General features: G+C 40.5%; 4 protein-coding genes across 4 annotated transcripts; 1 reads left to right on the top strand and 3 right to left on the bottom strand.

The window, feature by feature from the left end:
• Window positions 1-44897: 44897 nt before the first annotated feature.
• zgc:112294 (transmembrane protein 17A) lies at window positions 44898-47612 on the bottom strand. The gene is made up of 4 exons (XM_034117867.1): window positions 47403-47612; window positions 46672-46778; window positions 45626-45739; window positions 44898-45215 (listed from the first exon to the last, which is right to left on the bottom strand). The coding sequence occupies exons 1-4, from the start codon at window positions 47527-47529 to the stop codon at window positions 44898-44900; spliced, it is 666 nt and encodes a 221-aa protein (XP_033973758.1). The 5' UTR covers window positions 47530-47612.
• A 937-nt stretch (window positions 47613-48549) lies between these two features.
• Window positions 48550-50954, bottom strand: selenoe (selenoprotein e). Its single transcript, XM_034118495.1, has 4 exons — window positions 50812-50954; window positions 50034-50110; window positions 49691-49769; window positions 48550-48875 (listed from the first exon to the last, which is right to left on the bottom strand). Exons 1-4 carry the CDS (start codon window positions 50917-50919, stop codon window positions 48732-48734), a joined length of 408 nt encoding a protein of 135 aa, XP_033974386.1. The 5' UTR covers window positions 50920-50954; the 3' UTR covers window positions 48550-48731.
• Window positions 50955-61566: 10612 nt separating this feature from the next.
• scarf2 (scavenger receptor class F, member 2) lies at window positions 61567-81135 on the bottom strand. The gene is made up of 11 exons (XM_034118641.1): window positions 80466-81135; window positions 78316-78374; window positions 78124-78225; window positions 76873-77392; window positions 76164-76382; window positions 75835-75963; window positions 75416-75519; window positions 73738-73852; window positions 73311-73408; window positions 66363-66518; window positions 61567-65294 (listed from the first exon to the last, which is right to left on the bottom strand). The coding sequence occupies exons 1-11, from the start codon at window positions 80573-80575 to the stop codon at window positions 64066-64068; spliced, it is 2841 nt and encodes a 946-aa protein (XP_033974532.1). The 5' UTR covers window positions 80576-81135; the 3' UTR covers window positions 61567-64065.
• A 2327-nt stretch (window positions 81136-83462) lies between these two features.
• On the top strand, window positions 83463-121039 carry prodhb (proline dehydrogenase (oxidase) 1b). Its single transcript, XM_034117866.1, is given in 13 exon segments — window positions 83463-83675; window positions 83768-83891; window positions 94246-94377; window positions 94612-94676; window positions 94764-94880; window positions 105240-105332; window positions 111883-111894; window positions 112956-113083; window positions 113856-114035; window positions 115534-115558; window positions 115560-115636; window positions 115732-115820; window positions 120810-121039. Coding segments are annotated over 13 exon segments (1485 nt in total).
• The last annotated feature ends 23140 nt before the right edge of the window (window positions 121040-144179 follow it).

The following is a 144179-nucleotide window of genomic DNA, read 5'->3' as shown; positions in this document are numbered from 1 at the left end:
AACTTTGTATTATTAGTGTAGGACACTTGTGTATGTATAACATCTGAAGATGTGTAGTTTTATTCATGTTTTCACATAATTGTACAGGATATTGCTATATTATTTCACATGTTTTACTTATAATATCTGATTTGTAAAACATCACAGACAGAAAGGTATATCCGTCATTTAACAGTAAGCTATTGAAATTCTGAATCCATAGATGTGTCTCCCATCACCCAAATCCCCTGACTATTCTCTCAACTCAGTATTTACATTCTTATATTCAAAGAAAATCAGTAATATCTTTAAAAACGACAAGTCCTTTTATATCAGCTGTGCACCGTTATGGTGTATAACGTATTTTTTTTCGGATTTCACATCAACAGTAAGTCCGGTTAACTAAAATGTCCGTGCGGAACAATACCCCCAACCCATAGATCCGTGGGTGAATAATGTCAATCACCACATTACACACATCCCTTCACATTTACATTTTAATTTACATTAAAGTATTTCGTGAGGCCTTCTAAAATGTTTTAAAATATAATTAGGGTTGTAGTTGAAGAGTTTGTAAATTGCGTTGCCTGGCAACGCAATCGCACAACGTCACGTCCGTTAATTCCACATCCACACCAGTCTATGATCCACACACATGGATTAACATCGATTTAATACATTAATGTAGCCTTTGTTTCTGCTAAAAGAGGTGTCGACCAGCTAGGGCAACAAGAAAATCGGCGAAATCAAGTGTGACGATTAAAAAATTAATTAAAAACATCTCATTTTGACAATAAAAACCGACCAATAGGCGCGGTAGACCATTTGCTTGGCACTTCCGGGTATTTCTCCACTGGTTGGGCCATGTTAACAATACCGTGTAACTTTCACGTTTGAAGGGACGAAACCGTGACATATTCACGTCTCCCAGCATGGTAGATCGTCACATGTTCACGTCTTGCCGTGATACCGGGTTGAATAAAGTCCACAGCAGCCACTACAGTGATTCCCAAACTGGACAGAATCTTCTCATTCTATGGTATCCCACATGTGGTGAAAACAGATAATGGACCTCCATTCAATGGACAGCCATTCAAAGATTTCAGCCACTATCTCGGATTCAAACAAAGAAAAATAACACCGTGTTGGCCGAGAGCTAATGCAGAAGCTGAACGCTTCATGAAAACATTGAAGAAAACAATAACAGCCACACACACTGAAGGAAAACCATGGAAACAGAACCTCTACAGTTTTCTTAGAAATTACCGTGCATCCCCACACGGTACTACACAGCTGACTCCAGCCGAGTTAATGTTTGGGAGAAAACTCAATACCACTCTCCCCACTCTTCATGTGACTCAACATCACACACCTGACACCAAACTCCAAGATATTGATCAGCGTGCCAAGCAGCGCATGAAAGAGCATGCCGACCGCAAAAACAGAGCTCGACCTTCTATCCTCAAACCAGGTGACATTGTGCTATGCCGTCAGAATATCAAAGGCAAGCTCATGACTCCTTATAGAAGCAAACCTTACACCATCGTGAAGATCAGAGGATCAATGGTGACAGCAGCTCGCCCAGGACATGAGATAACACGAAACTCCTCACACTTCAAACTGCTCCCACCTTCAGTTCCTATTGGATCTGACTCAGGAATGACTGACGAAGAGGATGATCGGGATCTACAACTTCCTGACCCACCAGATGAGGAAACTCATCAGCTCCAAAACGAGAATATCAACCCAGAAGGTCCTGTTCCAACCAGATATTCAATCAGAACAAACAGGAGACCACCACAACGTCTCATTGCTGAAATATGACTTAAAGAAGTCAAGAGACTGCAGATAGTTTAACAATTACAAAAAGGACATTTTTGCTAGTGACAAAGAAGACTCAGTCATTTAAGTTAAAACATTGAGACATTCATTTCTTTATTTGATTACTAAGAATAAGAGACCTTTCTTACTGAAATTCTTATTTACATTTCGTTAATATCAAAAGTCAATGTTCATCTGAAATAAGGGAGGGATGTAATGTTGTGACATACTCTTTGGTCCGGAGTTGTGAATACCCGGAATGTTATAGGTGTGACACCAGTTATGATGTAGTACAGAGCGTGAATAAAGCACGGCTAACGATACTCACTGTCTCCTGAGTTGTCTATAATAAAGCAAGATACACATACAAAAGGACAACACTACACTACCCTGTGGTCTAACCGTGGCCCTGTGATATGTCTTCTGAATTCTCCGGCCAAAGCTCCAAATAAACCCTCAGTGATTGCCATCAAAGCTCCAGCTCTCCATCGTGTCTCTCTTTGAGTCCTGACTCCCATTGCTTCAGAAGTTTCCCCCACAAGTAGCATCAAATGTTTTGTTGACAGTTTTCAAGATTCAAAGATTCAAAGGTTTTAATGTCATATGCCAGAGATGGAGTACGGACTCGAGTCGGACTCGAGTGCCGATTTTCGGGACTCATGACTCGACTCGGACTTGCGCACTGATTGACGCGACTCGGACTTGGACTCGTGAATTCTCGCGCACGATGAGTTGGACTCGGACTCGTGAATTCTCGCGTACGATGACTTGGACTCGGACTCGTGAATTTTTCTCCCCACGATGACTCGGACTCGACTTGTACATTGGCGCTCCGACTTGGACTCGGACTCTAGCAACTTTTCTCTGGAGTCTGATGTCTTCTATCCTGGCGTGTGCACCTGCGAGGCGAGTTCACGTACCGTGCCCCGCTATTCCAGTCTAAAGATGTCTAGAGACACACCCTGCATCGTGCTTTATGCTTTCACACATTCTGCTTCCACATTGGAAAAGAGCAGCGCAAAATGCTCGTTATGTGGAAATAATATTGAAGAGAAGGCTCCGTAACACATTACTCTAAGGATCAAGTTCAGACATATAGGCTGTCTTGAACACTATCATCAGAGTAACGTGATCTAATCAATAAATAAAGATTCAGCCGATAACACGAAAGCACATGGCTACTTAACATGCAGAATGACGTCATTTTGCATGCTAAGTAGCCCTGTGCTTTCTGGGGCTTAATCTTTATCGGTAAACCGATTTAACCGGTAAAAGTTCCTTCAAAATAAGAGTCCGATCTTATTACTATCAAAATAAAAGTGCAAAACGAAAACTTTACCATAGGAAAATATTGGCATACACATATAATCACTTCTCTAAAAGGTAACTCATTTTAAATATAGTTAGACATATTAAAGGTCATTTACAATAATAATAATAATGATATTAATATTAGTAATAAGCTTTATATATTTGTATAGCACCTATTACAAGAATTGTAGCCAAACTCGCTTCACAGCAGTTCAATAGACAGATTAGTATAACATGACAGGATAAAAGCAATGTAGAGGAGCAGCTACATTTCAACACATATATCCACGAAGATTAATACATGAAGACTTGTGACTCGGACTTGACTTGGACTCTTCTTAGGTGACTCGGACTTGGACTCGGACTCGAACACAGGTAATGATGACTCGGACTCGACTCGGACACTCCTTGGGTGACTTGGACTCGGACTCGATTACGACTCTCCCTTGGTGACTCGGACTCGAAGAGTGGTGACTCGAGAGTGACTTGGACTCGTGAATTGGTGACTTGACTACAACACTGTCATATGCACAAAAGCTACAGTGTAGAAATGGCAATAAAAAACGTATGACCCAAGCTCCTCCAAAGATGCAACATATATAATAAAATACAAAAATACAAATAAGTATACTTATGGAGGCCGATCTTTGAAAGGTAATTCCGAGCTTCACTTCAAATCATTTAAAGCGGCATGCAGTTTTTCCTTGTTTTTTTCTCCTTCCAGCTCTCCTGGGCTTCTGACCTCAACAGATCATTATCATTTTCCAATGAGGTGCTAAACACATTTGCACTATGCAAATAAGCTAATCAGCAAGGGGCCGTCTGTTTTCTTTACCAATCACCATCAATTTGGACTGCCCAGGATGCATAAAGATGACTGGTTTGTGATCCATACATACAGAATAGCGAGCTCTCTGAATCTGCAGTACCGTAATTTGTATCAGTGCATATTGCAGCGTCAGATTACATTGTACTCAACAGGGACATTAGCAGTCACATCAGGCCACACTATGATTTCCCACGGAGAGCGACTGATTAGAAGGACTGGTTCTGCAGCTGCAGACACATTTATACATTTCTCATCCATTAATGATGAGCCTGTTTAGCCTCCATAGATGAAACTAGGGATCTGAGCTTATTAATTATGTATTCTTTAAATCTTTCAGTAAGGAAAGAGTTCAAATCTTAAATTAGCGTGGTTCAACCACAGTAATTAACACAAATTATGCAGAAAACTTAAACCAATGGGAAATACAATTGCATTGTATTGCTCTATACTATCTGAAATATTCTTAGCATATTGTTACATCAAGCTTTGTCTTTCAGCCACAAAGACCCAAACTGTTCTTATATCAGCCAAAAGCTGGACAGAGAGAGAGAAAGAAAACACTCACACAGTTATTTTGAGCACAATATGTAATAGTGTTTTAGCACAATGTCAAGAGAAAAAATAATACTGAACAAGATTTGTTGTTTTGGAAAGAGATAATAAGAAATGTTCCTTATAAAATGTACAAACAGTTCAACTTATTCAGGGGAAAATTCAATCAAATTAGCACAATTGACAGAAGGAAAAACATTTGCATTGTTCAGGTGTGACAATATTTTTGAATCACTGGAATTAGATAAAAATCAGGTTATGGGATCAAGCTCCTTCAGGCACCTGATACCGTGTTCCTACCATTAATGTTATCCTAACTAGAATGGCGATCCTTGGATGTTCCCATTTTACATCCCGAGTTGCATCCAATTTTTTTGTTGCTATGGAGGCGTGAATTTTACCAGCCCAGAACACATTTTTGGGATTTTTTTTTATCTACAATTTTCCAGTTAAACAGCATTATAGTATTCACCCAACCGAATCCACTAGAATTTAGGAAGTTATTTATTGGTCTTTGGTACCCCCTTTCACCCATTTTAATGAAAATAAGGAAAGTTGTTTTTCTGTAATCCTGCTGACAAATAGAAAAAAAAGACAGACAAACCAAGCGGAAAACGTAAACCTTTATGTGAGGTGATTATAACCAAAATATTACCCTAAAAAGTTGTAAAAAATTGCCAAATTCAACCATATACCTGAAATACCGGACCAAATAAAAGCCTCAATCGACTTGGTCGAGTGACTAAAATAATGGCATTCCTACACGCAACAAGAAATGACAAGTCTTCTTACTAAAACTGCATGTTAACAAACAAATTCTCTCCACACAGCCAAACATGAACGCAGCTCATCCCCACCAATGTCCACTTTGAAATCATCAATCACTGGAACAACATTCCTGTCCAGTTCAGGCTGCCACTCCCTCCCACTCTGTGCCTTCCAACACGTACACAGCTCTGGAGACGAAGAGTAATCAACAGACTTCCAGGAAACCAAACAATGTTTTTTTCCTGCAAGGAAAATATGTCATTCAAGTTGACCCCTAGGTCAAGGCACTTTGCCTATTGAAGGAAAAAGATATGATTCTACACTGTATTGAAGTAAACATGTATTGTTTGAACGGGTTTTGATAATCACTTAGAAAAAGAATGTTATTCTCACTTTTAAATTCACTGGCTCAGAGATTCTGTGTTTCAACACACCAACATCCTTATCATCCCTAAAAGCCAGATGCGGTCATTAAGTCGTTAAAGACACATCATTAAATAGGTGAGGAAGAGTTTAAATGTCGGAAGGAGGGAAGGTTAGGTGAAAATATCCCCTGGGAAAGGAATGTAGAGTAAGATAAGGTAAAGATAAACATTGACTTTTGACCTTATGGAACTTTATGGTCCGAACTCTGATTGAACCAGACCAGAAGCGAATCCAGCCAATCAGGACACTTGGGGGAGGTGGTCAGCTTAAACAGCTCCTCCCCAGGGGTTCTCTAATTCGCTTGGGAGAAAAGTGGGAAGGAAGAATCGACAAATCTCCGCTCCAAAGACAGATAGAAATACTGATGTTTGTGTGTGTAAAATTGCTTTTGGGTTTGGTGAGTGGTTTGATCCCGATATCTGTATCCGTTTCGCATCACAGACCTGAAGTCCAATTTCTTTTTGGTTTGATGAGTTGGTTTGATCCCGACACATTTATCCGCTTCGCATCACAGACCTAAAAGCCCGGGGTACCCGGAGTACTCTGTATAACTTGTATATGTGTTTGGTTTCCTACTAGAAGTAAACTCAGATAATTTGTTATAACTTTGATTCCGGTGTTTTCAATTCCTTTCTTAATTTAATAGAGATCCAGCCTCATCCAACGAACGGCGCGTAGCAGAGGTATTCTACTCCAACAAGTGGTGACTTTCCCGACGGATTGAGTGCTTATCTCTAGAAAGGAACACCGATAGCCAGGGGACAGAATCCAGTCCAGGGGGAGGACACAGAGATACTGGTGACAACTAAGACCATGGCAATATACAAAAGGTGAGCAGACACCTGTTTTGATTATCAAAAATCTGTGATTGATTATACTAAAAAATTTAGAGTTGTCAGCAGCGTTCTCAGTGTTTTTAGTCACGGTGGGAAATACAATACATATTCTAGTTAAATTAGATTAATAGTGCTTAGAGTCGGGTAGTTCAGTCCTTACCTAAGGCACAAAAGTGCTCATAAGAGGCGGGTATTCAGTCCCGTCCTATGACCCACTAACAACGAACGCTGTAACGCTGTAAAAGATGTATGGGGTAAATTCCCCGCAAGTCAAAATAACATTGATTAATGCGGTTAGCTTGCAGTGCGTCTATTAAAGGCTGCAAAAGGTGTAAAAAAGGGTTGCATTCCCCGCAGATCATGATAAGATTGATTAATGCGGTTACCTTTCGTGGTGCTTTAAATGTATAAAATGTCTGTAATTGTTATATGGTGGGTGATAGAGGAGGAGAGAGACGCGACCTCCAACTAATTATTTGGAACGACCGTATCTCATCACAAAACTGTTGTGGGGATAATCAGGCTCATTAAACGTGACGATAAAGAGATTTTGTTGACTGAGTTTTTAACTCTTGACCTGAAGTCGCAATCACCGTGAGGAGATTGTAGAAGCCTACTTCTGGAAGTCACGCTATCTGTTGAAATAAACATCGCACAATAAAAATTTGCCTAAATGTGATATGATAAGGTATGAGAAGCTCTGTGTGATTTTTTTAAAGTCAAATCTGTGTAATACTTGAGAGACAGAGAGCAACGAGAAGGTGGTATAATGTCTGAGACCCTACCTCCACCCTAAGGAGATAAGGGCTCACAAATGCCACTTATGAGTATCCCATCTAATACTCCTAAAGGAAAACACATTGTTAGACCTGATATTCAGGGATAAGGAATGTTGGAAATAGTAATGGAAGATATTGAAAATCTTAAACTGGATCAACCAACCATGTTAGTGAACCCTGCTAATATGGAGCTAATACATGTAGAAAGAGTAGCAGCAGCTCTGGCAAAGACAATAGGTCCTAGCATGCAAGCACAGAGCGATAATATGATAAGGGCTATTAAACTGACCCTTTTTGGAAATGGGATTTTCCGTTACATAACGGAAGACTCAATTCAGGCCTTAAAGAACGCTTTACAAACAAGTCAGGGAGTGTTAAATGTGGAGCTATGTTGCTCAAAAGGAAGCTTACACTTTTGGGAAGAGATCTCCACTTTCTCTGTCCTGAGGTGCTGCAGATTCAAAGCAGCATACAGGGTCAAAGACAGGCGTGACCTCTGGAGAGGAAGAAAATCTAAATCTGAACAGACCACAGAGCCCATTAAAAGGTTTTATGGCCTCTACACTGAGAGGAAGATCTGGAGATTGTAAGGAACTCTCCCTAAATATCCACCCCCACACCATTGAGGGGAAGAGTGTTCCTTTCACCAATAAACAAATCATCTCTTAACCAAGTCAGATTTCAAAATAGCCATACCTCAAGTTGTTAAGAAAAGAGGGAGATTCAAAAAGTTATCAATAATTGCCCAGTATATTAAATAAATACAAACGGACACGTATCAATATAAGTCAGATAATATAGACGAGGTCAATCGTGGAAGAAGGCTGACATTTAATGCCTGATATATAAGTAATAGTAATAATAAATATATAGCTGATATTAAATAACTGATGTATAAGGCTCGATATTTCTGAAAATAGGAACACCGTTAACGGCGTTCTATTTCAGTAAAAGGGGGAAAAGGATGGGATATACATCAGACAATATGTATGTGAGATTATTACGTTTTTAGGAGAAATTTATCAATTTAAAATACTAGTTATGGTATTTTTTGTTTTGTTTTATTTGTTGCTTTTAAGAGGAATTGATACATTTAAAATAATCTAGCTTTGGTTATTTTTTGTTTTGTTAGTTTGTTCCTTTTTTGTTTTATTTTATTTTTGTTCTATTTTTTAATTTAATTTTTTATTTTTTATTTTTTATTTTAATTTTTTATTTTTTATTTTTGTTTATTATTTTCTGCATAGTCTCTTGTCCACACTCCAGTCTAGTTGGTGCCGCCAATAAACACTAAATAAGTAGAAAAGATGATTTCAAAACCATATTTCCAGCAACTTAAGGGCTTGGTATGAGACTTCTCCACACAGGCTGCTGACGTCAAAAGGGGGACCCGAGAAACACAAGGCCAACACAGCAGATTACGTCTGGTTGGAGGGGACCTCCCATGCCGTCCGCTCAGATGGAAAGGGAGACAACTGGTACCACTGGAGCCAGTGTGCGGTCGGGAAAAACACCTGCGAGGACCCTGGACGACATCAGGACAGAGTTGGCCCTCGTCGCGAGGACCCTAGACGACATCAGAACAGATCTGGCTCTCGTCAAGGCAGTCGACCCAGGAGGCGCCATCAGCAGACCGGAGGAGGAGGATCAGGACATCTCTCCAACAGTCGACCCAGGAGGCGCCATCAGCAGACCGGAGGAGGAGGATCGGGAGGACATCTCTCCAACAGTCGACCCGGAAGCCGCCATCAGCGGGCCGGGGGAGGACAATCAGGCCACATCTCTCTAGCAAGCACCCCAGAAGCCGCCGTCAGCGGGCTGGGGGGACGAAGACATGGCAAACCAAGACGGCACAGGGAACTCCATTTCCCGCTGAAACAGGTTGATATAGCCGGTGTGGAACTTTGTCTGAACAATCCATTTTTTTTTTTTTTTTTTTTTGAGGAACTTTCAACTTTATTTTTATATCCCACAATATAAGGGATTGGTATTTTTTATTCTACAGAACTATGTGTTACCAAAAGAGGGAAAAGTATGATAATGTCTTTTCTGATTTCTGTGGCTACTTTTATTGCCATTTTGGTGACATGTGGTTGTTGTTGTGTGCCTTGTATCTGCTCATTGTGTGTTAAGACTCATCAGTTCCACCATTGAGGGAAGAGTAAAGATGACTCAGCTGACAAGGACTTTGCTTTTTAGACATATTTTATTCTCCCTCCACTGTCATAATAAGTTGTTGTTGTGGACTGTTCCTAAAGGTTTAAAGTGCTCTATATCCCAACTTCTGATGGGTTTATATAAATGTTGGGACAGACACAGTAAGAAGACAATTGACAGTGGTAATGTTTCAAATGCTATATGTTGATCTCGTGAGGTGAGATCAAAAGAGGGATTGAAGGAAAAAGATATGATTCTACACTGTATTGAAGTAAACATGTATTGTTTGAACGGGTTTTGATAATCACTTAGAAAAAGAATGTTATTCTCACTTTTAAATTCACTGGCTCAGAGATTCTGTGTTTCAACACACCAACATCCTTATCATCCCTAAAAGCCAGATGCGGTCATTAAGTCGTTAAAGACACATCATTAAATAGGTGAGGAAGAGTTTAAATGTCGGAAGGAGGGAAGGTTAGGTGAAAATATCCCCTGGGAAAGGAATGTAGAGTAAGATAAGGTAAAGATAAACATTGACTTTTGACCTTATGGAACTTCATGGTCTGAACTCTGATTGAACCAGACCAGAAGCGAATCCAGCCAATCAGGACACTTGGGGGAGGTGGTCAGCTTAAACAGCTCCTCCCCAGGGGTTCTCTAATTTGCTTGGGAGAAAAGTGGGAAGGAAGAATCGACAAATCTCTGCCCCAAAGACAGATAGAAATACTGACGTTTGTGTGTGTAAAATTGCTTTTGGGTTTGGTGAGTGGTTTGATCCCGATATCTGTATCCGTTTCGCATCACAGACCTGAAGTCCAATTTCTTTTTGGTTTGATGAGTTGGTTTGATCCCGACACATTTATCCGCTTCGCATCACAGACCTAAAAGCCCGGGGTACCCGGAGTACTCTGTATAACTTGTATATGTGTTTGGTTTCCTACTAGAAGTAAACTCAGATAATTTGTTATAACTTTGATTCCGGTGTTTTCAATTCCTTTCTTAATTTAATAGAGATCCAGCCTCATCCAACGAACGGCGCGTAGCAGAGGTATTCTACTCCAACACTATGTGAGCCAGAATCTTGGGACCTATTTGATGGCATCGTTGCTGTGCTTGATGAGAGCTGATTTCCTGTTATCATTGGTTACTCATTTATGTTTTATCTATTTTATGGGTGTTTTTTGACAGGAGGTAAAGCTTTGTGTTTTGTTTTTCATCAGATGTGACAGAGCTTCAGTGGAGGGTTGTTTTACCCACTCTTCTGAGCAACGGGATTATAGAGAAATTGTGCAGCAAGTGTTAGAAGTATTCGTTGTTCTCGTGTCCGGGAGAGAAGCTTAGAATCAAGAGACTAATGGAGTCTCCGGAAAGGTTCAAATGAGTTGAGTTTAATTAAATAGCGTGGTGATACAACAAGCAGAGGGTAAGAAGAGAGACAGAGCAGCTGTTGCCTCGCCGGGGTGAAGGGAAGGTGAAGACTAGTCCCAAGACAACGCTCGTCAGCTGGTTATATCCCCTCCGTTGGCTCCTCCTCAAGGGCCGGTTCGCGTTGCTGGGGGAGGTCTTCAATGTCCGTTATCGCGAATAACAGAGGATTTAGACGTTGTACATTCATTGCATAACTCCACACACCTCTTCTCCTCATACTCTCTTTCATGACTTTTTATTTAATGCATTATAACGGCTGTAAATAGACACTTTAGTAATACCAGAAGTGCTTTTCAGCAGTTATCATTTACGGCAGTTCTCATTTACTGTAGTCCCGGAAGTCGTCATATCTACCTACTTCTGTCAACAAAACTTTATTAAAATAACCTGTACCTTCATTTAATATTCAGCAATTATAATATCTCGACTGGTGTAGTGTTAAGATCAGTAGGTTTTGGTGTGCAACACTCTGTATCATTTTCACTTTACATTCACATTTCTAGAAAACGTAATATTAGCCACATGCTAAATGCTAACCGGAGATGAAAGATTTTCAGAATAAAAGCTTGGCATTGAGATTTTACGAGAACTTCCGTTTTTTTCAGGATAGCTTTTAAACTGACGGTATGTTTTAGACTAAATTATGCTATAAAACATTGATTTTAATTTCTAACACAAGCCAAACTACATTTTAAGTCAAATTAACCCTTTACTTGTCTCATTAAGTCAATGACCAAGCCCTTTTGTTGTGTTTCAGCAACATACTCCATTCTCTCTCTTCCTGTTCGGTTAGAGACTCTCAAGAGTACAAAACAAAGATGTGTTTTGAGAGTTTGTTATACTTAAATATGCTTTTAGACATTGTTTTAAAAATAAGCTATTTCTAAACTATTTTAATTTTAACCTAATCCAGCAGGAAGCTAAACTACCAAATACACCTTCCTTGCAGGCAAAAAGTAGAACTAGAGCTAACCTTGGCAAACTGAAAAGTACATGTAGCTGTAGGCTAACAGCAAGCATTCCGGTAGCTAACGTAAACTGTGATGTTAGCAAGCTAGCTAGCTGTAGCATATTATGCTCACCAGGGATTTCAAGGGATGTAGACATTTCAATGCACTTTTTTACCCTTCTCCACTAGATTGTGGTTCCAATGGGAGGACACATTGAAAAGAGGCACTTTTGTTAACTGCCAGTGGCTTTTCTGTTTCGATAGACAGAGATTTGTCAACAATGTCCCTTTACGAAGTCCATTATGGTCTTCCTGGTTTGCTGCTTCCTATAAGGTGCTTGATAGGGCGCTATTGGTTGTTGCCAATGTTCATGGCATTAAACCTGCGATAATATTAGCTATGTAGATTTATATTGGAATATCAAGACAAGAAAAAAAACTTAAAGACAGCTGGTCCTTAGTTAAGAAAAACCTTAGACCAAAAAGGTGGCACGATAAGCTAAGCTCTTGTGATGTTATGATGACATTGTAAATGTGTTTACGACAGTGAAAATAGCTTAAAAAGTCAAAAGGCCTGCATTAGTGTTTTGCGATCACAAAACAAACTGGCCTTTTAAAAGTCTCTGATCAAAAGTTTCTGAAAACCTTAGCAACAGTGCTTGTTCATGAGGCACTGTAACTTCCCATTTGCACAAAAGGCTAAAAGGTGCTCTTGTAGCTACCTAATGAGAGGTAGTTGGAGAAATGCCCAATCATTTACCCTTTACAAAGCTTTTAATTAAAAGCTTAAGGTCACAGCAGGCAAAAGGCCACGATTAGTCATCTTCTTGAGCAGTTGTTAATACCTGAAATATAGGGAGCCTGGATCTAACATTTGGGAGATGTGACACTCTGTCTGGCTCTAGCCATCAACCAGTCAGTTGTCTCTGCAGGGATGGATAATATCCATAGACTTTAATATCCCACAACTGCTGAAACAGAGGCTCAGCTCTGTGCTGCAGAGGTGTCAGGCTGTGGTGCCGCAGAAGGCGGTCAAACAAGGTAGCTGCTTAAGGATTAGAGAGTGACAGATACAATACTCTTTGTGCTTTCTTCACAAATTCAAAAAGTAAAATCGTTACTGCACAAATGTACTCTATATGCAACCCTGTCTCCTAGAAATTACGTTCCCACAAAACTAAACTGCATTCTCAAATACGTTTCGCAAGAAACGTATTTCCTTCCACGTTACGTTTGTTATGAACATATCTTAAATACGTTTATTTTCTACATATCTTCTAGAAACCTATTTTCTCTCACATGACGTTTGTTATGAACGTATCTTAAATACGTTTGCTTTCTACCTATATTTGCCATTTCTTTTCTAGCTTATAATATTGATAATAGTCATTTATTAATATCATTTTAGAGCAAACTTATTTTCGCGCTGGCTGGCGGCTGACTTTTCAGTTGACCAAATCCGTTATTATGCTGGTTAATGCTTAATAATCACAATATTGTTTGTAGTCGTTTCATACAGCATTCTCAATTACGTTTAACAAGAAACGTCTTTTGTCCCACGTTACGTTTGTTCTGAACATATCTTAAATACGTTTGCTTTCTACCTATCTTTGACATTTCTTTTCTAGCTTATAATAATGATAATAGTCATTTATAAATATCATTTTAGAGCACACATTTGAAATCGACGATCCGGCTTGATATCCTATGGTTAAATTAAAATCAGTAGGCGAGGCTGTAATTTCGCCGGCTGCGAGGCAGAAAATAATAGTTTTAACATGCCAAAAAGCTGCTGTGTCGTTTATTGCACCTCAAACATTAAAACAAATCCAGAGTTACGTGTTTCTGTACTTCCTCTAAGAAGAAAGGACAGTATACAACAGAAGAGCTCTGTGGCTTCAGGCTGATCGCTGTTCAAATGACAGCTGGTTTCCCCAAAAGTGGGCAGGGCTGTAAAGTGACGTAGGAAAGATCCTCAGCTCGCTGATTGGATGTTTTAGCCGCAATGCACGTCGGGATATGGTGTTAATGCGATATGAAATCCGAAAAAAAATCAGAATTTAGGATGGCCGAAGACACTACACTACCCATAATCCCCAGCTATCGTTTGGGACTACAGTCCCGTTGACAAACCCCGTGATTAATCTTCAAGCTCTGGGATTGGATGTTGGAGTGGCAGTGCGCCAAGGTTACGCCGAGCGCCAAACAGCTCTTTGAAATGGAACGAAACCACGGCAGACTTTCCAAAACTGGACTCGAACGCCCCCCCCAGAACTACACATGCTGCTGGCCATTGTGTTTTGCAACATGTTCTATGGCACGTCTCTACTGGGAATTGTAGTTTTAAAAGACGTTTTCGTTTTTCCCAAAATTAGAAGTTGATTGTATTAAACTGTGTACAGCCCTGGAGGTTTAGGGGATAGGAAACAAATTGGTGTGTACAAATGTAAAACATGTAATTAATAAATGGGTGAAAATCGCTTGTGTCCATAATGGGAAGCATTAATATATACCCACATGCCAGCTCATTGTTACTTTGTAATTCTACTCCACTACAATTCAGAGGTTAACCTGGTATTTTTACTCCACTACATTTATTTTAGTTACTTTGCAGATTCTGATTAATGATGTGAAATATAAACAACCCTTAAAGCAGACTTTAGTTACACCTGAGTACAATTCAGGGAAAGGTGATTGTCAAGTGCCAACAATCAGGAGAGATATTAGTTGGTGCTTGAGAAGACTAAACATTTATCTGCAGATCTCTATAAAGTATATTCATTACTCGTTATTCTCTACTAATAGTTCATTAAAGACTGTATATAATAGCTATTTTGCACATCCCTTTCAAGATTTTCTAAGGTTTATTGACATATCATATACACAACTATGTTGAAGTTATGCAATTAATGAAAAACTTGGGTCACAGGTTCCTCAACAGTGCATTACAAGACATCTATCAATATGTGTGTATTCCTCCACCATTAAACTCAAATTCTGCACATGTCTTATACTATCTACATACATAAGAGTATAATTAATATATATATAATATCAGTTAAAATAAGTGCTTCAACACAGTTAACATTGCAGGAAAGCAATATATTAGACGTTAAGTACTTTGTCAGGCTTAATATTTATCTGTAGATAGATACCCCCAAAGCTTTTTTCTTATTTGAAAGAAAACCTAAAGTGTTCTTTAATGTGTTAATAAAGGTTAATTAGTTTGTCTGTTTTGCACATCCTCATATTAATATCTTTGTACATCAGGCACTAAACTGTTTTATTGTAGAGATCACTTACAGTATCTTCTTGATTTTTTATATTCTATATTTCTATCATTGACCTTCTACTTTCCCCCTATGAAAGTATGTACTCTTAATATTTTATTCATCAAATAACATTATTCAACAAAAATAACATTATTCAACAAAAATAATTAAATAACGTGCTTTAACCACTAGGCGGTGCACACAAGGTACACACAGTATACTAATAATAACTTTGTATTATTAGTGTAGGACACTTATGTATGTAAAACATCTGAAGATGTGTAGTTGTATTCATGTTTTTACATAATTGTACAGGATATTGCTATATTATTTCTCATGTTTACTTCTACACATTAATATCTGATTTGTAAAACATCAAAGACAGAAAGGTATATCCGTCATTTAATGGTAAGCTATTGAAATTGTGATTCCATAGATGTGTCTCCCATCACCCAAATCCCCTGACTATTCTCTCAACTCAGTATTTACATTCTTATATTCAAAGAAAATCAGTAATATCTTTAAAAACTACAAGTCCTTTTCTATCAGCTGTGCACCGTTATGGTGTAAATATAACCTATCTACCAATTGGATCAAATATAAAAGTCAGCCGTATTAGTATTGATACTGCAAGGAGACGTATTTTGTGAAAAGAAATGTAAGATGTTGTTTAATTGTTGATATATTTATGATCCACGTCACGTATTCAGTTTCGGCGGCAGTTCTTCCTGTTTGTCCAGAAGTCTTCTCATCAGGGCTCTATAAATAAAGAACTATGGCAGATGTGTAATATTTAATGCAGCCGAACCGTGTATTACAATGCCGTTATGTGATGACTTTCAAAGAGAAAAGCAAGAACACTCGGAATAAAGTATTATTATTATTTTTTTTAATGTTTTCGGATTTCACATCGCATAAACACCATATCCCAACGTGCATTGCGGCTAAAATATCCAATCAGCGAGCTGAGGATCTTTCCTACGTCTGTTTCCAGTATTGTTCCTGTAATGAGAGTTCACATTTATGCTACATTGAAGGGTGGAATTGACTACACATCTTCAGAAACATAATTTGCTTCAGATATATACTGTAACTCATAGCAATATTGTAACCATTAAGAAAAGCCAACTGCATTAAAAACCCAGTTAACAAACACAAGGTAAAGTATTTTTCCTTCAGTAATGAAGATGTAATTCCAATGTAGACACACCTGGGGTCGCTGTTCAGTCTGTTACGCTGAGCCATGCATTGTCTGGAACGTAAAAGGGACGAAGAAGACAAAGTGAAGTGACGTACTTCCGGTTCAATGTGAAAACATTCCCAGTTAAACCATAGATCAGGGTTCGAGTTATGTGGGAGCCAATGGGAGCTGAGCTCCCATAAGGAGGGGTCTGAGCTCCCACGGACGCAGTGAAATCATACATCTGTGGGGGTCGCTAATACATTACCAACAACCATTATTTTAATCACAAATAATGCATGTGTCAATGTAATGAGTATTATTGAAAAGAAAAACATGTTTTCCAAAAGAACAACGCATCTCTTGAATAACAATATGCCTGCACTGCACCTCTTGCACAATCTATGCCTGTGAGCATGCTGCGTGAGCCGAGATCATGTGTGTGTGCGTAGTTTAACCTTTTCATACAGGGCCGTGGTAAGTAGGGGTGCTGAGGGTGCTTGCAGCACCCCCTGATGGAGGACAGGGAATCTGCACGTCCACAAGATTAAATGGAAATATAATACAAATATAATACAAAAAAAAAAAATGTTCGGCCTTGATGTTCACATTCATAATTAAGTAAAGATAACACCCTTTTCACCCCGGTTACATTTGCCCTGAGAGGCTCAGTGAGGTAAAGGACTCTGAGTGTTTAGATAGTTCACTTTAGTCTAAGTTATCACAGTGTGTCTCAAACGGTTTTATCACAATTTATGTAAACAAATATTTCCAAGGCACACCTTTATAATTATTAGGATAAATAAAAACAGGTTTGAAATCATTCCAATGTATACTATAGGACAGTAAACCAACAATATCCTTTAAAACTGGAGAGATTAAAAAATATGGATGAATAAATAAATGTTAACTGATAAAATAAGATATAAATGAACCAGCAAAAATCTTGCCTAGGGCAGCAAATTGGTCAGAACCGGCCCTGGTGTCATCCCCACAGCACCCCCCATTTGAAACATGTTCCCACGGCTATGTTTTCATATTTAAGTTTGTAGCGAGTAGAGGGCTGCTGGCAGGCCCAGACTGGCCATCTGGAGGTTTCCCGATGGCCTTAATGTAGGCTATTGTGAATGCAACGCTGCGCAAATGTGGGTTTGCCTCACACAGGGTGACTGTCTGTCTACATGATGTGGCATCTGTTTCATATGGGTGTTTCCATAGATCTAGTCTCTTTATTTTCCCCTCAAAATGCACCAGATTGATGCATTTAACTCCAAAATTAAAAAAATATCTTACCAGGGGGGGCATGCCCCCGGACCCCCCTAGATGATTTGAGGTCCACCCCCAAAATATGTTCACATGGATAGGTTCCCAAATACATTTGCAATTTTTTTTAAATAGTAACCCCTGTCCATATGTTTATTATTGGTGTGTGTGTGTGTGTGTGTGCGTGTGTGCGTGTGTGCGTGTGTGCGTGTGTGTGTGTGTGTGTGTGTGTGTGTGTGTGTGTGTGTGTGTGTGTGTGCGCATTAGTTTCAAAGACCCCCATAGAGCTCAGTTTATAACTCGAACCCTGCCATAGATATATATAAAAACATATGTTTATATATATCTATGAGTTAAACAACATAAACAAATCGCTTAATAAAAAGATAAAACACTGGCATGTAATTTACGTTTGGATTAAATAGAATGGTTTTGAATAATAGATGAGAGTAAAATCTACGTCACAGCCCCACCCACTTTTGGGGAAACCAACGCTGTCATTTGAACGGCGATCAAGCCTGAAGCCACAGAGCTCTTCTGCTGTCCTTAGAGGAAGTTTGAGGTGTTTGAGGTGCAATAAACGACACAGCAGCTTTTTGGCATGTTAAAACTCTGCCTCGCAGCTGGCGAAATTACAGCCTCGCCTACTGATTTTAATTTAACCATAGCCCGATCGTCGATTTCAAATGTGTGCTCTAAAATGATATTAATAAATGACTATTATCATTATTATAAGCTAGAAAATAAATGTCAAAGATAGGTAGAAAGCAAACGTATTTAAGATATGTTCAGAACAAACGTAACGTGGGACAAAAGACGTTTCTTGTTAAACGTAATTGAGAATGCTGTATGAAACGACTACAAACAATATTGTGATTATTAAGCATTAACCAGCATAATAACGGATTTGGTCAACTGAAAAGTCAGCCGCCAGCCAGCGCGAAAATAAGTTTGCTCTAAAATGATATTAATAAATGACTATTATCATTATTATAAGCTAGAAAAGAAATGGCAAATATAGGTAGAAAGCAAACGTATTTAAGATACGTTCATAACAAACGTCATATGAGAGAAAATAGGTTTCTAGAAGATATGTAGAAAATAAACGTATTTAAGATATGTTCATAACAAACGTAACGTGGAAGGAAATACGTTTCTTGCGAAACGTATTTGAGAATGCAGTTTAGTTTTGTGGGAACGTAATTTCTAGGAGACAGGGTTGCTATATGCAACCCTAATATTGTGACAGGAAACTCCTCTGATTTTGTAATAGAAAACTCCAAACCACGAGACCAAATCACTCCTTGTTACAGCCAGCACCTGGGAATATTTTCTCTTTGTGCTGGAGCACAGACTGCAGCAAAGGTTAATCAAGATTTTTTTTCATTTAATCGTTTATTTGAACAGGGACAATGCACATTAATGAACACTTAAGACAAATAATGCTTCAATTTGAGCTTTGAGCTCATTTACATCCGCAGTCCCTTACATACAACATATAAGAACATGACATTAATAAACATAGCAAAAATAAATACATGATATGCAAAAAGAGCAAGAGCAGCACACACAAGTATTTACCACCTGGCAGTACAATATAGCAGCTACGAGATGTAAAGTGCAAGAGAAGATACAAGAGCTACATAAAGTGCAAGAGGAGATACCCCTGTGTTAAAGTGCATTTAGCGGTGATTACACGTCTGTTTGTTTCTCAATCATTCTTTGAGTTGACCTTTAAAACTATTGAGAGTGGGACAATCCCGTATCTCAGTTGGGAGGCTATTCCACAATGAGCTGCCTTTAATGGAGAGGACATTTTGTCCAAAAGTGGTCCGTCTACGGTGGACTTCACAGTCTCCTCTGGTTTCTGACCTAGTGCAGCGTCCAGTGTGTTTTTTGTGGATGAATTCCCCTAAGGGAGGGGGGGGCCAGTCCATGTAAACATTTATAAAAAAAGCACATACTTTTAAAAGACTTAAAATTGTCAAAACTCAAGACATTTTGTTTTTCAAGGATGGTACAGTGGTGGTATGAATATGGCTTTCTGTCAAACACCTTGATAGCTCTCTTGTACAGCTGTTCTATGGGTTTCAGGTGTGTGGCACAAGCAAACGACCAGTTTGTAAAACAGTATTCAATGTGAGATAGAATCATACAGTGGAGGTATGACTTTGCAGCATTGACAGTTAAGAAAGGTCTGATTTGTTTAAAATGTTGCAAGTTGAATTTAATGGTATTGGATACTTTCATGATATGTTTCTTAAAATTCAAGTTCGAGTCCAGTATGACTCCAAGATACTTGAAGTGGGAGACTAGTTCTATTTCTGCTCCGTTTAAAAATACGTTGGATCCTTCGATTTTGACTGGTCGTTTACTGAACATCATGCATACTGTTTTTTTTTATGTTTAACTGTAAGCACATGTTGTTCAGCCAGTGTTGAACCTTGTCCAAAGCATTTGAGAGACAAGATGAGATAATTTCAGTCTTTTTCCCGTGTATAAAGATGACCGCATCATCGGCATACATTTGCACATTCAACTCAGGACATACATTAGGCAAGTCATTTATGTACAGAGAAAACAGTAATGGTCCAAGAATGGAACCTTGTGGAACCCCAACAGTGTTGACAAGGTAGGGGGATTTGACACCGTTGACCAAAACACACTGTTTTCTGTTTGATAAGTAAGACTTAAACCAATGTATTGAAACAGCCGAAAGATTGAAATTAGTCAGCTTTGTAAGGAGCACTTGGTGGTCAACAGTGTCAAATGCCTTCCTGAGATCAAGGAAGATGCTGTTAAAAATCCCTTTTTTCAATAAGGCTGCTAGCGTTTGGTTGACAACTTGTGACCTCTGGAGGTAAAATGATTGTGATTGAAAGTAAGTCGAAAGTGTAAGGCCAAATCAAATGCACACTTATCATGGGCAACTGTATTTAAAGGCAGACATGTAATGTTTACACACTAGTACACTTCACCTCACCTTACCTCATAAACAACAACAATTCTCACAATCCTAATGCTAACCCTCAGTTCATAAAAGTATTAGTAACCTAAAATCTCAAAAACAATACATAAGGCCTATTGGCAGTGCACTCATAGCTTACAATTTGTGTAGTCTTGAGCATAAAATGGATTGAGATGATTTGAAGGCAAAACAAATACTGGCAAAATAATTGTCTGGCTTTAGACAATGTAATATATATTAATTGTAAAGAACAGTTAATCAGTCTGTGTGACAAACAACTAAAACATGATGAAATGTGTCATTTGTGGACTATGTGACAACTTCTGGGTCTGAAGAGTGATGCCATTTCCCAAAGTGCCTCAAAACTTGGGTTACTGTCAAATAGACTTGTTTGCTTATAGTAGGATGGTTCCTCAGGGAGTGAAATTACCCGGTAGTATTAATTGCCAGCCAAGAGCTTTTCAAATTCTGTAGATGATAGGAAAGAAGCTTCCATTGTATCTCCTTTAGACATAGGACACACTGGACCATCCTTTATGAAAGGAAGGAGATCAATTCCAAAACCATTATTTATACAATAAGTACAAACATTTAATCAAATTTACATTCAAATGTAATTATCTCCATCTCCCAATTCTCTCCAATCTCTCCTCCATCAGCCTGACGGAGCAGTGCAGCATTGGGGGAGGCTTGTTTTTGCCTCACCCTTTCCTTCTATTAACTGAAAAATCATAATTGCAGTCTCTAGACACCTGGCAATCATGCCACAATGGCTTATAGACATGAATTGTGTCACTGTTTTTTAATGTAATCTCAGTGCTATAAATTGCCATCACTGCCTGCCAGATTGCAGTGTGTCATTTCTTTGTCTGTCTCTGCAATTGTCTTCGGTGGCATTATCATTCACGTCATGGTCATGGACCCCAGCCAAGAGCTTGATTGGATCAGGAGTCACCAAAGTTCCAGTTTTAATTGAATTGAAGCCGCTCTCTCCCCAGGAGTCTGCCAGTGGCCCGTGGGTAGAAAATACTAAGCAGCCCATTAAGAATATGCATGAGATGGTTAGGGTGCATTAACTGGAGGCTTTAAAGAGGTTAATAGCCAGTGAATATCAATACATTATATTTTGGGCTTTTACATTTTCGTGGCAAGAATACAAGTGGCTTGATTTAAGACTCAATAAGACAATACAAACCAACCACAATTGTATTGAAACTATACAGCCTGAATAAATATTTAATGAAAATGTAAAAAATAAATGTTGTGCCCTTTTCTGACAAACTTTAATCTTTGTATCTTGACTATCTCCTGATGTGCTGGGTTCTCATGAAGAAATAAAGAATTACCATGCTGGGTAATAGTTATTATGTTGTTTTTTGACATCATTCTTCTGCAACTGTTTGTCAGTTTGGAGGCATCTTAATCATCAAACTAACTATCCAAACAGGTTTTCCCATAAGCGCCTGTGGAGAATTCTCAGAAGCTCTTGGCTTCTGCTTTGGCTTTTGCTGACAAAAGCACACCGGATTATGCAGAAAAATAGATTTAATATCTGAGTACTTTATGGGGAGTAATGAGTCATATCTCCAATTATTATTCCAAAATCTATATTTTTGTGTGTATTTGCACACTCACCAACAATTAGCATAACTGCTCATATCCTCCTGGAATCACACAGACCAAAAAGCTTCAATACTTTCGTTAGAACACACTTTAAAAGGATATCAGAGCTCCGCCTGAATCAAACGGTTGGCAGGCATGCGGCTGCTTCTTCACAGCTTGGAAGTGGAACTCTGTTTAATATTAGGGCCCAAATGAGCCTTCATATTATTATTCATAATGATTTAGTCATCGAAATGTCTTTCAAGAACAAAGAAAGATTTAATCAAAAGCCACGAATGGAAGGAGATTTTGAATTCTAACGTCATACAGAACATAAAATATGAGATTGAGAATTTAGGTTTACAATGAGATGAAAATAATCAATACATGTTTTTGACCTTTTCAACAAGTTTTCCATACATAGATTAAAAGCGGATTCCACACATATTGACATTTACAAATGAGATTATGTGATGCCATACCATTCTATCCTGTTGTTGACCCTAACCCTAACCCTAAGCCAATTCTTCAAAACGTTACATCTTTGACTGTATGAATGAAGAAATAAACGGCAACTGGATGGGTTGAACAGAACATCATTTTTAACGAAAAATGGAAACCAATCTTACTCCATGTTTGGCTGCTTCTATGAACTAATCTAGCCAGGATTCTTGCCAGAAAACATATCCCTTCATTCATCCAGCTCTAGAAATGGTGTACTATGATATCATAAAACTACACCATAAAAGCTATCCATCTGCCTGTCAAACCACTTGTCCTTGGTACAGCCACATCCAAGAGTAGTAGTCAAGGACACTGAACACAGACAATCTGGTAGATGCTTTAGCTACATTGGAAATTGAATAGAGCAGGGGTTCCCAACCTTTTTTCCCAAGAGCCCCCCCAAATGACTCCAGTTGGAAGTTGCGCCCCCCCCCACACACACACACAAGGGGGGGGGGGGCGCAACAGCGGTAATTAAAGAATTATACATTTCTGTCTTTTTATGCCTTTAATAGCTACTAACTAGAATTTTTATTCAAAATAATTAATCAATTATTTTTTATATTTTATTGTAATGTAGAGACAAGGCTTTTAGTGACAATCATGTATTGCGTTACAATTATATGTGACCCTGCCGTAAAAGGACAATTAAGAAACTGTGTTTAACCAAAGAACTGTGGCAGAAGAGAATCTCAATAAAACCCAATATCCATGTAAAATAGGCAGATTCACTTTTGACTATACAAGTATGCCATTTGCCATGGTGACTGGCAGCACAACTGATGAATGAAAAGCAAAATGTTGCCAAACAAATCTGTGACCAAGCCTTTCATCCAAAGAAACCTGGGCTTTGTCTCTTTTGGCTTCCTTAGTCATGAAATGATCCCAGAGTAGCCAGTTTGGTAAACACAAACATGATGTGGTGGGTTCACTCACATCACATGGAATGATTTCTGGACTTAATTCCTAACTGTTAAAGTATCCTTGTCACTTATAGACTGGCAGTTGAATTCATTTGTTGACATGTCAATAATTCAAGGTTTGGTAGACAACAACCACCCTGACCCAAGGTAAATGAACAGAAGACAAAAACATCGTTCTTGAGCAGGAGTTGTCAAGGAGTGAACTCTGAGGCATGAACTCAAATGCACGACTCAAAATCAGACTCAGGAGAGGTTCAAAATAAAGACTTTACTGGAATTGACACAGTAACAAAAACAATAACAATCTTTCGAGGAAAAAACAATGACAATGATCTAAAGCTTTAGAGGTACGTATCACGTCTGTGGAGTAAGCTTGCTCAAAGTTCTGAATGAGGAAACGAACCGACAATGGACAGGAGGGAACTAGCACAATATATACACAGGGTAAGGGGAACAGGTGGAAACAATCAGGGCGGGGAAAACAATCACGGACGCAGGAGACAGATAGGGGCGGGGAGCGTGGAGGCCTGAAATGAGAGGGAGAATTACTATTCAAAATAAAACATAAAGCACAGGACAGAAGGACATGACAAAACTAACATAAAGAATAAACTTTCACAATAAGTTTCTTAGACATGACAGTACCCCCCCTTCTAGGGACGGCTCCTGACGGCCCAGGCTCCTACGAGTTGAGGCGGTCAAAATCCTCAATGAGGCTCTTATCAATAATGAAACGGGAAGGAATCCATGACCGCTCCTCAGGACCGTAACCCTTCCAGTCAACAAGGAGCTGTCGCCCTCTACCCCGTTTCCTTGCAGCCAAGAGTGTTTTGACTGTATAGACCGGACCTCCATCAATCATCCTGGGAGGCGGGGGGGTTTGGCGGTGGGAACCATGGCGCTCTCCTTCAGTGGTTTCAATTTCCCCACATGGAAGGTGGGATGTACCTTCATGGACCTGGGAAGCCGTAGTCTCACTGAAACCGGGTTGATGACCTTGGTGATGGGAAAAGGACCCACAAACCGGGGAGCCAACTTGCGGGAGAGTAAGTGGAGGGGAAGGCCCCTCGTAGAAAGCCAGACTTTTTGGCCTGGCTGGTATACAGGAGCTGGTCGGCGTCTTCGGTCTGCTGCTCATTTTACCAGCTGTGAATTTCTGCAGAGGATTTTTCTAGCCGCAGCCCACACGCGATGACAACGCCTGACCAGAGCGTGGGCAGAAGGAACCGTGACCTCTTTCTCCGTGGCTGAGAACAGTGGCGGCTGGTACCCATAAACACAATGAAACAGGGACAATCCCGTGGCAGAGGTGGGAAGGATGTTGTGCGCATACTCCACCCAGGTGAGGTGCTCGCTCCAGGAGGATGGATTCTGGGACACCAGGCAGCGCAAGCAAGTCTCCAGTTCCTGATTCAGGCGCTCTGTCTGGCCGTTTGACTCCGGGTGGTATCCAGACGAGAGACTGACCGTGGCACCGATGAGTCTGCAGAACTCCTGCCAGAAACGAGACACAAACTGGGGCCCCCGATCGGAGACAATATCCTTTGGGAAACCATGCAGACGAAAAACATTATGCATCATGACCTCAGCCATTTCCTTAGCTGAGGGCAATTTGGGCAGAGCAATGAAATGTGTCATCTTGGAAAAACGGTCCACTACCGTGAGAACTGTGGTGTTACCTCTAGAGAGGGGCAGGCCTGTGACGAAGTCCATGGAAATCTCTGACCAGGGTCTGTTGGGAATAGGAAGTGGTTGTAACAACCCCATCCGCGCCCTGGAAGAGGTCTTATTGCGAGCGCAGACAGGGCACGCCTCCACATACTCCTTCACCTCCTTCTCCATGGATGTCCACCAGAAACGTTGTTTAACAATGAACATGGTTCTCTTGACTCCGGGGTGACAGGTGAGTAGCGACGTGTGAGCCCAGTGGATCACCTGTGGTTGCTCGGCTTCCTGAACGAATAGCCGGTTAGGCTATAACCCCTGGGTGCAGGAGCTCCACCGTTGGCTCGTATCACCTCCTTCTCTACTTGCCAAGTCAGCGCTCCTACCACACGGTTTAATGGAATGATGGGTTCCCGCTCCTTGACTGAAGGCACAGGGTCAAACAGACGGGACAGAGCGTCAGGCTTGACATTCTGAGACCCCGGCCTGTAAGAGAGAACAAAGTCAAACCGGTTAAAAAACAAAGTCCACCTGGCCTGGCGGGAGTTCAGTCTTTTGGCTTTCTTTATATACTCCAGGTTTTTGTGATCAGTCCAGACCAAAAAAGGATGCTCAGCTCCCTCCAACCAATGCCTCCACTCTTCCAACGCTAGCTTCACAGCCAGCAACTCACGGTTTCCCACATCGTAATTCCTTTCCGCCGGGGAGAGCTTCCTGGACAGGAAAGCGCAGGGGTGAAGCTTATTGTCCTTCTGTTGGCGCTGGGAGAGTACCGCTCCCACCCCCTCGTTGGAGGCATCCACTTCCACCACAAACTGGCGAGTGGGATCCGGCAGAGTAAGTATGGGAGCAGAGGTGAACATCTTCTTAAGTCGAGAAAAAGCCTCCTCAGCCTGAGGAGACCACACAAAAGGCACCTGGGGGGACGTGAGGACATGAAGAGGGGCTGCAATAGCACTGAAGCTCCGTACAAAACGCCTGTAAAAATTAGCAAAGCCTAAAAACTGTTGCACTTTCTTACGAGAGTCAGGGGTAGGCCAACAGGCTACTGCGCTAACCTTCGCTGGGTCCATCCTAACCTGACCTGGGGAAATGATGAAGCCCAAAAAAGTGACTGTCTTGACATGAAATTCGCACTTTTCGGCTTTAACAAACAACATATTTTGGAGCAGTTTCTGTAGAACCTGGCGGACATGTTGTTTGTGGGTGTCAAGGTCAGGGGAGTAGATCAGAATGTCATCAAGATAGACAAAAACGAACCGGTTCAGAAACTCCCTCAACACATCGTTGATCATAGCCTGGAAAACTGCAGGAGCGTTTGACAGTCCAAACGGCATGACGAGGTATTCATAGTGGCCTGAAGGAGTGTTAAACCCCGTCTTCCATTCATCGCCCTCCCTGATCCTGACCAAATGATAAGCGTTACGCAGGTCTAACTTGGTGAAAACCTTGGCATCCTGAAGCTGCTCGAAAGCGGACGAGATGAGAGGAAGGGGGTACCGGTTTTTAACCGTAATGTCATTGAGAGGTGAGTAGTCAATACAAGGCCTAAGAGACCCATCCTTTTTGCCAACAAAAAAAAACCCTGCACCTGTTGGGGATGAGGAAGGACGAATAAGCCCTGTTTTGAGAGAGGCATCAATGTAATCCTTCATGTCCTCTTTCTCAGGTCCTGAAATTGCATAAAGTCGACCCTTAGGAATGGGAGACCCAGCAATCAAGTCAATAGCACAGTCATAGGGGCAGTGAGGAGGAAGAGCCAGAGCCTTGGACTTACTAAAAACTTCACTCAAATCGTGGTAGCAGGAAGGGACTGAAAGTACATCAGGAAGATATATTTTAGGGATAGTATCCTGTCTAACACTCCCAGTGTTACGTCTCCTGTCAATCTCTGCTACCGGTTTTAAACAGTGATCAACGCAAGTCTGTCCCCACCCCTCCACCCTCCCAGAGTGCCAATCTATGTGAGGGTTATGAAGTTTCAACCAGGGAAACCCCAATATGAGAGGATGTTGGGCTGAGTTGAATAAGTGAAATGACATTGTCTCGTGATGGTTATCATTACATCTTATTTCTAAAGACTCTGTTTGGTGAGTCACTTTGAACAACAGCCGCCCATCAAGAGCACTTGCTTCAAGAGGCTGGGGTAGAGGTTTAGTTTTTATGTTCATTTTATTTACTAAACCCCAATCCATTAGACTTTCGTCTGCCCCTGAGTCAATAAGAGCACCATAAGTAAAAACATTGTCTCTGATTTTTACCTGGATGCGGGTCAGGGTGCGAGGAGGAAAATCAGAGGAAGAGATTCGGCTCACCAACGTCCTCCTCTTTATTGATGAGCCTCCTCTTTTACCGGACAAGCAGCTTGTGGATGTCCGCGCTGACCGCAGTAGAAGCACAGACCCTCCTTTAATCGACGCTGACGTTCTGCCATAGACAGCTTAGCACGGCCCAACTGCATTGGCTCCTCCACGGAGCCAGGGGGCGCTGATGTCCGGAACGCAGGTGGTGAGGGGTGACGGGGCCTCCAAGAAGAAGTGGAATCCGGCGGCGAGCGCCTCCTCTGGAGAGACGGACCAACCGCATCCTTGAATTTATTCCTTCTCCTCTCCGCCAAACGATTGTCTATTCTTATTGCCATGGATATGACGGAGTCCAAGTCAGCGGGCAGATCGAGAGGCGCCAGCTGGTCTTGTAGAGGATCCGAGAGACCGCTGACGAATGCGTCAAACAATGCAGCGGAGTTCCAGCCGCTGTCGGCTGCAATAGTCCGGAACTCGATAGCGTAGTCAGCCACACTACGCTGATTTTGCCGCAGCTTAATCAGAGCCCGAGCTGCTTCTCTGCCCGGAGTGGTTTGATCTAAGGTTTTTCTCATAGTGTCTATGAAATCGTCCAGAGACCCGCAGATGGGAGAGCCTTGGGACCACTCTGCCGTAGCCCACGCTGCTGCTCGACCGGAGAGATGGGAGATCATGAAAGCCACTTTGGAGTCATCCGTGGGAAAAGCAGCCGGTTGGTGTCGATAGTGTAACTCACACTGTACGATGAACGGCCGGCAGCCTTCCGAACTCCCGGAATACTTCTCGGGTGGAGCCAGACGCATGGAAGGAATATGCGACTCAGTAGCCGGGTTGGGGTCGGATCTGGTCGCCGCTGGAACCGGAGGAGAAGCAGCCTGCAGGTGAGTGAGCACACGCTGAACCTCAGCTGCCAGCAGATTCACCTGAGTTGTCACCGATGATTGTAATTCCGCCTGACTGTTGGTTAGGTGCTGCACTCCGTGCTGTATGGCGGCCATCTGGTCCTCTTGTTGCCCAAGACGTTGGCCCTGAGAGCGGATGGCGTTCTTTAGTTGGTCTGAGTCGGCTGAGTTCATTTTAAAGGTCGGTTCGTACTGTCAAGGAGTGAACTCTGAGGCATGAACTCAAATGCACGACTCAAACTCAGACTCAGGAGAGGTTCAAAATAAAGACTTTACTGGAATTGACACAGTAACAAAAACAGGGAAAACAATAACACTCTTTCGAGGAAAAAACAATGACAATGATCTGAAGCTTTAGAGGTACGTATCACGTCTGTGGAGTAAGCTTGCTCAAAGTCCTGAATGAGGAAACGAACCGACAATGGACAGGAGGGAACTAGCACAATATATACACAGGTTAGGGGAACAGGTGGAAACAATCAGGGCGGGGAAAACAATCATGGACGCAGGAGACAGATACGGGCGGGGAGCGTGGAGGCCTGAAATGAGAGGGAGAATTACTATTCAAAATAAAACATAAAGCACAGGACAGAAGGACATGACAAAACTAACATAAAGAATAAACTTTCACAATAAGTTTCTTAGACATGACAGGAGTGAAGTAGTTTAGCTCTTTACAGTATCTTATGCTCAGGGTTTGTCTTCCTGTGAGAAGGTTGGGTTCAACCCTCTCTCTCAAGGACACTTCAGCCTGACACTTAATGGATCAACACTAACCTTGGCTGTTGCAAGGACAAGTACATGAACCATCTTTCTTTCATCACCCTAGAAATATATCATATGCCCGGCATCATGCAGGCGCTCGCAAATAAACTGAGGCCTGCTTATGACAGGCTAGATGACATGACATGTATTGTATTTCTTTAGTAGCTTCTTATGTCGTTTTCAATATTCCCAAACACTTTATGGCAAGACAATGGGAACTCATGGTTGATTGCTTTCACTACAAATGTGGGTTTTGTCTTACCTCTAAAACCTCATGACATCTCCCCTCCTTCTATATTCCTTGTGTGCTGTCTGTCTTTTCATATTGTGAATAACCTACATTATTGTTATGTCTCTCTATCACATAGATACAATATCTGTTTTATGTCTCCCTCCATTTTTCTGTACATGTTTTCCTTATTCAAATTGAGAGAGATTTCTGATCAGACTGTAAAGCCCCCTCTGGCCAATTGGTTAATTTACAGTTATACAATATTAATAAGATCAACTATGACACCAATAAACATTGAACAACCTTTTTGACCATTGGGAATATGATGTGTTTACCAAAGTAAATCTACATGCCCCTGAAAATAAATGACCCAAACCCTCAGCAACATCTGTCTGACTGTCTGCAGGACATCAGAGCCTGGATGGCCTTGAACTTTTTAAAATTCAATGAAAAGAAGACCAAGGTGATAATATTTGGACCCAGTGGTGGCCCCAATGCCCCGCCTGTGCTGGATTCTCTTGTCCCATATGTGAAACCCATTGTCACAAACCTGGGTGTACGGATTGATCGTGATTTTAAACTAGACAAACAGATCAATTCTGTGGTAAAATCCAGCTTCTTTCAGCTAAGACTTTTAGCAAAGGTCAAGCCTTTCCTTTCTTTTAATGACTTTGAGAAAGTAATACATTGTTTTATATCCACTAAACTGGATTACTGCAGTGCTCTGTACATTGGAGTAAGCAAGGCTTCCCTGTCACGCCTACAGCTGGTCCAGAATGCTGCTGCACGCCTCCTTACAAGGACAGGCAGGCATGAACATATTACGCCTGTACTCGCCTCTTTACATTGGCTACCAGTCAGTTTTAGAATACGATTTAAAATGTTACTGTTCGCATACAAAGCCCTAAATGGTTTAGCCCCACCGTACCTGGCAGATCTTTTAAAACCATACACACCCACACGGTCACTGAGGTCTGCTGACAGATTACTTCTGGTAGTCCCAAAATCAAGGCTAAAGCAGCGAGGAGACTGAGCCTTTGCTGTTGCAGCTCCAAAATTATGGAACGAATTGCCCCTCCAGGTTAGACTTGCTCCAACTCTGCCTGTTTTTAAATCTCGTTTAAAAACCCACTTCTTTTCCCTGGCATTTACAGGCCAGGTATGCCAGGTTTTTATCTTACTAGTGTTTTGTATTGTTTGTACGTCATAGGAGAGTTTCTCAGTCTGTGGCTTCTGATCTGGTTTCATTGTCTCGTGTTTTACATTTGTTTCATGTCCTGTCTGTTTTTTATGTATTTATGCTATGTTTTTATACAGTTGTTGATGTACAGCACTTTGTTCAACTCTGTTGTTTTTAAATGTGCTATAGAAATAAAATGGATTGGATTGGAAAGTAAAAGGAACCTTTGACCTCAAATAATGTTGAAATAATGATATATTGAAATTAGATATTGTGTCATGCATGTTATTATTATAATTGTAATATTATAAGATATCTTCTTTTGCATATGTCCCCTTATTATTACAGATGCATGCGAATCATTGAAATTGTGTCCTTTGAGGTCAATATTGATGGAGAATCTCCAATTTGCCAGACAGAAATGTAAAAGTATGCGTCAGAGATGGAGTACTATACTGCTGATTTTACAGCATACTGAACACTGCAGCAGCAAACCAGGACTGAGCTTTTAAAACAATTAGAATTCCAGCATCTCGAGTAAAACCAACCTCTAGTGTAAAGAGCAAACTTAAGGAAAATGCAAATGGCTCTATTCAAAAGGCTCTCAAATTATAGCAACATTTTAAAGAAAACACCCATAAACTGAATATAACTGCTTTAATATGTTTTGCTCTGAATGCAGTTTATTCTCCAGTGTCATCAAGCTTTGCAGATTCAATACTGTCGCTCCTTGATAAAATATTCATCTGTACACTATGGTGAGGCCATTTAAACCAATGGGAGGAGTAAATTGCCTTGCCATTCCCCCTCAACAGTTAATCAGACCCAAATTGAAAATATCCAGCCACCAATTTCAGGCTGACTCTCAATATTCCCTGCCTGCCAGTGTGATGTCACATTTTGTATGGAGCCTGGCTGTAAAGGTGGAGTTAATATAAGTGGCTTAGAAATTCAATAATTGGGCAATATGTATTCTGTTGCCTTAAAAGGAACTTCCTCACATTCGGATCTGAGTGGGGAAGCAGTTGGGGTCATAGGGATGGCATCAAATATTGGAGCCATACATGTGTTCCCATCAAATATCATGTTGCCATTTCTTTGCAAGTGCTAGGTCTTTTTCTATCAGCCGTATCTGGGGAAATGAGTAAGAAAGATTGAACAATGTCCCAGAGGATTTAGCGGTAGGCTCGCAGCTTGACACTTCCTGCAAGCCTGCATAACCCAAGCTCACATGTTCTTGGAAGTATTTTCCATCAGTTGCTAATGGAAACACGTTACGGGGGGAATAGCAGGGGGCTTGAGAGGAGGGTCAGTTGTGTGTAGTTTAATGAGTTTCTTTGCTCAAGTATCAGTCTCAGTTTAAGGGACCGGTTCACCCAAATTACAAGAACCTTTTTTCTCACCTTGAGTTTGTTTACACAATAACTCACAGCTTCATAAACTGTGTTTTAATTCTTACCATCTTGCATAACTCCTAATGTATGTATTTGTGTCTATGTTTATAGTGTATTTAGTAGTAGATTAGTCTATTAGTGTATTTTAACTTATTCTGTATATTCTTATACTGTATTTTTATTTTGTGTACTCTATAGATATATAGATATATACATACATCTTTCTATGCATTCACGCTTTGTTTATTTTATTTTTAATTTATATGCAATGCCTATTTGACATGCTGCTGTAAATCTGTCAATAGAGTACATCCAATATAATCCAATCAATGATTGACTCAGTATTCCCAAATAAAAACGTTTTTGATAACAATGGTGGTCTATGGCAGAGATGAATAAGGTATTTATGAATGAATCTGAACGACAATAGATTGTGAGGGTTAAAGCTCATTGTTACCACCTGGGATTAACGGAGCTGGAGCATTTCCAGGTGTTTTGGCAGGGCTGGCAAACTCTCCACCACGAGGGATTACTGGAATAAGGATTGAGGATGTGGCTGTGATGTCTTTGATATTTGTACCTGCTGGTGCTCAGCGCAGTATTGTGTACTCATATTTTTGAATAACTTTAAGCTGCACCCAATCATAATTAAGGTGATTACAGTCTTACTGAAGCCTTGCTGGCTTAGTGCTGCCGCATGCATTGTGGAAATGACGCAAAGAAGAAAACTTGATCAGAAGTTGCAGGAGCACATTTTCTCAAAGGATACTAAAAAGACATGAGAGAAACAATATGTTTAGGGAGATAGAGAACATAATGTCTCAAGAATATCGAAGGCTATTATTCATACACTCCAGCCAAGACAGACAATTTGATGAAGTGAAAAGCATGAAGGGCTTCTTCAGATGTGACCACTGTGACTGCAGAGAGAATTTCTTCTCTGTTTTTCACAAGCAGCTGGTTAATCTTCCTCTAACAATAGAGTTTATATTTAAACCGGGCACAGATAAAGCTGAATTGGTGTAATGATTTGAGTTTCATGTGTTAAGTTTTGGGTTTATTTTGCTGTTCTGTGTTCCCTGTCTCATGTTTTCCTCCTTAGCCGCGTTCACACCAAGTACTTTCCTGTACTTAGTTCCGGCACTAAGAGCCCTGGCGCTTTTAACCCCAGGGTACTTAGTACAGATCGCGTTCACACCGGAGTACTTTTCCCTGAGGGAAGATTACAAGTACAGTAGGTGGCGGTAAGCACCTTAAAGTTGTTTGCAACCCGCTACAAAACAAGAGAAGAAGAAAAACTGATACAGGATCTGTTTAATCGCCATGTCGGTTTTCTTTATTGCACTCTCAAGACATAACATTAAATAGAAATATTTTAAATGTAACTAAAGTGTCAGTTGTACATGTCAGTAAACATTGTCAATATAAAATAAAGTGTCAGTTGTACTATATAATAACAGTAATAACAATATAAAATAAACTCCCAGCTGTAGGGAGTCTCAGCAGCAAACCCACCTTTATTATATATCTTCCTGAGACCCACTGCATCCGTCTGCCATAAACACTATGCAAACATACATGTTAGTTTTGGCCCATAGTGGACTCCATGTTGTGTTGTGTGAAATGGGGGGGAATTAAAAGTTTAGGTCAAATAATATTTAAAATGATATAAATTGTCATATTTGTGTATGTGCCCCTGCCATTCCCCCACAAGGTTGCAACATTGATGATAAATAAATGACAAATAAAGCTTTGCCAGTTTATAACCGATGAAACATGATGGTATCAGAATAATCACTTACATGTGATGTATAGGATGCTACACAGGTCACAAAAGATAAAGTGTCAGGAGAAATAAGCTTAATCGCCATGTCGGTTTTCTTTATTGCACTCTCAAGACATAACATTAAATAGAACAATTTTAAATGTAAATAAAGTGTCAGTTGTACATGTCAGTAAACATTATATATAAAATAAAGTCATAACAGTAATAACAATATAAAATAAACTGTCCCAGGTGTAGGGATATTCTCAGCAGCATGCACACCTTAGTGCAACGTTGTGTGTCGTGTGTCAGTATTTACAAAAACTATACCAAATAAACTGTTATTAAATGCAGTTTGTCGCTCATCCTGCCGCTGCGCCGACGCTTCCTCATGGCGCAGCGCCCACACTTCATCCTGGTGCTGCTGGCGCTCCATCTGCTGCTTGAACACTTCTGCCTGGCGCTCCATCGAGGTGAGCATCTTGTCCTCCGTTTCCTGGGCCTTGGTGAACAGCACCATCTGATCTCCACGCAGCGACTCATTCACCACGGCACGCCGGTCCTCCAACGCCTGGGCGGTGTCAAAGAAATTCGCATCCCGTGTCCGCTTTCCTAAGAGGGGAAAATAAGCAATATACAATATACAAGTTTAGTCGCCATGTAGTTTTACAACATACTAGGAATGTGTTTTTTGTATTTTCACAAATAGAATTAAGGTTTCACAAATCTGAAACTGTGTTATAAAGAATGTTTAGACCCTCTGGGATAATCCAGTCCAAATAAATCGGCTATGCAGCGATTTAAGAGGTTCAAACACGGAGGATTGTTCCTTTTTGAAGAGTGCTTCATGTATGCTTGAACTTTGTTTAATGTTGTTGAGGCAAGTTAAACATAAAATATGATGAATATTATGAAATAAACATGATTGTGAACATCAGTTCGATGCGCAACGTTCTTTCAAGACAAAGTTACAGTGTGTGTGTACTGTGTGCTCGGGGCCGGTGTTAGCCTATTATGGCTAGCATGGCTAGCTTGATCTACTGAGCAAATAAAAGTACATCTGAGACCATTATTGTGCAGATTAAAACCCCAGTGCATGTAGTTGATTTTACCTTCGTCGTGGTCGTCATCGTTGGCCACTGAATCCGCCGTTTGTAGTCCTGCCCGAGTTTCTTTATTTTTAGCCGGTGTGCCGTGGGGCTGTGCACATTCCCAGGTCGAGTGAAAGCTACTGAACTGGCTTCAGTGCATTCCCTGGGTCGCGTCCTCTGCGTAGATCTCCAGAAGCGCCGACACCTCCTCATCATTTCTTGATGCTTGCCATAACTGCTTTCAAAAACAAACACAACGCACGGAGCGTTGTGTTTTTGTAGCGAGGAAAAACAATGGCGGCTCTACACAACATTTTCAGAGTTGTACGGGCGTGGTTTGCAATTCGCCCAGCCAATCAGCACTGGGGCACTTTTGGAGAACTTTTCACCCACAGAAAAGTACGCTCTCTGAGTTGGCTCTAAAAATGGGGGTAAAAGTACCCGAGATTAAGTACGATTTTTGGTGTGAACGCGACTCACGGAACTAAAACGCGAAAAGTACGGTGAAAGTACTCCGGTGTGAACGCGGCTCTTGTGTCTTGTCTGGTCCTACTTCCTGTGTGTGCCTTCCTGTCGTTAGTTTCCCTGGTGTGTCTGATTGTCTCATTGTGTTCACCTGTTGCCCTTGTGTTTCTCCCTCCTTTACCCAGCTGTTTCTTGTCCCGTGATTACCCCTCTGTATTTAGTCTTGTCTTTCCCTGTGTTCCCCTGTCGGTTCATTGTTTGTCTTTCCCTTCACGTCACGCTCCATGTTTGTCCCTGAAGTTTTGATCCTGGATTCTTTACTTGTGCTCTCCTGAGTTGGTAATGTTAAGTTTGTTTCTTGTTTTCTTTTGTCATCGGCTTTTGTTAAATAAAGCTCGCTTTTTGTTATCCCTTAAAACCCGCTTATCCTTTAATACTGCATTTGAGTCCTACCTTTTCCACGCATCCTATCAATTGCTCAGCATCATGGTGAACCTACAGTACTGGAGAGTGGAGGGTGTGAAAGAAATACTAAACACATGTCAGACTAGTGCCACTCTGAGAGAGATAAGCTTGACATCAGGAAGTTATTTCTCATATGATATATATATATATATATATATATATATATATATATATATATATATATATATATATATATATATATATGGTCCAAAGCGTGTCTATTTTTTTTTCAGTCTTTTTCTTTTACAACATTTTCTCACTACAATCAAGAACGTTGCAACATTCAATACCTATTTGTTTGTACGAGGTAGCGTGCGCTCACACAGTAGAATGCATTGTTTGACTGTGATCAGCATATACTGTACACTTTGAGTGTTGCTTGGTAAAAGAAAGCTGAATATTCCAGATGTACAATTATAAAAATTAAAACTGAATAAATGCTTTTACTGCAATTTAATTTGAGATTGCTGCAGCAATGCTATTTTTTTTATTTTAGGATGATTTAAACCGCTCTTCTTTTTAGTTATTTAATTTGTACTGAATTGATGTGGAGTTACCCTGGATTCTGAACCCAAGCAGAACGACAAATGTTAGTTGTAAAAAGAGACAAAAACATATAAAACAATGCTCCTAGTAACATATAAAGCAGATCGATACGTGACAATAAGATTCATTGGGACACCTTGGTATAATGACTGCCAACTAATGAGATTAATGTTGGAGGAATTATTGGTCTACCCGATTCCTTCAGCTTTGAGAGCTCGTGTTTTACACAAGGTCTGTCTGCATGTGTTTGTTTTCTCTTTAGCTTTACTGAAGAGGACAAACACGTTGAAAGTGACTTTTCCATTCTTGTTTAAACATCTGACATTATACGCTTTCCTGCTCTCGGCTGCTAATCAGAGTCTATGAAGTGTAAAGTAATCCTGAAAACACGGTGTGATAAAAGCGGTCCTTTCTTGATCGGGGAGAAACCTAACTTTAGTAAGACCTCTAACCATTTATCCAACCTTCGGTAAATGCTTTGCATGCTTGTTTTATAATGGTGATTCTTAGTGCTTGAGTCTGCACATAAGTGGTCTGAGCTGGCAACAATGGAACTGTTAACCACAGAGAGAACTAAGATTGAGGCATCGCAGGTACAGACAGAAAACAAACAAACTGGCCACTCCAAACCGCCCCTTATATACAGTACAAACTTGGAAGAGCTAATGAGGGACGAGGGGCAGCTGGGCACGCAGGTGAGCAAAATCAGAAAGCAACCGCAAATACAAGGGAAAAAAATGGTAGGGAGAACTTTGAACATTCAAGTTAAAGTGGACCTATCATGCTATATTTAAATAATATATTGTAGGGCCATACCTATATAAGGTATATTTATATGTTTTCTTTTTCAAAATACCAAACGGATCATGCATTTTAGCCATGCCTCATTTCGCTCTATTTTGCTCTCCTCCACCCCTGTCTTTGCATGCGCTGCAGCTGACCACGTCCCCCTGCAAAGGAGGGGGCCGAGTTACGAGCGTCATGTTACCATGCTGTTACCATGCTGTTACCATGCCACAGCAACCTCTCATTCCCCTGATAGGTGGAGAGTTGGCCATATAGGCGGAGCTCCTCCGTCCTGACGTCAGAGAAATGTTCAAATCTGGATCAGTCTGTATCAGATCCATTGCAGCCCCGTTTTTAGAGATTTGGGTATGGAAGAAAAGAGAGGGTTGTGTTTTCTGACACTTGGTGAGTTCCCTGGAACACCGGGGACATATATTCATGTATAAAAGACGTACAAAAGTGCATTTTGCATGATAGGTCACCTTTAATGATTTCTTACAACCAAGTTTATATGACAAAACCTTAGGTGATATGTACATTTTATTTTTAGATATGTTTTTACACTACAACATAAAACTCATGATAGCAAATGACACAGATCACCCCAATAATCACCACCCATAATCCCCTCTTTACTTTTTCTATATCCCAGATACAGATTTGTTTTAAAAGTTGAGTTTGGCTTCTGCTGTATAAGTCATTAATTCAATTCACAGTTGAACAATGAGTGCATGTATACATGTGTCTTCATGGACATGTGAACAGATTTAACACATACACCTATGTGTAAATATGATTTTGTATATTTTATTTGCATGTTTTTTTTCCATAGAAACTCAATGCATGTACTGTCCGAGGAAATAGGACATTAAAAAAGGAAATGCAAATGTTGAATGTGATGAATAGGTTTAAATATGTGGCTGTCATGTTTGCCTCATAGTACCTAACATTACAATTTAAAATACATAGTCAACTGTTAATTGTCTCCTGTTTGGTTTCTTCTTGTTTTATCTTCAATCCAGTTCACCTTTATTCTCCCTTGAGGGGAACTGTGGTTTACAGTACATTCACAGTACATTCAACAGGACATTATTCAATTACAGTAAAAAAATAAATAGCAAACAAGAAATTAAAAAAGAAAGACAAACCTAAAAATATCAGTGATACTGCAGTCAAATTAGGGTTAAAGGTCACCTATTATGCAAAATGTACTTTTTGATGTCTTTTATACATAAATATGTGTCCCCTGAAAATGAAACCCTCTCTCTTTTCCTCCATGCCCAAATCTCTAAAAACGGGGGTACAACGGAGCTGATCCAGATTTGCAGAGACCTTGACATCATTAGTCAAATGTGCAGTCAGAGCTAACGCTGTACTGGAGAGAGTATGTGTAAAAAAGCAGGTTATAAAAAGGTACTCACCTTGTGGTAAACCCGCGAGAGAGAAAGCGTTTGAGCTCCATTCTGTTTCAGAAATAATGCTTGATGTTTAATCACGGCAGCCTTTAGCTGAGTTTCTTCCGGTAAACACCCTTCTCTTCACAGAGCTCACCGCTTGCATGCGGACGCTCCAAAGGGGCGTGGCCAGCAGCAGCTCCAAAGGGGCGTGGCCAGCAGCAGCTCGGTTACATTTAAAGGGCCATACACAGAATCAGCAGTTTAGTAACAGGGCTGAAATAGAGGGGTATGAGGCTTGGCTACAAAGGGTGATCTGTTTTGTATTTTGAGCAAAACACTTCAGAGACATGTTTTGTATTGATATGGCCCTATAATGGCGCGTTTCCACTACAGCCCGCAGCCCGGTTTAAGAGGGCTGTGACGTCAGCGGCCCGTTTGTGGTTGCGTCTCCACTTGGCCTAGTACCGGCCGGCGGGTCCTAATTCACAGTTTTTCTGGCCTCATAAAATTGTGGGGCCAGGGCCAAAGACAACCGGGCTGAGTTTGTGACGTCAACGCTCTCGGCTGCTGATTGGTCGGAGAGAATCGTCACAATCTGCGCGCGAGATAATCCATTTTACAAACAGCATTTTTGTTAACAGAGGAGCTACAACAATGGCAAAGAAAAGCACACCATGGTCGGTCGAGGAAGTGACGACGTCCATTATATTGCAGATGATAAGGTCCAGCGGGTGCTCAACGGGACAACTCGCAATATCAAAGTCTTTCAGGAGGTCTCTACACAGACACTGGACTCTCCAACGGCGTTACTGGAGTCTGCATGGTACGTTTTTGCTAACGTTCTGTTATTTGCTTGAAAGCTTTGTGTCCCTGCTTTGTGTCCCTATCTGTTCTAAAGCTCACTTCTAACAAATAAGTCTATTTTATCCTTACATTTATGTTCGACAACCCATGCTTTTATGGAGCCCCGAAGGCTAGCTAGGCAGATAGCATTAGCGAGAGCTATTGTTTGCTAACACCATATATGCCATTGTTTACGTTCAGTTTGTCTTTTCTGTAGTTGTTGTTGCTATTTATAGTATTGTGCTGCAGTAGTTTGTGGAATTTACAAGTCATGTTTCTGTTCTAGATGATTACATTGGGACTAGCGAGGAGGAACAGTTCCGAACAACGTCCTCTGCATCAACAGCACAAACCGAGGAGGAGGATCTGGCCCTGCAGGAACGGCAACTGGCCCAGCAGAATCAATGCCATGTCTTATCTTATTGCTTGTTGATAAATAATTGCACCCACCAGCGATCACACAGAAAGATGGCATCATCTAGGCGTCCCTCTGCAGTCAGAAATATCATAAACACCATCGTCCACAAAGCACTGTACAGGGGTTTATGGATTTAAGAGAATACTTATCACAGTGAAACCTTTATCATCTGTTGCAATTAAAGCAAATAAGAGAATAAATACTTGGTTAAATAATACATTTTAACTCTTTAGCAGGACAACTCTGCATACTGTTTGAAATTGAGTTTGCTAGCTTGAGGTCCTCCTCTAAAACATAACATTACATAATGGTATTAAGAATACATGATAAAAGTAAAAATTACTCAATTGTAATACCCTCGTTGTGCTAGACTCAAACACATTGCTTATATATTTCAAAGAGAAGAGAACAAAAGAAAACACCTATACAAAGAGAGCGGTGCACAGCGCTTAATATTTACTTGCACTATATTTCTGTTGATCTGGGTTATTGTGTTGCACTGTTGGAGGAGCCTGTGACCTAAGATGTTCATTGTCATAACTACACTCGCTATGTTCGTATGACAAAATAAAAAACCTTGAACCTTGAGGCTGTGTCTTTCAGACAAACCATCATAATCATATTATTTTATGCTGTGGATACTTTAGCCTCCATCCATGTTAACAATTTTTTACACTTGCATTTATGAATATAGTTCTGTTGTGTTTTACACTTTTGTATTTATGTTTATAGTTTGCTTTGATATTTGCTTAATTTATTAGATTATTATTATTATGGGGGCAGTACTGGTGCTTGAAATTCAAATATTTACTAAATAGTCAATTCTGATAAAAAAATGTTGGTTTAAATAATTTGACAAACACATGTGAAAAAGAAAAGATGTATTTATGTTCAATACAATACAATGAATATTTAGGTATTACATTATACATTCTAGGTATTCAGGTAGCGCGTCAGACCCTCTCGTATGTCCCTGCCCTCCTCTGCACCGTGTGCCACTGCTACCCCTGGTAGACGTAGGTTTTCCTCAGGCATCCTGAAGTTCTCCACCCACTGAGTGTGTGAAAGATGGAACAATCACATTCCACCACTCGGTAGCTCGGTCGGTAACTTCTGAAATACACAAACAAAAGCATACATATTTTAATACGTAAAAGTGGTACAATTAATTAAATACTTGAAATACTTTGGTCGTATAGGGAGCGTGAGCCTAAACACATTGCTAGTTAGCGAACGTTAGCTTACCAAGTAGCATTGTAGTTAGTAGTGATTCGAGTCGTCCTGTAGTCTCTGCGGCGTAGGAGGACTGCCCGAACTCTCGCGTCAGCTTCTTCTATACCTCGTCTTGCTATACGTCGCCTCTTTCGAAACAACTCTTGTCTATTTCTTGTGATAATAAACCACACAGCAAAAAACAAGCAAACGATCGCTTTCACATCTTCACATCCTCCATTGTTGTGTCGCATTGAAGATGACGTCACGGCAGTTTTAAGCAGCGTCGCTCCGCCTACACTGCGTTACTATAGATACTACCCCAGTTCCTAAACTGTAATGGAAACGCGCCATAAAGTGAGCTGGTCCTAACGAGGCCAATCGCGGCCCAGCCATACCGAGCGGGGCCGAGCGAGGCCGTGTAGTGGAAACGCGCCATAATATAGTGTTCAAATATAGCCTCATAGGTGAGCTTTAAGTGCAATTTAGTGAATGTATTTCATTGACACAACAGGATGTCTCTAAACCTAGTGCTTTTTACCAGGGGACCGGCCACCCTATAAGTTATAACAACCAATTCCTTCAAAAATGGGTGGTCAGAGTTGAGAACTGGACATAGTCACCATGATGTCAGTCAATAGTTTTTGGACTGTGTTTTCAAGCTTTGAGTTTTGTCATAGTTCGAGAACACAAGCTCATTATAGACTTTTAAACAGTCATGCAGCCAGTGGAATTACCCCCTGCTGGATATTAGAGAGAATGCAAGATTAGGACACTTCCTCATTAGCGTCACTTCTTAGTCTATTTCTATTAGGTCGCTGTCTGTGCCATAGATATGGGCTAAAGAATGGTTCTGCTTGAACAATGAAACTTTTTAGTTTTTCTTTCATCAGTAAGTATCCCGTACCAAGAAAACCAACAAAATGTTGGAATGGCCATCAGTCTGGAAGAGAGTAAAGCACATCTTTATTTTTGTATTTCTATATTTTATTTTACACAAACAATAATATTGGTGTAATTGTTTATATATATTGAGCAACATGTCAAAAGCAAAAATACCTCTGCGTTAAGCCTGTTTATGATAAAAACCTGGTTATATAGCACCATTCTCTCTAATTGCCAGCATGTAGAAAAGTCAATGACAGTAGTGTACTAGCTACACATATGTGTTTGCATTGCATTAAAAGTGAGGAAAACATTTTTGTACTTTTGAGATGCCTGAAGCACCAATCCAAGCTGCCTCATCAGCAGCACTGGTGGCAATATATTTACATTTGAAAAGTTCACACAAGTGAAATCCAAGACATGTTGATAATTTTTAGGGTCATTTTATCATGTAATCAAAAGCCTTGAAACAGGGGTACAAGTGTGTGAAGGTTTTCTTAGGACAATCAATAGATAAATATATACACACAATTGTACTTTTTGCAGAAATGTAGGACCTCAGTTATCATTTCAGCACCCAGTTACACATAAAGTGGTAAGCATACATTACCTTCTCCACTGTGAGAGCTTTTTTTTTCCATTTTCTGTTCTCCATGGACAGTGCAGCAGCCACTGCAGCTTGTTGTTTCCTGAATATAAAGTAGAGCAGAATAAGCATGCACAGAGTGACTCTCACATGACCAGCTTGTTGACTACTTAGTACAACACACTAAATCATTTCTCACCAGCAAATTAATAATAGAGCACCAGATACTGGCTGTAAGCTTCTTGTGAAAATAAGTGTGACATCTGTAGTGGCTACATGTTCAAACAAAGGAAAAGAGGTGTAGAGAACAAAACATGAATTCCATGTTGACACTGCTCGGAGTTATAGATTTTCAAATAATACTTCATCATATTCTAGTGTGGACAGGCATAACCTTTATTCTCCTGCCAGAGGGTTCCTGATCAGGACACGTGTAGCATGATAATCTGTTCTCATTGGACTTTGCAGCACTGTCAGATGCTCCCCATCCCTTTTTTTGGTCGCTGACTGCCACTGTGTGGACGTAAATATTTAACACAATTCTGCTGCAGTCAGGTTAAAACATTCATTTTATAAGCCTTATGACTATGTGATTTTAGCACCCCAGTTATGAAACTGTAATGTTAAGAAAATGTGGGGATGACAAAATGGAAGAGCTCATTTTGTAAAGAACATGTTGCATACATACTGTACCTTGGGAAAAACTAATCTTGTCTAATACTGTAGGTAGAAACTTATTTGTATTTACCTTGGTAAAAAAACAGTGTTTACCAACACTCCAGTCTCCATCATCATTAAAGAAGAGAGAAAAATGAAACCACTGTTCGATAGGAGCAGCTCCTGCCATTTTGTTGTTTGATGATATATATTGGTATATTTTTGGTAACACTTTATATTAAGGTACACAAATTACCCATCAACTAGTTGTTAATTATCATGCATATTAGCAGTATATTGGCTCTTTAGTAGTCATTATAAAACACTTATTAATGCCTTATTCTACATGACAAGTAATAAGCCATTAGTTGAGAGTTTTTCCGCATGCCAAAAAAGGAGCACCGGATAATTTGAAAAAATCCCTCGCTCTACCCCTTGCTATCGCGTGAAGGGTCTGCTTGTCAAGTACCCCTCAAAAGGTCCGGTTTATTTCATTTTAAGGAATAAAATCAAGCAACATCTCCAGGTGCTCCTTTGAGAACCAGGGCAAACAAGTTATGTGCACCCCTGTCAATAACCCTCTAATTAGTGCTTATTTATTGCAAGTAAGGAAGTTGTTGTACATGAGTTTTGGTCTTAATATGCGCTGCTCAATATGGGCCTAATAAGGCAGTAGTACCACAAGAATAGTAATTCTCCCATAGTAACACTTAACAAATATTATCTATTCTTATGCAACAAGACATGAAACTATAAGTGTTAATTAAGTCTAAATAACTTAAAATTAGGTATTGTAGAATATGGTCATGTAGAATAAGGCCTTAATAAGTGTTTTATAATGACTAATAAAGAGCCAATATACTGCTAATATGCATATTAATTAACAACTAGTTGATGGTTAATTTGTGTACCTTAATATAGTGTGTTACCATATTTGGTATATCACTCCATGACACTGACATGGTTTTGACATTTCAAGTGGGGAAAACATTTTTTTTGTATCCTTTTAAAACTTCAACAGAAAATGTGAGGACTGTTTTTAACTCAAATTGCACAAGCTTTATCTAGAGCTGCATTTTAAACCGGAATCAGATGTCAGACGGAAAGACATAGCACTTATACACATCTGAGCTAACAGCAGACCAGAATGCCATGCTTTCACAAATCGTAGAGATTGAAACAATGTATTTACAAAATATGTGGATAGCTGTAAGGGGTGTGCATTGTTTGATATTGGTTTAATTCCAACTTCATTCTGGATTCAACACATAGGGGGGCAAATACCTGGATATTTTCTGGTCCACTCTTTGGTTTGTCAGATTATGGCTTCCGAAGTATACTATCGGCTGAAACAAAACTGTTTACACAAAAGACAGACCAAAAAATTGTTCATGCTAAACTTGTCATAAAACACTTTGTGCCAAAAATGTTTCAATTCTCAGTGGCTTACAAAGATGAGAGGAGAAAAAATAAGAAGACACGTTTGTTACGTGAATATTGTTGGTAGGCCTACACCATGTGCTTTTTATTTCATACAAACTTACAAATTATAATGTAGATAAAATCACACTGTAATGGGTGTTTTTTCAACAAATCACACAACGGTACTGTTCACAATGGCCAATAACAGACTCAATCTTTGACAGTTGGAGAGAGGTAGAAGTGCATTCAGTAATTGTATAGCAGTTAGTAAGTAGTATACAGTTACAACACTGTAAATTAGAATGACCTACATCCCAAATTCAAAACATCTTAAAACGTTTTTTAAGATTAATTGAAATGCTAGTTTTACTTTAGTGGTACATATCACGTGTGGGTGAGATGGGCAGCACACTGCGGTGGTAGGACGGCCCGATGGGGCTCATCCTCTCATGGTTGAAGCTCTCCACCTTTCCAATCTGTCGCAGATAGAAGAGCAGAGTGAGCTTTCGGGTCATGGTACGGAGCGCCAGGAAGGAGGCCAGGATCTGGGCGAGGAGGAAGAGGAGGTAGAGGGAGTGGACAGCTCTCTCCAGAGGCAGGATGATAATTCCTTCATCGGTGAGGAAGAACAGCAGCACTGGCAGCTGGAACATAAAAGACAGAATCCAGAAGGCTGCCAGCTCTGGCACCTGATGACAGGGAGGGAGGAGGAGAGATAGGATCTGTGTTGGTGGATGGAGGCGATGCAGAGATGGAGCAGTCAGGCATCAAATGCTTCAGTTGCAACCACATGAGACCACACACACACACACACACACACACACACACACACACACACACACACACACACACACACACACACACACACACACACACACACACACACACACACACACACACACACACACACACACACACACACACACACACACACACACACACACTCACAAACCTAATAGACAGTGGTAGCTGAGAGCTGATTGTTTACACACGCGGGGAGAATACTTAAGAAGCCACTTCCTCCGAATGTGGTATTCAGGAGACAGGTCTATGATAAAAGAGTGCGTTGTAATACAGAGAGGAAGTTGCTTTGAATTACCTTTTCTTTAAGGTTGCCAATGTAGCCCAGATAAAGTCGGACCACTTCAACGACTGTGAGGAGGATCACCCCAGTTATGAGAAGAGCCTGGTAGTACCCGGGAAGATAATAGAACTGGAAATAAAGCAGTGCTGCAATGTCAGGAAGATGTGAAAACACCTTTTTTACTTGCAGTTCAAGGACTTCAAACAAAGCACTATTCGGCTGGCAAACAATCCCATAAAACACTTATACCGAATGTGTAGTTGCTTTCACCTTCAAAGTTTTCCAATTTTAGACGGCGGATATAATAAATGGTTTCAATTTAAAACAACTTCTGCTACATTTAAAAGCATCCCCAGTACAGTATATGTTATTGTTTTTGTTTGCTTGAGTTATGCTTTTGCATGGATACGTGTCTTTAGGTGCAGGAATTGTCTCAGTAATCAGAAAAAAGCTTGAGTTTACTATGTTTCTCTATATGGCACTAGTGATGCAACATGACATCAAATCTGTACAATGAGCGAGTTTATGGAGAGCCCTTTCATTATTTAATCAGTAGCAATAATAGCTATTGAAGTTATCCACAATTGCTTTTCTTCTAGTTAGAATACAAAGTAAACATATAAATAATTGACTAGAAGCTATTTTAATTAGATATATCTTAAATGATTTTCCTTCCAATACTTCATTACTACTTGTGAAAACTTTTATTGTAGATATCTGTTAATTGTAATTAGTAAATGTTTACCATTGACTTCCATTCAAACTCAACAACAGATATCTATAATTAAAATCAAAAAGCCAACATATAATAATGTCACTTTGACTAATTGCAGCCATATTTAATAATGAGCTCTCTAGAAATCCTTCTTACAATTTTTTTTCAATTACTGGTTTCAGTTTTAGTCAGAGGACGGAGGAAATCTACAAGGAAACAATGTATCTAAGGATAAATTGTGAAAAATCTAATTGTTACAGATTGAGTTGATTGAATGACTCCCCTTTAAATGTGTTATCAAAAAGTAGTGTTATAATTAGTATTGCTTCCCAACCACCCAACTTACCTTTACTTCCAACATGAACACAGCAGAAAACCACCAACAGGGGAAATAAAACAGATTGAAGTACAGCAGCATCTGCAGGGGGAGGTGAGAGACCAGCTCGTTGACCACTGCGTGAAGAATAACAACAGGATATAAATAAGCAATATATTTCATTACATCCACAATTTGTTTTATATTAATTGCACCGTTGCATATTATCTTCCACAGTTTAGATTCCAGGGGTCAGCCAATGTAGGTGTACAGAAGGACAAAACTATGTTTAAAGTGAAAAGCGTGACCAGGGGTTTAATGCCAGTATAGGCAGCCTGTGTCAGCTGTAGATCAGGTCAGTAAAGGGTTTGTGACTTTTTTAAATGACATAAGAAACCAAAAAGTCCAATACAGCACATTCAAAACTAGAGGACCATCATTTAAAAAGTGAACACAAAATCTTATGTATCTAATCTTGGACTAGATTTAAAACAAGCGGTCAAAACATCAGTATTGGTGAAAAACAGGTTTTTACTCTTTTTAGTGCTAAGCCAACTAAAGCTATTTCTTTGTGAGTAGTGTTCACAATGTTGTGTCTATCCCTCACAGAAACATGATATTAGATTTTATTTCAAAAACACATATTTCCATATTTTCCACATATTGCATCACTATAATGTGATGTAATGTATTCTAAAAGGATATAGTATATTGCACAGCAGTACACTATTTGGTAACAGTTGATAGAAGCAGTAACCCACCCGAAGCGTCCTCCTGCTCCCTGGAGAAGTCGCTGTCTGCTGTCCTGTTGTTAGTGAACACAGAGCCTCCCATGTAGGCCAGACCCATCTGCGGGGTCTCGGGAACAGGTGAGTAAAACACAGGCATTGTGGGTAGAGCTGGGAACCATGACAGAGCCAAGAAATCAGGAGGCAAAACGGTCCAAAACTGTGTTTGTGTTGCAGTGCCAATCCCTGTTGTATTAAATCACACACAGTACACAAATGGATGAAGGCACAAATACAAATGGACACACAAAATGCATGCTGGCAGACTCCACTGCTAATCAGATTATAGCGGGGGAGGCGGGTTGAGGATTAGGCTGAGACAGCAGCATGGCACTTTGTTAGTAAGTGGCCGTTTATGATGCACAGTAAAGTTGTTTATCAAATTAGAGTATTCAACATTTGTTGAAGCTTTACGAAGTCAAATATGGACTGAATTGAATTACAGAACAGTGTACATTCATAGAAAAAAGGAAATCTTCCTTAATTGTGCATCCGTTCTAGCTACTATACGAATTGATCATACCTAACACTTTTATTCATTCATAGATCCATTTTCAGATATGCAACCCTTTAAATATGAGTGTGCTTGCAAAATTCTACTGTTTTCTTACTGAAAAAACAGATACAAAATGTATACATTTCTGTATAATATATGATAGGATTTTCTTGTTTGGAATAATGGTAAAACATTAATTAAGATGCATTTGTATTATGTGTGCAGCATTAGAGAATGCGTTACCCCCATAGTGGAAACATGGAAAAATGTATACATTTAGAAGAAAAAAACTAAAATGTGAAGCCAGGGCTCCTGATTAAAAGCCAGATATTGAGAAGCTTTATTTTAATGCTGGCTGCGGGATAATTTTTCTTATTTTAAATTAGTTTAAATGGGGACACTTTTGTCCTTAAGGATCTGGGTGTCTGTATTTTAGTTAAACAATGTATAATATACTTTTTATAGGAGTTGAAGTTATGCAATAACACAGCCAAAATAATTTAAAAAACATTAAACTGGAAAGAGAAAAACATTTCCCTAGTGACGCACAAGGGTATAGCTTTCCAGGTGACTAGTAGCCTAACAGGGACCTCGGGCACAATCAATGACTCAAGCCAGTCCATCTTTTTAATTTATTTGTATTTAAGGCATATAAACTGAGTAACACAGCGATGACTAACACGCTGCACACCGCACCGGGCCAGCAGGTCCTCGGAATGGTGCCTGGTTTATCGTTTTAGCCTTGGGGCCCCACTCGTCATTAATGTGACCCGGGTGCAGTGGCAGCATTTTGCCACAAGGTGTCATCACAGCTCGTCCTTGGGGGGGCGCAGGGGGAACTGCTGGAACTCCTCTGGCACCTCTTCCCCTTTCTGGGTCCTCTTGTAGAAACCTAGTGAGTCCAACAGGCTGCTGATCTCCTCTGCCTTCATTTCCTTCACAGGAACAGTCTGACGTGTCGGGAAGAAAACACATTTGGACACATGGTGAAAGGTTTAAAAGTAGTAATAGAGTGTTAATGAGATGCATGCAGAGAAGGATGTGTTAGCAGACATAATATGTTCATATTCAAATAATTGATTCCTTCATACTGTTGATATAGAGGTCTCTCCTGCACATTTATTTTCATTTACATTTTTCAACAATTTAGTGTCTGAAATAAATCTTCATATAAAGTCAAATTACAGTCTCAGAGGGCGCCCACAATATGAAACTAAAATGGAACAATGAACATTAGAATATGAATGTGACACAAGAAAAACTCCTACATAATTGGAGGAAAATAATGTGTGAGAGCTAAAGCAAGCATATCCACAGTTTACTTTTAAATCACAGCAGTGGGTTATTTTTGTGCATGATAAGGATAAGGCTATATATAACTGCTATTGTCTAATGCTGGCCTGAATGCAGATTTAGTGGCTTTTCTTAACTGAAAAAAGAAAAGAACACTAGGAAACATTACAAAGTTGTAATTTCAGGGCATAAAAATGCTAAAATTCAAGTCAGCAACTCACCACCTATACTGTTTCAGTCAACTGTTCATTTGACAAACACTTTTTGTTACTCTTCCACTTTCTTGCCATCTGTTTTTTTGTGTAACTCTGTCTTGCATTTTCAAACACATTGGGTCTGTGTGACTTGGTATCTGACAGACGATCTGAGTCTTTAAACTTCCCTGCATGAATCTGTCCTGACATCCTGGAGCTCCCGGGATAAGCCGCATCAAACGACGGATGTGTAAAAGATCCCTGAACTCACATCTCACCTTTACAACCTCGTCTTTTTGGTTATAGAATATCAGATGGGGATTCTTCTCCTCCGATGAATCGTATTCCAAGTTGTGGCTACACAGGAAAGAAGGGATCAAGGGAAACAACAGGTCGGCAGTGTTGGGAAGAATAAAAAGCATCCATCTGTTTTGCTATTTTTGGGCTTACTCAACATGATTTTAACTTGGAAGAGTTTTGGAAAGCTGGCACTGGACTTTGCAACTTGCTAAAAACATGGTTTTGTTCATAAAGGAGGTCATGAGAACATCTGTGGTGTTTTTCTTTTAAAAGGTCACGTCTGAACACACAGCCTTGAGGAACTGAAAAGAATAAGGATACTATAAAGCCCAGCGCTCCAGAAGAAAATGATGGAGCTCGGGCATTTTCTTTATGCCTCATCCGACCACACTGGGAGCCTGCAGGGACGAACACAGACAGATGTTAAAGCAGCATGACATAAAGCATTGTGCACGCTTCGTTCTTTGATCAAAGGTGCCAGAGATATATATGTATCTCAGCAGAATGCATACCGACATGATAGCACATGGCTTTTCCCTTTTTAAATGTGCTGCTCAATTTTAAGATGTCGTTGATTGCTCCAATTATAAGTCTTATTTCCGATAATGGAAAAAAAACATCCAAAATACTCAATTAAGTGTTTATTCTACTTCACATTGTGTATTTGTGTCTGTAGATTAGAAACCTTATTTGCATACTTTAACATACCTCCAGAAAACTGAACATGTAACTAGTCAACTAGGGAAGTTAGGGTTAGGGTTAGGGTTAGGGTTACACTGAATGATGAAGTTTCTTGCCAAATCCATTGAATTCAACAATACATATCTTGGAGATTTTCTCAAACTTGGAACCAAATATCTCCTCCTTAGATGTTTTTACATATCCCAACCATCCAGTTTTTTAAATGATCACACATAACTTAATTTATAGAACATATTGCTTATTTATTGTGACCTCTGTCTTCTTTCTATGTCTTTATTTACTGTCAGACCTTCTCATCCTTGCACCAATATCACAACATTCTGAACATAGACATGGCAAGATATCAGCATGAAGGTTTTTTGGATATAGCCCAGGAAGGATTTCTATATGTACTCACCAGCAGTTTACCTCTGGCTATATCAAGCTGTTCTTCGACCTCTGTGTTGTTGTTAGTGTCTGATGCCCTGACAGCCAGGACAAGCGTGATCACTAAGAAGGCCCACATTCTTTAATGACAAATAAGTGTCCTTAGGTGCTTTTGCCTAAGTTATTACCAACAATAACTAACCCTGTAATCCACTTGGACAGTTATCAGGGTGGACAAGACCATAGCACATTCCTGTAGGGGAGCAGTGCCCTCATGTGTTAGATATTTCTTAATGTTTAATGTTGGTTTTCTATCAGAAACATTAAATGATCCAAATGGTGGGCCACTGGTAAGCCATAATGCTATTTTGCTGCAGTTTAATTTGTTAAGATGTTTTGGAAATGTCCAAAGACCTACGGAGGCCCCCCGGCTTTAAAGTTGATAGTTTTTTCCACATCAGATGTTACTGGGAGTCCACAGACACCTCAGAACATCTGCGCTCTTATCATTTTTTCCCATTCAGTTCACTTGCAGGTGGTTGATGGCCAATAAGCGCCAGCCACACTCTCATAGCTGCTGGGAAGCCGAGATGGATTTGTACAGGTGTCCTTAAGGAAATAAATCACTTGTTCTCATTTGTCACTTTAATTGAAAATATGTTATTTAAGAAACTTTTCTTAACTTCCGAACAAAATTGAAAAGTATATTGATCCCGAGGTATTTGTTTTTTTTGACTGGTGGTGATGCCAAAATCCCAAATGATACCAAAGGTGAAATTACCATGTTACATGTATAATTTAGGAACATGTAATATTCACAAATGTAAAACAATAAATATCATCTTATTGAAACAAAGTATGAGAAACTACCAATATAAGTCATATTAAAACATTTTATAATTATATTTTGTTTTGTAGCCTAGACGTTTCAATCTTACACGAAAATTATGCTTTTTCCATACAAAATGTAAATAAGAAGATACTCTCTCTACTATTATGGCCATTAACCTACATAAAAATGGGGAACAGGGGAAAGAATCTTGGCAGGCTCAGTTACAATTAATTTGCATATAGCTGTAAATCCAACTAATATGTTTGTTTAATTCATACAGAGCAATGAAAACAACATTAGTTTTTTTTGCCAGGCCCTTAACGCTGTCCAAAAAAGCAGCAAAACAGCATATCTCAACTATTCTTTTAACTTAACATTTTTTGAATAATATTCTCTGCCTGCCCTGCATTGTTCAGGTTATTTTCCAAAATGTTTATTTTATGACAAGTTTTTCTGTTGCATAATGCAGAACCTGAAGTAAAACATCAGCCACTATGAAACTGGCCACCCACCAGTGCAATGAGTTGTAGTTGCATGAGAAGAAATGTTCAATCCCATTAAGTATTGGTGTATGAAATCAAAACTCAGAAAAACACTGCCCATTTGCACTGTTTCAACACCCTAGAATAGGAAACTTCTATCTCCCTCAAAACTACTCTATGAAGGCTTCTCAATTCTCTAATTTCCCCTCCTCGACTCCCCTCCTCGACTCCTATCCTCGTGTCTTAGTCCCGCCCACAGGAGATGCGAGCGGAGGAGTCGAGGAGGGGAACCGAGGAGAGAGGAGTGGAAGCAGCAGGCGTTTAGAGAAATGACATGTCCTTCAACATGGCGCGCTGAAATCCATTTCCGGGTCACTACCGGAGGACCGAGGAGTCGAGGAGTCGAGGAGGGGAAATTAGTGAAATGAGAGGACTTCTATGTTGTAAATAAAAAGCAAATCATGTGTATCAGGTCAGCACAAGAGGGCAGCAGCACCCTCATGTAGACTTTACGGCAGTTTGGCGGGTAAAATGTACTTCCAAATCCTAGCCACAGACAATTATGTTTCCAACAAAAATAAACCATTCTTGCCTGGAATGCTGAAGCAAAACCATCTCTCTGTTTCTATCTTTTCCAGACACAGAGCTCTGCAGTTTACAGCCTCCTCTGCATGTACTGTTTGAGATTATGTGTCAAATGGCTGTAAAACAGTCCCTATTTTAACAAGGTCTCCTCCCCTCGGCAGCCATCGTAAATCTATGGGCCTGTACACTTCTCTTTCTGGAGTTTATATCTTTGTGTTTGAACGTTCCACTCTTGTTTCCCTCAATGTCTGAAGTCACTAAAAGAGTCGATGCAGAGAAAGAAAGTTGATGAGAGAGGGTAGGTAACACAATGAGCAGTGGGGGTGGGGTGACTCCTCAGTCTATAAGTGTGGATGCATACCATATGTTCACATTCAGCATGTTTCAGCTTACATCATGAGGCGCATGCCAGCTAGGGGATGTTGTTATTATTAATGTGCTGACAAAGGGGAAAACGCAGCCATTTACAACCAGAGATTTAAAGAAAGAGACTCATGGACGATGAAGACGTTTACAAAATCCGTAATGAGCAACTTTTTCCAGTAGGAGTTTTGCAAATTGCAACACTTGCAGCTGGCAAAAGATCAAACGCTTAAACACCTCACTGTAATCCTGCCTCCCTCGGAGAGCTTGTTATATAGGCGCACACACTTCCTGTTTCTCCAAAGCACCGGATGCTGCCTTCCAGCCAGTGGGACAATTTGTGTGTCTGCTTAGGGTCTTTAGAGAGAAACATTTGGCTCTGAAGTCTTATTTCTCTGTGCTTTAGAGGGGACATGTATTCCTAAGGATGACCAAGGGAGATGAATACAAAATCTAACTTTGTGCATAAACACAAACACAGTGTGTGTGTGTGTGTGTGTGTGTGTGTGTGGTGTGTGTGTGTGTGTGTGTGTGTGTGTGTGTGTGTGTGTGTGTGTGTGTGTGTGTGTGTGTGTGTGTGTGTGTGTGTGTGTGTGTGTGTGTGTGTGTGTGTGTGTGAGTGTGTGTGTGTGTGTGTGGGTGTGTGTGGGTGTGTGTGGGTGTGTGTGTGCTTATCTGTCTGGAGCCCTCGGGGCATCTTGGGGGGAAGCCTGCTGCCTGTCTGCCTGCTGCGCTCCAGTCTGCTTATAAAGACGAGAGGCAGTGTTGAAAGGAGTGAGGGCCATGTGGAGGGCTTCATTCAATACAATGCCAGTGTGCTGCACTGTGTATTGTACAGTAAGTGGACATAACCTCATGAGGTTCAGGCTCGAGGCACAAAACTGTATTTCCTCCACTGTGAAACTAAGTTTATCCAGCTCAATACATAAAACAACATGGCATCTGGTTAAGAAAACTCCAAACTTCCTGTGTGTTCCATGTTTTCCTCTCCTATAATGCAACATATAAATAGAAAGATGTTTTGTTTATCATTTGATTGTCATGTTGTTGCTGTCTAGATTGTGATTGTGATCTTAACAAAGTGATAACGAATAGTTTAAATTACAATAATATTGGCAGTTGACAAAGTAATACAAAAAGGGGTAATTGGGTGAAATGTCTATATCCTAACACTAACGTAAGCTAGTTAACAGCTCATGGAGGAAACAACAACGCCCTAAGTATGAATTAGCTGTTAACCTAAAATAAGTGTCTCCAATTTTGCCCCACACAGGGAGGCTGCATAAGCACCTTAAGAAATGACCCTCTTTTTACATTGTGATATTACTGTTCCTACAGTACAGAAATAGTTCAGCCTGGTCTCACTCCCAGGGTGACAAATACCAATGCTTGGGCAGTGGTCATTAGCATCTTGATACCGACACACAAGACCCCCTTTAGCATCGGTATGCACTGTCTTTCAAGTAACTTGATGTTATGTTTGAAACGTAGCAGTTTTAAGGGTGTAATCAAACTTTTCAACCAACCCTAAACAAGAAATAAACTAATAGTGATTTCAAAGCACAGTCCAACAGTTGGCCCCAACTTAGCATACCAAAAATCACCCAAAATAAGTGATAAAGTGCTTTCTGCTGATTAAAAAATGTTAGTGGCTCAGTTTTTCCTTCTACTTTTAATGAAGAAAGCATTTTGATGTGCTTTGCATACACAGGTGGTTCTGCAGGAAATTATTTTACATTGTTGTTCTAAGCACCATCTGGCTTGTTAGAAAGGTGGTACCACCAACAATGGTAATGACCACTTCCTTAAAAAAAAGACCAGTAAAAAAAAACCTGCATACACTCAAACATTATTGACAGAAAATGCAAAAAGACCTCAAATAAGTGGTAACAGTGCCTGAATTCTGTCAAATTAAGGATATTGGGTGTTATGTAATTTCGCTCTTCGGTGTGTAGTATTTAAAAATGATGAAAGGAAAAAAGAGGAATGATGTGAAGACTGCTTGTGCACTTGTGTGGCCTGTTGAATGCTGGCGTCCCCTCAGTCTAACAATCTGGTTGCAGGCACTTTTCTAACACGTAGTCACACTGCTGAAAGGTCCTGTAAATAATTGATTCCTCACACTCGCTGTGACGGTGTTCGGACCCTGATCTCTGACCTCTGAGAGGGGGGCTAATCAAAAGAGAATTTCCCGGCTGAGGTCAAATAAGTATCACATTGCTGAAGCTACAACAAACGCAATACTTGTCTTCTGTACTGTAGGTCACACAGCAGAGCCACAACAATATTTGGCAACAAAGGCTCACCTTTAAGAATACAGCGATGACAGCTTGGTGCTTTTGACACAATATTCGTGTCAAATTAAAAATAATTTCACCAACATGTGTTTGCATATTTCAATTTGGGAAGAGGATAAGGCAGAGAAGAAGAAGAACAATGGAGTGCAGATTTCCAATGGTTTATTTATTGAAGTAAATAAAAGTGTCAGAGCTGAGAAAAAAATCTGCACATGAATTGCAAAAACAGAATTTGAATTGTGGGAACTGAATGTGGAAGTGTATAGAGAAGGATTGGAGTATAAGTGGGAATGGGGCGAGGGTGGCGGAGGGATTTGCACTGATGGATGTCCATTTGCTGGCCACATTATAGGAGCCGGGGGGCAAGCAGACACAGCAACCGCTGCTCCCCTCCCTCTAATCTGTGTGTGGGTAATCAGAAACACATGGCTCCCCATAATGGCTCCAGTGTTGTCCTGTGAAGTAGAACGGGGCTGTGAGGGTCGGGTACACACCAGCACACAGCCAGGGTGACGGTAAATATACAGCTCACACTTCACATGCCAGTGCACTGCAACCTCATACAGTAAAATACATCCTGGCACCAAAATACATGTAAAGGGAACTCGTTTTTTCAGGCTGTTATCATAGAAGATTGTGTAAAGGTTGTCCTGAGCAGTCCTCTGAGTCACTAAGACATGATAAAGCAAATCCTATGCGGTTTTAAGAACATTGAAAAGTTGCTGCAGGCTGCAGGCGAGTTACTCTGCAACGGCATGTGTTTTTATGAGTGGTTTTGGCAAAAATATTTGAGTGAAAGTTTGGGTCTCAAACAACAAAGCTGTTGTAAGCTACAGTTGGTCGGTCGCAGACAGGACTGATTTTCGGGACAGTTGGGGTTCAGTGCATTAAAACATAAGCCATCTGATTATTTTCCTTGGGTTTGGGCAGACACATTCGGTCTTGTGATCATTTTCCGTACCAATAGCTGGAAGAAGGCAGCAGCTTTCTCCCTCTCAGTGTCGCTCCCTCGCTCCAGGTTGGAGTGAGTGAGAAGCAGAGAGGAAAAACGAAAAAGAAAAAAAAAATTTGGATCAGCCTGTGGAATTATGTGAAAGCTGAAACCTCAAGCCACATTATGAAGTCTGAAGTCCCACTTTACTGCACAGATAGCGGATGGATGGGTGTGTGAGGGAATAAAAGATGGAGGAGGGAGTGAATGAGAGAGGAGTAAAAAAGGCTACAGGGGAAAACAGGAGAAAGAGCCAGGGGTTTAATAGAAAGAAAGAAAAAGAAAGAAAGAGAGAGCATCTGACTAATCTGCTTTCTATTAACGATCCAAATCTTCTCCACTAATATGCTCATTCCATAGAATTATGCTGACAAAGTGCAGAAAAAATCCAGGGCAATTTGAAGCCACAGACAACTTTTTACACACCCCTCCATGTGAAAGAAAAAGTGGGAAAAAGAGGAAGAAAAATCTCCATCTGGATAGAGAGAGAGCAAATGTGGCTTGATTACATTCCTGGCCATGCATTTTCATTTGTATTTTACACATTTACCGAACTTTTCAAGATGAAAACTGTGTTTATGTGAAGCTCTATGTCCTAACACTGCTGGGATAATGATACATGGGTCCAGCTCAAAGTAGTTTGACATGCATGTCACGCATAAAGAAAAGTGGGTGGAATTAAAGTAAATAGCAGTTTTCAGCCTCATACATTGACTTCGAGCACTGAGACTCTGTCTTTCATCAACTTTATCCGAGCATCTATTTGAGAGGTCGGCTTGTTGTGTGGTTGCTCTTAATTTGTGATTGCTCTTAATTTGTGATTAAGAGCCGCCTTTTTATTTCTCCTCCATGCCACTGCAAGGGAGCTTGGGGTCTATTATAAGGGAAGTCTTAAATCGCGAAGTGAGTGGATGTCACTGGAAATCTATAAACACACATTTTATGCTTGTGCTGTCTCTCCTCCCCATTTTGGTTGACCTCAGTTCTCCGTGGTTTTGGCTTAAGAAAAGCACCAGCTCCATTTCCAGTAAATGTCATTTCATAGTTACTGCATTTCCACAGAGCTGAGAAACAACGTTTAACGTGTGAGGGGGACTGCAATTAGACACTGTTTCTCGCAGACAGCGCGTCGACAGGGATGAGAGACGAAAACAGCAGTTCTAAATCTCCTCTGGTCGTGTCTGATGCAATGAATGAGTTGGGGATATATGACTGCCTTTTAGGATATTGTGCTGCAACAGAAACACATCTGTCAGAGAGTGAACCATTTGGTGGTTTGAACACGAAAACAAAAGCTACTTTTGAATTGTTGTCAAAACCTCAGAATCTCTGTTGCACTGAGGTTTTTCAATAAATAAGGAAAGTTAACAAAACACACAAGCATTTCAGCCTAAGGTTTTGGGAACACATAAGGTATTCGAACAGTAAAATATTTCTTAAACCACATGACTCGAGAGACTTGCCTTTCTTGAGAATATCTAGCCATGCATGCTAATAGAGGCTACTCTGCACTGAACGCCTACCTGTTAAGCCCCATAGCCCCCCACCGGCTAATAAACTATGAATGTGTCATACTCACTTAACGGGAAGAAACTAAGCTAACTGACTATATGAACCATTTTTACCGAAACAAAACACAAGTCTCACAAGAAGCGTCTAAATGAGCCCTGAGCGAAAACATTCTAATGCACTTAGAACTCTAGGTATACATCGATCGATATACTTATCGGATCTGCACAAACAAGCTTTTCTAGCAAGCTGAGATTCCACAGATTCTATAAATATAAGTATCATCACTGAACGATCAGAACTCGCGACAGGGGAAGCAAAACCAGACAACACACAACGTAGGTAGCAAAAAACTGAGATATGCTCACCTTTTGCTGTTATTCTGATCAAAAGTTGTGTTTAATGACATTAAAACGAGAAAAACGCGGCTGAAGGTTAATCCATAGGTTAATCCAATGTGTCTGTCACTTTGAAAAAATTAACAAAAAAATGTTTTGGTTACGCGTCACTCTCACTCCTTATTTGGTAACCTGTGTGTTTATGTGGAACTTCCACTCGATTCCATTGGCTCTAACGGTTAAAAAGATATGTCAATCATCAAAATCGACCAAGGGGGGCCAGAGATAGGTCAAATCCACCCAAATGACCCCAGAAGTGTTTTTTTGTTGCTAAATCTCTCTAAAAAGGTCAAATTTCATTTGTTTAGCATCAATCTTGATACAGGGTACTTATTATATTTTGGATTCCTAAAGCTTTTAGTCTACTATCCCATCATTCAAGGGTGGTTTTCACTACAGTATAAGTAATGTTTTTCTTTTGGACGGACAAAAGAATTTAAATTTTTTTACTATGTTCAATCTGAATTTACTTTAAAATAAAAAAAATCTATATTGATTCTGACTCTTCTACATCCAACTAACAGGTTTATCATTGCTTTGAGAAAAAAGATTATTAATTTACCCCTTTTAGAAGTGAAGTTATGGTCATTTGTTCTGGGAATGTCATTTTCGAGCCTGAGACCTGGAAAACAGGCTCGGGGCTTAACAGGAACCCCTTTCAAGTGTAACTCGACTCCACTTTCTTTCTGCTTTGCATTGCAGAAAATATTTGTCTTTTTCCCCCTCACTCATACATTTCTTTCTTCCTCTCCTTGCAGGGACTGAAATGGCTACCAGATGTGGTTCCAATCTGTTCCCGTTGCCATGGAAACACAGGGCTTTTGGCTGACTCATAGGGCCTGAGTTTTAAAGCCTTGCTGTTTCGATGGACCTGGGAAACTGAGGGCGCCCCAGCTCCAAGTCATGTTTAGACTGGCAGCAGAACATGTCATCGAACCCCCCCTTCCCACACTCCTAACCGTGACTTTTTGACCAAGCTTTAAGTTATCCTGTACAGTCGCTCCTTTGTACTGCAGCGCAAGAGCGAATTTATGTTTCACACGTCAACCTTCAATACCAACTCAATAAAATGAACAAAATATGACTCTTAGCTAACTACACAGGGGATATGAAGAGGCCAAGCTCCATAATCATACACAGGCCTCCCCCTTTTACATCCATTTAAAAGCAGCAGGCACAGAAATCCACCACACACGTATGTCGTATACACATGCTCTATCAACACAGTTTATCCTGAAATGCTGTGCAGTGGTGACACGCAATGCTGATTTCCAAGCTGTGACTTTCCCACAGCATGTCAAGGATGAAGAGCCAGAGACCATGTGTTGGTATGCTCAGCTGAGAATCTCCTCCATCTGTGAGTTGAGGATGGGCAGATGGAGGCAGTTGTGTCAACATTCCTCTCCATATTGGCAATGAATCAAACTTCAAGCCATTGTCACATGAAAAATGAGATGGTTGGGGGGGCTAGAGTTAGGCTGATGGTCCTTATAAGAGTGTAAAGCGTAAAGTGATTTGAGAATCAAGACCAGGTCTATAGCTGGGAGGAAATTGAAAGACTTAAACCACTCAGGCTGTACACATTGGTTGTTTGAGCTAACTGCTAGCACCAGCATGCTAACATGCTGCAATGGCAATGTTTATGTGGGTATAATGTTTACCATGTTCTCTATCCTAGTTTAGTGTGTTAGCATGCTATCAATAGCTAATTAGCACTCAACTTAAAATACAGGTTAGGCTGAATAGAATGTCAATAGCATTAACATTTTAGATAAAATAAACGTACTATAATTAAGTATTCAGGGTCCTAAAATGTCCAAACCCAATTCTATGGCAATCCATTAAATAGTATGCTAGTTGATATATTTAACTTAAAATGGCAAATCTAACGTCATGGTGGTCCAAGGAGAAAAGGCATAATGATTCAGCACCCAAAACCCATGAATAAAAGATTTAAGACATGAATAACTACACAACATTTTAAGACAATCCATTCCGAAGTTGTTAAAACAATTTTAACAAGATACAAATAGCTAAACAACTGACATTGCCAACCTTTGAGCTAAAGTGCTAGCAAAGTGCCATAGCTAAAAAGGCTACATACTAAGTGTCAACATTCAATTGCTAGATCTGCTCTAGAGAAAAAGAAGAAATGCAAACTTTCGTTAGTTAAACATCTTTTTAGAAAAGTCTGTTAAAGGTAGGGTAGGTACGTTTGAGAAACCGGCTCGAGATACACTTTTTGTTATATTCCATGGAATGCTCTTAACATCCCGATAGCAATGAATATCTTAAGTGCTTTGACAAAAAATCCATAAAAAAATGTCATCTGTGGAAGCCGTAATACTGTAAAAAGTACGACCAATCATTTTAGCCGGCCCGGCTAAAATAACTGGATGGCCTACCTGCCTGTCAGCCTTCCATCTGTGCACAAACTTATCTCGTGCCCTCATTGGTCATGTGCGCGTTCGTGTGTGTTGGAGGAGGGGCTCTATAAGGAAGTGGCAGATTTTCTCCGGTTGTGTATTTTCAAATTCTAGCGATCTCGAGCCGGTTTCTCAAACTTACCTACCCTACCTTTAAGGTCCAATTGCAGCCCTTGGTTGTCAACATCAAGACAAGGCAAAATAGTAACAGGCAAGTCTCTGAGGGAAAAAAAAAAGTGGATCATAAATCAGACTCAAAGTTAAAGCGGGTCGAGAAAAATCATTATAACATTTTGTATTAGTAACCCACATATACACAGTAAGTAGAACACCATGTCAAAAGAGTAGACAAAGTTGTTTCGCCTTCTGGTTTCAATTACCCATCACATGACCAATCCATCCATGCTTATATCCATCCATTCATGCTCCTGCTTTGCCTTGCGGCCCAGTGCTGCTATATCCCTCTTCTCCCCGCCAAAAGAGGACACATATGCAGCGCGTGATTAACTCCTTAGCACAGACTTTCCACTGTTTCCCCCTCTCATGAAAGGAGCTCTTGTCCCCGCATCCTGAAGGAGCCATATGAACAGTTCCCTGGTTCCCTCAGGCTCTTTGAAGAGCCGCTGTGACCCAATGACTCTGGCGGACTCCTGCCACGTCCCGGTAGCCCAGAGTCACAGGAAAGGGTCAAATATCAATCAGATTTAGAATGAATCTGTTTGAAGGATACAATAAGAGATGTATGTGGCATATTACCCATATTATTATTAGTTGAATGTACACAGGAACAAGACATTTGGAGAAGATGCCAAGGAGAGGGCATGCCCCCATGAGAATGTATCAGGTCAATTAGTGTGTGATGAATGACATTGCAAAGCGATTAAATGAGGATGGATTTTTAAGTTCTGTTTTTTATAGAGCTACATGTATTGCTTTTTTTATTCCAAAGAAGTAAATGAGAAAACACCAATTTAATACCCTTACACATATGGAAATCAATGTTGCTAAACACAAACCACAAAAGACAAAATATACCTTACAGTTGGTAACGTTTCTGCAGTTTTTCAGGCCCTTCTTTACAAAAATGCACTGTGTACCTATAAAAACAGGCATGGGCCAGTCAGATAAAAATTGCCACTTCATAATAACACAAAGTTATGTTTTTAAGTATATGCAATTATTTCAACAGTGGTATCATAGTAGTATTGTACAATCCTTTCCGTATGAGTTTATCTTATTTATGGGGGCAATCATAACATCTGAAGGGAACAAAAAGGTTACAGATTTCCGGTGCAGCTATTAATGCCGTATAATTACAATCTGCGTCATGCAGTTAAGTGTTAAACAAACAATAACATCAACAGAGAACAATTACAAAGCCAATGTAAACTTTACAAGGTGGAAAGTACTCATACTGTAGGTTTGCTTCAGAGCTTAGAATAAGCAACATAACAAAGGAAAAAGGAAAAGCAAATACAACATGAAAGCCAGTTCATTTACACCAAGGAAAACAGAACTACAAAGGTCATATAAGCACAGCTTACAAAGATAATAAAAGTACACAATGTATACAAGTAGAAAATGTTGAAAAAATAACCAAAGAAATGCGTTGTACCTTGATATAAACACATAAAACCAAGAAAAAAATTCAATTAGCTTTGAATTTAAAATATTCTTCAGCCGCAAACATACGAATGGCATATTAACAAACATGCCATAATCACCATAACCATAACAATCATCCATTGTTTAGCAATCATGATTACATGCTACTTTCAAAATAGCTCTCCACCAATAAGTGACAAAAACTGAATTATTCCAGTTCAAGTATTCCACCCCACCAACTTTTTGGTATAATTATTTTAGGATCTACATTTGAAATAAAAGTTGGCAACAACATTAAGGCAAACATGGCTTCTTTGCTTAAACTGATCTACAGTTGAGGCACATTTTAAAGCTCAAGGCATGGTACCACTTAACCTTACAGACCTACCATTAAAACAAATAAAATCAAAGCATCCTGTTACTTTAGCATAAGTCTACTAGCTTAAGATAATACGATCATAAAGGGGCAAAACATCCTTGACAAGATTTTTTTCCACTTAATTCCCTGATGGCATAAACAAATTCATGTGAAAGGGAGTAGCTCAGTTTGGGATATTGACCTAGTTTCTCGACTAAACTAAAAGAGCAGATAAAGATACATGGCAGTCTCCTCTTGTAGTCGGATCTGTCGAGAATACTACCAACAGTTATTGCTTTAACAAAAATATTTACTGCATCTGATTTACGGGGTGTCCTGTAGTATGTTTTACTAAAATACAGCATAGATACACTGTGGATGTTGCTGTAGTACAGAGAAATGAGTCCGTTTGAAATGATTTCTAAGCATGACAAAGTGAGGAGATCAGATAGCTTGGGATTTTATTTTTGGTTTAGTGGTTTAGCTGACTGAATAAATCGTACAGTAAGAGCACATTCTAGTGATTTGGTGTTAGCCCAAGTATGAAAGAGGTTTAAAGCAGCCCTTTTTGCAGATAAATCAAAGCATTTGTTTGGGTTTCTACAAACATTGTCTGACAGAGTTAAACAAAGGAGAGCTAAGTGTTAAAATCCAACAAAGAAAAAAAGGTCTAAGGGAAGAGCCTTGAGATCAACACTAAAACTCAATGTCAATTAAGTGTGACTTACAAGAACAGAGGACTTTTAGATCCTAAATGTGGCATACTCGGGATGTCAAATTAAGTTGTTCAAAGAATAATGTTTCGTTATATTTTGGTATATCAAACTTTGATATAATAGCAAAATAGCCAAGGAACATAAAAAGGTTATTTCTTTGCTGAAGAAATTCTCCAACAATTCACACTTCAAGTGTTGCTCTTAATCGACAAGTATTGAACTGTATTAATGCATCTTGGTCCACAAACAAATCAAAGAAAGCAAAATAGCTTGCAATCCTAAAAGGATCAAATGTTCTGGTTATTTTAAGTACCATTAGTACCTTTGGATAGCGCACATAAAAAATAGCTTTCTTTCCTACACCTGCATAGAGAATTACAGTTATGCAACCACAAAAGCAATCCATATATAAATATAGTGGTGGAAATACTGCAAAGGAATAGAGATGAATGAACTATGGAGGATGTTGCATAGTCGTTATATGATAAAGGATCCTTGAAATGTAATACAATGGTGTATAGAGATCATAATAATACAACTCACCAATTTGACTCAATTACGCCCTTGATTTAAAAGCATTTCTCACTCCTGGTCCTGGAGTCGCAACACACTTACATAGAAAATGTCCCTTGATTGAAAAACGATGTGGTTCACCTTACAACAAATCCATTTTAGTCTCTTTGAAATCCATCAAACACGTTGGTCATTTGTCTTTAAAAACCCTTATTTCACTACCTGTGGTGGCATGATGGCTGTCTTTTGCTGGGGCGTTTTACTTTCCGATGTATCCAAAGTACCCTCCTTGCCTTTCTTCCTTGGTGGCTTTTTCATGGGAGTTTTCTTTGGCGTGGGATCAAACATCGGGTCCCCTGCCCTTGAGCCGTTCAAGTCCTGCTTCTCCGGGCTCTTGGCTTCAGGGGTCCCAAGGTCGGTGGCGACTGGAGCCACCATTTTCTGGAGGCTGTTTAAAGTTGGTAGTAAGGGCTTGGTGGAGCCCTGCTGGCTTAATCCGCTGGAGGGGGTCCTCTTGGCTTTCTGTGGAGGTGTTGGCTTTTCTCGGTTTCCCTTGGGTGTGGAGAGACCGTTGGTTTTCGTCAAACCTGTCCCCTCGTTCCTGTTGATGCTTTGGGTTTTCTCCTTCAGCTGAGCAGCCAGGAGTGTGGCAGCCTCAGAGTTCATATGAGGGTGGATGACCTTGGGGCTCTTGGGTGGCTCCTTGGTGGTCTCCTTTGGAATGTCAGCACCCTTCTTCTCAGGTGAGGTGCTGTGGAAGCTACTTATCTTCTTGAGGGCATTCTGCACAACACCATTGATGTGCTCCATGTGACTGGGACTGCTGGGCTCATCCCCAGACTTCTTGCCTCGCAGAGGCTTGTGTTTGCTAGGGGAGCCATTGATGTCCGCCTCCTTCCCCTCTTGTTTCTTCTGTTGCTCACGGCTCCTCTCCTTCATTTTCTGCTGCTCCTCGCTTCTGGCTGAGCAAGTGCTGGAGCTCCTCTTTTTCTCCTTTGGCACTGCAAGGGCCTTCATTCCCCCATGCCCCTGTTGCTCTGGCTGGGGAGAACCTGTAGTATTTCCATGTATCCACGATACTTTGGGCTTAGTGGAGGGGTCTGGAGGACGTGGTTTGGGCTTGCCAGGTGAAGGTGGTGGCTTTCCATTTCGCTTTGCCTCTGGATTAGGAGTGCCATCTCCATCCTTGCCGCTGCCATCGTCCTCCTTGGACTGCTTGGAGAGGCGGGCGATGCGGGCATAGAGGGCTGCAGTATTGGACTCAGAGCCACTGGTGGAGCCTTCACTGTCAGAGGACTTGAGCAGGGGCTGCTCACTGCCTTCTGGTTTTGAGACACTGGTGTCTTTCAGGGAGGTGTACTCCCCTGCATCGTCCTCATCTTCTGGGTTCTCTGCTGCTGGGCTAGGGCTGCGCTTATCTCTGCTTTCATGCACAGATTCTGTGGATCATTAGAAGATCAACAGATATTAGTCAACACTATACAGTATTCACACTTAGTACGTTTTAAATATATATTTTTTACAAATACACATAGCTTATTGACAATACACTTGTGATTGCTAATATGGTCTTTTTTGGTATTGTGTGATCACTAGCTTATAAAGGCCGATGTTAGTTAATGTCAACCAACTTTCAATATAGTGGATATTTATCGTGTCTATGATATTTTGTATGCTTTACAGATTGTAATTGACATTACAATACAAATGCTACAAGTTTAGTGTGTTCATTAATTAATTAAGGAAAGCTTTTAAATCTGAGTCTTCAAAAACAATGGCTTACATATGTGACATTCGGAAATAGCAGCATTGTTTACATTGTTAAGGAGACTTTTTTTCTCTTTCCACAAGGAAATAAAACATGTTATTTAAAAAACGTAAAGCTCAACCACTTCAATTGCTACTTTATAAACACATAAGGCTAGAGAGGCCCGGATCCAGATCCTATCAACTCTATTTCAGAACCCTTTTGTGATGTTTACAACAATACTTTTTATGCCCAAGACTTTTTACTCAAAATCAATTGTTTCAAAGCCCTTGAACCAACCATAAGAAGAATGATAACCAAACCAAACTATTTAGACAACACTAAAAACCCATCAATCACTCAACACACACAACAATCCCCGATACAAAACCCGACTTGCACTGTCAGACTTCCAGAATAGAAACTGATTAAATGGGTGTTTTCCCATCAAACTTCAAGGAGTTAGTCATTGTTTGGATTTGTGCCATGTGCTGACTTGACCATTCCATTTCCTGTTTATACTCTCCTCATTCTCGGAGCAAAAACATGGGCCTAGATCGCATATGATAAAGGAACTATCTCCCTAATGAGATCTACAGAAGCCGATGAGTCAAGTTGGGGATCTTGACTTCAGAAAAAACAATGTCTATCAGCATGTGTGTGTTTATGCAAAGGCTCCTACATGCCAAAGACAAATTAGGGATTTATGTGCGTCATAACGAGATAACTAAACTGTTTATTTATTCAAGCGATGACTCACCTTCATGGGGCACACTGTAAACTGGCCCCTCGTCTCCGCTCTCAAAGGAAGAGAAAGACTCTTGAGACGACCAGGAGGAGGGGGAGGGCTGCTCGGCCACTGACGGGGGCTCGATGAAGCTGCAGTTGAAGGTGTTCTCTGGGTCGTGGTGGGCTACTGAGAACAGAAAACAAACGCAGAAGCCAAAAGGTCAGGCAGAGGGTATTGTACCATGTTACAAGAACAACAGTCTGTTCTCACTCACTCACAACTGCTGCAGAGATGTCAAAAGTGTTGGTTTTACTGTGTCTGATTTCTTTTTTTTTGTATTGGTTCTGAAATTAAGTTAACCAAAGCTTCAACATAATGGGCTTTTGCAAGGAAATTACAGTATTTTTGTATGAGGTGTTTATTATTGTGATATCTTGTTATCAAAAGTGAATCAAGTTTCCCCTAGAATCTTAGCAAGTCAAAAGACAAACAAGATACACCATTCTGACCATCAAACAAGATACACATTATCTGAAAAACCCATGCCTACCACCATTTTATTTTCGAAAGACTGCGAGTTCTTGTTGGCCCACACAACTAAATAATGTAATCATTTATAAATGAATGAATACTTTATAAAGGAGTATGTGAGCTAACATGTATTCTTATTTTCACAATCTATGACATTCTAAATCATATCTAATGAATAAAAGGATTTGAAAAGGGAAAAACTATTCTTAAAAAGATTTAGTTTAAGGGATAGTTTAGCAGATTTGGAAATACAAGTCTTGAGTATGATGACCAAATTGGAATCATAAGCATCTCATTAATTAGAAGGCTAATTAATACATGATTTATTTATCTTACAAGAAGACTGGAAACACGGAGAAACACGTCATCTGTACATATTTCACATTTCTGACGATGTGAGGGTTTCCTTTCAAACGCAACATTTGGTATGATTTTCAATATGTTTTTGAAATATAAAAAAGGTATAATATCTGATATACTACTAAGTATTGATCCAGAGTTAAAATGTTGCTACATTGATGTTGATGTCTTATTCTGTACTTTAGCCATTAGGCAGATGTGTTCATTCGTCATCTTCCAGAGAATCCTCTCCCTTAACAATGTAGGTCAGGTCATCTTTCTCTCTCTCTCTGTTTTCCTTCCCTGTCAGACACTGCAGCATTCTGCTGACCCTTCAGTCTCAAGACAGCTGTGGTTTCTGAGGAACACTTGCGGCTGATCTCCCCAGCTGGCGTGAGTTTTGGCCTAAAGTGTCCTGGGCGTTAACTCGACATGACCGACCACATCAGATGCTCCTGTTTACATGACACATGGGTGCATCCAATTGTTTGGACATCAAATAAATCCCCAAGATGGAAGAAATCCCCAAACTGTACCAAATCCTAGCTTCATAGCTTCATAGCTGTTGTTGTTTGACTGTAACTAAAGATAAGTGATTTACTGCCAGATCTTTGCAGACTTGGCAACAAGGAAGACTGCAATTACTTTGTATTTAATCTGTAATCTGAGATTCAGATACATTCTCCATGCGTACGCAGTTTAAGTGTCTGATATGCATACACTTTTAAAAGGCAACTAACAACTAAATCAAATAATAATAGTACAATTGAAACTCATAACTTTAGCAAGGGTTCTGTTTAGAGGTTTCTCTCACCACAACGTGTAAGATAAACATGTCTGGTTTATTTTTCATCAAATTACAGCCTGATGTTTATCCCCTTGCTTCCTGTGTCCATCCGTCTGCCTCGCACCATGGGACTATCTGTTCTGCTTTGAACATTTTCTCAAACAACAACCACATTTAGTCATGGTCATGGTTTCTAGCTGCTGAGTCTAATTTATATTTAAAAACATGTATCTGTATGTTACTACTTCAGATAGAAGATATGTTAAAAGTCTAGCTGACATACTAGGAAATAAGAATTAGATTAATTTGTATTGCTACACTGATCCTATAAAATATTGTACCACATTTATCTAAAACAAGTCATTTAAACCTCTGAACTACATGTTTGAGTTATGGAGTCCAATGCCTTTGTGTTACTTGTAGGGAGGCTAATGTCAACACAGGTGCAACATGTCTACAATAAGCAAGTACATATGTGTGTAAAAGGGGCTTAAAAGACCAAAAATAGCATGTGTTTTGATACAAATGTAGAGTGGACTTCCATCCACATTTATGAGATTATTAAGGGATATCCTGTTTACCAGAATAATGCCACCCTGCTCTTCCTACATGTGCAGTAGTCAGGGCCGTCCCTGGCCAACGTGAGGCCCCACGCAAAGTTATATGATGAGGCCCTCTGTTTTGCGAGCGTCGACGGGGTGGGGGGGTGCTAGTGGGGCCTCGCAGCGGCCAAACTGTGCCGCGCCACACTAATTGCGCTGCATAAGCGCATAGGTGTTGAGGCTCCCTCCGCAAGATGAGGCCCCCTCCGCAAGGTGAGGCCCCACGCAGTCTGCGTGATCTGGCTGTAGGGACGGCCCTGGCAGTAGTTGTTGGACTGCTGTGGCTACAAAAAAGACTATAACATCCAACCTATGTATCCATAGGTGTTGTTGACAAAATAATATTTGCCCTCATTGAATTAGAGGAATAAATAAGGAATAAGACAGGGTTATTTTCCCTGACTTAACTGTCAGTTTCTTTACTGTGCAGCAGCAGGCAGAGAGTGACTGAGGAATGTAGAGCAGCTAACGTATACAAAGACTTCAGTTAAGTTAGTCAACAAGCCAGCACATGGGTATTTTATGACATTACTTGTGAACATTGATGAACAACTGCTGCCCTTGAGGTCCAGACTGTGGGTCTAGTGGGGCAGATTGTCCTGCAGACTGGAACGCCACTGTGATCCCTCCCTTCATGGAGGCTAACGCACAACAGGGCATTATTTACACGTCCCAGCTGCAGAGCTCTGCCACCACAGTTGCTCAGTGGGGGGGTGGGGGTCACAGACTTAGTCTTAAGGCCAGAGAGCTGGGATGTGACATGAACATGGCTAGTTCAAATGCTTGGTCGAGTTGTTGAAATCTGGAAATAAAAGGGGAAATGAGTTGGCAAAAAGAATAAACAATGTGTTTCAGCCTGAAATAGCCTGTGTCAGGGACGGGTGACAGGATTGCCTACAAATAAAACAAAGAGTACACCTAGTGAGATTCAAAATGGCCAATAGCTATCAATGTTGACAGTTAATCACAATTACTCATACAGTACAGTAAATCTCAAACTGCCCTTTTCCCCTTGGTAACATCTTAAATTCCAAACAGAAAACCTTACAACTTCTTCCCATCTAGCCTTCTCAGAATCAGAATCAAGTTGTGTTTTTGTTGGTGCCAATGTCAGAACAATTCCCTCAAATCTACGAACAACACCAGACAAACAACATTTGTTTTCAAAGAAACTGTGCAACATAGACATTGACATAAACAACATATTTTCGGTGTAATGGTTTTATTCTAAACACCAAGATTGATCGACTTGTTCGTTTGCAACAATGCTAACGCTAGCAGAGATGTCCGTCAAAATCAAGAAACATTGATAGAAGCGGAAATAAATAGAGACATTCCATTTCATTGCAGGCCAAAGTAAAAAATACGGTAGTAGTCATAAGTAGCTTTTGTTGTATACTGATCTACCTTAGGAGGATGAACTCTCCCCCTTCTTTGCCTCGTTTTTTTTGGCGGGTAAAGTTTTCAAAGTTATCATCTTTTCGCTACCTTTCTACTGTTAGCTAGTTGCATTAATAAAATGCTAGGTGGCTAAGCAATGATGCAATATGTCAAGTATTTTTATCGTGAGGGGAGTTTGCAACCTAAAAGCAGACATATTACTTAACAACTTGTTGTTGAATTAGGCTTAAAAGGAAAAGTCAAACATGGATGATATCTACAGCCATTACATTGTGCAATTAACTTTTACTTCATAATGATAAGTGAAAGCATGTACTGCCACTTCGTTAAATGCACTCAAGAAGGACTTCAGGGTGTGGGAAAGTTTCCTTTAGGCATCTCACAACTGCACGAATGTATGGTTGAGTGTTGCTGCAAACACATTTGCAATTCCATCTAACTTTCCCAGGATAAATAGAGATGAAAAAAAGCAGGTGGCGCTGCTCTCAACCCTTACCCGTGGGGAAACATTTGGACACAAAGGATGTGAGGAATGCCGGACAGACGTGAATCTGTTGGGCGTGGGGTAAATGTTTAGAATGGAATGCCAAACTACAAACAAACAGCCTTAGTTTTGCCAAGAGGTTCGTGTAGCTATTTCTCCTTTTCTAACAGAGAGGTAAATGTTGTCTTACTTTCCTATACTTCCCCCTTTTCGTTTTTATTTTGTCTTGCCACATCTGTTGCCACTGACCCTGGTGTGGATAAATCACAGTTCTGACACGGGCTGGGGTAAATGTGACCACTTCCTGTTTCCAGCCCCATTGGGCCCCCTCTGGAATGCATGTGTGCAGGACTGTGTAGCCCCAGTCAGAGTTAGGGTTTCTAAAATGTTGGCAGACCAAGCTTCTGCGGGTAATCCAAGAGAAAGCAAGGAAGCAAACATTTGAATAGGACAAACCAGAAAGGATGACAGAGATGCATACTAGTAATAGATTTGACTGGGTATTGATGTCTGAACTGTCATTTGATTGGCACAAGCTTGTCTTATATGATCAATCTTTTAAAAAAAAACACATTTGGCTAAGATGACGTTGCTTTTTTAGGCCTCTGGCACATTGCTTCACATGGTAAGGCTCTCCATAAACAAGCGTATTAATGTCCCACACTGTGATGACAAAGGCAAGTCTGTCCCAGTATTGCATTTTGACTGAGGCATAATTGGGACTAGCTTAAAGAATAGCTGAGGAGGCGCATGCTGCTCAGACATGGAAAAGAAACCCGGTCATCAACTTCTTCTACAGTACCCTGACTTCAGGAGAGCCCTTTAAAGAAAATCTAATTAGACTGCTTCATAACAATGTTTAAACTGAAGCAATGCTAGGAAAACTGCTGTGTAACACTTTGAATATGTATTTTTGGTACCAGTCAATCATTGAAACTTAAAACATTGGAAAAAGATTCCCTAGAACGTTCGAGAAAGATTCCCATTAAAATGTTCCCGTTACCCACTCCCTTGGCTTGCTTTGTCAGAGAAAACAGTCCAAAGATTAATTTAACAAACTGGCGAGTGCAGCATAGTTGACAAACCGGAGCCGGAGAATGTTTGAGTTTATATCTTGATGAATGATTTTTAACAATAAATCGATTATGATAATTGCTGTTTATCAACTTTCTGTCAATGCAATCATTCAATAAATGACTAATTGCTTCAGCAATACTGCAAATGTCATCCCCATATTCTGTCAGTGCTGTTAGGTAAACAGTATTAATCTCCTACTTCAATTAGTAAGTAAAAACATTTGCACAGTTAATACAAATGGGCTTCTACGTAGGTCTGTAAAGTAAGATGAATATTTCCATGCTTGAAAATATTGGAAATTACATAAAGTCGTTGAACAGTATTGCTGTTCTGATATGCAGGAAATAACAACTAATTTACTTTGCATTTGCATGTATTATCAGAAGAGGGAAATCATTTTGGTGATATAGCATAGCTTATAGGGGCAACATTTATATATTTAAGTAGCTATTTTGCATTGTGTGTAGTGTTCTTTTTTTAAATAATCATATATTCTCTGTTGGCTGTGAATAAAGAACTGGGGTCACAGACAGATCTGTCACAGACCACGAGACCTCCGCATGGAGCAGCAGAGCGTCCACCCAAACAGTGCGGCCTTTGATAGCGCGTCACTCACCACCACCCGGGCCCCCCGACAACCACTGGCCTTCTTTTAATAACACAGCCTTCTCCTCAGTCCCAGAAAAAACGACTTGGGGAAGAAGATGATGGAAGTAAAGAAAATGGGGAGAAAAAAAAGCCCCAGTTTAGGGTTGTAATAATATGAACACATGGCATTTGAGGGTGCCAAATATAATAAGGGGCTCTAAACCCAGTGCATTCCTTTCAAATGAAACCCCATACTCGCCTGGCAGCCACCATACACTCTTCAACCCTATTTATCATCTAAGAGGACTGAGGGAAAATGGTAAATCTGATTGCTGTGCATTGCTGTCATTGTCCCTGCTGTGATAAGCTGAAGACGTATAAAAGCACTGAGAGCTTGTGAAACAACTTTATATCATCTGACACCTTCATGTCAAGTCTAAATAACCTTTATTTACTGGTCTGTCATAAGTATGCATTGGCTTTTGAAGTGGCAACAGATTTCCCCCCTCTAGTGTTTCAGAGTGATATTATTGTTCGTGCCGCTGTCACAAAGACAAACACATCACTTTCTGTTTTCGATAAGCTACCAGCAACACATAAATGCATACTGCGTTTGTCTAACAAACTGCGCAACGGAGACAGTAATAACATATTTTCTGTACGTTTGTTGACATATGAAATGGTATATAGCTTTAATTGTTCATATATTGTTAGCAACATAGCTACCGCTAGCAGCCTGGCAAACATTACTGTCCAAAGCAAGAAAGAAATTGTAATAATCCTACCATAAGAACAGTAATCAAAGCCCTGATTTAAGTGCTATGATAAAGAAGGACTAAAACACCCATTAATATAGCTACTATGGTTGATATTGGGGAAAGTTATTGTAGCCATTTTGTTGAGTTGAGCTGAGGGGAGATCACGACTAGGGGTTAGACAGAATGCCATTTCAATGTGTCATTTGTTATTCTTTTGTCATTGTGCAATCAACATTAACCTCATGATAAATACTCAAAGCAAAAATATTTTCAATTGCCACTTTAATGAAGCTATGAGTGATGTGGCTTTAGCAGCCTGTGTTGTAAAATCACCAGAGAGGATGATTACATAAAACACAGCAGCTTCAGGCAGCCCTGCTGTGGGATATGAGGAAGAGTTTTGGGGCTTACCGACAACTTTGGGCAGTTTCTGTCGCCTCAGTGGAATACGGGGAAGTTTAGTGCTGATTCGGCTGAATCGTCCACACAGGATCCGCTTGGCTTTTTTGCTGTTGGTAGAGATGTCTTGGTCAGGATTGAAAAGGGATGACGGCATGGAAATCCAAATGAATCATTCAAAACAGGCATATTAAACCTGGTCCCATGCCTCTTTTGAGGGCTCTGGGGCTGCTCACATTGCTACTCACACTGTAATGTCAATATACAAAAGCACTTGAAATACAATTGAAATGCATTTATTCATTTAACAACCTGGTACCTGTGAGATAGAGTAGAAAGAAAATATTTTCCTCTATTTTCATAACCAGGTCAAGCCTCCTACTAGGAATTCGAGCCCCTGTGTCGGCCATAGAGGTGAAGACAACTATCTGTCACTCACTTGTGGTCTTCTTTGTGTCGACACAGGCAGCAGCAGCACAGCAGTGAGAGGAGGACAATCAGTAGAAAAGAGACCAAGGTTCCAGCCGCGATCACACCCATCCGCTGGTTGGGCACTGAAAGACGAGAAGCAGGGAATCATGGGTGTGCCACATTGGCGCAGCAACATTTTAATGCCAGTTTCAACAAATCTCTCTCTCTGTCATCACTAGCACTAGAGACCTTAGCAAATTGTCATGATTTACTGTACAAGTGAATTCAAATGACTTCAGGAGAGTGTTTAGCTAACTCTATATGATCTTTATTAATGTGATGGTTGGCTTTGATAATAAAGATAAAGCACAGAGCTGTGTTAACAATAGCTGATGACATGAAGCATCCCTGGGGAATACTGCAACAGGCTGAAATTCACTACCATTAATTCACTATTAATCTTATCTCCCTCAAGACACAGGACCACTTGTGCTTTCATTGCTGATTTCCTGCAAGCAACCCCCCACCCGTCCCTGCCTCCCACTCCTAAGTCATCGATGATTTATTAAACACCCCTCCCTCTTCAAGTGGGATACACCCCAGAGATAATACGTGCTGTATTGCATAAGCATTTACTGCCTTTGGCGCTAGCATGGACAGATGACACCAGAAGACAAGCAAACCATCAGTATGGCTTTATGTGGCGCCGGCCCTCGGACCTTTACACTGTCACATATGAGATGGATTGTTAGGCAGTCTGGGCGTGGCATGTTGTCATTGCTATGTGCTCACAGCTGGATACAGATTGGGAAACGGTATGGATGGGGAAGTCATGTAAAAGTGACAATGGAGGCGGTGAAATGCATAGGAAATTCCTTAAATGCTAAGAAAAGGTCCTTCAATGCCTCCCTTTTATCTCCTTTAGTAGATGGCACTATCCTTTATTGAAGGAAACGAGATAAGCGTCTTCACACAATTCCTTGCTCAAAAACATTTGAAGTTACACAGATCAATAACATTTCGTCATTGGATAATGAACCAATTTGTCACTTACATAATTTCTAGACCTCATGATGGTTTCGAACTGCCACTGCCCATGATGTCTACTGGCTGAAACCATTCCTACCTTTGTATCCTAAACAACTTCGTCCTGACCGCCTACAATGAGCTCCTATTTCCAAACACTCCACCTTTTTCTCAGCTTTTTGTCCCCCTTCCAAGTTCTCTTTTTCCTCTTATATTTTCTCCATCATCATTTGTATTTCTTCTTCCTTCCTCTTCCTCTCGCTCTCTCTTCCCTCTCTCTCTGGCTGGACAGGAACAGAGCCAACAAACACAGCCATAAAAAGGACAGCGGTCTGGGTCTGGAAACGCTATCAAGGCCTTGCTAAGTTAACTCTCCCACTACACATGCTGACCTGAATAGAAGTGTTTGTTGGTACTTAGTGTTTCCAGCCAACTATGAGACACTGAATACACAGGCAGCAGTAGTGGCATCTGGCTCTTTGGACAAACAGTTCAGAAAAGTTATAATTCCTTTGGTATGAGTAATAAAAGTAATAAAATAGCTGTTTTTTTGTGTCTCTGAAAAGGTACGTTATTTGGAAAAACACTAGTTTCTGACAACTGCTATCCACAGGAATACCTTTAAAACATTGCATCTAAAAAGCATTTGCATGTCCTTAGAGAAAATAAAACATTCTTACGGAGATGGCAAGCACCAGACACAGGATCACAGTTCTTGTCATTGCAGGAGCAGGTTTGGTTGCAGTTTACTCCATACTGGCCAGGTTGACAGGTCATATTGCAGCTTGAGTACAGACAAAAACAACATCTGTTTAATGTTCAATCCAACTGACAGATGCATGAAATTTGACGCAGAAAGTGAGAAAAGTCATGAATGGGATCAGTTTTTTGTTCCAAGCTAAATCATTCCCACTTTTAAAGAGTATTCTTTATCAGTATCTGTAACAACACGCCCCAAAACACATGCTTTGCTTATGTAATTCTCAAATTATTCAAGTGTTTGACAAAAACATAATACAAATCTATGGACCAATTTCTCTTTGTATTGCAAAGCATAAACTTGAGGGTTTTTTTGCGTATGAAGTGTCTTAAGACTTACTAGGTGCCATAAAATCCAGGGTCGCACAAGCACTCTCCGGTGACAACATGACAGATGCCGTTAAAACAGTGACTGCAGTTATTCTCACAGTTCTCGCCATATGTGCCGTTGGGGCAGCGCACCTCACACCTATTATACACAAAAGGAATTCGATGATTACAGTAATTTTCAAGCTAAGAAATATGCGTCACAGACATTATTACTGTATGGAAAACAATATTACAGTAGCTACTACTTAAAGGAACCAATGATTTAACTTTGAAAATGACATAGCTCAATGTAAAAATGCAGACCTAACAGAAAAACTAAATATTTTCGTGTTGTCTTACCTGTCCCCAATCCAGCCAGCGTTACAGTGAGAGCACTTGCCATGAATAGGATCGCAGTGGTGACCATCTTTACAGACGGGACATACTTCCTGGCAATTTTCACCAAAGTAGCCCTTTAAGCAGAGCTGGTCGCATCGTGTTCCATTCCAACCTCGGTCACAGGTGATGCAGCGTCCCTCCGTCACCTTACAGGGCTGCTGGCCCTTGCAGTGCCCACATCTGTGGTCAGCAAGGAAGAAGAAAAAAAAGGTCATTTATCAGGTTTGCACGAAAGATCCTTCATCATATTTTAATGAAGTAAAACAGTTTACCTTAACCCCTTTCATTGTTGCATCAATTATCATTTAATTGGGAGATAACTGCATTAAACTATAACCCTGTTCTTTTTACTTTAAAGGAATTGTATCATGTGAGAATTTCACAGTCCATTGAAGGTAAAAACACTTAACCTGATGCTTTTGAATGTTGGCTGACGATTATGGGTAATGTGAATACCAACTCCCAAACCTCACTTTATTATTGCACCATTAAGTAAAACACTGAGACATTTTGAGGGTTATCAACTGCAGCAAATATAAAATCTTATTTCCTATTAAAACCACACCATGATATGGATCAAACAAGAACATTGAACATTAGGCATCTGTAAAAGTGTTACCTCTTTTTTTTTACATGTTACAATTGTTCTCTGCCAAGTCTTTTCCCCCACCTGTTCCTGCAGTTTTGACCATAGAATCCGGCAGGACATGGTTCTCTGCAGAACTTCCCACGGTACCCTGGTGTGCAGGTGCAGGAACCGTCGGCCTGGTTGCACTTGCCGTGGATGCATTGGCAGTAGCGCTCACAGTGTTGGCCCCACAGCCTCTCCCGGCACTGGCAGCGCCCCATGAACTGGTCGCATGGTGAGCCGTTACAGTTACACTGAGTTCTACAGGTCCTCCCCATCCAACCAGGATTGCACATACATCGGCCCGTCATTGCATCACAGACAGAGTTGATGGTGCAGTGGCAGTTGTTATTGCACTGGGGACCCCAGACGCCCGGGTGACATGTGCATTTGCCAGTCTCTTGGTCACACTTGCCATTTTTGCATAAGCAAGGATTCTCGCAGTTAGGTCCCCAACGATTGTGGTTGCAGGTACACTCGCCAGTCAAGTCATCACACTGGCCGTTGGGGTAACATTGACATTTTCCCTTGCAGTCAGGGCCCCAGAACTGTGTAGGGCACTCTGTTGTTAGAGAGCAGAGTAATCAGGAAATGGTAAATACTAATGTGACTTGTCAAATATACAAAACAAAGTGACAGTCTAAAGCAAAGATAATGTCTCTCTCAGATGTGCGTTGTGCCTAGCAGGGCTACATGATCCAAACAGCAATATTAACATGCAGGACAGGTGCAATGTTTACGATTGTACAAGTATTTGTTTGACTTGGACTCAATAGGTGAATGTGTTTTTGGTTATTTGCTTGAAGTAGGGTCTGTTGTTAACATAAGCTTAAAACAATGAACATGTTGTTCTACGAGAAAAGTGAATTTCTTTGCTTTTTGTTAGCTGTAGTGGTGGTCACCACTACAGCTAACAGCAATTTTATTTATTCTTCAAACATCATAAAAGTGTTGTTAATGTGTGAATATTATTCTGCTAAAAAATGTGTAAGTATCATAATATTTAGTTTGCAAAAGTTCTTATTATCAACAAGAACACAAATCCAATTGACACTACATTGCCCACATTGGCTTTTTGCCGAGGGAACTTCCAGGTTTGCCAATAAACATAAGTCATTCCAACCCAGGAAGACTTTAGTTGTTTAGATATTGTACTCTGGAACAAAGTTGTAAACTTATATATAAAAAATAAACATTGCCAACCAGAGCCATGCCACTAACATTAACCTTTAAAAACCATGGACGAGAGACAAAAGGCAGAAACGCTGCTAAAAAATGTAAAAACGTGCTTACTAGTGTCACAGCTAGCTCCAAAGTATCCATGACGACAGCGACATTCATTCGGCCTGACACACACCTCATTTTCCTTGCAGGTGAAGTTGCCTTCACAGAGAGCTTGGGTAAAGAAGAATTGAACACATTATTCAACTGGTACAATGAACTGTATGACATGTACCCTATAAATGATGTCTGTGCGGTACATACGTGTCGAGCATTCAACGCCTAGCTGCCCCCATCCACTGCAGCACACAAATCCTGATGATCTGGAAAATAAATTACGGGATTGAAAAAAATGAAGAACATGGCTAAACTGTAATGAAACAAACACATATCAAAACGACAGCATCCACACCCAACTCATGCCTCTCTGATCTCCCAGTTATATTGATGTGGCTGGTGCCAAATTCTGCAAACGTATGCAGGGCATTCATGACACATGTGCCTACAACATGGTTGTATAATTATCTGTATATAGGTCATTCCCATTCTCATACAGCCCATTCACTCAAAAGCTGATAACCCCTGAGTCTGTGTGGTTTCTTAGTTTCTTTAGGTGTGTTACGGGGAAATGTAAAAACTCAGAGACAACATTTAGCAGCCAAGTTTAAGGCCTGTCAGGAAAGAACGGATGTGTCTCGTCTTCCTCCCACGCCTTTGACCTCTGCAGGGCCAATGCAACACGTCAGCTTCCCCTTAAGTGTTTGAATATGGCAGTTTGCTTTCAGTCAATGAGCAAGGAGCTGCACTGTTTTTTATGCTGCCAAAATAGGCACTTCGAAGAGATCACAGGTCCAAGCTCTGTATGCTTTTACTTGTTATGGAATAAAAATGGTTTCTAAATAGGACTTTCATTTTATGTGCATAATGTGGAACTGGATTGAACTTTCAGCAGCTGTACCACATCAATCATTGCCAGCACAAAAAAAAGAAAGATTGCATTCACTGTTGTTTAGAACTAATTTGGTGTTTAGAAGCATAGCTTCATTTCTGTTTGCTTTTCATTATTACATAACACACGTATCAACTGCCTTTGCCAAGAAATTCAATAGCAGCTCTTTAACTGATTGAAAAACCTATTTTTAGGCATCAGTGTTGAAAGCATTGCATTCAATTCAGAACAAATTAAAACAGAATGGGTAAGTGGTGAGCGAAGAGTTCACTGCAATGCACGTTGAACACAGGAAGGGGGGCAAAATGTCAAACTTGCATATCAGGTAAAAAAACGTCACACATCACTAAAAGGGCATTATGTTTCTTGTAAATGACTCTTTGTTGCCTAGAAAAGCACACAACAATATATGAGATGACAACACAACTTCAGGTCAGGTCTTGCTGACTTTACTTTTCATTCTGACTGCATGATAATATGCACTGTTTGGCTTTTCAAATGCACTGTTTCTGTTTTTTTTAACAAGAAACAAATGATATCAATCACATGATTTCCTATCACTCTTATCTTTTATAGCACAAACGAGAATAACGCCTTGATTACACTTCTGTCCACAATCACAAAATTCATAGACATCAGTCCAAAACGTTTGGCTGCTGCAGTCAGCAATTGTGGACGTAGGTTCTTTTCTTTTTTTATACACCAGAAATCCACAAGTTGTAAGAGGTCATCAAGAGATGCTTTTTGAAGCCTTTCACTTTTAAAGAAGAGAGATGTTAATTAGATTGAAATCCTTTCACTTCGTTTATCTTTAATTAATAAATATCAACTTTCCACCAAAGTTTTTTGCTTTAATATTGTGAAAATGTTAAAATAAAATCTAAAAATGTATTAACAACCACAATGTGTTATCAAACGGTGCCACGAATACTGTGAAGGTCAACGAGAGCGCCCCTACAGAGCATTGAAAAACATCCTGTTCCAGATGTACACATCTGTATAGCTGCTTTCTTCAATGGACTCCTGCTATACTGGTGGCAACACGTTAGAAAACAACGTGTTCAACGTAAAGTAATGCATCAAATATGTATGTTGATAAGAATGCTTGAATAATACAAGTTAAATGTAGGTAGTCAGTGGTTGATTTCAAATAACAACATTACATTTCCCCACTTTGCCGAAAACCGTTATACGTGCATATGGCCAACACTGTAAACAAATGTGAATGCTTTATCAAGTTATTGATGTCTTCTGCAAAATCCGAAAAAATCATTATAACTAAGCAACTGACTTCAGGAATGAGATTATAACTTTATTTTAGTGCAACCTAACCTCAACTCCTTGTTTTAAAGTAAGTTGCCTTTTGAAGCAAGGGAGAATGAAGGAAACAAGGAAAACTAACAACACGCTGATTTGAATAAACAACAAATATTATAAACCCATCTTGTTCTGCGTGGATGCTTACCCAGGTGCTTTGCATACATTTCTGCCTTTGGGGTTGAGTTCTTGGCTGAAACTGGAGCAAAAGAACAGACAAACCACCGCAACAACAGCAAAATAGTTCTTCACTTCCATTGTACAAGCAGCAGCATCCTTCTAGACGCCGTTTTTACTCCGCATTTCCCTTCTCCGAAAAGTAATGATGATGGCTTTTCACTGGCTTTTAAACAATCCGAGTAGTTGTAGGCACATAATCCAGATGTATCTGCTGGGTAAACATCAAATCCTTGTCCAAAAAGGTGTTTGGAGAACTCTTGCAGCCACCTACGAACACCCAGAAACTCAGAGGCAAAATAAGTGACCAGCGACAGCAATCCCAACCGAACAGCCGAAGAAAAGTCCGAAAACCGAAACCTGCAAATCACAGTATTCTTGATAAATGCTGTTTTCCGACAGTGCCCCGTTTATTCCACAAAATGTTCTAAAATAGTTCATAATGCATAGCCCGTGAGTCGAGACTCAAAATTATATAAAACAATTTGTTTTCCAAAACAATGTGCTGAAGGAGCGTGGAAACGTTTAGATATGCTGATTGACAAAGAAATGGAGGCGAATCAGCTGCCTTTCGCTTTTTCCTCTCTGAGGAGAAGCGTCTAATCCGTAACTTTTGTCCTCTCTTGCGCTCTCAGGAGTGGCAGGAGGGAAATTCCTGATTTGTTACTCTATCTTTGGCTCGGTGCGCCATGCGTGCGCCACCAAATGTACATAGGCCTGTGTGCAACAGGGTAGCTTTAATGGCCCCGGTTAAAACAATGTAGTGTGGCCCAATTTGTCATCAGAGCAACAAAATGACAGAGTTAAAGCTAAATATGATTTGCATTTAATAACCTACTAAGAACCTCCACTTATTTAAGGTAGTATATAATTGATGGATGGTAAGAGTGTGTGTGCCTTTTGGGGGGTGGAGGGGGCAGCAGTGTATTAACTACGTTAGTCAACAGCTCCCCCATCTGTTAACACCAGTGAAGTGATACATTTGGGCACAAGGCTGTGCTACATTAAACTAAGTGCAAGGTCTCTTAACCCTTAACCACCTGTTTAGCAGGTGAAATATCATATTTTGTCTTCATTACATCTGATTGATAATAACATTGAACCATTGTTCATGAATGCTGACATGCATGGAAAGTGCACAACACAAGGTATCTTGTTTTCTTACAGAAAACATCACATGGGTTCAGGACTTAAAGGTATTAAATACCCTCTACAAAATGTTATAACCCCTGTGTAATTTAATTACTGGAACGACCACATGTCAACATAACCCACTATTAACATTCAAAACAGAAAACAGTCGTGACCAAGATTGTACAGCTTTTATAAGTTAAAATTAATGATGAAAAACGTAGGTCTCCCTTTCATGCATGAATTATGAAAACCTCAGTAACCAAGTGTTTGTATTGCTCTTGGGGCATGAAAAACAAGATTTTAACTTTAGTTTATTTGTATCTAGTCTTTTCAAATTTAGAAAATGTTTTATATGTCCACTCAGGTGGACAGTATGCAGGTTTGAAATGAAGATATGTACATTTGGAAAAAATGATAAATAAAGATGTGCAAACTTAAAATTACATTATAATAACATTAGTATATTGATTTACGGCTCAAAAAGATATTGCAAATTAAGTATTTTCAAGAAGAACAGTAGCAATAACAGTATGAATTGTAGAAATATAGCCAGTGATGCATGACGTCCACTTTAGTGGACAGGTGATTCATCATAATTTCCTGCAAACATAAAATCAATACTTTGACAATTTATGAATTATATGATTCCTTAGTTGTTACTTGATGTCACCAACATTGTTATACCTGCAGGGAGCGCTTTCCAAAAAGGATTGGCAAGATATCAACGAGTGATTCAGTCCATCTGGCTTTCTGTCGTCCATCTTGGTTTAGAGAAATGTATCATGCACTTACACTGACTTTCCACTGAGTGGCAGTGTATGGGATGATGAAATAGGGTCCTATGTAGTGGCTGATGGTGCAACCATGCCATCAAAACCCATGCATATACAAGAAAACACCTTTTGAAAAGCTGTCCACTGTAGTAGCCTCTATGCGTGAAAGGGTTTTAAGTAGTTGATGTGCATTGTAATGCATTAATAAAATGTTGGTTGACACAATAACTTAAATATCTTGAGATAATTATTATTTACCTTGATATTCACGTGCAAGGTAAACTACTCATGTATTGTTTGATTCTGTGGACACCATATAAGTTCAATTTATGTGATTTTGACATTTATGAATATTGTATAAGCCGATCTGGTGAAGTATTGTGTTGGACATCTTTAAGAAAGGCTTCTGAAATGTGTCAAAAATAATCAGATCTGTTTTGTTTCTTTGAGTTTCTAGTAGCAATGTCACAATGAAAATAACACGAGTACATGTAAAATATAAAAGTTTTACAAAAGTAGAAAGTATATTCAGCCTATACTTTACACAGGTAGCCCATTCCTCATACAGCATATGGAACATACATAATATACAGTGTGTTATTATATGTATACTGTAGCCTCCAGTCCAGTGTATGTTCAGTCCAGTCTCTAATTTTAGTGAATGTATTATGATGCCTTATCTCATTTATGTTAGTGATTTATGTACATTCACTCCTGTAACAGCAATTTTCCATCACATCCTAACCATGCACAGAAGTTCGCTGCTGATTTTTTGTTGATGTATCATTCTAGATGATAATTTTCATTTGTTTTACTTCAAGATCTCCTCTGCTCTCCACCCAGCCCTCACCCCATATGTAATATGCTGTTCATAGACTTTAGCTCAGCATTCAACACCATCATCCACCAGAAGCTGGTTTGTAAACTAACAAACCTGGGCCTCAGCCCCGCAGGTATTCTGATTCTGATTCTTTCTCTGCAACTGGCTGCTGGACTTCCTCACTGCCAGACCTCAATCTGTACGGGTCGGCAACAACACATCAGACACAATCACACTGAGTATGGGGGCCCCCCAAGGACGTGTGCTCAGACCCCTGCTCTTCACCCTGCTGACCCACGACTGCACACCCACCTACAGCTCCAACCATGTCGTCAAGTTTGCGGATGACACAACCAATGTGGGTCTCACTAGCAACAACGAAAAGACCCGCCACTGCAGGAAGGAGGTGAACCAGCTGGCCACATGGTACAATGATGACAATCTCTTCCTTAATGTGGAAAAAAAAGGGAGATTGTTGTCGACTTTGGGTGAACCCACACCCAACACCCCCATCCACTGACCATCAATGGTGCTGCTGTGGAGCAGGTGAGCAGAACCACATTCCTGGGGGTGAACATCACTGAGCACCTCTCCTGGAGGAACAACACCACGTCAATCACCAAGAAAGCCCAGCAGCACCTCTACTTCATCCACAAACTGAGGAGAGCAGGTGCCCCCACAACCATTAACAAGGCCCGGCCCCCCCACTGACACTTTACCTCAGCCACAACGCAGACTCTATGCATTACATTAATGCACACAATGTTGACAATATCAGTTTTTTTTACTTCACATTTTTTATATATTATAGGCAAGGCAAGGCAAGGCAAGTTTATTTATATAGCACCTTTCAACACAAGGCAATTCAAAGTGCTTTACAAAAAATGAAAGACATTAAGAAAATGGCATTTAAAATCAGTCATTAAAAAGAAAAGATAATAAAAGAAACATTAAAAGAAAAAATACATGGATAAAAGTTACAGTGCAGTTTAAGATATGAATAGTTCAATTAAAAACAGCGGCAAAAAGAAAAGTCGTGGATTTAAAAGTAGTCAGAGTTGCAGCGGACCTGCAGGTTTCTGGGAGTTTGTTCCAGATATTTGGAGCATAATAACTGAATGCTGCTTCTCCATGTTTAGTTCTGACTCTGGGGACAGAAAGCTGACCAGTCCCTGAAGACCTGAGAGTTCTGGATGGTTCTTAATTTAGCAGGAGGTCAGAAATGTATTTTGGGCCTAAACCATTCAATGCTTTATAAACCAGCAGCAATATTTTGAAATCAATTATTTGACACACAGGAAGCCAGTGTAAAGACTTCAGAACAGGAGTGATGTGATCCACTTTCTTAGTGTTAGTAAGGACTCGAGCAGCAGCGTTCTGAATCAGCTGCAGCTTTCTAATATATTTTTTAGTGAGACCTTGTAAAGACACCATTACAGTAGTCCAGTCTACTGAAGATAAAAGCATGGACAAGTTTTTCCAAATCCTGCTGTGACATTAGTCTTTTAATCCTAGATATATTCTTTAGGTAATAGTAGGCTCATTTAGTAACTGTTTTAATGTGACTGTTGAAACTCAGGTCAGAGTCCATGACTACACCTAGATTTCTGGCTTTATCTGTTGTTTTGAACATTGCAGACTGAAGCTCAGCGCTAACTTTTATACGTTCTGCCTTGGCTCCAAAAACCATTACCTCAGTTTTATCTTTGTTTAATTGGAGAAAGTTCTGACACATCCAGTCATTGATTTGTTCAATGCACTTACTCAGTGTTTGAATTGGAGCATAGACTCCTGGTGAAATTGTTACGTAAATTTGTGTGTCATCCGCATAGCTATGGTAACTTATTTTGTTGTTTTTCATTATCTGAGCCAGTGGTAGCATGTAGATGTTAAAGAGAAGAGGCCCCAAGATGGAGCCTTGAGGTACCCCACATGTCATATTTGTCAACTCAGATGTGTATTTACCTATAGAAAAAAAGTTTTTTCTGTCCTTTAAGTAGGATTCAAACCAATTTAGAACTGTTTCCGAAAGTCCCACCCAGTTTTCTAGTCGGTCTAGTAATATGTTGTGGTCAACAGTGTCAAACGCAGCACTGAGATCTAATAATACTAACACTGAAGTTCTGCCACTGTCTGTGTTTAAGTGGATGTCATTGAAGACCTTTGCAAGAGCAGTCTCAGTGCTGTGGTTTGGACGAAATCCTGACTGGAACACATCAAAACAGTTATTTAAATGCAAGAAGTTACTCAACTGTTGAAAAACAACTTTTTCAATGATTTTACCTAGAAATGGCAGGTTTGATATGGGCCTGTAATTGTTCATTACTAGATTATTCTTTTTTAAGAGCGGTTTAATGACTGCAGTTTTCAGGGCCTGTGGAAAAATACCTGAGTGAAGAGATTTGTTTACTATATGAAGTAGATCTGAGGCCATGCAACGAAAAACATCTTTGAAAAATCCGGACGCTCACATTGCCTTTAAATGCCGCCGACACAAACGAATGCCGTGCTTCCATGAGCGTCAAATCCCGCCGCAGATGGGAATACATTGCAATCAGTTGAAAGCTATTTGCATCCCTTTATGAAGCTGAAGGAGCCTAGGAGCGTCCCAACTGCATGCCTCGGGACCCTGACCAAGCGTCGCTCCTGGACGTTTATGGAGTGAGAGTGTGTTGAGTCCATGTTACCTACAGTAACAGGCTTGATCTCAGATACTTGCATTGCTGAAATGTCCATCTGGTAATGTTAATACCAATTGTATTTATATATATTTATCACAAGATACACTTTCCCTCACAAAAGTCATGTATGGGGTTTATTGATTTAATAGACTTGAAGCACTGCAAGGTTATTCCTTCCACACATTTTAGGTCTTCATAGAATAGAAAGACATCTGACATTCTTCAGATGTTTTGTATGGTAGCAATGTCTCATGTTTTGTCCCTGTTTTCGTGTTGCATGCAAAAGTATTTTGCTTGAGGGTAAGAACATGATTTGAATCCTTTGCGTTTGAAAGGTTAATGTCCTACTTTTCTGTAGCCTGTCAGCACCTGTAGCTTTGAAACAGCCTGTCTTTTCTGTGAAAATATGATTCTCATTAACTAATTTGTCACATCGAGAATATATTGGGACTAGTAATCCTACATTTATCATTCACTGGTTATAATTTCCTCTCCTTTTGTGCTCAGATAATGGATCTAGGAAAGATGATCCTGGGCCAGAGAGCCTTTGACCAGTTCATGAAGATGACGTTTTCTGGCAGGGTGTCCGCGGGGTCTTAAAAAGTATTTAAAGTTGATAAATCAATTTAGCGAAAATTAAGGCTATTAAAAAGTATTAAAAAGTATTAAACAGCAAGGTATTAAGAAGGTCCACAGCAACGACAACATGACACACCCTTTAATTTACTGCAACGACATGTCGGGAAACCCCCTCAAGGCGGCCCCATGCATAGCGCACTGTAAAATGCTGCTTCTTATTTTAAAGTGGACCTATCATGCTATATTTGAAACATATATTGTATGGCCATACCTATATAAAACATGTCTGTGAATTTTTTTTTTCAAAATACCAAACAGATCATGCATTTTTGCCATGCCTCATTTCGCTCTATTTGCTCTTTTCCATCCCTGTTTTTGCAAGGGCTGATTCTGCTTTTGTGGCAGACTACAGCGCCACTTACAGGCCTGGCATATGTACTACAGCGTCTCCAGCGCTCTCGAGCGGTCTCTCATTCCCCTGATAGGTGGAGAGTTGCCCATATAGGCGGAGCACCCCTTTTCTGACGTCAGAAAAATTCAAATAATAATCAGCTCCGTTGCAGCCCCGTTTTTAGAGATTTGGGTATGGAGGAAAAGAGAGAGGGTTGTGTTTTCTGACACTTGGTGAGTTCCCTGACACACCGGGGAGACATATTCATGTATAAAAGACGTACAAAAGTGCATTTTGCATGATAGGTCCCCTTTAAGTTTCGTTGCCTTGCTCCGCTCTGTGGGGGGGAGGAAAGAGTGTGTTGGGGCGCCACTGATGGTGATGAAAGCTGGTTCGATGGGCCCCCACAGACTCTAGCATCGCCACTGTCGATGGGGATCAAAGCTGTCCGGTCCCACATGCTAAGTGCTAGCCAGAAAGCCGCAGAGTTTAAATCTCCTTACACACCAAGTTGATTTTCGGCGTCGATAGATGTCGATAGATGTCGGGCCGTCGATGAGCGCCGTGTCGCCCTACTCAGATTGGTGTGTACTGCACCGTCGTGTCTTTTCGGCCCTGCCGACACCTTCCGCCGCCGATTCGACATGTTGAATCGGGAGGCCGATGGCCTCCCCAAAGAAATCACTCTGATTGGCTGTTCAGCTTAGCGAATCAGTGCATGAGAAGCGAAACGGAAGTGAGGGTCCCAAACAAACTATTAAGAAGGCAAATCTGAGATTTCATTTAACTCCAGCTCTCGACACAGGTTCGGGAAAGCCCCATGAGCTTCTCGTTGTAGAGTGAAAATGGAACGCACACGCTATTTGTTGTTTGTTTATATCACGCAGTCTGTTCTTCTTCTCTCGGTGTATCACGCAGTCTGTCTTCCGGTTGTTGCCTCTTTTGAATGACGAATACACACTACCGCCGCCTGCTGGTAAGGAGAGTTAAAAACAGGGCTGGAAAAGAACAAATAGAGCGAAATGAGGCATGGCTAAAATGCATGATCTGTTTGGTATTTTGAAAAAAAAAAATTCACATACATGTTTTATATAGGTATGGCCCTACAATATATGTTTCAAATATAGCATAATAGGTCCACTTTAAGTAATCTAACGGCTTCCTATATGGAGGACAGAAGCTTCCAAAACAACGAATCAATTAGTCACTCAATACATATATTAAAGGTGGGGTAGGTAAGTTTGAGAAACCGGCTCGAGATACACTTTTTGTTATATTCCATGGAATGCTCTTAACATCCCGATAGCAATGAATATCTTAAGTGCTTTGACAAAAAATCCATAAAAAAATGTCATCTGTGGAAGCCGTAATACTGTAAAAAGCACGACCAATCATTTTAGCCGGCCCGGCTAAAATAACTGGATGGCCTACCTGCCTGTCAGCCTTCCATCTGTGCACAAACTTATCTCGTGCCCTCATTGGTCATGTGCGCGTTCGTGTGTGTTGGAGGAGGGGCTCTGTAAGGAAGTGGCAGATTTTCTCCGGTTGTGTATTTTCAAATTCTAGCGATCTCGAGCCGGTTTCTCAAACTTACCTACCCCACCTTTAATAGGCAATTTAGAGTACCAAATGATATTAGGTAGAGTATTAAGTACATTTAAAACATGTAAATAAAAAAGGGATAATAAATAAAGAGGCAAATAAAACAGAAATATCAATTTATATCAGGTCTTACTAAATTATTCTGTCTACATTTATTTTCAACATTTGTTTCCCCTACCATTGTCGCCAACGGAGCCCCGCACCCCCCCTGAAATTCATGGTGTTTTACTTTTCTTTTTTTTAAAAAATATATATATATAGCACCAAATTGCAACTGAAGTAATCTATCTACGGTCACGTTTCACATTGAACATGTGCTCTTTTATTAAATAAACTAAACGCTTTCATTTTCATTTTCAGTTGTGAGTTTAATGTTTTTGAACCTAAGAAACACTGATGCATTAATCAATAACAATAATCCACAGCTCCTCTCTCTGCTCCAGAGGATTTAAAAAAATATATATACCACCACCCCCCGCCCAGGCAGCACCCCCCCAAAGCAGTAAACCTAGGGGAAACACTGCATTATATTATAATATTGAAATGGTACATTACATTTTTGATTGAGTCATTTATTTGTTTAATTATTCATAATTTTGGCAAATTTCGTCCTCTATATGCATCTACATTATCTTACGGAGTACTCTCCACTTGTTTGATGTCATTTATTACTTAAAATATATTTAATTTATTGTTTTTATTTTTGTGATGTATATTATTATTTTCAATAATATATTGTATATATTTAGTTTACTAGTTATTAATACTAAAGATATACTCTTTACAACTGGTTCTGCGGATCAGTCATGGCCCCTCGTTACGGATTGGCCGGCTGGAGAGAATTTCTCACTCGTTAGGAATCCTGTCACATGGGAAGCACAGGGCTGTGGGCTGCTATTTGATCTGTGAGCTGTTGTTAACTTAGATGACAGTATCCAGAACTTATGCAAGAAGTCTCTCTAGGCAGAGGCAGCAGCGATGTGACTTAAATTGTAGCTCAGGGCATTAATGCATAATGAGTAATTAGGACATCTCGTCTTTAAAAAATAATAGACTCTCTCAGGCCCTTCTAGGAATTAGTTCAACGTCAAAATCAGTGAATAAAACAAGTGAAGTGAGTATCATTTGAAGCCTGTTTCATTGAAGTGTAAAAGACAAATGCACTTGTCACATTTACTTAGCCTGAGAATGATACTCAGCCCAAAAGGACTGAACTTTTTAAAGACTGACCTTTTTTATCTTGCACAACAATTGTTGGTTCATAAAGGTCAAACAACCGCTGTTAGCCTGTATGTTTAACCCTCCTGTTGTCTTAGGGTCAAATCTGACCGATTTACTACTTTCATCAATCATAACTTTTTTGTTTTACATTCGATTGCATTAAGGCTTTATGATATCCTTCACAGTAGACATTTGAACATGGAAAATTGCTGATCACCACTTTCATTGAATTTTGGATGATTTAGTCAACTTTGTAACACCCATGGTGTTCCTGGTAAAAAATGACCATCCATAAAGAAAAGGAATTAGTAACAATCCGGATCAGATAAAACACACACAAAAACACCCCCACACACACACACACACACACATACTGTAGATGTGTTCCCCCCCTTATGTGCCCATCCCCCCATGGGAATCACACCTGGCACACACAAACACACACACAGAGAACAATTTGACACATTTCCCGCTCTTATGTGCCCCTCCCCCCACATGGATTACACCTGGCACACGCAATACATGTTCAGTGTCTATTCTTTGTATATTTACTACAGTTTTTCATGTATACCAGTAGTCTGATACATTATTTACAGTTTGAAAGGGTGTTAAATGAAATTTGGTGATGATTAATGGTTTTTGTGTTAATGTAATAGCAGGTAAAACAGGACCGGTCAAATTTGACCGCGAACACCAAAGTAAGAGGGGGAAAACGAAGACAATAGGAGGGTTAAGCACCCAGCCTCTAAATCTGTTAACCTGGAGTGACAGTCGACTGCAATGTCATTGTGTGCCAGACAGATTCTCCTCTATTTTTGTTTTACTGTGCTATCACATTCAGTATAGTGATAAAGCTCTCAGACAAGGGCTTTGATATGACTTTTTTCACCCTCCTTGTATCTCGACTCAGTGTTTGTTTGTGTTTTAGCAACAAGATATGACTGTACAGCTTTGATATACTCTGTCTTGGGGATGTCTGCTTGGAAACATCAAAAGAAGTTTCAAATCTCAGCCTATAAAGCTTTTGCTTGGTGAACATACACCTTCAAACCATAAAGTAGGAGGACAAGATACTTTAAGCTGGCTTGATCTCAGACAGCAGGGTTTGACAGGCATTCCAACAATCCGATAAGATAGCAAAAAAAAACATTAGCTCCTGGAAACAGAAAGAATATATAAAGAACAGAGGCCTGGGTTGATGTTGAAGGCATTATATGTATTATGAAAAGGCCATTTAAGTTCAAATACACACCTGTACCTTTGATTTTACAGCTAGGATTTCATTAGTGCAGGCCAGTACTGTACTTGTAATGTAGCTGCCAAAACTAAATTGTGCCAGTTCTTACATGATGTTGAAAGCACCCTTTTTACGCCATTACATTACCAACAAACAATTAAATCAATGGCGCTGTAACACGGAAATCAAATTGAACAGAATGTATATCTCAGAGTGACATTCACCACCTATTTAACACTACATACAATTCTGGAAATTATTTTAATCTGTTAAATCTGCATTGAATGATTGTTTTCATTATAGATTATTATATTATATTATTATATTTACAATCCAGTGTTTCCCCTATATAGAAATAGTGGCAGCGCAGCGCCGCTGCTGAAATATGCGCGCCGCTGCTAGGAGGCGCCAGCTAGGTACCCAAAAAGAAAAAGAAAAAAAAAGATATTTTTTACTTTTTTTATTTTGATTAAAATAATAATAAATAATAATAATAATACATTTTCATTTTTGATTGTTTGTTATGTGGATTTGTAGTATTTGTGTTACTGTATGTTCAATAAAGGTGTATTTTTGCTAAATCTTGAGACATTGCCACTGTATGTACTGGCAGGGCCGATTTTTGGCATAGGGGCGCCAGATCTGGCGGGCGCTGCGCTGCTAGCTCTGGGAGGGGAAAAAACTTTTTTGACCGTTGGCGCTCATCCTAATTTTTGGCCTTGATGTAACAACATTCATAATTAAGTAAATGTAACACCCTTTTCACCCCGGTTACACTTTTCATTTGCCCTCTACGATGGGCGCTGTAAGTGATGAAAGTGGGGGATGTTGGCTTATCAGGCGCCCGCAGCTCACAGCCAAAGTGCGAGCGGGGGAGCGAGAGAGTGAGCGAGGGAGCGAGAGAGAGGGCTGTTGTTATTAGAATCTGGTGCTAGCTGCGCTAACGGATATAAGAAGTAGATGTTTCTACAACCAGGGTGGAGGAGAGCTCTCCTGTCAGACTGAGAGGCTCAGTGAGGTAAAGGACTCTCTGAGTGTTTAGATAGTTCATTTTAGTCTAAGTTATCTCAGTGGGTCTCAAACAAATATGTGTTAACAAATTATGTAAACACATATTTCCAAGGCACTCCTTTATAATTATTAGGATAAATAAAAACAGGTTTGAAATCATTCCAATGTATACTATAGGACAGTAAACCAAAAATATCGTTTAAAGTTGGAGAGATACAAAAATATGCATGAATAAATAAATCTCGCCTTGGGCAGCAAATTGGCTAGAACCGGCCCTGGTACTAGGCCTCAAGAGCCTTTCTTGTGCTGGCAGACACATATGCCCCTTTCACACCGGCGCTTTTCCAGCTCCGGCTCGGAGCTGGAGCTGGAAAAGCGCCGGTTTTTCCTGTTCACACCGCAGCGGCGCCGCGTCGCCGCGTCATAGCTCCGGAATGCGGTTCACTTCCAGCTCCAAAAAATTGTCGGTCGAGAGGCAAGAGCTTCGGAGCTATGAGACGGCGTCGCTTACGTCTCTCTTACGTCGAGACGTGCAGGAAATTTGTACCTTACTTTGACCATCCGTTCGCTGTTATTGATCATTGTGGAGAGCAGGCAGACGTTTTGTTTGTTATTATAGCAGCTATCGGATGGAATCAATACATGGGCTGCACAGGTTGTCATGTCCGACTATCACAAGTAGAATCATAATGAAAAATACGCCGGTAAAATGTGCCTGTAGAAAACGGCTTAGCAAGTAGTCAGTTTAGCTTCGGTTGCTATGCTAACATCACCCATGTTATACCAGAGAAACTTTCATAACAGCGTTGTGATGCCAAACAGCGTCAATTCAGACTGACACACATTCACTTAAGGGGAACTGGGGATATGTATCAGCTGCTTGTGTGACAGTCAGACAGTGAATACTTTAGAGCCGTGTGAGCTAACCCGGAGCTAACGGGAGAATAAACTCCCGTGGAAGAGCAGCCAGCACTGCAGCGGTCGGTAAATGCCGCTGAAACACATTAATAAACAATGAACCACGGCACTCTGGAGAAAAGTATAAGGTTGGAGAAGTCGTTATTTAATTTAATCTGGCTTCGTATGATTAAAAGCAACACGATCATCGACCCGACGCAGTCCCCCCCCCCCCCGTTGTTGTTGTGAGCTCCGTTGGGGAGAAAATCAGCGATGTAAACGGTGACGTCATGACGCAGCAGCGGCAGCTGGGCGGTGTGAACAGAGCGGGAGCTGAAAAGGGAAACCGGACCAGCTGAACCAGAAAAGCTCTAGCTAGGAGCTAGAAAGGGAAAAGCGCTGGTGTGAAAGCCGCAATAGAAACAAATTGGCGGGGCGCACTTCGCACGCGCACACACTAAAAAATTCCACGCGCTCCGCGCTCATATTATGCTGCGCCCACGTGCCTTAGCACCGCTGCTATGACTCCATAGGGGAAACACTGCAATCTATTGATCCATATATGATATACCATTGGCAAATGGCAATCACAAGATCCCACAGCCCAAGTTTACATTTTATAGTTTGATGTATCTGACTAATGGTCCAAACACTGCTCATATTACATTTACAATCATGTATAACGGAGGAAAACACATTTTGATAGCAATTTGTCCTTTGATTAAAATGATCATTCAATTATCCAAATCACTGATGGTACATTTACTTTCTAGAATTAACTAAAGAAAACAGGTCCGAACAAAACAACAATGCAAAGTCAAAGTGAAAGTCGAATAGTTTCCATTGCAGTCAAAACTAGATTTGTGCCTGCCAAATGGCGTGTCATGTTAAAAAAAGATAACTCCCTTCTGTTTCGTGGCTTTGAGTCCTGTTGACGTCCCTGATGTCGAGCTAGCTTATTGTTTAGTCATCCATTTCGTTACATGAGCTCCCAAGTTCCCTGTGATGAGGGGGGAATAGGTCAAGTGTGGCGTGATGCTACAACTGCCCTCTCTGGAGCGTCTGAAGGCTGACAGCAGGACATTGTAGCATATAAATGGTCACACTATGTCTGTCTGTGACAAGCCGCAAAGCCAAATTGTTCAAATAAGGAGTGTGAGGCCCCAAGCTTAAAAAATATCAGATATTTTGCTGTAATTCTGATGAAACCTCCATAACTCATGTTGCCCAAATACTGTGCAGATTAACTCATTTTATCCTTTTGTATATCTTCTGATTTAGTTCACATGTGTCTGCTGCAGAGAAAGAGATAGGCAAGATGCTTTGTTTTGTTCTCATTTGTAGACTTTTTTTATGATTTAATTCGACGTAATGGGCATACTGTATATGCTTGTTTTCCCTCCAGTTAGGACCATAGAGAGAAAACTGTTCGAGGACCGGCGCGGGAGCGTGACTGGAGCCCGCTCGTATTTCTATGCAGATGAGGCCAAATGTGACAAGCATATGGAGACCTTCATCAAATATATCAAAGCATCTGGTTAGTAATTGGAAATTAGATTATATCAGTAATACAACTTTACTCTAGCTAATATGCTTTGACAATTCTTACCAAAAAAGTCTTCCTTACACCAATATACATGTGGTCCAAGTCTATAACCAAATCCATGTATTACACATATTGCAGTCTTTTAGCATGCATTTTCCATCAGGTTCATATTTTGCTCTTTACTTCATTTGATTTATGTTACAGCTAAGTGTATTTGACCTCCAGGTGGGAGTTCAATGGACGGTTTTACTGCTATTAAAATGACTGCTCTAGGACAACCTCAGTTTCTGGTAAGTAGTGAGGGGACATTCAAATGTCAATGCACTCGTTTAGCTAATACGCTTGTGGTATTGGACCGCATTACGCTTTTTTTAAAGCTCCAGTTCTCAGAAGTCCTGGCGAAATGGCGACAATTCTTCGCCTTCTTGGCATCAAAGCATGGGGGCGAGGGCATGCAGGCTTTAGAGCAGAGGCTGAAGCTGAAACAACTGCAGGTGCTGTTTATCCTCCAGAGACCCACCCATTCATGTTTGTCCTCTGTGGTGCACATTGGTTTTTGGTCCATTACTTTGAGGTTATACATGCCACTGCATTAAGACCCCCTTTACACAAGAACGAAACGGGTTGTATCCGCATAGTTTCTCTTGCGTATAGCCCTTTCATTTACACGAGGCCATAACAAAATGATAGAAACGGACCCCACAACCGATAACGGGTCCCAAGGTGGATAGATTTGCAAACAAAACGCTCTGGGGGGTCAAATGGCTCCGTGTAATCGCCTCTATACGATCATTTCCCGATAGATGAAGCCATAGCCCCGCCTCTCCCCACCTCTGCTGCTCACTGCTGTAGCATGGTCAGTAGCTACTGTCAGTAGCTACTGCTAGTGCTACTGCTACTGACCATGCTACAGATGTTAGTACAACATCTACAGCTCAACCATGCTACAGATGTTAGTGCAAAATCTGCAGCTCCTCTACCACCACCATCAGCAACAAGTGGACATGGAGAATTACATGAACTACTACATGTTGCTAAATCCACCGCGGGGCATAAACAGAAGGGCAACCATGGCAACCATGCTCCGGGGTCTTCTTCGCTGCTTTTGGTGTATTTTGTGGCGGAAGTTACAGCGCCAGTTACAGGCCCGGCATATGTACTACAGCGTGTCCAGCGCTTTCGAGCGGTCTTGTGTGGAAGTTACAGCGCCACTTACAGTCCCGGCATATGTACTACAGCATTTCCAGCGGTCTCGTGTGAACAGACACGTTAAAGTGGACCTATCATGCTATATTTCAATAATATAGTGTAGGACCATACCTATATAAGGCATATTTATACTTTTTTGTTTTCAAAATACCAAACAGATCATGCATTTTAGCCATGCCTCATTTCGCTCAATTTGAAAAATGTTAGCTCTGTTTTTGCAAGGGCTGATTCTGTGAGAACAGCACCATCTACAGGCCTGGCATATGTACTACAGCGTCTCCAGCGCTTTCGAACGGCAATGGCCGTGGCTGTCTCCTCCTGATTGGTGGAGTTGGCCCAATAGCCGTAGCGCCACTGTCCTGACGTCAGGACAGTGTTCAAATCTGGATCAGTTTTTATCAGATCCGTTGCAGCCCCTTATTTAGAGATTTGGATATGGAGGAAAATAGAGAGGGTTGTGTTTTCTGACACTTGGTGAGTTCCCTGGAACACCGGGGACACATATTCATCCGTTTGTCGTTGTCGGGCACTTCCGGGTCCGGTCACCCTAGGTGATGACCATGGCGGCGGAGCGCAGCTGCTCCTAGCGGGCAGCAGGCTGGGCAGAGAGCTGAAAAGAGCTCTGCCCCGCTGCCGCGTGACAGGGCGACTGCAAATAAACACGGGTGTGTTGGGCATCTTGCTCATTGCTAGAGATGCTAGAGATGCCCCGACCTCACCAGATCAGAGCGATTATTACTACGCAGCGCCGTTGCCTGCCGTGTGATATCCCGGTGGGGGGGTCACGCCGCGTGGCACTTTCCAAAAGGACCGTGTTGATCTCCAGGGAGCCCCCATGTTTACGGAAGGGCTCTCTGCATCGATCTCCTTGGTCACGTGGGTGAGGAGTAGTCGCAGCGTGGCTGCTTCTTGCTCATCCCCAGAGAAAAGAACACTGTCCCACACTCCCCGCCCCCTCTGTAAACTCCAGTATAGGAGCCAGCAGATGGGCGCAGCCGTAACGCGGCCGTAACGCGCCGCAGACGGACCCGGTGGAATCTAGGGGTGAGAAATGCATTCAGTGAAAACGATTGCATTTATCCCAGAGTAAGAGTCATCTCTCTCCACATTTCCACTTTTCACCATAATGTCCATTTCAAAGAGACGGCATTAGGACAGAGCCACGGCCCCACGGGAGTGTGCCGTGGTGCGTTCAAGGACCTCAGTAGAAAATCGGCCCTTTTCTGTGTCAGCCCCATAGACTGTATATATATAAATGGACGTAGGGTCCGTGACGTCACCCATAGGATTCTGCAGAGTTGCCGAGAAGCCCTTAGTAGGCGGAGTCGGCCACTAACGGCTCCAGCCTGCTCCAAATAAGGGCAAAGAGGCGGAGCCGAGGCGGGACCTTCTGCCTCCAGCTGGGAAGTAACAGAGCTAGCTCAAGCTAAGAAGCTAAGCTAACATGGTCCCCATCTGCACACTGCCGTCACATTTTACGTTTCTAAGGTAAGCGGACATGAAACTATTCAGCAAAACTATAAATAATAATCTAAGTTATTGAGTTTTTAGCATAATACTTCAGAATCTTAAAATCCCTTAACGTTTGTATGCAATGTGCTAAATGCAACACTGGAATCAAGCAAATATTAATATGTTTGCATGACATTAGTTATTTATATTTTGCTATCACTTAATTATACGTTTAATACATTTAAGTCAAGCTAAGGTACAGTACATGTGATGGTAGCTAGTTAGTGCTCTTACCTGTGAGGCCTCCTCCAAACAACATTATAACCAGACTGTATCATTAAAACTATAAGTACCAGTTCTAGATCCTTGACTTTAGACAAACAATTCAAAAGACAAAATGTATTTAAAGACCAATCTTTATTTGAAGGTGCCTCTTAACCTGGGATATTAGTTATACAGTAATAGTATTGACAATCTAAAAAAACTGAGCAACTCAACAGTCAACTTTATATTTCTTATTGTCTAAAGCATTTATTATTTTCATTTTCCCCCTCTCATATTCAGTGTGGAGTGTGGACGGATTGAGACAGCGTGGTGTCCAGAGAGCTGCAGAGACTTCAGGGAGAAACCTCCGTGTGATGGATGTCCTGTCTGTTGGTTTCCTCTGCGAGGAGGACCAGGCCTGATGGAGGAGCCCATGCTGGGCATAGCTGATACCAACTGCACAGTCACTTTATTTGACTAAATGTGTTTACTTATACATTTAATAGGTTTACACCTTCTGTCCATATGTGCTTTTTATTTAAAACATGTTTGATTAACTTTTGGTTCAGATTTCAATAAATTGAATTTGTATTTGCACTCCTTTTGTCCATTATTCTTACTGAAAATGTTAGATTACACATTCACATCTGACTGAAGATTGGCCCCATTTATTTGTGACGTTGCAAACTCTGCGGTACAAGGTACAGGTGTTGTGAAGCTCATAAAGTGAGGCAAATAGAATTAATCAGCTGATGGAGTGTAGATGTGGAAATAGGTGCATTCGATCAGCTGACTTCACAATAAAAGTAGTTTCTTAGTGAATGTCCTGTACTGGTCTTAACATCTCATAACATCAGCTTTTAATTTTCCTCTTGGATGTTCTTCTTGACCCTCAGAGAAGGAGAAAATGTTGAGTCGTGTCTTTCAGGCATGTCCTTTCCTAACAAAAATTACAGGAAACATAAAGCATATTATTGCAGAACAAGTGTGTTATTTATGAAAGAGGTGTGTTTGTGTTTAGGGGCTGTAGATATAATTATTTTGTAATTGTAATGTTTTTTTTTATTTCAACAGTGAGCTACAAAGACAATCAGATTATGAATGAACAGTATGAAATTCATCAACATTGAAATGTATTTTATTATCAAATAATATTTAACTGTTATTAAAACAAGCTTGCTCTGTTGTCTCACTGAAAGAATAACTTTTACCACGTTTTTACAGACAATATTGAGAGATAAATAGCAGTTCTCACTATGCGTTAAATATCTTTGCCTTCAATACCTTAAATTAGAAAGCTGACAGTCATATTGCTTGTTAACATCTAAATGTAACCCTTTGCATGGAAAAAACCCTCAACTTCACTGATGTGTAGGTGATCTAGTATTTAGTATTGTTTAATGGAATGTATATCAGTGTATTAAAGTCAATACTTCATTTATTTAAACCAATATCTTTCTTGATTCTTTGTACAGTATGAAAAAAGAGTATTTGTACCTGTGCTGAAGTTCACTGCTGTGAGGAGTCCAGTTCTGTCTCTCACTCTCTGGTCCAGCCTGTCGAATCACCTGGACACTTTAAACAAACAGATATATATGTAAAGAACCATGTGTACAAACAATATAACTTATTATCTTCTGTTGAACATGTTGGATTGTGTATTTGCCGAGTCAGGGTCCTTTTTATTTTACTGTAACTTTGGAAGTTGTGTTACCAATGCTTACTGTTTATTTGATACCAATTTGGTAATGCAATTAATAAAAACAACAAGGTTTGGGTTCGTTCTTCAGATGACTGTGACGTTAACGTGTAAGCTCAATAATGAACTCCAGCTCAACCAACCATATTGTAATATCCAAGTAATCATCTTGAAATATGACATTAATAATTGTAATATACACACATCTTATTGTGAGGTTGATTTCACATACACTACTTCGACGTTAGCTTGTCTACATACTTGAGCATAGCCAATTTAAATTAACCTTAGGATGCATAAAGTTCCTACCTACATAATAAAATATCTCTCTAAGTTACAATGATGACCTTATTTTATCAACCTCAAACAGAAGCCTTTTGTTCTACAGTATTATCCCACTTAACGCTTAACACTTGTCTATTTCGTTTTAACCTTTATATATACAGTCCAGGGCTCTCGACTAACTTTTTTCACCATCCTCCCGGAACCGTCCCGAAATACAATCTAAGCCGTCCCGAAATTAATGTGGACCGTCCCGAATTTAAAATATTTGTTTTTCTACATTATCATTAGTTAAAATCATTCAAAGTGACCTTTAACATAAATAAAACATCATACAAATCATTAGATGATAATTCATCAACCTTTTTATTTGAGTAAATCAGTCAAACACAGAAACAAAGGCCAAATATATTAAAAAAAAACACACAAGCGAGAAAGTTACTCTAATATTGAATCCAATCAAGTCCCATCCGATTAACAAAAAAATCCAACACTCTGTCCTGAAGACAGAAGACAGAACCCAGAGTAACCACTAACCAGGATGACAGTCTGTAACACAGTCAGGAGACCTTTACAAACTGCCCCGCCCCCTCGCACACAGACGGGGGAGAGAGCTCTCTCGTCTGGATTGGAAAGTACATCATAGACGCATTTTGTAGTCTTATTGCATATTAGAAAAGGAGTTGGCGAAACTAAAACTGCAATATAATGTTCATGTAGCAGTAATACATATGACATGTATGTTTTAAATGTCTCCAGTACCGATAAAAAGACCACTGTTGGTACCACTGTCTTTAATAATTCCGGCCCGGGGCCCGTTTAATACCGGGGCTCGGTACCCATCCCTACATGGGGAGAGGCACAGCATATTGCTAAGGACTAAATGCGATGGAGAGTTCTCATCTCAGCTGCAATGACATGTCTGGAAACCCCCTCTAGGGTGCCCCATGCATAGCGCGTCGTCAAAAGCTGCTTCATAAGTTAAGTTTCGTTTCTCCGCACCGCTCCGGGGTAAAACAAATGGTAGTTACATCACAGCTGTGCGGCTGGCTGACAGCTGTAGCTACGTACTGTGTGTGTGTGTATTTCGCGGGTTGCTAAATGCTTTGTGTGTGTTTATGTTGACAAGGAGGTTTAATAACTGTGTGCTACACAAAACGTGCAGTCAGTTTCATTTTCATCGTCGTTCGTAGTAGAGTTAGCAGGGTATTTTTATTTTAACTCTCGTCCCAAATTCGTCCCAAAATTAATTTGTATCCTCCCCGACCCGATTTTTTTCGGCCCCGGGACGACGGGACGTCCTTAAGCTCGAGCCCTGATACAGTCTATGGTTTTAAGTTAACTTGGAGGCTAAGATTAGCATCGTTAGCACCGATGTAGCTACCACTCGCTTACACGCTAACCCAAGCCTTAACATTCATTACGTAGCTGATTGAAATCATAAACACATAAATAAAGTACTCGAATTTCACTTACCGCAAAACGGCATTCATGCACCGTCTGTTTTAACCGCAGAGCGAGTCACAATAGTCCCATATATAAGCATGAAGAACAAACAAACACGGCCGGGGTCAAGTTGTGTTCCCTGGATGAACTGACCAGGCAGAGTCGCTGTAGCTTCACGGAGACGGAGCAGCTAGCAGAGAGACAAAAAGCTAACAGCAGCTGTCACTCAATGTGACCACGCCGTAATTTATGCAAAAACTTTAAGACCTAATATAAATAAAAGGGTCATGTTAGAAAACAATTCACTCACAGATTCATAATCATGAAGGTGGAATCTAACTATATACATAATAAAATGTATTGCAGCCAGGGCTAGAAACGTTTTTTTTCTGCTGTGAAAATGGGCATTTTAACATGGGGGTCTATGGAAATTGCTCCTTTCTGCAGTCATCGCCTATCGGCCAATATATGAACTGCAGTTTGTGGCACTTCCGTATTGGCGTCCCGGCTCTTCCCCAGAGTTTGCCGCTTGGTCAGCCCCTATGCCAAAACTCCCTTTTATGGAAGGTTTGGCAGCGGAGTAGGCCACCAGAGAATACTACAGCTTCTTAGCTGTGGCTCCACAGCTGCTTGCATGTCCCCTGAACACAGTTTTGTGGGGAATGGAAGCCCAGCTGTGTACTGACAGAGTAGAGGGGCAGGACACTGAGACTGGGTTACTCACTCCAGCTTTGCAGCGTCCCTCCTCCATTCAGGGGCAATAGAGAGGCAAATCTATCATCCTGGGAGGAGATAGGTTTCCTTTCAACAGGAAGTCGAAAAGAGGCCCTGTTGCAAGAATGGTGGGTTACGTATTGTAACCCTAGTTCTAGAGTGATGTGTGTGTGAAAAATGCATTTAGTAAAAACTATTGCATTTATCCCAGAGTAAGAGTCATCTCTCTCCACAATTCCACATTTTCCCATAATGTCTCGTTGAGATCGGCAAGGCCGTTTTCATACGATGTTAATTGGACACCCATTATGAGGCGCGGCCCCCGTGAGAGTGGCCGCGGTGCGTTCAGGGACCTCCGCAGAAGAACAGTGGGTTACGTAGTGTAACTCTAGTTCTAGAGTGATATGTGTGTGTAAAATGCATTCAGGAAAAAACGATTGCATTTATCCCAGAGTAAGAGTCATCTCTCTCCACATTTGCACTTTTCACCATAATGTCCATTTCAAAGAGACGGCATTAGGACAGAGCCACGGCCCCACGGGAGCGTGCCGTGGTGCGTTCAAGGACCTCAGTAGAAAATCGGCCCTTTTCTGTGTCAGCCCCCATGCCAAAACTCCCTTTTATGGAAGGTTTGGCAGCGGAGTAGGCCACCAGAGAATACTACAGCTTCTTAGCTGTGGCTCCACAGCTGCTTGCATGTCCCCTGAACACAGTTTTGTGGGGAATGGAAAATCAGTTGTGTATTAACAGATGGACAGGACACTGAGACTGGGTTATTCACTCCAGTTTTGCAGCATCCCTCCTCCGTTCAGAGGCATGAGAGAGGCAAATCTGTCATCCCAGGAGGAGATAGGTTTCCTCTCGGCATGTGCACTCTCAAGTCAGAGAGAAGGGGCACTATTCCCTCTACTTCCTGGTTCCAAGAAGACAGGAGAATTCAGGCCCATTCTGGATCTTCGATGCCTGAACCAGCACATTGCATGCCAGAAGTTCCATATGTTAACTATGAAACAGTAACTGGGACTGGTACAGCCAGGCGATTGGTTCACAACCATCGACCTGAAGGACGCTTACTTTCATGGCGAAATTGCTCCAAAACACAGAAAGTATTTGCGTTTTGCCTTCCAGGGGGTAGCCTACGAGTACAACAGACTGCCGTTCGGCTACTCCCTATCCCCACGCCCGGTCAGCCACGGCGCTGCAACCACTGGCATGGCATGAGGGTGTTCATTTATCTGGACGACCTCATAGTCATGGCCAGGTCCAGGGAATGGGCAATGTTTCACACAGCCCAATTGGTCAATTGGAAGAAGAGCTCCCCCATACCTCACCAGCAGGTAGAATATCTGGGGGTGATGCTCGATGCAGGCAGACTATGTGCCACCCTGACAGAAAGCAGACAGGCATCCCTGCTACGGGCAGTCTGCAGGCTGCGTCAGGGGGCGACGGTGACAGCTTTGATCATCATGCAGACTTTGGGTCTCATAACGGCTGCTCACTCCGTAGTGCCACTCGGTGGTGGTTTACCGGCCTTCGTTTAGATCCCAAGACACAAACGACATCTGGTGACCATCCCCCCCTCAGTAGAGAGCAACCTCCGATTCTGGGGGTCCCCAGAGAATCTGCGGAGGGGAGCTCCACTGGGGCAGGTAACCTCCTATATCACAGTCTTCACAGACGCTTCAGTGACAGGATGGGGGGGGACGTGCCTAGAGAGAGCTGTGGGTGGTTGCTGGCGTCTGGCAGAGGCGCGGCACATTCTACACGGGCTGTGGCTGTGTCAACAGCCTTATTCAGCGGCGTGAGTGTAGAAGATATATGCACGGCGGCGTCTTGGTCTACGCCAGGCTCCTTCCTAACATTTTATCTCCTGGACATGTCTGGCTCCTTCTCGTCGTCTGTGCTTGCCGAGGCAACGCATGACTGGTGAGAGGGGGGGTGGCTGTGGGTCAGTAGGTATCTGACCCCCCCCCCCTGGACATAAAGCACTTGTGTTTTCCCATGCTCCTGAGGGACTCGGGAGACATGGCATGGTGCGCAATCAGCCCCTATGGGCAGGCTGGGAGAGCCTTCCTCACTATTGTCCATGCCCACTCTACAAGGAGCGTGTGTGAGTGTGGGGGACGTGGTGCACTTATGTTTTCCCATGCTCCTGAGGGACCTGGGGAACATGGTGCGCGGTAGGCTCCAGACGGAGTCTCCACACAATTTTTTCCATGCACACTCTACACGAGGTAAGCGTGTGTGAGTGTGCCTTATCCAAGTTGCGGCCCTGACTTCTCCACGGTTACAACCGGATGGGAGGAAGTGGGGATGCAGTGGATGCTAGCCAAAAGCCGGTCAGGGACGGTGTGGAGGGTCGATGTTGTTGGACGACAGGGCGTTTATACACACATTCAGCCTGTGTGAAATATAACGGGGGGTTATGTATTGTAACCCTAGTTATATAAGCACAGGCGGAGCCCTCTATCTGGGGGCCCTGTCTTTCCTCGGCCGCTCGCTGAAGAGTGTGTAGGATAGCGGGCGGAGGGTGTAGCCGCCTTATATACTGTGGGCCTGCGCGCGCATTCAGGTAGGCTCGTCCCGATTGGCCGGCTACATTTACGTAACTCAGTAGGTGAAAGCACGCACAGCATGATAGAGAGTAGAACCCATAGAGTCCAGTAGAGGGCTCCGCCTGTGCTTATATAACTAGGGTTACAATACGTAACCCCCCGTTATGCTAAACAAGTGGAAAGATCAAATTGCACCCAAATAGATTTTGCAGTGGCAATATTTTGTAATAGTGTTGATTGATTTGTGATTTAATGTTGGTGGTAAATCGTAATAATATTTGTCTTAATGTATGCATGGTATTGTATTAAATGTGTTTTTTTTTTTTTACAAATCGTATTTTTTAAAGTAATAAGTGAATATACAATGACAATACAGATGGATTAAATTCCGTTATCAAGTCACCAACTTAAAAAAGGAGAATGTTGTTTTATAGCTATTAAAATAGAAAATATACATATAAGTGACATATCAATTAGCTCTATGCACATTCATTATAATTTTACATTATTACTGTTTTAGTTCTGTAATTCTGTATTAAATGTGCTAGTCCCCGGATTGGCTTTAAAGTGCCAGGTGTCAGGGTTGAGCAGAGCAGGTAGGAACCTGTTTGATGGTTTGAACTGATTACATTGCACCAGTACTCACTCCCTTGTAAACTCACAGGGACAAAAACAACAACCAGCGCTCTCTCCTTTGTGAAAGACTCAAGAATCCCACAACCATCAACAGAAAACCAGAACTTAAATACATGCAGAACTAATCAGAGGACGAGACACAGCTGGGCAGGGCAGGAAAAACACAAGGGCGCCACCAGGTGAAGAGAATCAGTAATCAGACAGGAGGGAAAACACAGAGAGACAGGAAGCAACACAGACAAAAGACAGACTTCACAATAGAACAGGAAAACAGACAGATCGTGACACTCCAAAATAAAACACAGAAAAACACTGACAGATCGTGACAACAGGGGCATATAAATACACTAAGCATAAGCCTTTTTAAAGCATCAAAATGGCATTTAAAAGATAATAAAAACACAAAACCTGTGAACACAACTTCCACAAAGTAAGCATATTAACGGCCTGGTTTTATAGCATTTTTATGCTTGCAAAATGTGTGCAAGTTTTCCTCAACATATCTTCTGACCTTGGACATAAGACAGCTGAAGGGTAATCAGTGTTATGCTGTGTGATATTTGACTCTCACAGTGCACACACTCCTGTCTGTGCAGCTAGGTGAGCTGGAGCCTCTGCTACAGAAGTTCAACACAGAGGAGGAGAAACAAATGGACAGGATGTTGCAGCGCATGGACATCTTAGTCAAGGTAAACTCACAGAAACTACAAAGAACAAGCAATAATCAAAAATACATCAACTGAGTAGTAGCTATAGTTTACCTAAATGCTGCGTGTTTATGCACATGGTGGTATGTTCATTGAGTCAACTTGTTTATTGTTTGAACATGCCCCAACAATGTAATCATTAAAGCAAGCTGTGCTTTTGTTGCCATGACATTTTTTTTTGTAGCATCTGACAATTAACTTGCTTATCAATAAAAGTTCACTTATATGTGACCTGAGGCCTGTACTACAAAGCTGGTTCAACTTAACCTGGATATGTTGGAGTTAGCCGGTTGGCCTAAGCCAAAACATACGCGCTGGCGCTAAGCTGTACTACGACGCCGGTTATCAAGTGGATCGCTCAAGCCAGCAGTGTCCTATCTAGTTAGGTGCGCGTTCACATGAAAGGGGTGGTATTTGGAGCATTCGACCAATCTCAAACACGGACAACCGTACTGACAGCGCAGCGTCATACTTCCTGAATGAAAAGTGAACTTTAATATTAGTCAAATATGAAGAAGTTAAACTTTAAACATCCATGTCTTAAACACTTTATCCAGGATAAAAGCCACATAGCTGCACCTGCAAGGTGAATACAGCTGGTAAAAGAAAAAGTGTTTGAATGCGTACATTAACAGGTTTATGAAATCACTGCCCCGTCCAAGACACGAGTGGATCTGACTTTAATTAGGAGAATTTGACTCGAGTGTTTCGTCAATTTAATGTGTTGCTTAAAATAATACTTCTGCATGTGACACTGTGAGTGTTGCACGGCCAGATACGGCTCAGCTGACTCAGATAAGGAAATATATGATACATTATGATGTGATATGATATGAATGATAATGGCACACATCGACGTCTGCACTCACAGTGCCGCGGACTGTACTTAATGTTACTCTGATCCGGTTACTTATGTCGTGGCAGATATTTAAGTAAGCTTTCTTAACGCTAATATTATAATAGTCAGATTGCTCTGAAGATGGGAGGGGATATTCTATTCATTTTCACGTTCACACAGTCAGTTGATTTTGGCCGGCTGTCTTTCCTGCAACGGCAGTTTTTCTGTATTTCCTCTATCCTGTAATATGAATTGATAGCTTTAAACTCCGCACACGGAGCTCTGATTGGTCAGCAGGCGGTGCTTTCACTGAGTTGATCTCTTAGCCTGCCACCTAACCTGGGGGCTATACTACAAATCTAGTTCAACATATCCTGGATATGTTTTGAGTTATCCGGCTGACTAAATCCAAAAAAAAAAAAACGCTCTCGCTAAACTGTCCTACGACCAGTGGCGGCGCCAGAGCATTTTTGTTGGGTAATCTATGGTAGGGCTAACCCATACAGTGGTGGTGCTCAAGTCAGTATTTGCAATGTAATTACATACACGCTATATCGCCCCCCTTGACAGTGAAACGCCACGCGTGAGGTTTAGATTATTTCCCTGTCTCAATCAAAATGGAACTGTATGAAATAAAACGGCACATTTGTCTTGTAGTAAATAAAAAGGGATCACTGTGAACGTGACGTATGATAGTACACGTTGAAGATCCAATGGGGATACTGAATGGCGGTTTCGATTGATCTCAATCAATAAGGCATGACGCAGATCCAACGTTGCGTTGCTCTGATTGGCTGTAGGTCTATTCAAATTGCATTCGGAGGCATTTTGATCTGACCGCGGCCGCGCTGATATTATAACGCCAGAGAATTTCCACACCTTTAGTGTATAAAACTCCCCCACTACTTAGACTATTCCTTGCACCCCTCTTATAGCATAAGCCCGAATGGTCTCAACCATATTGCATCAGTAACGTGCACTTGTTGTTACAGCAGGATCAGTTTGTGTGCTGTGGACACGACCCGTATATTTTCGCAATCCGTGTTCTCAACATTTAGCATTTCGCTTATTATTTAATTGAATTTGCATCACTTTTCATGGTGGGGCTAAGGTGGGGCTAAGCCATTTCTTGGTATGGCTGTAGCCTACCCCAGCCATACCCTGGCGCCGCCACTGCCTACGACGCTGGCTATCACCTCGACCGCAAGCCAGCCGTGTCCTATCTAGTTAGGTGCGCGTTCACATAAAAGGGGTGGTATTTGGAGCATTCGACCAATCACAAACATGGACAAGCCGTGTACTGACAGCGCAGCGCGTCATATATTTCCGAATGAAAAGTCAACTAATATTAGACAAATATGAAGACGTTAAACTTTAAACATCCATGACTTAAACACTTTATCCAGGATAAAAGCCACATAGTTGCAGCTGCAAGGTGAATACTGCTGGTAAAAGAAAAAGTGTTTGAATACGTTCATTAACAGTTTTATGATATCACTGCTGCCCCGTCCAAGACACGAGTGGATCTGACTTTAATTACATTTGACTCAAGTGTTTCGTCAACTTAATGTGTTGCTTAAAATAATACTTCTGCATACAGTATGTGACACTGTGAGTGTTGCACGCCAGATACGGCTCAAGAAACTGACTCAGATTAGGAAATATATGATGCATTATGATGTGATATCATGTGATATGAATGATAATGGGGTACGTCTGCACTCACAGTGCCGCGGACTGTAGGTTACTTATGTTGTGGCAGATATTTAAGTAAGCTTTCTTAACACTAATGTTATAATAGTCAGATTGCTCTGAAGATGGGAGGTGATATTCTATTCATTTTCACGTTCACACAGTCGGTGATTTTGGCCGGCTGTCTTTCCTGCAACGGCAGTTTAAACTGTATTTCCTTTCTCCTCCTGTCATATGAATTGATCGCTTTAAACTCCGCACACTGAGCTCTGATTGGTCAGCAGGCAGTGCTTTTATCCTGGAACCTATCCTGCTCCAGAGGATAGCCGTTCAGAATAAGTTATCGAGCCCGCTAAAAAGTGAACCAGCTTCGTAGGACCGGAAACCCCTGAAGTTAGCTTGCTAAACGAAAATCTTGATTCGTAGTATAGCCCCCTGCTCCGGAGCAGGTTTGCCGCTCAGCATAAGTTACCATGGAAATCTAGCCTGCTAAAAAGAGAACCAGCGTCGTAGGACCGGAAAGCCCAAGATTTCCCTGAATTTAGCCGGCTAAGCGAAAATCCAGCTTCGTAGTACAGGCCTCTGCTCTATCGAAATCAGTCGCATTGACCCGAAGACACATTTTGAGTTGTATACACTGTTGGAAAGAGGAGATCAAGAAATGATATCAAGATTTTTGTTGTACTCCAAATATTAAGCAAAATATGTCACATTATATAATGACTGTCACTGAGTCATCATTTTGAGAAAAAGGCCTTCAAAGTTTCCTCTTCTCTGGAATCTATCGATCTGATTGATTATTAGTGGAGCAAATGATCAAAATAGTCCGGAGGGAAAATATTTCCGTTTGGATTACTGGTCTGGGGGAAGCTCGCGAGTGTGAGTGTATGTGTGTGTGTGTGTTTGTGTATTTTTGCGTTTGTGTATATTGTGTTTGTTTCCCGGGGAAAACACTCACGAGAAACACCGGCTGTTGTTATGTTTGCTGTGACGTTAAGTTACTCCGTTCTCCGCTTGTAAATATGCCGTTACAAGCTTCATAGTTGTATTTATCATCTAAATTTGCCGAAACAAGTTTAATATTCTGAAAGCCAAGACTTTGTTTAATTGAAATCAGATGAAAACAAACTGTAACGGACCCTGCCGTGTTATCTATGATTACTATATGCCTTACATTCATAATTTCAGCCGGAGGGAGGGGGAGCTGCGCTACGGAACAGCAGATTGCGATTGAGGGGTGCCTGTCATCTTCCCTTTACAAGCTTCACAAATGTATTTATCGTGTGATTTTGGAAATAAAAGTTTCATATTCTGAAAGCCAAGACTTTGTTTATTTAAAATCAAACAAAACACCCGAACCCCGAAAAAATAGTTTTTTCCGCAAATCCACGTTTATTTTGAAATGAGCCGTTGCGACTTCCGACTGATTTCGATAGAGCGGGTCACATATGTACAAATCTTTTTCAATGTGCACAAATGTGTTGCTAGCTATTGTGTAAAAGCCGTACAGCTTAACATAAATATGGGAATAATAACGAATACAAGGTTAAGATACACTTTTATTTTTCTCCAGCCGGGAAACTTGGAATTCAAAGTAACAATGTATGTATAGAGCGAAAAAAGTGATAGAAAATATGTACACACTTGATAATGCTCCCATGTGTTTATTTACCACCAGGTTATGTTTTGAAGCATCAAGCCTTTTTTCGCGTAAAGAAAATAATACATACAGTAGACACACCAGCAAGTTCACCTGACAGTTCAAATCGTCTTAAACAGCTGCCCAGGATCGCATGCATAAAACAAATTGTATAAATGTATACATACATGTTGGATAGATCCATAATCATAACACATTGACACATTATTGCACACAATCTCATTCCTGTCCAAGCATCCTAAATGAATGTTGTAACTGTGTCACAGCCAGTGGCGGCCAGTCCATAGGGGCGCTAGGGGCGCCGCCCCACCTCTTCCCATATTAAAAAATAAAAATAAAAATAAAAATAAAAAATATATTTTAAAAAATATATATATTTTTATTTTTATTTTTAATGAACAAGGTAAATATTATATAATTGGTATCAGTAAAATGTATAATCTACAATAAAATCTCGTTTAAAATTGTGTTACGATGTCTAAAGTTACTGATAAGTCACATGTTTCCTGCCTGGCCTTGCCCGTGGGCGCTAAGAGAGGAGCCCTCAACCAGTGCAGCAGCAGCCACTAGCAGCTGACTGTTGCTATCTGTAACGTGTAAACTATGCCGCGAAAACATAATTTCAGCCAATCAGCGTCGTCAAATATGATGGTCACAGGGCTCCTACATGAGCGCCCGGTGCAGTCTGTGAGTTGTTTGGACTCGTATCCAAGGAGACAAAACAGGAAGCTGTCATACACTCTGGAAGCTACCATTAGCAGCTAATGAAAACTCAGTTTTTGACATAAGAATTATGGATCATCAATCATTTTTCAAAGTGACAGACACATTGGATTAACCTATGGATTAAGCTTCAGCTGCGTTTTTCTCGTTTTTGATCAGAATTGTTATTCTGCAAAAGGTGAGCATATCTCCATGTTTTGCTACCTAAAGCTACGTCGTGTGATGTCTGTATTTGCTTCCCCTGTCGCGAGTTCTGATCGATCAGTGATGATACTTATATTTCTAGAATATGTGGAATCTCAGCTTGTAAGCTTGTTTGTGCATATCCGATAAGTATATCGATTGATTTATACCTAGAGTGCGTTAGCATTTTTTCGCTCAGGGCTCATTTAGACGCTTCTTGTGAGACTTGTGTTTTGTTTCGGTAAACATGGTTCATATCATCAGTTAGATGCGTGTCCTCTGAGTAGGACACATGAATAGTTTATTACATTTTAAGAAGCCCTGAGACCAGGGGCGGACTGGGGCTACAAATCAGCCCGTGACTCTCGACCGGCCCACTTCGGTACCGCCGGCCCACCTCAGTAAATTACTAACGGGGGGTGCCGCAAATAAATACCGCGAGGAAATTGTCGACGGGGGGGGGGGGGGGGGGGGGCTAGTGACTTATCCGACCGGCCCACATCGTCCGACCGGCCCACTTCAGTACCGGCCCATCGGGATTTGTCCCGATGGCCAGTCAGCCCCTGCTTGAGACACAGTTTCGTGAGAAAAAAACCGGGGGAAAAAAGCCCCTTAACAGGTTAAATGGGAATTAAATCAGTGTTCCCAAAGCCCCGGTGTTCTGCAGTTTGTGTGGGCCTACTGTACTGTTGCACAGTTTATGCTGTAGAAACTATGTCCAGGACAAGGTGTTTGGAAGTTTTGGAAGATTCATAGCTAACCACACTGAAGTTATGGAGTGATTGATCAGTCTTCTCATATTTTTAAGCCTCAAATTGTCCTTCTCCCCCCCCCCCCCCCCCCCTCCCCCCCTCTAACATCACCAGAAGTCATGATTTAAGGGGTCTTTTCTCAAAAAAAATTACCGGGGGAGCATCCCCCCGGACCCCTCTAGTATTGTTTGATCACCATTTCCACAGCCCCACCTAAAATATTTTCCACCAGCCGCCACTGGTCACAGCGTATATGAACATGTAATGCATGGTAAAAATACACCAGATATAAAAAAGATATATGCAAAGCTCCACGGGGCACTTCAAAGACATACTCTCTCAAGTCAAAAGACCTTGAAGTGCCTAGAGCTTAATAAGAACATCTTGAATATGACATGACTAGAGCATCAGGCATCTCCAACAACACAAAAAGGACATTTCAACAATATGAGGGATGAATGTCTGCTCACCACCTCAAGCTCAACCTTGACAAGACTGAACTGCTTTTCCTTCCGGGAAAAGATTGTCCCACTCTTGACCTAACAATCAACATCGGCACCAGCAAGGAATCTGGGTGTGACCCTAGATAACAACCTGTCCTTCACTGCAAACATCGCTGCTACAACCCGCTGCTGCAGATACACGCTTTACAACATCAGGAGGATACGTCCCCTCCTGACCCAGAAAACGACGCAGGTTCTAGCCCAGGCTCTCGTCATCTCACGCCTAGACTATTGCAACTCCCTCCTGGCAGGTCTACCTGCATGTACCATCCGACCTCTGCAGCTCATCCAGAATGCAGCAGCTCGTCTGGTCTTCAACCTTCCTAAATTCTCCCACACCACACCGCTCCTCCGCTCCCTTCACTGGCTTCCAGTAACTGCTAGAATCCACTTCAAGACACTGGTACTTGCGTACCATGCTGTGAATGGTTCTGGCCCTTCCTACATCCAGGACATGGTTAAACCATACACCCCAGCACGTGCACTCCGCTCTGCATCGGCCAAACGGCTCGCTGCACCAGCACTGCGAGGGGGACCCAAGTTCCCATCAGCAAATCACGTCGGTTTGCTATCCTGGCTCCAAAATGGTGGAATGAGCTCCCCATTGAAATCAGGACAGCAGAAAGCCTACACATCTTCCGGCGCAGACTGAAAACTTATCTCTTTCGACTCCACTTTGAGCGATAGAATTACTAACAAAGAATTTCTAACAAAGCACTTATATACTAATAAAGGACTGACTTATCTAAAGCCAGTAGCACTTGAAATGTTTTAGCTCTATGAAACCTGATGAACTTATATGATTCTGTTTTCTTCAAGTTTGTATCTTCCTGGTCCAATTCCAGTTATTGTAAGTCGCTTTGGATAAAAGCTTCAGCTAAATGCAATGTAATGCAATGCAATGTAATGTATAAAAACATATAAACGTTATATTACATAAGAGAAGACAATGTGATGATGGTATATCCAGCAGATTAGTAAGAAAGGAAGATAAATGTTACCCGGTGGTGCATAAATGTGTTAATGGGAGCCTTTTTTAGACTATATTATTTCATATTTTACATATTCTCATCAGTATTCATCATCTGGATGTGCATGCATTTTTAAACCTCTTTCTTGAAAGGAACAGTGATCACCTTGATTTGATAAAGGGATGTTTTGTATTTCAATATTTTAATTACGTTATAGAATAAATAGGTGAAATGATTCAAAATGAATGATATCCTTTTTTTTATCCGAGCATGCTGTATAGAGAATGGGGTTCGCTTGATGGTGGATGCAGAGCAGACGTACCTGCAGCCGGCTATCAGCAGACTGACATTAGAGATGCAGAGGATCTACAACAAAGAGAAGCCTGTCATCTTCAACACCTACCAATGTTAATGATGTCGCTGCACACACAAAATGCCGACTCAACAGTTATAATTCTTATAGAAGGAGAGCACGCTGTGACAAATCGTGTTACTCCTGATGTCAACATGTAAAGAGATTAGGATGAGTCAGCTGAGGATAGAACAGAGACATTGCCAAGAAGGGGATAATGTTGAAGGGAAATGTGGTGATTCATTTTTTATTTCTTAAACACACCATTTCAACTGAAAAAAAAAAGTGTAAGTCACAGTTGACATTCATATGATTATCATCCTTTTTTTTACGTGATTATTATTCCATAAGCTTACCACATTGTCACATAAGACTGTAAAATAAATATAACACATACTGCCTGTTGGATAAAATGAAGACCATAGATTATTGAGGGTCCCATTTTGTCACAATGGGTTGCTGTGCGTATACTACACCACTGCTTTGTTGCTGAACTTGCTAAAACCAGGATAAGGCATTCTTGTTCTCAAAATTGGTTGGTTTATTCCATGAGTTATTGACGTGGAGCCATAAAAAGAAGTGAGTATAACCCTGTTTGAGTAGCAGTCGTGTTGTGTGGTTGGTAATGCTATGGGGGCCTGGGCTAGGTCAGGTAGAACAGGTAGACCCATAAATCATGTAGTCTAAATGTATTGGGCTGCAAAACATCATAAAGCTCTGTAAAAGTTACATTGACAGCAAAGATTACACTGCTTTCACAATCTTGTATCTAAACTTGGAACTTGATTTATATCCGTCTTTGCCATGAAGTGAATCATTGTCCTCTTTTGCTCTGCAGGAGGCCTATGACAACATAACCATGGACGTAGAATTGTCTCGACGTGAGGTCTGGCATTTTGCTGCCAAGCTGGTGCGCGGGGCTTATATGTATCAGGAACGAGAGCGGGCTAGAGACCTTGATTATGAAGACCCCAATAACCCTGATTATGAGTCTAATATAATGTACCACAGGCAAAAATCCTGTTTCTTTGTTTTTGAATTGTTGGTAGCTGCCCATATCTGCATCCGCAAAGTATGATTGTTTTTTGTCTTACTACAGCAGGCACATCAGAATTTAGATGTTTTGTACAATGAAGAATTATTTTTGATATCTTGTAATTCTGCAATTTCTAGTTGTTTGCTTTTTTGTTATTGTGCTGCTGCTGCCTGTGCCAGCACCTATTCAAACATTTGATTTTTAATCCCCAAATGTTTTTGAATCCTTGTTAATTAAATGTTAAACAACATAAATAAATGATTTGCTTTAGCCAGGCTAATCTCTAATTCCTGAATATTAAAGCCGCTGCCTGCTGCTACATCCCTTACCATTGGAAAGCACACAGTTCCTAGGTGAGGTGTCCTCGAAAAACTTTGCCAAACCAATTTTCCCATGTGGTTCACAGATTTAAGCCGTCCACTTTCTAGGCACAAATCCACTGCTATGGACAGCTCAGGGAAGTGGTCCTTTAATTTAAATTCAAGTGGAGTTTCTGAGTTTAACATCTTGTGTTAGCAAGCATCCACCCTGTTGAGTTGTCCAAGTGCAAGTTACTGAATACCACCCAGCTCCAGGGTGCAGGGTTGTAACCATATTCTGGCAGTCCTAAATGAGAGCAAGTTCAAAGAAATCGTCTTGTGGAGATCAATATGTTTTTCACAAAAGCAGCAAAGGCCACCCTCAAGCATTCAATTGCATTTTGAGGTAAACATCAACATGTGAGAGACTACACGTTTAGATGATTTGCTACAGCACAGTATGAGGTGGGATTACAATTCTGCAGATGATGGTAAAGCACATGCATATTCAAACAGCTACACACTTAGTAAAGCACAAGTGCTCTCTGAACGGATTGGTTCAGATTTTTGGTAATTATATTCAGATTGAAGAGGTACATGTAATTGCAATGTTTGTTTGTTTGAAGATAGTACTGCAACATGCAAATGGTGATAAAAAATATGTGTTTGGGTGAGTTATGAAACAATGTCAGCCACAGAATGCAAACAATATTCTAAATCTTATATATATATATATATATATATGTATCATCTTGAATAATAGTTTGTAGTTCTTTCAATTGTTTACGTAAGCAGAATCTTTTGAGTTTCAGTAGAAATCTTGAAATTTTAACTATCATTCTTTTTTTATTCATGCCTTTTTTGTTCAGTTCAATTTGTTCACAAAACAAATCATTATTTTGTTTTTTTTATTTAACTCGCAATTTGTTTCATTGTAGCAGTCTAACAAAAGCAGCAGAAGGGCAAAAATAAGTACACTTTAATAACTGTTTATTTATCGCATTTTTATTATTATTGTTGTTGTGATATTCAACAAAGCAATTGCATATCATTAACTTTTCTAATATTTTGCAGCATTTTAGTTTTTGTAGAAAACAGGTTCTTACAAACAAAAGTAGACATATAAATATATAAAGTTAAATGATCTTTCATGTGTTCATTTTTATTTGTCCAGGTGCCTGGACTACGTGCTGGTGGTAGATTGCACTCAACAGAAATGCCAACGTTATGGTGGCTTCCCATAATGAGGACACGGTAAAACACACCTTGAGGATACGGCTGAACAATCCACTTCAAAATATTTTTGTATACAGCGTTGCATGTGAACGAAGAAGTTATTTTTAAGTCTCTCTGCAGTCTCTGCCTCATTCAGAATGAATGAGCTGGGTCTCTCACCGACAGAGAACAAGGTGTACTTCGGTCAACTCCTGGGCATGTGCGATCAGATCAGCTTCCCACTGGGTGAGAAATACATGCACGAATACTCTCTCTCTCGCAAAGCCAACAATGACCAGGCCCTGTATTCCCTGCTCTACTTAAAGCTCTTTCACACCAAACATTCATCAAAGAACTAGTTGCGATTGAGCCGACTGTTGTGCCACCTCACGTTGCATCCATCTTGGCCAAAAAGTCACATTTGAACAAAATGTGAACACTCAGCAAAAACCACAGTAAACAGCCAACTATCACCTCATTCTGCCACTGCCTGAGAGAAATTAACTCTCCACAACAGGGGGCTGTTGTCTGTATTTGTCATTCGAAAATAGAATCCGAAAAACGTAAGACTGTAGATATACAAGCCGTTGTTACTATACATGCATGAAAAAACAACAAAATTTTATTTGTGTCTATTAGCTTCATCACTTAGCTTCATTCTAGATGATTTTGAATGATTAGATGAAATGAAGATGAAGAGTGAACTTTGTGTGCACTCTTGACACTCTTGACTTTTTCTGTTTTGTTTATTTTCCTCACGTTTTTTCTTCCCCTTCACTGATTGGCTTAAGCTGAACAGCCAATCAGAGTGATTTATCTTGCAGACAAGAGGAAAAGTGCTGACACTGCGGGACCTTTGCAAAAACTAGGCTGACAGACTTTTGGTGTGTCAAGGCCTTTTAGGATGATGTTAGTGTTTTAAATTCAGCCTCTGCAGGATGTGTGTCCACTGCCCTCCTCTGTAACTCTCCCCGCTGTGTCTCTACGAGAGCTCGGACTGCATGCAGTGCACATGGAGTCAGTCTGCAGCCCATAGCGTGACATATGAACTGAGACACCTCGGTATTGACAAGCTGTCCTAATGAAACGCTGCTGCGGGCTCTCTCCACTTTGTTTGTCTGTCAAAGACAGACTCGGCAGCGGCAGGCTGCTGTCTGTCAACGTGAGGCTCAAGTTGAAACAGCCCTGACCGGTATTGATGTAAACAGACACTATGTGTTTCTTTGCAGTTTTCTCCAGGGATAGAGCAGCCAGCGTCTTTGAATTTCGAAACAGTGAAGAGCTTTCTATATTGAATAAAACATAGTGGAGTTGAGATCTTTTGCTTTTAAAAAAAAGGTGCCAATATTGAGTTTTCAAAACATTGTTTTCAGATATTCTGTTGCGCAGAAAGACTTTGTACTATTTTATCCTGTTTTGATGTTATGAGAGTAATTGTGGATTTGTTTTAAGGACATTTAAGCCCTTGCAAAAAGTCACAGTATGTGAGCCTGACAGCAGCGCTTTTAATTCAAAAGCAAACTGAGGTTGCCTGTTCAAAAGCTGCAAACCTGCCTTATTATAAACACTGTCGCGAGTATTTTGTGAGGGAAGCCAATTGAGATGACGTCCAGTCAGGGCCGCCCCTCCCTACAGGCTGATCACGCAGACTGCGTGGGGCCTCAGCGGATAATAAGAACTGGATACAGCGTGGGAGGCGGGGCCACATTCATTCCTATGAGAGCTGCTCATTGGCGCATGAAGACAAAATGGCCCAACTTTTGAGGGAGCGAAACATCACAGATTACCCGTCATGCCTGAGAACGAAGTACCCGTATGTGCGCTCATAGAGCATGCGCAACTTTAACCACGCCCCCCAAAAGGCTTGTTCACATCAAGCACGTCAATTTGCGTACACGTAACAGCACCGCACGTTCATGACAGCATGGTACTGGATTGTTATGATGGATTTGATATTAACGAGGCGGCCGCGGCAGTTAGCAGCTAGCGGCTAGCTAGTAATTATGCTAAGTTACACATCAATCGTTATGTAGCCTACTTTTATATTACGCTGATGTAACAGGATCTAGTGATATCGTAGCAACAGAGCTTAATTTAGCATGATACTTTTGTGGGTTGTACATGAAACCACTTGGTAATATATAAAAATGTATGTATTTTGAAGCCTGTTATGATCAATTGTGAGTTAAATCTTTATCTAAAAAGTAAAGCTGATGATGGATTACTGTGGTGGAGTTAAAATAACAATAGCCAATTTCTCTTTGAAATGTGATGGAGTAAAAGAATAGTAACTGTGATTATTCATGTTAAGTACCCCACAAGTAACTAAAACGTATAATACTTGAAGGAAAGGTGTAAAATGTTTCCATAAATACCAATATCACACACTACAACACAGACTATAACACCCCTTGTTGTTAAATACCAACCATGTGTATATATATATATATGCCGCTAAAACTGTGTAATATATACCTGGCTGCTAAATCCTCCAAACTGTTACAGGATGTGTATTTTGTAAAATGTGTAACTTTTTTTATTATAATTTCTTTTTTTAAATCTTTAATACTTTTTGTATGCATACTTTAAGTAACATTAGGCTGTCTTTGGCTCTTTTCTGCTGTAACAATGTAAATTTATTCTGATTCTGATCTAATTGATATGTTTTTGTCAGAGTTTGTTTCCCTATATTGCGACACTTGTTTTGAGTTGTTTTAGGTCAGGATCCTCTCTATGGTGCACCTGTAGAAGGTCAGGATCCTCTCTATAGTGCACCTGTAGAAGGTCAGGATCCTCTCTATGGTGCACCTGTAGAAGGTCAGGATGCTCTCTATGGTGCACCTGTAGAAGGTTATGCTCTATGGTGCACCTGTAGAAGGTTACTCTCTATGGTGCACCTGTAGAAGTTGCAGAGTATCCTGGAGTCCATGTTGAACCTCCTCAGCCTGCGGAGGAAGAAGAGCCGCTGTCGAGTTTTTTTGGTGATGGTGTTAGTGTGATGAGTCCATGTCAGGTCCTCAGTGATGTGAACATGTGGCTGCATTTCCCGCTTTAGATATACGATTTCAGGATCGGGGTCTAATCGCCAAAGACTTAACATTGATCATATGACATGTGTCAATAAATGTTCTTTAAACAAAATGAAGTCTCTCCTGATTGAACTGTCTGGACCCCATCCTCAACTTTTTTTCAAACCATAACATGCCTTCATAGGGCTTTCCTGTTGATCATGTATGGTGGATTTTTTAATAGAATAATTGTAATCAATATTACATTACCTTTTAATCTATATAAGCATAAAACAACACTAAAATAAACACTACAATACAACTTGTTATTTGTTTTTTGAAAAAACACAAGGTTGTTAATTTGTGTGTATAAATATACAACACAGGCTATATATATATATATATATATATACATATACAATTATAATTAATACAATTAATACAACTGTTAATTTGATTAGAGCTTTAACACATATATCTTTATTTATATATGTATAAGTATGACGACTTCCCCGGGCGATATCATATGGTATAGCAAATGAATCAAACTGGTTCAAAACGTGTTGTGCCCACATGCAAAGGTTGTACACTCTGGCTTATCCCTGCGTGGTATTATATAGTAATAGCAAACAGCTACGTTCAACTCCTTTAATGGTAGGCTATATTGCAACTGCAATAAGAAGCAACAGGGACGTTAATCTACGTCGGTAATATTAACTTTATTTAATACAACATTTACGGTACAAGATTTACATCATACAGCCCATGTAGTATAATATTTTACAAATGATGAATTACAGCAAACATGTGCAATATATCCATTATTACAGCTCCGTGGGCTGGCAGTAAGGCGATATGGATCCGTTTTTATTGTGCATCCATGGGTAAAGGTAAAACGCATGCAGTGGCGTTTTTATATGTACAAAAGTGGTGGGGCACAAAAAACTGTCTATATATAAGCTTCTGCAGTGACGTGCAGTGAGGTTCATGGCTGGTGAGGCACTGGCACTGACTCTTCAGGTTTACAAATATTATATTTTGACCTAAACCAAAATATAATATTCAAAAGCTTTTTTTGTCTGATGCTTCGATTAATTTTAAACAGACAGTTCAACAAAAGGATACCCAAAAAATGTCATTTTATCATTTAAATATTGAATTGTTCTCTCTTAGTAAGTTCCCATTTTCAATAAAATTGCGGTCTTACCTTGACTTGAAGATGAAGTCCATTTGCCTATCCTTCTGGACAAAAATGTCTATTACTTTTTTGTAAAAGTCCTCCTTATCTTCTTGTAGTTTCAAAAGTCTATCATAAATCTAATCGATAGATTTATGATTAAAAAATTATAAAAGTAGGGTAGACATGTGGATATTATCCGGCTGAACAAAACGTGCATTTATCTAACAGGTACGTTTCCCACAGATCTTATTTCGAGCTATTTTCTAAAATCCTATGGAGAAATCTCATTGCTTTTTTGTCGAGGGAAGCCATGCGCAGCTTACTTCCGGGTTTTAGGACGTCACTGCAGCTCTCTCGTCTCCTCTTCACACACCACACTTTTCGCGGCACACGTACTTACAGCCAATCAGCTCTGAATTATGTGAGATGACGTATGGTGGGGATGGCAGCTCAGTGCCCCTATGGTCATTATTTTTTTGCCACACACATTAAATAGGAAAATACTCTGATTATGCGCAGTGTAGTTTTTACAGTCACCGTTCACTTAGACAGTGAGAGGGAGGGGCATGATCAGGTTTTGTCCCACATGGCTCTAAACAGCTCAATAGGCACACACTGTAGACACTAATTAGAAGAACACAGACTAAAACAGCAATGTACAGACGAATCAGATGATTAACCATGATCTTAAAATATATTTTATATATATATATATATATTTTTTGCATTTTTTGTAATCATTATTTGTAATACTTTCTGCTGACACTAGGTGGGGCTGTGCCCCACCTGCCCCTAATGACCAGTCACCACTGAACGCATGTAGTACTGAACACGTAACATGAACGTGCCGGGCGGCGCGGTCCCGTGGGTTAGATCCGCGTTCATAATGCAGAGGAAAATAACTCTCAGAATAATGTTATTAGCACATTTTACAACTTGAGGACCGAATGTTTTTAATAAGGGCTATACAAATGTTCATACTGGGTAGTTTATTTAATAAAAAAAAAAATATCCAACAATTTACAGACCACTCTTTCCCAATGTAAGTCGTCCCCTATGGGCCGGTGAGCGAGGTGATGCCCTACCTGTCTCGGAGAGCCCAGGAGAACCGGGGCTTCATGAAGGGAGCCCAGAAGGAGCAGGATCTGCTGTGGAAGGAGCTGAAACGCAGACTAGCCTCCGGGGAGCTTCTCTGCAGACCGGCATACAAACACAGAAGAACAGACAATGAGTGTGTCAATGTGTCCAGCACTTTTCTTTTCATCTTCTCTAGTTGACGGCTGCTGCTGGGGCTGTCTGTTCTGTCTCTCCCTCCCGGCTCTCCCTGGATCTCCTGTTTTACCCTGTCCTAAAGTCTCATGCTGATGGACTGTTTCAGCATGTCACTCTCTTATTCTGTCTTAGCCTCGTTGTTTTTCTCCATTCTTCACTGATGTTACCCACCTTCACTCCCTATGTGCCGCCCATGTTCTCTCTATTTATTTTCCTTATCTGCCCTGCACCCATAAGCATTCCTCATTTTGTCTTTTCCCATTGTCGGTAGAGCTCTGGTATCCATCAAGTGGGCATCTTTACTGCTCCAAAAGGACTCCCTAAAATGTCAGCGAGACAGGGGCGGGCATCTGTTTTTATCACCCTATTCATCTCAAAGGGGGACAACAATAATAAAAATAACAAGCTTGATTTAAATGGTAGTAAAGGAAACATCAATTTTACAATTTTTTTGATACTCCTGGACAGCCGTGCAGTCCCCCCCAGGGAGACTTCTCTGCACTGCTTATTTGCGTGCTGCGTTAGAGCTCGTATTGCTCATTTGAAAATGATGCCTGTTAATGAATCAATGACAAAGTGTAAACGGCTCCTCTGAGCACAGTGCGCTTCTCAGTGCTTTTGTTATTGTATTTACTAGTGGAAGCCATATTCTTGGTTACTGAGGTGTTAACCAAGAATATGGTTCAGAATTCAGTGAGGGAGAATTATTTTATTACAAAGGCCTGCAAGTCTGGCAGGTTATTTTTTCATGACACAAAATACTATGTAAGGGAACAATACATTTGGGAGCAGCTTTTTATTCTTCTCCAATGGATTAACACTGCAGTTTTTTATCTTTGAAAATGTGAATATGTTTAAAGCATATTTCTTCTTGGTTTTACATGTCTCACTTTATTTAACCTGTGAAATGGCCCAATGAATAAATATGAACTGTAATGAATAACCCAAATCTAATTTCATTTTTTGTCAAAAGGGGGACTGGGTGTTATTGACTGCAGTAGCTGTGAGCTATTTGCACAGCTTGGTTGTTTTGGGTTTTAATTATGTGACATTTTCCACTTGGTTATTGATACACTATTAGTATTTGAGTCAGGGGGTAACCAAGCTTCATGATAATTATGGCCTTGTCATTTTATGAGAACAGTCAGTGCTCTATAGACCATCATTTAATTACCCATGATGCCATGCTCAATACAGATCACAGAAATTGGATGCATTAATCATTACACAGAAGAAACTTTAGTGGCTGTTAAGTTTTACTGAGGCAAAGCACCACAGAGCTGTCACTGCCGCTGTATTCTATCGGTTTAATTAAGAATCAAGTCGACTTTTGATGTAAGATATGCCTTTGGGTATACACTTGCCAACAAACTCCATCTAACAGGGCACTGGCGCTCTCCTGGTTAGCTACATTTGCAAAGAACACTAAGAAGGACACATTGTACTGGATTCAACATCAGTTCCAAGTCGAACTTGAAAGCTCAGCATATTCTTTGGGTCTTATCAACACAATGCCCTGCTTTAAAGCAAACAGGGATGTAATAGAGTCAATTGGAGCTAATTTACTTTACTTATTAAATGTTGACAATTTATTATGCGAGATATAAAGGATGGCATGGGCATTCTTGAAAGGGTTTGGCTGCCTTTTGGCTTCTGATGCTTTCAATGTTTTAATGTTATTATCTTTTTTTTTTATCTTTCCACTCAACATATTTTACACATTCTAGCAGAGGGATACCTCCTTTGTTTCTTCCATATTTTTCAGAATAATTTTGGGGTTGCTTTGGGGAGTTTTGCCTTGCGAGGGGATAAGGACAAAAGCGAGGGTTATAAGACAAAAGTGATATTTTTAATATTGGGCAATATGAATAACATTTGATTGATTGATTTAAAAGCACCTCTTAACATGCTGTGATAGGCCCTGATTTGAAAACATACATTTTTTTCCCAGTCAAGAACTGTGAGAATATATTGCTTTTCTGTAGCACAATTAATGTATTTGCTTGCTGCTGAATTCAAACAGGTAGTTAATCAGCATTTTATTTCCAAAAGATGAATTGACAGAAAGGAGTGCTATGGTTTTGAGCCACCCAGGAGTATTGTGTATTATATCGACTGACAGCAAACTGAGAGATTAGTGGCTCACAGTTTACAAAACACTGGGCCTATACTCATTTAATACAAGAGCTGCATCATACCCTTAGACATTAGATGATGGTAAAATGTTCACTCCTGGAGTGCTGAGAGAGACTTTCAAAATCATTTTTGCAATATTTAGTGCAAAGCTAATGTAAAAACCATCAATCTCTTGTAAAAATGGAAAGGGAGTTTTATCTGTAAGCACAATGCTTACCCTGCGGTAACCCCATCCAAAAATTACCACCAGTGATTTAATCCTCTCACTCAACAACACTTTAGTTGGAGCATGGACAAACCATAAGGGAGGGTCCATCAGTGTAAACTGTAGCAATGGTAGTTATACTCACACACTTACTGTTGGTTGCCTTTTCAGACACAGCTTCAACCACAATCAGCATCAAGAGGGGCAAATGCACCCACTTATACAATCAGGGAGAGCAAACATACTGTATTTTGCAGCTACACCACTTTTTCTAATTCAATTATCATCCTACAGTTTACACAAAGAAGTGATTATACTTAAGCAGCCTATAGCATATCAATGATGATTTTACTATTTTCAGATCGTGGCAAAAACATGGGCTGATTCCATAATGTTCACATTTTTGACCAACGTGTTGATTCAGGCAAAAATAGAAGCTAAATGGTAGCCACAGCATGAAAATAGAGCCTATCGTATGTTAATTAACCTGCTTTGCCCAGTCAAACCTTAACTTAGCTAAAAGCACAACTGATTTGCGAGTCAACGTTAGCTAATATTTCCAGAAACCCCACATTCACTAGCTAGCTGAGGGAGCTAACTTAAAATGTGGTTCTGAAATTTACCATTTAATATTTTGTAACTCTGTTGAATGTATTATTTGGGATGTGGTGGAGGACAAATCTAAAATGTAAGGTGGTGGCTTTTGATTTAAAAAAAGTAATCAGCCCATTTAATCCACAACAGGCTTTTTAAGTTATCAGTTGTATCGAGGAGTATCCTGCTCCTTTAGTTCTTCATTCTTCTTTGCATATAGAATTTCAATAAGGAAGAGGTGATTCAGAAAGACCTTCAACAATAGACAGAAAACTATTTCCTGACATTGCAACATAATCGCAACATCATTTTTACATGGCCAGTAAAAAATGACAAGCTCAGTACTCAGTATATTGGCAGCAGTGAAAATGCTGCAAGACATGTTGTCAATATTTTATAGCAACATCTGAGGCTAACTTGGCACAAAGGTCTAACAAGGAGAAATCAGGAGAAAGGAGGTTGTTAATTTTTTTCAAGAACAAAAATCCAATAGCTACCAAGGAGAAACCAAGCACCAAAACTGAAACTTGGTGCCATGTAATATCCTGCAAATAATCCCTGAATAAATGAAAATATTCAAAAAATATACTTTATCCATTCCTATATTTTTCAACTGTAATTTAGACCCCACTTTTAGAATCACTGCCATAGTCTTGTATACTATAGGAGTTATATGTTTACTATACATCTACAGCCTGTAATCAGAGCATATACAATACAAATAAAGCTTTAACCTGCAATCAGTTAGCCTAATTTAAACTAAGACTGTAGGAGCTCACCACGCATGATCAATAAATAATCTGCACAGTACATTACACCTAAGAAAAGGCAACAACCAACATGTTGAATAGTGTATCTAATAGATGCTGGTAGGGATGTTAAAGCCAAGAGCTAAGTTAGCTGTTTCCCTATTTCAAGTTTTAGCTAAGCAAACCAAAAACTGGAAGCTTCCTCGTTAGCCTTTTTGAGCTATTCCTTTATTATGGGAAACATAAATACAGACAGCTAGATACTAACCAAATCATTTCAATACACAAGTGGGCAATGACAAATGGATTCAGAGATGGATGGACAAATGATGAGTCCATTATGCACAGCTTGGACAAAGAGCCAATTAACCGTATGGCATTCATGAAAGCATCAAGATTCTTGATCAACTTTGGGTCTTGGCAGGATTTATTTTACTGCAAATTACTCCAGCTGTGTTTGTACTACTCATCAACATAATGTGAAACTATTGCAAGCTTGCTTCACATCACCACCTGTCCTGGCAAGTCCATGTTTGCAGCTACATTTCCCTGTAGACAGCAACCACCAGCAGACTTGTCTACCACGTCTGGTAAATTAGTGGTTAGCCATGGTTTACAATGAAGAACAAGAAGGGAAGTAGTTCATTGATACGTCCAAAAAAGCACCATCAAAAGTTGATTTTTGCCTGAAATGCTCCTTTTCGTACTGTCAGGTTACATTTTTGGATTACTTTGCCTCTAATTATGATCTGAAATGAAAATAATCTGTGTTGTACATCCCAGTTACTTAGTTAGAAATGTGATGGATCATTGAGCTGAGTTGACCTCAGAGCCCGTACCCAATCCTCATCTGAAGGAATCCCCCTGGCCTCGGCATGCTCCGATGTGAACCAGCGAGTTATCAAATGAGTCGTAAACACAACAGATGGGACAGGCGATGACTAATCTCATCGGGCTGAATAAAGTGGCAGAACGAAGCACAAATGATCAAAAGCTAAGGGAGAGCAGGAGAGATGGGAGGTTTGACAGTGTGCAGGACTGAAAACATTTTTATTTCACACACCAAAGCGCTACATCGTGCCGCCTCCAATGGTGTCATCACTGTGCTATCAGACACAAATCACTGAAATCATCTGCCAAATCTCCTGAGTGGATGTGTGTGGCAGGGCGTCATTACTCATCACAGGTTTTGTGACAGGGAGGGAAGAAAAAATGCAAATAACATCACACGCCTCACACATCCCTGAATGTTTTTTTTCTTTTCTATTCCAGTTAGTTTGTCCTAAATGAATGGCTTGTGTTTTAAAAAATCTAAATGTAGCCTAAAATTGTCCAGGAAAAATGCAAAACACCATGATGTCGGCTTCCCAATTATCTCCCTCGAAGTCACCAGTAAAGGTGAGACAAAATGAATATTTTATCAACTTCTTTCAGTCTACATTTTCTCCTCCAACACCTAAACCTTTGGTACAGCACCAATGAATTCCCTCCATGTATAAAAGATAATTAACCTGCTTTCATCTCTTCTTTTTGAGATGCACGCTGGTTTCCCTTTGAAAGCGATAAGCATGGTGCAGCAAGAATGAGCCACAACTGGATTAAAAAAAGAAAACATTAGGTTTCTCTCTTTGTTTGATTGTGAGTGTTTGAGAGGAATGTCCTTGCAGAATGGCACCAGTGTGAAAAAGAAGCAAGCTATCTGTCAAAGCCGCTGTCCTAGCAACCTTGTTCAAATACTTGAATGAAGGTCTAGATTTCCCACATTTGCCCCCACACAAACACATGAAGGCACCCATGCATAACGGCATGTGCAATTGCACGCAAAGAAACCATCAACTACACAAACAAATAACCAAACAGAACAGTGTTTTCTACTGGATCTTACAACGTTTTAATTGTGTGAAATGTAGGTCTGCATAAGGTTAAATCCTATTTTATAAGTCTTTGAAGGTTTTACAAGGGCTCTGCTTTACGTTAACTGCAAATAATCAAAAGGGTCATTGGAATTGAATCATCTTTGCTCAGCAGGGTCAAGAGAACTATGATATATTCATTCCTCTTATTTATGCATATGAACTGTTTAACATGTCAATAAATGTATGTACTAGTAATTATCTGATATGTTGTTTATTCTTAGTCTTGGCAGTATGACCCAAAATACAAATGGCTTTTAATAAAAATTACTTTTGATGACTTGAAACGCCTTTGACGTGGAAACACTGGAAATCAGGGAATGGAGGTGGAAGCATACATTCAAACACACTAAGACATTCAGGCACTGACAGTACAGTCACACAAAAACGCATTTGCACCCACACACTCCCATCAGTTCCCATATCTATCAGTCTGGGGTTGAGAGATTATTTGGAGGAGTTCAATGTTTTGATCATTAAATTGGACTCATGGAGTGCAGCAACGGTGAAAAATGAGACTGCTATCTCATGGCCACCTGTTCTTTTAATAAGAAAAAAGAACAATTACCCATCAAAGGATGGATTGCCTACCTGATGCCTGGGGAAGAAAACCTTGTCGGTGTGTGTGTGTGTGTGTGTGTGTGTGTGTGTGTGTGTGTGTGTGTGTGTGTGTGTGTGTGTGTGTGTGTGTGTGTGTGTGTGTGTGTGTGAGCGTGCGTGCATGTGTGTGTGTGTGTGTGTACAGTATGTGTGTGTGTTTGTGTGTATGTGTGTTTGTGCGTTTGTTTGTGTGTGTGTATGTGTGTGTGTTTGTGTGTGTTTGTATGTGTGCTGGACTGACTGCATGTGTACACATTTGAATTAAATGTTGCCTGTATACTGTATGTCTGTGGGCATATTGTATACACAATAGAGTAAAGGCAACACATACATCTTCCTGGAGTGCAAAGATCATACAGTAGATATGTGTGAATATATATCAGCTAGTAGAGCGTGCAGGCTTCTTTTTCTCTGCAACATATCCTCAAGGTTCACTTTTTGTTCACAGCTGAAAATACATTTTTTACCATTTACTTAGAAATGTCTAAAAAGTTAGCAAGTAAGTCAGATATGTAACAGTTAAGCAGCCTTGCCTCAGTGTGGATGGTAGTCTGTTGGTTTATGATAATAGAAAGTCACATTCAGAATTGAATGAATTACTGCTTTTCTCATGTTTACACATGTCGTGTGTGAAAAAAAAACCTGCTAACTCCTGACCATGATCAGATCAGTTTATTTACTTAAAAAATGAAATATACTTAAGGTAAAAACAGTTAAAATATTAATGCTTTACAATGACCCATTTCAGGATAATATAACGTACAGAAGTATTATCAGAGACATGTTCTTCAAGTATCAATATTAAAAGTACTTATCATGACGAATGGATTTATTTTTCAAGGTATTATATTATTGTGGTTATTATATTATCCTGTCTTTATACATGTAAGAACATTTTAGTATTGTAGTTTGTCAATGTGGAACACGTTTAGATTCTTGAAATACTGTGTACATTAGTAATATAATACTGAATTAAACCAGTGCCATGGTGACGTTATCTAGCTACCAGCAATATGCAATATGTTTTAGCCGCAATGCACATTGGAATTGCGTTGCCAGGCAACAGCTTGGGGTGAAAACAGTATTTCCGGTCTCGAAGTTTGCATAGTAATCTGCAGTATACTCATCAACTAAAAACATCAGTTTATACTTGTTAATTACACAACATTGATTGGTTTAAATTGTGTACAATGCTTTTGTGTTTTCCCCCTTCGATTCGGAGAAACAAATAGTTTTTTCGGAGTTTAGAATGGCTGAAGACACTACACTACCCATAATCCTCAGCTATCGTTTGGGACTACAGTCCCTTTGCTTGACAAACCCCGTGATTAATCTTCAAGCTCTGTGATTGGATGTTGGAGTGGCAATACTATCTACATACATCTTATAAGAGTATAATTCATATGTATAATATCAGTTAACCTGTTAAGCCCGAGAGACCCCGGTACCGGGGCACTGCCGCAACATCTTGCAGGAAACAGTGTATGAGGGCATGTTCATTTAATAAACTATGAATGTTTTATATCCATGTAACGGGAAGAAACTCAGCTAACTGATCTTTTTAATTTTTTTCTCCAAAAAAAACCCACAATGCTAACACTCAGCCTCTGAATTAGCCACGAGCGAAACATTTTTAACCTATCTCTGCAACTAAACTCACAATAATTCCCAATTATACTCCCTAGATGCACAGCCAACCACTCGTTTTGGGTGTCCTGGAGACACAGAATCGTTTGGTGCCCACCTCAACACTCAGTGATAAACATTTGCGACGCTATAAACGAAAGCGTACATCATAACATGTGGAGCTAGGTAGCTAGAAACGCTAACATGGCTTACCTTGGTCAAAACTGGTCTTCAATGGCATTAAAACGATAAAAAAACGATGCTGCAGTTAATCCATAGGTTCATCCAATGTATCTGTGCCCTCTTTGAAATTATTTCTGATAATCCATAAGCAATAAAACTGCTTTTTCGTTTCCAAATGCCAGAGCTAGAGATCGGTCCACTCTGCTGCACATTTACATGCGCGCAGCCCCCACCTTTTCTCTTCACAACGTGTGTGTGTGGGAGCCTCCCCCTTCGATTCTATTGGCTCTAACGGTCGGAAAGAGGTGTCAACCATCAAAATCGAGCAAGGGGGGCCAGAGATATGGAAAAAAAAAACATTTTCACCCAAATCACCTCAGAGGTGGGGTGGTTTTGGCTAAACCTCTCTAAAAAGGTCAAATGTCACTTGTTTTGCATCAATCTTGATACACGGTACTTATTATATGTTGTACTTTGGATTCGTAAAGCTTTTAGTCTACTAACCCATCATCCAAGGGTAGTTTTCACTATCTGTAAAAAATAATTTTTGGACGGACACTATAATTTACAGTTTTTTACTATGTAAAATCTGAAATTTCTTTAACATAAAAAACATCTATATTGATTCTGACTTTTCTACATCCAACTCACAGGTTTATCATTACTTTGAGAAAAAAGATTATTAATTTAACCCTTTTAGAAGGGAAGATATGGTCATTTGTTCTGGGAATGTCATTTTCGAGCCTGAGACCTGAAAAACAGGCTCAGGGCTTAACAGGTTAAAATAAGTGCTTCAACATAGTTAACATTGCAGGAAAGCAATATATTAGACGTTAAGTACTTTGTCAGGCTTAATATTTATCTGTAGATACCCCCAACGTTTTTTTCTTATTTAAAAGAAGACCTTAACCTAAAATATTCTTTAATGTTTAAATAAAGGTTAATTTGTTTTTCTGTTTTGCACATCCTCCTATTAATATCTTTGTACATCCGGCACTACACTTTTTTATTGTAGAGATCACTTACAGTATCTTCTTGATATTTTATATTCTATATTTCTATCATTGACTTTCTACTTTTCCCCTATTTTGTATGTACATTTCATCAAATATAACATATTTAACAAAAAAATTCAATAACATGCTTTAACCACTAGGCGGTGCGGGTTAAAAAACGGTCAAGTTTAAAGTGTTAACACAACAAATTATACTTTTTATTATTAGTGTAGGACACTTATGTATGTATAACATTTGAAGATGTGTAGTTTTATTCATGTTTTCACATAATTGTATAGGATATTGCTATGTTATTTCACATATTGTAGTTCTACACATTAATATCTGATTTGTAAACCATCACAGACAGAAAGGTATATCCGTCATTTAATGGTAAGCTATTGACATTCTGAATCCATAGATGTGTCTCCCATCACCCAAACCCCCTGACTATTCTCTCAACTCAGTATTTACATTCTTTAATTCAAAGAAAATCAATAATATCTTTAAAAACTACAAGTCCCTGTCTATCAGCTGTGCACTGCTACCTATCTACCAATTGGATCAAATATGAAAGTCAGCCGAATTAGTATTGATACTGCAAGGAGACGTATTGTGTGAAGAGAAATTGAAGATGTTGTTTAATTGCTGATATATTTATGATCCACATCACGTATTCAGTTTCGGTGGCAGTTCTTCCAGTTTGTCTAGAAGTCTTCTAATCAGGGCTCTATAAATAAAGAACAACGGCAGATGTGTAATATTTAATGCAACCAAACTGTGTATTACAATGCCGTTATGTGATGACTTTCAAAGAAAAAAGCAAGCACACTCGGAATAAAGTAATATTTTTTTTTTCTTTTAAATGTTTTCGGATTTCATATCGCATAAACACCATATCCCAACGTGCATTGCGGCTAAAACATCCAATCACCGAGCTTCAACCATAGCTGAGGATCTTGGGTAATCAGTTCAGTGGGTGTGTATCGCCTACGTCTGTTTCCGGTGACTTTATTTTGAAATTCAGTTCCTGACGGACGTCAAAAAAGCCCGATATTATAGAATTAAGCAAATAAATAAAAACAAGGATAATTATGTGTTATTGTTGAGTAAATAACAGTGTGTTATTTAGAAAAGAATAACACATTAGAAGGAAAAAAAGATTTAAAAAATAAATATTTCAGTATTCTGAGCCCCATTTCTTTTCCTCACGGACGGCAAAAAAAGTCCGACATTATACGATTTAAAATAAAAACAATAATCGTGGCTTGATATTGAGTAAGAAAATGTTTTTATGAACAGCACAGCTTCCGGTCTTCCAAGACCCAACCGGACAAAAAGACGTGGTGCAAGCACGAAACATACTACCAATAGAAATACATTGCTTTAAAAATCGTTCTGTGTGACACGAAAAAAAGGGGAAAATCAGGTTGGTGAACACGAATCAATAGATTACATTTTGTGACTATAACACGAAATGCCGTGAGACTGACTCAATATGATATAAATATCTCTGTAAAATCTATTTCACCAGATAGAAAAAAACAAGACGGAGATTGTCCTAACCGAACCCTCTCCATAAAAACTATAACATGCTTCAAATGACAGTGGAAGTGTTGTAGCATTTAAATCAAACACATACTGTATAGTGTGATCTTGTGTTAATGAATTAGCAATGTAAATAAATCCTTAATTGAGATGGCACGTTAGAAAACGTTTATTTCTACCCATGGAAACACTGCTATGGGTACACGCGTTAGCATGTGTGGCCTTCTGTGTGTTTCTTCGCATGTCTGTAATTGGATATTTGTGTGTGTGCCTATAGAAAGCAGCAAGCTACCAGGCTCACGCAGCATGGTGCTCCTTGGTTTTGGGATCCAATTGTCATGCCAGAACAGTAGGTGGAACATTTACCAGACCAGTGATGCTGAGATGAAAGCACAGAGTCGAGCAGCCAGGCTGGTTTTCTCGCTGCTCTGCAGTGAGCAGACAAACGGCGATCGACCAGATTGCTGTTTGGATTTGTTGGAATTATTACTGAGGCAAGCAGCAGAGCTCAACCAAAGTAAACCGAGGTAAACAGAAACTGACACGATTGAAAATGTATAATTATTTTTCTCTTTGTCTTCCCCACTGACATTTGTTTAAGCTTCCACATTTGTTTTAGACTGCTGTTTATGGTCCATATCACATAACATATATAGTTTCTCACCAGCTTCAATACTAACCTGACCGTTTGGGGTTTATTGAGGTTTCAAGATATCTTTGGTTATTTGTTATCCTCCACACTTCAAAAATGTATAACAAATTCTGCTTTTTCAAAATGTCAGAAACTTCAGACTAGTTTCTTATGGGCTAGAGGAACGTCATACATCATAGCCATTTGAATGTTACTTAAAGTAATTCATTTGTGCAGCACATTATTAACGATTACACAGTATGACCCCTTTCATCTACTGCATAACATAATTGTAATGTCATTTAAAATGTATTTCTGCACCATTTTCTACATTTTTCTCTTCCCTGATGAAATATGAACGCTTTAACCGGTCAGGCTATTTCAATATAATAGCTTTAGAAATCCAACTGCATTGAGCCATTCTTTTCAGAGCACAATGAATAAATGATTTACTTAAATGGGTGTCTTGAATGAATGGAACTGATTTGACACTTTAATCACAGTTCCCCATTGTGATGAGATTTGAGAATAAAGATACATGCTATATAGATAGATATGTTGAATAGAGTTGAAAAGAAGAGCAATTGGCGGTACAGCGGAGAGCCTTGTCAGCACTATTAGCACTTCTTTGATTCTTCTCCAAACAGGATATGAATAATTGCTTGTTTTATTTCAGGATGATGAGTCAGAGATCGCCTCCCTATTCTTACACAACCACAGGCTGAATGTGATGCGGCAGCCTATGAGAGAACTCGTTTTTTTTTCTGGATAGGAGACCCAAGTCTGGCACATCCTCATTGATTCCTCCCTCTCCCTTGTGTTTGTGTAGGCTCTGGTTCTGGGAGCTGCAGAAAGATGGCGTGTGAAGCGGAAACAAACGGACATCTCATCCGTTCTGGTTCGGCGTTTTGGACACCCACATCTTCATTGAAGCCGTGATCATGATGTGAGGAAGCTGAACACACACGTTCTTACCTTGCCAAATGCTCAGTAGAGCTGAGACCATGGATGAAAGAAAAAAAAACATGTTATCCAAGCGGCCAACACCAGGGGGCAGTAGTAGTCTTCACGGCCCTTTCACGAACCTCGACCCAACTCTGTGTGTGTGTGTGTTTGTGTGTGTGTGTGTGTGTGTGTGTGTGTGTGTGTGTGTGTGTGTGTGTGTGTGTGTGTGTGTGTGTGTGTGTGTGTGTGTGTGTGTGAGAAAGAGATCCTCAGCAGCATCTTCTCCTACACAATCCTCAGTCCTAAAAAGCCATTTTAAAAGGCTGTATGAAAATTCATCGTGCTTTCAAACTGACCTATTTTGGGAGATTGGTTGCTTGGCTTCTCTGAATTCTTTCTTCCCCTATACTCTCTCTTATCGTTATGTGGATTTTGAGAAGACACAAGAAATATTGGCAGGTTGCGGGGGGAAATTGAAACAAATGGAAGAACCAACAGTAATTGGAAACAGTCGGTGCTAAAAATAGAGCCATAATACCCAATATGTTTCTTATTTTCCATGAATTGCCTAAAGAACATATGGCAGCTCGGAACCCACACACAACCAGCATGCAAGCACTTTATTATTTTCTCTCCTTTTTACTCTCTTTCCTGGCATTTCACAAAGCTTCTTGGAAGTCCAAACATGCCACCATCGCTGAGTGAGAGCACTCAATTTCCGCAGACATGCATAAACACTGTAATCCCCTCTTCCATGTTTTAAGGATTAATATCATCTTTATTCATAAGCATAGTGGGGAGACTGCTGTCGCGCTTGTGAAGGCAACACTCAGAAACACAAACAAGCATGCGCCAATAACCTTTATGTGTCACGCGGGCCGGCTCCAACACATGCGTTCATGTCTTCTGTTTTTCCATGGAACGACCTGTGGGTGGCAGATTGATTTGGTCCAGAGAGAAAGAAACAATCAGATCAAAGAAGAAGAGGAAGTGAGAGAGAATAAGCAAGAGGGGGGGGGGGAGAGAGAGAGAGAGAGAGAGCTCTTTCACTTGATGGATTTAACTCTTATTCAAAGGGACAGACTTATGACACATGGGAGAGAGATTCGCTTTTCCTCTCTTTTATCTGCGGAAGTACTACAGTGTCTTTTATACACGCCCAGGCTTCGGGGGGTTGCAATATCGAGGTCCTCGTCCCCATCACTGAGCAAGAGGAAGGGTTTCAGAGCAACGCTATCTGTCTGATTGCCTGTGTGATAAAAGAATGAAACTGTTTGGAGAGGAAGAGGAGGAAGAGTATCAACATAACAGCCTTTGGGTTGGGTTGGGGGACGCAAGTTTGGCTCCTCATGGCAAGATTGCATGACTCTGATTTCCCTACATGCTCTTTCGCTGATAAGACACAGGCAAAGTACGGGAGGGCCAGTCGTGTGTCTGTGAGACATCTTGTGAGGTTGGCATTCTGTTAGTGTGTTTGTGCATGGTCCCAGACGAGGAATACCTTAGCACTCATTATCACTCATGGTGAAGATCATCATTATAGCCTTGCCTTCCCCGCATGGCTCCCCTACCTCCCTCCAGTAACTCACTGCTAATACCCACACTGCTCTGAGAAACACTGTAGGCTGCATTGAGCAATGAAGGGCACATACTGTACTTAAAACGAGGATTGCTGTGCTTCCATTAGGAAAAAAATGCAAGCTAAATTGAATTAATTGTTCATCCGTAGAGAGCGCACATGTCGAAAGAAGGCAGACGTTTGCCGCCATTGGTATTGTTTTCTTCATGGGTAAAAAGCTGCTTACAAGCTGCTCCAACGGTTTACAAATATCTGGAAAACAATTTCACTTTCACAGACCTGCCCCCCGCCCATTGTTCTCAGTCTTCTATGTCCCATGTGGACATTTCAGCCAGCTCACCCCCTTGATCTCACTTTCTGCATAGAAAGCATTCTTCCCCCGATGGAAGCTGCCTCGCAGATCTATCGCTTTGTGATGTAAATGCTGCATGTGTTAGATGTACTGCACGTATATGTTAATAAGTGGGAAGTGAATTGAATTCAGCTGCGTTTTTGTTGTTTAATCCCGTTTCTGGAGAAGTGAAGATGAAGACATTACAATTGTGAGTCAAAGGTTTAAAGGCAAAATGTCAGAGGAATACATAAGTGTGGACTTCTACTTTGCAACAGCACAAATGCATTAAAGCATGAATCCATGAGTGTACGGTCTACATATCCATTTGACTATGACTGATGTGATTGTCGTGATTTGGTTCCTGATTATTTTTGTTACCATTTGAGGAGTACTAAGGTTTGGTTTTTCGACAAAAAATACCCTAACTGTTTCATCTTAGATTGACAAGTTACACATCAGAACCATGAGAGGGGAAAACACTGTGAAATCATGAAATATATGCCTTGCAGTAGCAAAGCCAAGATTTTGTCACAGCAACAAAGTGAACCTTTTTCCCCCCTTTTTTCACTATTTGTCAAAAAGTAATCTTGTACCGCTGAAAGCTGTCATCTAGATCTTATTGCAAGTTGAAATATAGTCCTTAAAAGTACAACCGTATTATTATTCATGAGTGACATCAAATCGCATTTCACCTACATTTTAATGTAGACTGAGGGAAAGTGGTGGATTGTGAATAATGTCATCTCAAACTGTTAGGTTCTGATTATCTTGCCGCACGCCCAGAGAATAATAAGACACACCAGCACACATAAAGAAATCCTGCTAATGCGTCTCTTGTGCTTTCAACATGGTTTAATGAGAACTCAAGTTGTTAAACATACTGTTTTCCCAGCCTGGACGGTAGCCAATCAAAACTTTAGTACTGAATCTGATGGATGAACTTCAATCACATACACATGCTTCAGGGGATACTTTCTTGGAGATGATCCTACTCTCCTTTTAAATGCAGAAAAGAGAAAGAAAAAAAGTCCTTCTTGCTTCTTTAAGTACTATTTTTCTGCGTTATTTGGCACATAATAACAGAGAAACACCCAAGGGCAGAAAGATGGCAATAACGATAGTTATTATCGCAGAACATTTTACAGTGACATATAGACGGTGTTTGACTGTATATAGGAATATTTACTCAAGTACTCTACATAAGTTTAATTTTGATGTACTTCAACATTATAGTGTATTGCCCCCTTCGTACTTTCTTGATCCACTACATACATACATTATACACTAATCTACATTTTCTCCACATAACCCCAACCCTAACCCTAACCCTAAACCTAACCCTAATAATATTTGTTAGTGATACAAAAATAATATTATTATATCAACACTTTCGAAAGAGCTTTTCTGCACAATGAGTTATTTTACTTTGAATGCTTAGTACATTTTAATGATAATACTTATGTCATTTCACTTAAGTAACGTTTAAAATCAGGACTTTTACTAACAATGTTGTCATTTCAGATAGTGGTATCATCCACTTACTTAAGGAAACACTGTGAGTACTTTTTCCATCACTGCATAGAGACAATCCTCGACAAAATGCGTTTAAGCAATTTTCTGTTTGCCCCCCTTTTTTTATAGTTCACTTGTGCTGGAGATGTCTCCTGATGCTGTGCTGCAGCTCCCGTGGTAAGGAGCAATGAGGAGTGTTTCTCAGTTGAACGAGACCATTTCTAAATGTAAACAGAGGTACTCACGACCATAGAGTCGCATCTGTCTTTTTCCGCGGATCTGCCTCGGTGTCTTTTTCCCACTCATAGCTTCAAAATATTCACCGACACGCACGCACACACATAAATTCATCTCGCTCTCTATCCCATCATCCCAATTCACGCTCCCTTTCAGTTGTTTAATCACTGCGGAGGATTGTGGGACACAGAGCTGATAGAGGGGGGATAAAAGCTGATTTTGAGAGAGCAGATATTAGCTGGGCCGTAGTCTACGCAGGTTCCAGACTCACAGTCACAACCTCAGCTGACCTTGAGGTGGTATTAAAGAGAGATATAGAAAGCTGTCTGGGTCAGGAAGGGTCCCTCTTCTCTCTCTCTTTCACACACACATGTACACACACATTTCCTCTCTCTTGGTTTTCAATTTCACTCTTTTAACTCGGCTTTACATAGATGTATACAATTTTTCTGTAATCTGACTACCTCCCTCCCTCTGTCCCACACACTCATACCCACACACTAGACTAATCTCATCAATTATAACACCTAGCGGAAAATAGTCTCTATCTGCCATTACCAGCTGCCATACTGTATGTACACCAATATATTCAACATGTATGTTTATTTTCTATGAATTAAAATGTATTTTCTTCTGACCCCCTGTCAAATCTGAGAAAATGGGCTGATGGTTTTAGCCAGGTACTTTATTCAGATAGACCAATGAATCTGCTTAATGAAAATAGGACCTGGATTCGGATAGGTCTGGATGTATCATGACACTCACTAAACTTGTTGAAAACCGACAGGTGCCTCCACCTAAAAAGTGTTGGTGCGGCCCCCCATACTAGTCTGTACGTGCAAATAATGTTTTCTGTCTCTTATCCCTCTGATGAGTCCTGCTTGTTGGTTATGTCACACTCAATAACTTTGTTTACTGACCAATAAGCACATTTAGAGGTGAGAATGGAGTTTGAGTTAAGAGAAAAAATACTAGGACAATTTTTTCCTGATTTACCAGATTGAAGAAATAAATGTAAGATAACAAAAAGTTAAATTGTCTTCAGTTAATGTCCAAACTCAACAACACCAACCTGTCAGTCACAAGATAGCCCCGCCCTATAGCATACTGTATTTATCATCTATTTCAACATTATATCATTTACAAAATCAACATACTTTCGTGTTGAAGAAGACATGAACTCATCAGGAAAATGCTAACTACATAATAATTATATTTATATATATATATATATAGTAATACATCGATTTGGAGGTGGTTTAATTTTCTCATAGACTTCTATATCATTTGTACTGTCTTATACTACAAGTGGCATTGCCCCATTGTTTTCAGATCTGGGCATTTCTTCGCATGATAAATGTACATAAAGGCTGGTCAAAATATTAATAAAATCAATGACTATTATGGACAGAAAAAGTTGTTTATACTTGATGACCCATTACAGATGATGGTCCATAATTTTGGCCGATTTTCACAAACCAAGACAGAGATTTCTATTATATGATTTAGCTCAATACACCAATTAACCCCCTTCCCAATTTTGTCTAGAAATACAAAACATTTATTTTCACTGAATCTGTGAAAGGGAAACAATGTGTGTAATGTTAACACTGGGTCTAATTGAATAACTACGTTGTGGCTTGTAGAAGTAACCAGACAACAAGTTACATGCACTAAAAGGTCATGTACTTCAGTCAAGTAGAAACAGTTGAGTCGAATAAGAGTCTGCTGAAGAAAAGGATTAACCCTCTACTCCAGGACAGCAGGATACTGTACGTGTCTGTCTGTCTGAGTGTGTCTGTCTGTCTGAGTGTGTGTGTGTGTGTGTGTGTGTGTGTGTGTGTGTGTGTGTGTGTGTGTGTGTGTGTGTGTGTGTGTGTGTGTGTGTGTGTGTGTGTGTGTGTGTGTGCGCATGTTTGTGTGTTTACCCAGGATATATCTGTATTCTGTCCACTTCCCCAGTGCATGTGGGATGCAGCCGGTAGGTGGAAGGTGGTCTGGCATTTAAGCGTTTGACACCATCAGCGGTGTGTGAGTGAGTACAGGAGTGTGTGGGTGTGCATGCGTGGGCGAGTGGAGGAAGAGGAGGAGGAGGAGGAGGAGGGAGGAGGGAGGAGGGAGGAGAAAGGGGGGGGGGGGGTGTTTGTGTGTGCTGGCGCGAGGGGGGGTGGTGGTGGGTAGGGATTTCCATTGAGCCACAAAGCAGATGGTGCAGATGTGAGTGGGTGTTCTCAGTTTCAGCAAGGCCAGGTTTATCCAGCAGCAGTGTTGAAGTCCGGGGATTTATCTCCGTCTCACTCTCCATTGAGAATTGCACTGCTTACTAACTCATTACAGGCCTCAGGATAAACTGTGAACATTTGTACACATACAGCACGATTAGCACACTGCAAGGCCACATAGTGAGGCAAAGTTTAGCTTGGTAAAAGTACAGGCCTTAGATTCTGTGAGGTGTCAAAGCGATGCATCATCATCTTGCATTGCTCATCACACAGTGCGAGAGAGGGGTTAGGTGTAGGATGAGAAACAGGTTTGTGAGATCTATTTCTATAAGAGGTGTGATTCAGTTGACATCTCTACAGTATGTGTGTGATTGTTGTGCTTTACGAAACAATGTGAAGGTTTAAAGGTTATCTCTACATTATTCCTCCATGTCTGGTATTGCTTTCCCCCCAAGTATGTTTGGTTAACACCCTCAATTCCATGGTGGTGGCAGAAAGAAAATCACATCATTAATAAATGTATGAAACATTTACTCCACAAATTAATTATTAAATTTGCCCATGAATTAACCATCCAAGCAATCAGCCACATATGAGTCATTCAATCACTGTTGATCGAACCGAGGCCTCCATCTCTCTTCTCCCATCTCTATTATCTATGGAGATGCATTGTCTGTTGTTCCTACCTGCAGGGTAGCCCGGGGCCCATTTTCATCATTACATTCACGTTCGGAGAGTATTCTACTGTGGCCTGTTCTTGACACATTGGTTGCATTTTCAGTATGTCACGTATGCGCCTGTAATCAGCTCAGACAAAAATGGGCTCTAAGAAATCCTGTCTTTGTCGGGTAGTCATTCCTGGCTCCGATGGATCATAGTGTAGCGGGCTGGCTGTGAAATATGGCATGGCTCCATTAGATTATATCTTGGCATAATGTAATCTTTGCTTAATAACAAGCAGAACTTTCAGAACAATCTAGGATAAGCGTGACACTGTTATAGACTTTACCGTGTTTCATAAAAAATAAAAGATACCATGCATTGTTTTCATCCAACGTTCACATTTGTTTTTATTGGAGTTGTCCGCCATTTTGTATGCATAAACCTGGGTTGCGGTCGAATTGTCCAAAAATCATCTCCTATTGTCTTTTCCTTACCACTATTCCTTGACCTCTTCGTGAAACGTCATACGGTTAAGGAATAGTGGTTAGGAGAATTCAAAAGGACTTAGGAAAAGACGACTGGGCTTCAAGAGAATCTGACTGCACTTACGGACGTATTTATGACGTGCCAATGGACGTTCATATTTCACCTTTTGATTATTATAGTGTTGAACGTTCAAAACAAAGCACTTTCGGTTCGGTATTGCACGTTGCGGGTAAGGGACGGGACCGGGTCTTAAAATCAGACCCGTGCAGGACTCTGGCGGGGTAGACAGGAATAAACGCAGATCATCCTCTGGCTGCAGCCTTGACCGGTACTTGCTTTTGATCAAAGTCAATGCGGAAAACCCGCATTCACACAGGTAGGTGGAGGTTAAGGGAATGAGCACTTTTACAGCCTTTTTGGCGAGGTCGGGGAGCTCGGTCTCCACAGACAGCCAAAAGTGTGCAAGACACTTTTCTCACGCTGCGCCTCCCCTGAAGCTCTCTGGCGCCCCCCCAGGAAGGCGCGCCTCACACTTTGAAAACCGCTGATCTAGAGCAGTGGTTCCCAAACGGTGTGCCGCGGCACACTGGTGTGCCGTGAGGCAAGTCCGGGTGTGCCGTGGGATTTTGTGACAACCATACATTATTATTGCAAAATACAACTACATAAAAATAATAATTTTTTTATTTACCATATCAGTACTTTGTATGCACTCATACAGAGGCAAACTCTATACCTAAAAACAATTCTTTCGCTGTTAACGCAGTTGCACAGGTGGGAATTATAAGACCGTGACACATCGAAGGCTGAAGGACAACATTAAAACAGAGAAACACGCAAGAGGGAAAATGGAGCGCTTTCTTGTGCGGAGCAAACCACCAACCACCAGTGCAGAGACTGCCGACAACCCACCACCGAAAGAAAAGAGGAAAAAAACTGTCAGTAGACAGTATCATGAAAGTTACCTGTCTTATGGCACTATCTATAATCTACTGACATAAGTGGGGCTGCCCAACTTCTGGTAAACGTCAGATATGTTGATGCTGACTCAACATATCATAGACGTTTTTCCTCTGCAAAGAAATGGAAAGCCATACTACGGGAGAAGATGGGGAATTACATCAAATCAAGGCCCCTGAAATCTCGCCTCTTCTCCCAGCTGTGCGCCGAGATGGGAGCCGACCACCAAAGCCTGATCCTCCACACAGAGGTACGTTGGCTGTCACGGGGGAAAGTCCTATCCCGTCTTTATGAGCTTCGGGAAGAGCTTTTGGAGTTTTCACGTGAACACGCTGTCCCACATAAAGACAAGCTCGCGGATGAGAGGTGGTGCGCCAGGTTGGCTTACCTCGCAGACATATTTGGGCATCTCAACGAGTTAAACGCCAAGCTTCAGGGCAGGAATGAAAACATTTTATCATCCACAGACAAGATTCGGGGGTTTATGGGCAAACTTATCCTGTAGCGCGAGGCTTTGGAACAGGGCTCCATGGACATGTTCCCGCTGGGATCAGCTGCGCCACAGGCAGCTAGGGAGCGCGCTGTATATATGCCAAACACCTTCAGACCTTAAAAGAGAGGTTTGACCGCTATTTTCCATGTGTGGCTGACATCGAAGACTATGACTGGATCCGAGACCCATTCCACCAGGAATTCCCAACAGAAAAGCTCACTATGAAAGAGAGAGAGGAGTGCGCAGAGCTCCGTGTGGACCGCACACTGAAACTCAAATTTAGTGAGCTCCCACTGGATCAGTTTTGGTTGGCTTCTGCATCGGAGTACCCAAGCATCTCCCACCACGCGATTGAGCAACTTCTTATTTTTCCCACTACCTACCTGTGTGAGTTGGCGTTCTCTACTCTGGTTTACATGAAGAACAACAGGAGGTCACGGCTCTCTGTTGAACAGGACTTGCGAGTGGCCCTCTCCTCAGTGCCACCAAGGATTAAAAAAATCGGCGCGCCCCGACAGGCACATGTATCTCACTAATTTGTAAGTCGGCAAAATATTTACAATAGCACATGTTTCAATGCTGATTGCTGAAACGTTACATTTATAATTTGTAGTTCAGGCCCATGGACAGTGCAGCTTCCTTGCATTGACAGTTCTCTGTGCTGCATTTCTGCTGAGTCTTTGCCTCATTTTTAATTTTGTGACCTGTCTGGTTTAAATGAGTGTGTTGCTGCTTTGATGAAGGCTAATTTGATAAAGTTTCAAATTAATTTCTAAAATATTTCGTTAATAAATATTTCATGAGTAATATAGTTGTCTTCGTCACATTTTATTTGGCATTAGTAAATAATTATGCACATTTACAGATATTTTACATGATATGAGTGATAACACGTGTTATAAGGGCTATTTTGCACAATGGTGTGCCTTGAGATTTTTACTTGTCCTTTGGTGTGCCTTGGGCACAAAAAGTTTGGGAACCACTGATCTAGAGAATTCGAACAGCTCTTCCGGGTCATTTCACTCTGTTAGGAACCTTACTAAGACTAACTGACTAATTAAGGCAGGGATGGGCAACTTGGATGGTGGTGGGGGCCACATCATTTATGTACTGGCCACCAGGGGGCCGCAGATTCACTTGGAACACACACACACACAAATTCCATGTATTTTATGTAATTATTAACAAATATACTAAGTCTGACATCTTCATTTTCATTTTACAATCTTTCAGGGAACATCCTCTACTAAGCTCACTAAACAAATATCAGTTCACCGAAATGTTATTTAATTTTTACAAGTGGAATGTTTGTATTGAACAGGTTATTTAACAGTGGAATAAAACTATTTTAAACTATTGGAAAGCACGGAAAATGTGTGTCCATTAAGATTAACCATTAAAGGTGGGGTAGGTAAGTTTGAGAAACCGGCTCGAGATACACTTTTTGTTATATTCCATGGAATGCTCTTAACATCCCGATAGCAATGAATATCTTAAGTGCTTTGACAAAAAATCCATAAAAAAATGTCATCTGTGGAAGCTGTAGTACTGTAAAAAGCACGACCAATCATTTTAGCCGGCCCGGCTAAAATAACTGGATGGCCTACCTGCCTGTCAGCCTTCCATCTGTGCACAAACTTATCTCGTGCCCTCATTGGTCAAGTGCACGTTCGTGTGTGTTGGAGGAGGGGCTCTGTAAGGAAGTGGCAGATTTGTTCCGGCTGTGTATTTTCAAATTCTAGCGATCTCGAGCTGGTTTCTCCAAAATTACCTACCCCACCTTTAAGATGACATAAACATGAAGTCATGAACACTAACCCAGACATTAGTTGTTTAACTTGAACCTAAGACACTTGTAGCCTGTCTCTGCTGTTCCTCAGCGCCGCTCCCCCTCTCTCCTGCTGAAATTATGAATGTAAAGCGTATAGTAACTAGAGAATGCAATTCCTGAAGAAATTGCTAGTGGGAATGCTTTATGCTGAAAAGCTGACGCTAAACTGCTATGCTGAAATGTAATGTGTAAGAAGAAAGTGAAGAATTTAGATTGAAATGATACATGAACACTGGGGGCTTGAATGTGTGATGAGTGAAGAAAAGAAAGTAAAAAGGCTTGGAAAAGTAGCAGAATATTTGAACTGCAAACTTTTGAACTAACTTGATGGCGAATGATCTGTCGCCATGGCAACGGCAAACCCCATAATTGACGTAGAGCTGTTGAGGGCTGTACCGGTGATATACAAGCGAAGTTTGGAGGACGATCGGACCGTGTCCATTGGACTTACAGCGACATCGTGCTTCATGGCGAGTGGTCTGTCGCCATGGCAACGGCATTTGAAGAAACCCCATAATTGACATAGAGCTGTTGAGGGCTGGACCGGTGATATACAAGCGAAGTTTGGGGGACAATCGGACCGTGTCCATTGGACTTACAGCGACATCGTGCTTCATGGCGAGTGGTCTGTCGCCATGGCAACGGCATTTGATGACACCCAATAATATGGTTAGATGCGTTGATGGCTGCATCGTTACCAAAC

Source organism: Trematomus bernacchii, unplaced genomic scaffold (assembly GCF_902827165.1).
Source record: "Trematomus bernacchii unplaced genomic scaffold, fTreBer1.1, whole genome shotgun sequence".
Classification (NCBI taxonomy): Eukaryota; Metazoa; Chordata; class Actinopteri; order Perciformes; family Nototheniidae; genus Trematomus; species Trematomus bernacchii.
Note: the sequence above shows the minus strand (reverse complement) of the source record. Positions and strands in the feature narration are given on the sequence as shown.

Bases quoted from the DNA above. Each gene is read 5' to 3' on its own strand.
- zgc:112294 (XM_034117867.1), bottom strand. From the start codon at position 47,529: ATGCCTGTGTTTTACTCACCTGTTCCCGAGACCCCGCAGATGGGTCTG. The intron at 46,779-47,402 runs GTGGGTTACTGC...TTCTTCACGCAG, and splicing joins GGAGCAGGAGGACGCTTCGG to TGGTCAACGAGCTGGTCTCT. The intron at 45,216-45,625 runs GTAATTCAAAGC...CCCTGTCATCAG, and splicing joins TTGGCAACCTTAAAGAAAAG to GTGCCAGAGCTGGCAGCCTT.
- scarf2 (XM_034118641.1), bottom strand. From the start codon at position 80,575: ATGGAAGTGAAGAACTATTTTGCTGTTGTTGCGGTGGTTTGTCTGTTC. The intron at 75,520-75,834 runs GTAAGTCTTAAG...TCTGTACTCAAG, and splicing joins CCTGGATTTTATGGCACCTA to CTGCAATATGACCTGTCAAC. The intron at 73,409-73,737 runs GTGAGTGACAGA...CTCTACCAACAG, and splicing joins CGACACAAAGAAGACCACAA to CAAAAAAGCCAAGCGGATCC.